The 144,179-nt window shown below is 39.5% G+C and overlaps 2 protein-coding genes across 15 annotated transcripts; both read right to left on the bottom strand.

The window, feature by feature from the left end:
- Positions 1 to 13,689: 13,689 nt before the first annotated feature.
- On the bottom strand, positions 13,690 to 64,473 carry SUSD1 (sushi domain containing 1). 3 transcript variants are annotated; one of them, XM_068927817.1, is made up of 16 exons: positions 64,368 to 64,473; positions 61,671 to 61,799; positions 60,723 to 60,878; positions 59,901 to 60,053; positions 58,401 to 58,577; positions 53,973 to 54,152; positions 52,081 to 52,260; positions 41,173 to 41,267; positions 39,360 to 39,549; positions 38,248 to 38,342; positions 36,936 to 37,122; positions 26,135 to 26,228; positions 24,807 to 25,062; positions 20,264 to 20,303; positions 17,604 to 17,697; positions 13,690 to 14,589 (listed from the first exon to the last, which is right to left on the bottom strand). In XM_068927817.1, the coding sequence occupies exons 1-16, from the start codon at positions 64,429 to 64,431 to the stop codon at positions 14,451 to 14,453; spliced, it is 2,229 nt and encodes a 742-aa protein (XP_068783918.1). In that variant the 5' UTR covers positions 64,432 to 64,473; the 3' UTR covers positions 13,690 to 14,450. The 3 variants fall into 3 exon arrangements, 2 of the variants coding, with proteins under 2 accessions (XP_068783918.1, XP_068783917.1); XM_068927816.1 differs by having other exon boundaries at positions 61,671 to 61,802; positions 64,368 to 64,456; XR_011137835.1 differs by lacking the exon at positions 20,264 to 20,303 and having other exon boundaries at positions 61,671 to 61,802; positions 64,368 to 64,456.
- A 15,561-nt stretch (positions 64,474 to 80,034) lies between these two features.
- PTBP3 (polypyrimidine tract binding protein 3) lies at positions 80,035 to 143,523 on the bottom strand. 12 transcript variants are annotated; one of them, XM_009676789.2, is made up of 16 exons: positions 127,572 to 127,688; positions 124,023 to 124,038; positions 122,761 to 122,862; positions 110,841 to 110,916; positions 106,836 to 107,005; positions 106,019 to 106,165; positions 98,226 to 98,390; positions 95,408 to 95,518; positions 93,455 to 93,629; positions 90,363 to 90,440; positions 89,567 to 89,706; positions 86,878 to 86,911; positions 86,122 to 86,214; positions 85,357 to 85,573; positions 84,199 to 84,276; positions 80,035 to 83,501 (listed from the first exon to the last, which is right to left on the bottom strand). In XM_009676789.2, exons 3-16 carry the CDS (start codon positions 122,782 to 122,784, stop codon positions 83,369 to 83,371), a joined length of 1,641 nt encoding a protein of 546 aa, XP_009675084.2. In that variant the 5' UTR covers positions 122,785 to 122,862; positions 124,023 to 124,038; positions 127,572 to 127,688; the 3' UTR covers positions 80,035 to 83,368. The 12 variants fall into 12 exon arrangements, with proteins under 12 accessions (XP_009675084.2, XP_068783955.1, XP_068783948.1 ...); XM_068927854.1 differs by lacking the exons at positions 122,761 to 122,862; positions 124,023 to 124,038 and adding an exon at positions 143,373 to 143,474 and having other exon boundaries at positions 127,572 to 127,695; XM_068927847.1 differs by lacking the exons at positions 124,023 to 124,038; positions 127,572 to 127,688 and adding an exon at positions 143,214 to 143,269.
- Between the last annotated feature and the right edge of the window lie 656 nt (positions 143,524 to 144,179).

Raw genomic sequence — 144,179 nt, 5'->3', positions numbered from 1 at the left:
AGGGGGAACACAAGGAGGGGGAGGGAGCCCAGGTGCAATATGTGAGGGTTGTAGAGAAAAACGGGTGCTCTTTCATCAGAGGTGCTTTACAACGGGGCTGATATGGGCAATGAGGCTCTGCTGGCCTTTCTGAGTATTTTCCAGCCATTTTTTTCATGCGAAGAAAATCTAAGAACGTGCCCAAGACACACATTTTTTTGGACCTCAGCTGTTACCGGGGCAATGCCTCTCAGAGGAAAAAGACACTTTCTGGCCATGGCACATGGGCAAGGGTCTGTCTTAGAACTGCCTCAAGACTGTCATTGCTAGGGAAAAATTTTCTGTCTTGGCTGCAGAAAGGTCCATGATCATTCTGTGTTTCTGTATGGCAAAATATGTCCTTACCATGTGCCAGCGTATCCTAATCCAGAAGATTTTGCAAAATAACTCGACTCTTGCACTGCTGCTTTTGGCACGGTTTTGCTCCAGGTGCCCAAATTCAAGTGCACCTCCTTATAGCACCCAACAATTTCTCAACGCTCTGTTTAGTCAGAGGTGTTTTGGTTGTGCCTCAGTGCACTAATGCCCACTACTTCCTATTTTAGATGTTAATCCTTTGCAGTCAGTGGGCTAACCAGTCTGCTTGTGCTGTTGCCAGACCTGCAGCAATGTAAGAAAAAAGGTGATGATAATCTTATCAAATTAATATTTAACCCATGAAAAACTGCATAGAGGAATGGTTTAATCCTGCCAGGGTCTCAGAGGAAGGGGAGGCATAATCATCTGTACTGCAGAGACGGGGAATGGAGACAGTGAGGATATAACACTTGTCCTAGGGAAGTGAAAGCCAGAGACTTATTGGAAAAATTGCATAGTGCCTACTCTGCTGGCACAGGACTCAAAAGCCTCTTTCTGTATCTGCTTTAACAACACCGCTCTTCTTTAATGCAACTTTAAAAGTGAGGTTACATACAGTGGTTAGAAGTATCTTAGCAACTAAGCTCCCTGTATTCATTGTGCCACCCTCCTCTAGTAAAAGAGCATTATTAACTGCAGTTCCTCACTGCATAGAGGTGTTGCAAAGAAAAATGTGTAATCAGTTTGATTGTCGGTGTTGTGCAATCAAATATATGGCAAAGGGAGCCATATAGATATCCTGCTTACAAAGCTAGCACAGAGCACAGATTGGAAATTGTATAAATCACGTGGTAGTCACAATATTGCCTTTCTTCATGTAGATGCATCTGTATTAAAGACATCGGAAGGCTTATAACCAATAAATAAATTTTTAAAAAACCTTTAGCTATACAAATGTTATCAAAACTGACATGCCTGTGAGTGAGCATTTCTCTGGTTTGGCTGTCATCCCACTGGAGCTGAAGAGAATCACTCAGTGCGTTTGAATAGGCTTTGGATCACACTCTTCGGGTTGTTTTTTGGTTTTTTGGTTTGAACCTTTTCTACTAGACAGTAAGCAATAAACCAGCTCTCATTCATAAGGCCAGACCTTTCTGGGCTTTCACTTCGCTGGCTTGCATGCGGCAGCTGTACCAATTCCTATTGCTTTTAGTCCCTGTAAAACTTTTATACGTGTCTGGAGATACTGCTATGACTTCCACAACTTCTTCAAGAAAAGCAAAGAGTACAAAGCAGCCCAGAGGTGATCACAGAAGACCTGTGCCATAACAAATTGGAGCTGAATGAGCCAATGTTTCTCAGAAGGTAATATATCAAACTAGAGTAAGGCTTTTACTTTTCAAGGGGCACCTTCAGGAATTCCCTGGCAAGACACAGTTTCCCCATGACAAACCTGAGGGGCAGATCAAAACATGAAATATCTCCACCTTCCCTGAGAGATCTGCATCAAAAGACATTAGAGCAGCTTTTTTTGGCCATGACCTTAAGGCACGCTGGCACGTTTTCCAGCTGTAATTTCACCTCAGTGGCTCCAGAGACACATATCCAGCCTTCTCGACGGGCTTTTGGCAGCAAAACTGTGTTGTTAGGTGGATGAGGATGTGCTCTGCTGGTAAAAACACTGGTATAGGAGTCAGAATGCCAAACTGCTCTATCTGTTGTTACAATTTATTTGAATTTAGGTGTCAAAAGTAGTCTTAATGCAGTCAAAAGCCTGTATAGCGAACATGAAAACCTTTATCAGGGACAAGGAAATATAACATCAATATATATGTATTTAAGTGTCTACTTAATGTATGCAACACACAGAGATTGGTGAACCTATTTTCTCAATGCCTGTGGCCAGGAATATTCATCTGCCAGCACAAACATCCATTAAAAAACTGTTCTTTAAGCCCTCCCCTGCATCTCACTCACAGTTTGATGCTGGTGAAAACCGCACTCTCGCCCAGCTTTTCTCCAGCTCCAGTCCCTGGGAGAGCGTTACTGGCACGTTACTCCAGTCCAGAAGTGCTGCTCCAATTACTGTCATGTTCAGCTTCACTGCTGGTGGGCCAAGGGTCTTCTTATGGCCCTATGCGGCTCTGGCTGAGGCCGCTGCATCTCACCAGAGCCACCTTTATCTTGTCTATAGCTCACAGTAAATGTTAGCAGCTCTCGCCTTTGCCTTTCCTGTTTGTCTGGACAGACCCCAACAACTCTAATTTTGAAGCCAGATGAAGCATCCCTTGCTCTTGCATTGCCTGCGCCCTTCAGTATCTTTGAAGGTATCCCTGCCCACAGTGCCGGTGGGAGCATTGCATGTGAGCACAGGGGACAGAGCGCTCGGGCTGAATTTGCCTTTGGATATGAAGATTAAATCGAAAGTCTAATTGAAGACAAAAGTAGTAAAGGAAGCGCCGAGGTTTGAAGGGATACTTTCTTCTCTCCTAACTGTTCCACAGGGCCGCATTACTAGCCATGTGGTACTAGTCAATAGGCAAGAAGTGGTTTCTTGATTCTGTCTGTTCTCAATGAAAAAAAACGGGAGGATACTTTATTTCAACTTCTAATGTCTTTACATCCTTGTTTATTAAAAAATGCGAGCTATGAAAGGGAGCAACCTGATTTACCAGCGGGTTACAGGGCCATGCACAAACTGGAAGGGAGGTGGTGGTGCTCCCAATGGGAGCAGACAAGCGTCAGTGGCTGCAGCTGCTCATCCTGCGTTATGTAGCATGAACTTGGCTAAACAGCTGCATAGCAGCATCCGTCCTCATTCAGATCAGGCCTGTGTTTACCCCTGCAGCTTGTTAGTGCACAAGCACTTGCCATGTCCTTGGATATAAGAATGGGGCAAACACACTACCTGTAAAAAAAGCAGCAGAAGGCCAGTTTCCTCAAAAGCATCCTGTTGCGTGGTGACTAACATGCTATCACTGCTGCATATAGCACTTATCATGGAAAGCTACCTACCTTGAGCATGATTTGCTGGGGAAATGGGGATGCATTTTCTACAATAAATATGCAAGTGCCTAGGATCTTGGTAGTCGTGGCCCTCCCCTGCAAGGGGAGAGATTCAAGTTCAAGACTCTGCTCTCTACGGGAGAAAGAGAGGATGTGGCACTCAATGAATATCCTGACACCTGTGTGTCAGAAGTGTCTGTTGGTGCCTGCTTTCCCTTTGAGTCTTGTCTGCAAAACAGGAGTCGGGAGCAAATTTTTTTGATTTCTCAAAGAGAAAAAAAATCCAGTGTTTTCAGGAGAAACTATTTATGATCTGATCTCCAAAACAAGGCTGTTTCAGCTGTCCCCATTCCTCCCACTGCACTATTTTTCTCTATGAAAAAGTGTTTTGCTGAGGAAAAATAACTTCTCTGTTCCCCTCTTCCCCTCCCCATCCAGAGTTCCTGTCACGTTGCAAACTGTGTGCACACGCTGCTGACTCTGCAAACGATTTGTCCAGATAGCCCCTGAAGTTGACAACTGAACATGTGTGGCTAGAGAGGACCACAAATGGATGGATACTGCAAAAACAGTACAAAAAGTAGAAGTCGTACATACATGTCTTCCCAGATCCCATCTGCTTTCTTTTCCTTTCTCTCTTGTGCAAGGCAGGCCCTTTGTTACTCATGTTTTTGTGGTAGTCCTTCTCTCCCCTGGCATCTCTCCAAGGTTTTCTTGAGTAATAGTTGTCCTTTCCCCTAGAACAGGCCTGTAGCTCCCACTAGCTCCACTCCGGAGCAAAAATATGATCCTCAGCTATAGCTTAACACTGTTTTGCAGTTGTCAACAGCATGTGTTTCTCATAAAGCAGGACTGGGGCGGGGGGGGGGGGGGGGGGGAGAGAGAGAAAAAACCTCAACCAATCAATCACTACAGTTGGCTGAATTTACTGTTCCTATTTCTCCGCAGGCCCAAAAGGCTTTCAGGACATTTGTCGTGCAGGAGCCACACAGTATTAGGACCATTACTGGATGCTCAAAGACAAAGTAGTAAGTACTCTGCAGTCTGCATCTGTTAGCTTGTAACATGCAGTAATAGACAAAATGAGAGGGGCTGAGAGGGTAAGCGACTCTGCCGAGGTCCCACAGCAAGTACTGCCCTGTTCTGCCTCCGTCACACTTTTTCCCAAGTAAAGTGCTCTGAGTTCTTCAGGCAAAAGATGCTGCACAGTGAAGGCAGGGACAGACTGACAGGCGTGGGAGTAACATGATTACCTCTATTCAGAATCAGGGTTCGTCATCCCAGTGATATGCACTCTAAAACAATTAACCCCAGCTAATCAGCACAGGAAACATTACAAAAGCAGTTTTGTTGTACAAAGGGAAAAAAGAACATCGGGTATTGACGAGGTTTTTCCTAAGTATAAAGGAGAAGCCGCCGTTTCCAGTTAAAGAAAGAAATGACTTTAGAATAAAAATGCCTAACATAGTTCATCCATATCGCTTCTTTCTACTCCTTTTTTAGCAAAATGGGTGATTTACTAATGCTTTTAAAACAAAAATTTTTATCAAACTTTTAGCAATTTTTTGAAAACCTCTGACAAAACAGCTTTTCTCCACATTTTTCAAATAAATACCTCCATACAGGGATACAAAGGGCTGTTAGTATCTCAGTCATTCAGAGCAGCATAAGCAAATGAGCAAACCCGGACCTCAGACATAGCATGCAAGTCCCATTTCAAAGACAAAATGATCTTCCTTTTGCTGAGGATACTTTCCCCAGGCTTTTCCCCCAAGTATAACTACTCACAATCAGCGCCTTGATGCAAACCCTGGTACTTCAGCTCTTAACACTTCAGTATTAAGACCTCAGAAACCTCATCCTTTTCCTACTTCATCAAGTGTTCCAAATTTGCTTTCAAGGGGAGGAAAGAGGGAAGGGTAGAGAATTTTGAAAACAAGTCTAAAGAAATTAGGAGGCAAAGTCTCTCCCTGAGCCACTCATGGCACGCTTAACTGCGCCTGCAGTCTGCAGGGAACCACGGAAAAGGCAGATCCAAAAACTGGCAGCTGTGGAAGGTGGCAAAAGAGGCAATTCCTTTGGGACGGAGTTTCCAAACAGTTTGGGACAGCCTGACTCTTCACTGTACTTTTCAAATAAGAATTTTCCCTCGGATTTTTCTGAGATCAGTCATTCCTCATGAAGAATCAGCCATGTTCTACTGGCGTCAAAATCGAAAGGATGTAAATAATATGATGTTAACAGGCACGTTCTTTTCTCCTCAGATTTTCTTGTTGATTGAAAGAAAGCTCTAAATTTAAAGTGTACTCACGCATCTTTTCTGTCCTGATTTGAAAACTGAGAGGGAGACAGTAAAAGAGCAGGAAAGTTGGAAAGCCTCATCTCTACCTTGGGCTGGAAAACATTTTAAATACAACATATTTCCTAGTGCCTGGTGTTTAACTGATGAAAGGTTTGTTTCTCCGACAAGAAAAGAGTTTTACTTTCTCCCCAACAAAGAGGAAAAACTGCAACCATAGGTCCCCACAGGATGTTGATTCCTTGGGGAAAAAGACAAAGGGAAATAAGCAACAGAATATAAGAGAAATAAATGTTAGATAAAAAGGTAAAAAAGTGAAAGTCTAAGAACGGGATGTTTGCTTAAGGATATCAAGGGCAGGAAGAGGAAGGATTTATATCAGTTCTGAAAGCTACTTGTTTACTTGGAAAAACAAGGACTGATTATAATGATTTGTGCTCAGTGATGGCTGGAAAGAAACCCGCTGCTTCTGCAGATTCAAGACTCGCATCTGTAGCCCATGATTTCCTAAGAGTTGCTGGCGAGACTCTTGCAGCTGTGAGAATAACCTATTCTTTGAGGAATGCTAAGACTGAAGCATAGATTTCCTCCACATCATTACTCATTTCTCAGGAAAAAGCAGCAAATTTTTGCTGGAGCCAGGCAACAACAGCAGAATTAGAATATAAACTACAAGCCACAAAACAAGTAATAAATTGAAGCAAACGCACACAAGGACCTCTAATCAGCAGGCTTTGATACAGAACCTTAGTAGTGGTTACCTGCAGACTCGGTGCTGCTCCTGGAAAAACATAAATGTGCAAGAGTCTGAATGTGACATGAAGACACTGGTTTTGTAGGTCACCTTTAAAATCCAACTGTAAAAATCTGAGACTCAGCTGAATTAATCTAACCACTATCTCGCTTTATATTTAGTAATCTATAACACTGAACAGCATATTATAGTGTAACTGCTTAAGTTATCTGCTGCTTCTACTCATATGAAAAAGAAGGTATTTGGTTTGTAAATCTTTTTCTGTGCACTCTATCATAGAGTACTGCATACCAAGTTCACTGGATGTAGTTTGTGCTGTGATCTGTCTTTCCTAGGGCACAGGAAAACACATCCCTTGGAGAAAGCCCAAGTCTGCCTGGAATCTCCTCCTTCTGCTGCCATTTTAGCTATCAAAGAAGACATACTTAACTAAAGCCTGCACTTGTATTTATTTTTTCTGTAAAATTGAGAGGGCTAGGTTCACAGAATTTCGCTGCTCCTTCCCAGTGAACAATGCTTCTCTGTGATTCTCTGTGACAGCCAGCTTCAGCTCTGCTGATTTTCAGGTGCTCATAACAGGTTTTTAAGAACGAACAGGCTGCAAGTGAGTACTGACAAAACACGGCTCTATAACAGTTCTAACCTATTTGCAGAGGACAGCCGGCAGAAACGCTGAGGAATTTTAGGTATCAAACCGATCTGTGAACATCAGGCCCAACCAAACCTGGTTTTCCTTGGATTTGTGTCTCATGATTGACTAGAATTCTGAGCCTGAGCATCGCTGTTAAATGAGCTCAACCCTTAACGGATATAGGAAAATAATCATGTAATAAGAAAGGCAGTACACTAAGATTTTCATTGCTGTTTGCCTGCAGGAGACACAGAGGGAAGTGACTGTGTAGTGGGTTCCTTAATATTGTATGTTTCCTAATGTATGGATGGTGCATTCGTAACAGAGTTGTGCAGATTCTCTGGTGGCTGATAGCAATAAAGGCTAGATTCAAGCCTTCTCGGCTGCCTATTTTTACCAAAATAACAACATGACGACTTTGTGATTCCTGCTGCTCTTGAATTTCCTTGAAAATGCCTATATGATAAACATGATTATGGGGAAAACAGACAGACTGTATTAGGCTTGTTTCTTTAGAAAACAGTAAAACTGTGAAACAGTGATTACTCAGAGTAACGCAGAGAGAACCATTATTCTAATATAAATGAACTCGGATGAACCGATCCCAATGGTAAAAATCTTTACTCACATACTACCCACAAGGAAAAGCATGCCTTAACTACAGAAAGGGAAATGGAAGTAAAGTTCAGGACAAGCACTCCAAGGTTCTTAGACTTCAGATACAACATTTTCAAACGGGACTTGAGAATCCGGAAATTTTTAAAAAAGGCATCTGCTTTTCCAAGAATGGAGGGGCCAGTGTTTTTCTGAAACAAAGTCTCTTTTAGGTATCTGGGGGTTAACCTGCTGGAAAGCAGCTCTGCAGAGAAGGACCTGGGAGTGCTGGTGGACAACAAATTAAGCACGAGCCACATGCGGCCAAGAAGGCCAATGGTCGCCTGGGCTGCATTAGGCAGGGTGTTGCCAGCAGGTGGAGGGAGGTGATCCTGCCCCTCGCCTCGGCCCTGGGGAGGCCTCCCCTGCAGTACTGTGTCCAGTTGTGGGCCGCCCCCGTACAAGAGAGATATGGCACTCCTGGAGAGAGTCCAGCGGAGGTGCATCATCAAAGGTGATGAAGGGACTGGAGCATGTCTCCTCTGAAGAAAGGCTGCGAGAGCTGGGCCTCTTCAGCCTGGAGAAGAGAAGACTGAGAGGTGATCTCATCAGTGGGTCCAAGTATCTGAAGGGGGGGATGTTGAGAGGATGGGGCCTGACTCTTCTCCGTGGTGCCCAGCGACAGGACGAGAGGCAACGGGCACAAACTGAACCACAGGCAGTTCCATCTGAACCTGAGGAAAAACTTCTTTGCTGGGAGGATGACAGAGCACTGGAAGAGATTGCCCAGAGAGGTGGTGGAGTCTTCTTCCCTGGAGATATTCCACACCCGTCTGGATGTGATGCTCTAGAGGCCCCTGCTTGAGCAGGGGGGTTGGACTAGATGATCTCCAGAGGTCCCTTCCAACCTCAACCGTTCTGGGATTCGATATTATCTCTGCTTGCATACCTTGTGTGAAAGCATTTCAAATAATTTTCACCTGCGCATTATTCCTATGGAGAAGCAAATCCTGATTACAGAGCTTTTACCCACATAGAAAGGGAATTTTAGGATGTAGGTAAACACAGGAAGCACGTACTCAATACCCAAGGCAGACTTAAAGGGAAAATATCTGGGGAGAGAAATTCGAGGTAGCAAATAAAAAGCCTGAAGGCAAAAATGTTTCTCTACTATACTGATTTACTCGCAGCAGCTGGGTCATGTTTATGGATAAATGGAAAGCAGAATGCTGTCTAAGTGGGATTAAATTGAATTACTTCTCCTGTTAAGACAGTGTTGTTGCTTGTTGAACGACTCTGCCAAGTATTCTAGTTTATTGCACCTATGACTCCAAAATCACTGCAATTTAAGTCTTAACCTTGTTACTCTGAATGCAATACCCTTTGCAATGCACAAACCCTGTCTTTTGTTTTGGAGGGTAAACCTGGGCAAAGCCAGAATTGGTCCTTGTAGGAAGTTATATTATTGGATTATGAAATACTTGCTATGCCTCTCAGGGACAGCATAGCTTTTCACTGTAAAATGCACAAAGCCAATGCATAAAGCCAATACACGAAAATGTGCTTAAGCAGTCTTGCCTTTTCAAAAAATAGAAATCAGTCCTGCTGTAATAATTAATGGCAGGGATGCAGGACGAAGAAAGTCCTCAGTTCTCCAAGAAACTCCCAGGAGTCCAAGCAGAAAGTATAACGGATTAGGAGGATCCTAAACTAACTCAAGTAATACTATTTAATCTCAAACACTGTTGGACTGACCAGCACAATAAGCTTTTAAGAAGGAAAATAATATAAAATTAAATTGCATATTCGAACAACAAAGGAAAGCAGAGATTAAGTGCAGAACAAGGTCATAAGGCTGGAAATTCCCACCTATCTACTTCACATCAACTTCCTGTTTAATAATAGTACTGCTAAAGAGATCTCTGAAAACTACTGTGACCATACTATCAAACATTCTTACAGCTACTGTTTTCAGTCTCCTCATGAAAATGGACAGTGTATTTGTCTCCATGGTCTCCTCTGTCTCCAGTGAAAACATAAAAACAGGTTCTAAACTAGTGTAAATACGTATTATTCCACTTACTTTAGAAGGAATAGTGCTGAATGACACCGACTGAGAATCTGGATAATTTCATAGTTTCAGATGAAGCTAAAGACATGAAAAGCTGAGACAGAAAATTGAATTCCTCAGAATATCAGGATGTACGCCTGATTTTGCACCCATTTTACGGCACATCTGTTAGATTAAAACCATGCAGAATAAAGGGAGTAGGGGTGTATTTAAAAGAACTGGATAGGGCCAGATTTCATTTAGCCACACAACACTCAAATCACCATGCTGGTATATGCTGCATAATCGCATGAAAGACCGTTCCATTCATTTGCCTAGTACGCTGCAAAAATGCAAAACTCCTGCTGAAGCACTATTTGCCTGCCTCTTAGCAGATGCTAAGTAGCAGATTGCTACTCATTTGGCAGTTCACATTCACCTGGCTCTGCTTTTTGAGTATGAAATGAATATTCCAGGTGATATGTGAATAGACTGGCCAATTCCTTATCTGGAATTAAAATATATAGAGTGAGTCAACGCTCACAGGAGTGCAAAGTGTGTTGGCACTTCCTAAAATCTTCATCGGCCAACAGGCAAACAGAGCAGGGTCGTATCACACAGTGAGAAGGGAAAGCTGAGAACTAGCTGGTAGCAATCCTGCTTTCTTGTTACAGCTTTATCCTGTGTATTGGGACAGCCAATTTGTGCCCATTAGCATGGAACAGCTTTGACAGAGTTCGCCAGCCCATTCAGTTCTCTCTTCCCCTCTCCCAGGACGGCTGCAGGGGAAACTTTTATATGTCATCATCAAAATCAAAGTGGAACCACAACATTCAGGACCAAAAGCTGCTGAGAAATACTCCAAGGTAGAGAATAAAGTCAGGGAGATTTGGGCCTTTGGAAAATACCCTCTACGTGTTAGTGAAATGAACACCTTTTTGCGTCATTCGTTTCTCTGCTTCTCCCAAGTCTATTTAGTATTTTTTACGCTCTAGGGGGCAGAAACTCAACCTTCCTACCTATGCTGTGAACTTATGACTGTATTTTCACGTACTTTTTAACTAAAATGGGAATGACAGAACACATCTCTCTCTCCCTCTCTCGGTTTTTGGGCTCTGGTGTTCCCGTAAGGACACCAGGGAACATAACACACACGAACTGCAACTGAAATATGCAAACTGTGCTGCCTCAGTGTGGGAATACCCCAATAAATCATTAGTGTTCCTTATTCCACTTAGAGATTACAGGAATAGAAGTAGCATTGCTGGAAAAGAAACACAAGCATTTGAAAAAAAAAAAACCCACAGAACTTCAGAGAAAGTCTCCCATTCTTCTGTGTGTAAAGGTGCCGTTTTAGTTAACCTTAAAATGGAAGTAGCTCCATAACAGCCATGCAACAAGTACTATCATTATTCTCAGGCTTCTCAGACCGCAGCTTTGTCAGAGCCAAAACGAATATGTGTCTCTGCTGTCCACAGAGTCATTTCTCTTGCCAGGAACTCCAGTTGTGGAGGTGATTTACCAATGCCAACACCTGCTCCTTTCTACTACAGCTCAGCACTGAGATCACCAACTAATTTCACAGGCTCTGCAGAGATTGCCATCCAGAGGCACCAACTCTGCCTCTGAAAGCTACAGAACTGTTGGGTTCATTAGATGCGGCCTGGCACGGAGACTTTCATAATTTCCTAGCAATGCTGTCACTAGGAAAAGAAATGCTTCCATCTAGGCTAGAGACCCCGGGTGTACCAGCTCACACTGGACTCTGGCTGAATTCTACCAAATATGAGATGGCTGTCTGCAGAATATCAGAATAGCTGAGAAACAAGAACGGTGACCCTCTGCTTACACACAGCAGATATTAGCTTTCTGATTTCTGAGATTCAGGAAAGGTGTGCTTTCAAAGCTTTCTTGATCTAAACTTACTTTCCTAAGAACTCAAGTGGCCAAAGATAATTTAGGAAACTATACCGAATACCTAAAATACAATTGATTGAGACTACCACTCAAAACAAACAAACAAAAATGGATCGTTTGTTGGTTGCCACTATCACGCCCAGAGTAAAGAAATCCCAAGCAAGATTTAAAGGACCTGCCAGTGACATGTAGCAGAAAAGACATCTTACTACAAGTTTTTCACCTGACATATCATCACTTGCATAAATAGTGATTTTTTTTTTTTACAACCTGCATGTGACCTCTCTAGTAGAAAAGAAAAGATAAAAAAACTTTAACTTAAGCTTACACAGAATTGTTTATGCAAGGATAACAATTTACTGGTTTCTCTACAGAGGAAAAACACTTCTGAGCTAATGCACACATAGCTACATATCTAAACCAAACAATTTCTCAAGTTAGCACTCCCTCAACTGAGCACCATGAACTGCTACAGATCAGCAGTAAAATGAGGGCAGCTTCACCTGGCAAACTCAGCTGGCCTTAGTTGGTCTGGGGATGGAATATATATGCCAGACAGCAGAGCAAAAAATAGCGGGGAGAAAAAAGAATTTTAGAATTAATCAAAGGAACAGCAGTGAAGGATCATTAGAAACATCTCTAGAATCCCCGGAACTTATGGCATATGAGGGCATCGCTATGTTAGCGCTAGCTGATGCTACACTGTAAAAGACAGAGCTCCAGATCATTCCATTCCCTCGCAAATAAGATTGTAAATCTGAGTAACAAAAGTACCCTTACCTACACACACACTGAACTCCAAGCCCCATTCAAAGTGAGAACATTCCCAACTATCTTCTCATAACCAAATATTTTTGTAAAGCGAGCTAGCTAAGTCGCAAAGGTCACATTTCTGTGAAACCCTTTGTAGCATAATGGCATACCTCCTCCCAATGGACACGTAAGGGAACTGGCCTTCATTAGCTGTTTTTGTAAACCAGATTCATTCTTTCCACAAGGAATAAAAAGTATGTCCAGTGTAATTTCATGTGGTTCTTTTGTCCAATAGTAGCTGTTCTGAGCAAACTTTTAAGAACCTGCTTCCATTCTAACCATTTTTCAATTTCACGCTATTTAAATCTTTTTCCTTTTCATAAAAAAGAAAAAAAATTGAGGGAAAAAAAAAAAAGCATTGGAAAGCTCGGCGGCAACTGAGCAACGTTCCTGACACGTAACAGGCTCTGACAGGACAGAAGTCTTAACATCCGCATAATTATCCAAAGAGGACAAGCTAGATAATTTTGACCCCATGCTTCCCACATTAAACTGAAGCAGATGTAGATGGAAGAAAGATAAGTCCCTGACAGATGAAGACAAAAGGCTGCAGCCGGACATAGGTCTGCCAAAGGTGACAAAGAAGGCAGAAAAAGAGAGGGAAACTTCCAGGACTGTAGCTGTCCTGGAAAGCTTATCATGGTGGGGAGTCTTGCCTCATATGACTTATGAAAAGACATAGGAAGCAGAGAAGAGGCACCACCAAAGAAGTGACTTGTCCAAGGTTACATGAAGACCCACTGACTCTCCAGCCATACCTACTGGACTCTATATTCCTGGTCTTGCATAACATAATGTAACTGCTGGTGTTAGTAAAGGTGCAAGTAGCTTTCTTTCAGAGGAAGACATGTCTCTTTAAATCATTTTCTGCACCTTTAACACAAGTGATATAAAAATATGACTACTGCCTGGATCTGAAAAAGGCACCCTCAGCTAGATGCAGTGGTTAAAAGGTCTCTCATGTAAGTTTGATTGTAATCTGTCTCTGCTAATAGTTACCCGCTATAAAGTCTGTTCTGTGTTGCACTTTAAAATATTCCCTTTAAACTCCAGAAAAGGAATTACACAACCCAGAGAAACAGCACATCTAAAATTAAAAAGTCAACAGTAATCAAAAACATTCAGGATTCCAAAAAGGGTTATCATATATCCAAAGTGATGAAATGCAAAACTTGATTCTTTCTTACAGAAGGAAAAAAACGTTCACTGGGAAAATGCCATAGGAAATTTGCTAATTGTATTTTAGTAAGGGAATCTAATGTTACACACCAGCTTGTTAAACAACCAACGATTTTCAACGCTCTACTCAGCTTTAATTATATAGCACAGATTAAGAAAACTGCACTTAAGACAGGTAGTTCCTTATTTAAGAGGGTTTCACAAGTCATGAAAGCTCCTCAGCTTTTTGGAAAACTGCAGTTTTACAGATTGCTATATTATTCATAATTATTGCGAATCGCTATCAGCAACGATTGCAGTATATGTGGAACATATCTATTGGTGACACTATTTAAACGTGACAGTTTCACGGCTAACAACTCTATACTCGTTACTGAAGTAGCATTACCCTTAAGTGACTGAAGAAAGTTATCTACCTTTATAACGGGACATGCAATAAGAATTTTTCACATATAACAACAGGGTGATTGTATTTTCTCTCACAACGGGCAGTTTGTATCTCCTAAGGAATCTAAAGTAGCAGTTGATCGTAAGACATTATCAACGCGATCAAGGGATTATTTACAGAATGAAGTGGAATACAGGCACTCGTATCAGGTGCCCCCGTGACTAGAACAGTAAAGCCTGCAGCCAAAACACAGGATGCATGCTGATGTCTGATAAACACCTGTTTGTCAGGGAATGTTCTCCTTTATATACCATTACATCTGGAAACAAGGGGAGACATAAACATCTCTCTGCTAGCAACAAATGCACTTCCGTTGCCCATACTGCAGTACACGCATGCTGTGCAGATCCATCCATATCTGACATGCGTTGGCTTTGGTAAGGAGACTGGATTTTCTCTGTGCTGACTTGGGAGGATAACACATTAGAGAGGAGAGACATTTTCGTTCTCTAGGAATGATGAGGTGATCCCTGCTCGGGTCATGTCCGCGGTGGCAGACAAATGTACAGCCTCACAGGCTAAAGCAGCAGGCGGGCAGTTCACTGTGCTGTGCAGATAGGAGCTGGGGAAAAGGAAAAAATTCTAGTTAGAAAAGAATACTTCAAAAACATTCAAGAGTCGAGCACAAAACAGACAGAGGACACACATCATTCATGCTGATGGGACAAATGGGTGAGTTTCTAAGATTTTTTGAACACCCGAGGTGCTGGTATAAATGCTGAACATCATAGCCGGTGAGTTACAGGTAGGAAGCATTCCCAGAGCATCAGATTACTGAGAGGTTAACCTGACCTAGGTTAACCTTGGCCACGACAACACGCATGCCCAATGCAAATCTCCAGAATGCAGAAGTTTTGGCACTGTGCTTAAACATCTGGATGGGCAATACATACAGGAGGACGTGACAGTTCAGGCGGAATGAAGCAAGGTGAATGTGTGACAAGCTACCTTAGTGTCAATGCATTTGGTAAATGAAAAGGAAAAATCTATGGACAGAAGCAGCCACGCTCTGCGCTCTGCGAACTCAGTGTCAGACTGACTTTCACTGAGGAACAGTTAAGACTGCTGTCAGTAAGCATGCTAGTAGGAATTCACAACCTGGCCTGCTGAGGTAACACAATCCTTGAGGCAGCTGACACACGGCAAGCTGGTAAGCACACAAATACAGCGTTCCTTTGTGACAGCAACTACAGAACCATAGGGCTTAAGAGACCCCCCCAAAATAATCTGAGACTATTCACCCGACCCTCACGTAGCTGTGTTGTTCCTGACAGATGCTTGTTTAACCTGCTCCTATAGACCACCCAGACAGCAGGCTTTCACAGTAATTTATTCCAGTGCCTCCCTCTCTCCACATTCAGAAATGCTACTGCCTATACTGTTGTTTACCATGGACTAAAACCCAGAACTCCTTCTTCTTTATTTCACCAGTTAACAGAATGATTTTTCTAATATTTTAATCTCAAAGGAACTTCTGAATAGGAGTGGAAATAATCACAGGCACTTGATTCTTTCTTACAGGAGAAAATGGACGGGCTTGGTCTTTCTATAATGTTTTTTTTTTTTGTGTATTTGTGCATTATTATATTCCTTGACAGTCTCTTCTCCTCCTAGCTAAGCAGCCCTAGATTATCCTACCCACAGGTTGGGTTGGACAGATCTCTAGTCTCTCTTGCTGAGTTCCTCTGTCTGTCTGTCTGTCTGTCTGTCTCTCTCACTGGGCCACATCTTTCTTGGCATATGGTGCCCAGACTAGACCGTGGCCTTAAAACAACTGGACAGGGCACAAGGCTGACTTCATGTGTTTTTCAAATTACATTTTTATTCCGAAATGGATTCAAATGATGCTTATTTAAAAATAAAAGAGTATTTTGTACTTATGAACATTATAGCGATTTCTTCTGAGCACTAGGAATGGTCATATCTCAACTGACACCCGGGGTTTCCTTCCCCTGATTCCCACAGGGAGTGAGGCAGCTTTAATTTCTGCCACCGACTCTGTCTGATCCCCTCTAAAGCAGGAGAACGCATTTAGGAGTTTCTCTGTACGTGGGAACACGGGCCTACAAAATACCTGTTGAGCTACAAAGTCCCAGTCCCTAATATTACAGGATATTACAACATGACCCCTGTCAAAATGTACTCGGCTCCCCAGGAACAGTACTGGGGTTTTATGCTCCCACTATTTTTAAAGGAAAACTGAGATGGAAGATCTGGACCTTAACTAACTCCTCTACGCTCATTCACGACCGGTTCATACTCATATGAGATTCTTCCAGTACTATCTTTTATCTTAAATAGTTCTCCTCCTTCCCTGATGCTAATTCCTTGGACAAAATTTCAAAGAATATTCACGTCTTGTTGTCCTGTTTTTGCCACAGAAACTCAGATCAGTGAGGAGCTTTTCAGACCAAGGCAGCCCAGCAATACACCTGCTGCTGCAAAAAACCATCTGCTAGGACTTGCCAGTTAAGACATTAGCATAGTTTTAGCTCCCTCTGTCTTAAATGTCAAAAGCTGATTCTGACAACCTACTCCAAAATATAAAAGCAATCAAGACTGCAAGCACAAGTTGCTGACTCTGTCCTATTGCCAAAGGAAATCTGAGATCCTTTTTCTGATTAATTATTGAAAGAAAAGAAAGGAACTATGGCGGTTTTATTTTGTAATTTACATTGTAAGAATTGAATTAAAATTTAGAAAACCACAAGTAATCCTACTTTCTCTAGCCTTTATTAGGAACAGCTTCTTCTGCATGCCATTCTCCTTGTGCATGTCAAATAATCAGCTTAGCCGATCAATGCTTGATACTCCAAGGCCCCCAAGCTGTGGGCTCCTGATCTCACAAAGGACATAAATCAGGAGAACAGTTTTCTTACAGACAAACAGATTTCAAGCAATGACAAAGGTGTATTTCTTGGTCAAGAAAATTTACACATATAGAGATGTAGACAATTACTGAAAGGCACATATTTGTTTCACCTTTGATAGAAGGAAAGTTGTGAAGTTATTGCCCCTACATGAGGGATCATGAAACATAAGGCAATCGATTACTTTTAAGATTTCTAGCACATTTTTATTGTGGCCTTTTGTTAAAGATAACCTCTTTTGAAAAACTGTATTTTTAGATGTTTTGAATAAAGTTGGGAAGACTAGAAATTGTTCCACAAATAAGAAAAGCAGAACAACATTTCTTTGGCATGACTTCAGTTTTACAGTAGCACACGGTATAAACATCATTAATTTAGTTAACATTAAATCAAAACATCTCTGAACTAAATTCCTGGCACTAATCGCTTCCTGCATCCCTGCTCTATTAAGGTGTGCCCCTTATTTTTCAGATGTTCCCTCAATGATTGCAAAGATACAGAGGGCATCAATTCAAGCAGCGGACACAATTCCAGAGGAGGTGGCCACTGAGGAACTCTTGATGAAGTTTCTAACCATCCAGGAGGCCTTAAACAAGCAGGTTGGTGAGAAAGACTAAAAGCTGAGAGAGAAAGACTGAAAAGCAAAGCACGTAAGCCTTGAGAAGGGAGAACTACATTACTGGAGTTAACAATTAACTATACGTACCGTGCTGCTGAGAAAGAAAGGAACAATATAAGGCAGACAGCAGCAACCGACCCTAATCCAACAGCAGTCATATATTGCAGAGTGGGTGATAAATCTGAAAAGAAAATATCAAACAATTGAAGTGAACAAATGGTAGAGTTTCAGTCTGGGGACTGACTGACTGAATCTGCTCAAAGCTAAATAATTCTAACAAAACTCATAGGCTGAACTTATTGCTCAATCAAGCAGTAATGGAGCTGACTATTCAGTAGCCCGTGGCCAACTGAGGAAGTATGATTAAATGGTGTATTTCTCAAAAGTGATCACACTTCTCCATCTCTCACTTTCCTGTTTTTTTCCTTTTAACTTCTGATACTCAATGTCAACATTTTCCCCACTCACCACTGGCAATTTCAGTACTAGTGACATGCCAATGTAGTCTCTGGTGCCAGCAATTCCTAATGTTTTTTTAAATGGCGCAATGCTTCTCTTCCAATGTTTTGCAATACAGGTATTATTTCTTTTCTCCCTTTTTTTTTTTTTTTTTCCAGTGAAAAACTAGAAATAAACCTGGCCATGACAGCCTTACCTAACCCCCCAAGCCAGAAGCCACCAAGGACAGAACAGGCGGCTTATACCGATTTAAGGTCAACACCAAAATTATTACGAACTACCTGTGAAGACAACCTGAAAAAACAAAGATTTGATCTCTTCCATCTCCCTCCATCTCATTTTCAGTAGCTGGTGAAAGTTACCCCTTTCTTTCTGGATTCCCCACAAATATCTCAGCTTATTCCTACAAGATTCCACACCTTTGTTTCCTCTTAAATCTTGCACATGTGAGTACTTAATGCTTTAGCAGAAGTTTATATTCTTGCAAAAAATGAAAAAAACTTTCTTACTCAGTGAAATTATTGCATACGTCAATGAAGAGAACCCAAATGTCCAGCCATCACAAAAGCGATCTCTACTATGTAAGTGGAAGGCTTTTTTTGGCTCATCTGAAGGCACACGCACAAGGAGCGGGCTGGGCTTTTACCCAAAAGGCTCTCAGCAATTGGTTTGAAGCTCAAAAGACATATAGGAGAATAATAAGAAAGGAGTTAGGAAAACTTTAGAAGTTTGCTTAACTTTGCTAGTGAAGCAAGACTTGTATCGACGTAACGCTTCTGAACCTGACTGGAAGGCTTGCAAAAGACAGAATTTCAGATAGGGACCTCATCAGGAAAATCTGTTTAACCTCCAAGTGTGTCCAGTTTTGGAAAAAGTTAAACTAAGATATACCTGTCCCAACATCACCACCACACCAGTTGCCATATGTAAATTAAAAACGTCTGGAACAGGTGTCAGCCCTCCTAAAAACTACAGAAATGCCTTCCTCACATGTTGTAGAATATGTTTTCTCAAAAACTCTCAAATTCATGCTACTCAGGCAACTATTAACGACAGAAGGAAGCACCCTGGTAACACTATCCTACCACCTTTTATGACAATGATTTATCCAGCAGTATGAAGTGCTGTCTAAAGGGCATCTGAAACAGCTGGCTTTAGATTTAATTTACATACCTGTCCTTCACACAAGGAGAATTGAATACTACTCCTTAAAGATTCAGTGAGCCAAAAATACTCTCAGCCTCTCCAATCGTAGAGGTACCTTTAGGCCAAGAACACCGTTTGGCTAGAAGTCTGTCCAGCATAAAGGCAAGCAGATTTACATGCAAAGGCAAAGGCCTGTCCTATCCTACTCTCCTTTGGCAATGCCCATCTTTTCATCCCCCAGAAAAACCCACCTATACATAAGACAGTATCTGACAATGTTCTGGAAGTTGGTAAAAGAGAAATTCAGAAGACGACAGTTTTCTCTACTTCCAGAGTTATTTTACAGCTCTTGACTCTTTGGACCAGCAACACAGCGCTCAAGCCTATTGAATCTTTGAGCTTAGCAGTTTCTCATACGAACAAGCTGCTGAGATGATATTCCAAATGCAGCAGCAAATAAACCAAGTTGTGTGAGTAAACAACATAGAAATAAACATACAGTTGTCACTGGAAGATCAATAATAATACTAGTTAGAGGTGGATTTTGCTGAGTACTGGAGAAGACACACCACAAGCATCGTATCTTTCAAAGTGTTATCTCATTCCCTAGAATCACATTTCCTATTTCCAATTCGTAAGTCTTTCAACCCAAAAGCAGAATCCAGAGTTTGTAGGGGACTCTAAGGATGACACTTTGTTCAGGAGAGGCTCATGTTGAAATGGATAAAGATGATTCCTTCTAACACAGTAGAAAGGATTTTTTTTTCTATTTTTTTCTGTATTTTTCAAAACAAGCTTCTAAAATTACACTTATCTTCCGCGCTTTAAATCCTGTAGGACCTAAACTTTTATTTTCTCTGTTATTTTGTTATGGAAGAAGATGGTCACAAAACCAGTGCTGTCAAGATTTGGATGTGATGTCCAGAAAGAATAATATTAACAGCAAGGTGGGGAATCCATTTCAGAACTTTGTCCTCTAAACACACAGTGCAAAGCAAAATTTCTGCCTCTAACCTTTACAATCCTCAAAGTGAACCGATTACTAATAGTGAATGAAAGAGCAGCCACAGCAATTATTAAACTCATGTTGGGATGTTGCGAAGCCAAGCTTTGACTTCTCTTTTCTTATTTTTCTTACTTACTTTTAATTTGTGCCCAAACAGCACAGGACTGTGTTCTCACCTGAAAATGAAAATATAAAACATCACTGTTTCTCAGTAGAGAAATTTACCATCATTTGCACCCTCATCAAACCAGTCAGCGGCAAAACACTGAATTTTATTACTACTGAGAACGGTTCCTCCCTCCCCATCCCTGGTACAGCACCTAGCTTTTCTAAGCTTACGAACTATAAAGGTCAGATGAGAGAGGTGGCTTTTATAAAAGCCTAGCTCTACTCTGTTTTTCCGTTCTTTCTGTAACTTATGCATGTAAGTGACATGAAAGGATCTTTGAAGCTATATGGTTAAAAATTCAGAAATCGGGAAATGCCAAGACTGAATGTGCTGCATTAACTCTATTTTTATTTAGCATGTATATGCTAAAACACAGTACTTAATTATATAGTTTTCAAGTACATAAACCGCATACTATTTTTTGCAGTTAGGACTACGCACTTAGTGCCTGTTAATTTTAACGTATTTTTATACAATACCTAACAGGAGTTAATGTCCACAGGAACTAAACAGATCTTTATTAAGACTTTTCTTTTGAACTGTTTAACAAGCTTGTTTTCTTACAGTAAGTCTTTGCATCTATATAACTTTTTTCCCTTTTTTTCACACTCATATACCCATAAAGAAACATATGCATGTGCCAGTTCTATTCTAAGTTCTAATGTCTGTTGTGTAATTACTCAGAAGTTTATTTCTGGAGTGCCTCTGTACGGAACTTCCTGCTAAATGACTTTCACAGACTTTCACAGAATACATACACATGCATTCCTCATGAAAGCTTCTGGCAAAATATATTATGCTGCTCTGGATAATGGTATGTTTTTATGAAATTAAAGACTTAAGTTATGAAGCAGTTGCACAAGGGGACAACACCACATTTGGATATATACGTATTCTTCCTTTTGTGGGCCTGTGTAATCATGCAACCTCAGTGTTTCTTAAAATAGGCTTCATATGGAATTTTCTAGCTATTTAAAAGTACAAAACACTGAAAAAGGAAAGCCTATTAAGGTTGGAAGAAAAAAAAACAAGGAGTGGATTTAAAAACTCAGCCTAATGCCAGAGACTAGCAGTCACTTGTGCAAGTGACATCATCTTGAGGAGGTAGTGACAGCTACCTCCTCGGCACACCCTGGTTTGCAGCAAGTCAGCCCTCCCCTGCCTTCGAAAGAAGTTACAGACCTCCCAGGAATCTCATCAGTAAAGTACACTAACATGTACTTGATACCAAATTGAATTATAACACCCTCCCTTCAATGAATTAGCAGCCGGTAACAAAAGTAACCCCCAACGCCTTCTCAGAAACTTATCGGTCAGATTACTCCTGCAAACATTCAAGTACCCTTTGTGCACAAAAAGGTCCGTGAACCTCAAAGTCCCTGTTTTGGCCTGTATGTTCTGCTTTTCCCTGGGCAGTTAAACTGGAGCTAGAAACCCTTTTCACAGCAGTATACTTAAAAGACTTCTAGCGAAAACAGAAGACATTTTCCCCTGCGCATATACTTTTCTTAGCTGATTTTTATCAGGCTAATTTAACACACTTGCATCCCAACTCAGGCTATTTCCCTTCTAATTTTCCAAAAAGCTCTTAGCCTTTTTACTAAAAATATAGTATGTCACAAAAAAACAACAGAACAGAGTACTAAAATTGTCTTCACTTTTCACAGACCTGCTCTTACTTCTGTTATATGCACACATTGTTTGATCCAGGAAAAACTGATGCTGACACTGAAGGTGTACAAAGCTGTGCTCAAGAAATTAATCCCAAATTAGTTTAAACTCCAAGCAGCTTTTACAACTCTCACCGTTCACTTCGAGCGTTGGCTTTCTACAGAGCATGGAATCTATAACGTTATCACTGGAGGCTGAAACGGGTAACAGTTTGGTTTGATTTATTTAATTAACCGTATGCCTTACAGAGAAGGACACTACCAAGGGTGGACAATTTGTTCCCCTTCAGTAAGGTTTTCATGATAATGACAGTAAATACTCATTTGTTCCCAAATTCTCCCATGGTCTCCAACATTACTATATCCTAACTGCCAAATTCATCAGTTTTAAAAATGGTTATTTCCTTCATCTCTGACTTCTTAACTTCTTTCCTTGTACTTTTCCAACATTTCTAAGCAAGGGATGAATCAAAGTGGAATACATAGAACAGAATAGCTTATTTATCTTAACCATTTCCTTTTAATTTTATCTCAACTTATTTTCTCACCCTTACTTCAAAGAAAATACAATAGAGATATTCAGAAATAGCAGCAAGAAAAAGTCACAACCTAGCCTTGATTTTGCAGTTCTCAGCACAAAGGGACCCCAAGCCAGAGGGGTCTTTGGAGGATGCCAGAACATAGGAAGTATCATAATGGCAACAGTAGTTGTTATTCTATGACATAAATTTCTGTTATGTCTGTATTCAAATAGAAATGTATTCATATGTAAAACATACCGGATAAATGCAAACTTCACATGCGATAATGACTGAAGAGAAATTAAAAAGTAAATTAAAAAAACCCAACAACGAGAGATGTTTAAATGCCTGCTCTGGAATAAAGATTCCTTTACTTAAGTAAAGAGATTTTCAGAAGCTCTGAATACCCAACAATCCTCAATTTAGAATTCTCTATCTCAGTATCAACAATTGCACAAAATATGCCAGGAAGAGAACTGAAGATTAACCAACACCTTCATGCCACAGATCTAAGTCCCATTTCAAAGAAAAAAAACTGGGAACCCAAGTTGTCTGGTCTTTGCAAACTCAATAACTATTTCTATACATTGTAATGTAACTTTGCCTACTTCATCTAGTAACAAGAACAATAAAGGAAAGTGCGTCTTAAAGAGTAGATGCATTCTACATGGAAGGAAATGCATTGTCACTTCTACAAGTAACAGATATTCCATTAAATCAGTGGCCTAGAAAACACATCCCGCAATGCGGGAGATGAAAAGTTCAGACAACTACCTACATAAAAGCGAAGGGGAATATAACTTAGAAACAGTTCAACAAACAGCTGGCAGAGATGCATAAGCAGTCTGTACCGTTCAGTGCTAGACAAGCCTGAAAACAAATAACAATGTAAAATGTTCCCTCAAATTACAAAACATTAACTGGAAAGGGCTAGGGAAAACCAACGTGTAAAACCCTAGGAGACACAAACCAAACTGAAAGAAATACTTAGGAGAGCTTAATGAGGGCAAACTTGTTACATTTTTGGCTCAAATAATAATCCTGCTCCACAGAGTAAATTCTCAGAGGCTTAATTCCAAATTCCAGGATATTTTGGGATAACTTAGCACCATTTATGAACTGAGTGCCTTCAACTGTCCTTTCTCTGCTGCTTCCCTCAGACCATTAATCAGAAATTAGTGACAGAGGACAGGTTTTCATCAGGATCAGGAACCATTAAAAACTTAAATATTAAAGGAGACACCATATAAAAAGGTATGATGCACACACTAATAGATACGAGGACAGAAATTACATGTATCTACTTGTTTTATTTCATTTGGTTTGGATTGAGGCAAAGTTATGTTTCTTATCAGAAGCTGTTTTCACTTACTGAGGTGTAGGCTTCCCAAAGCTACAGAGATTTACAACTGACTCTCAGATGAATTTTTGCCCTGCCTCATTCCTTTATGCTTAGACACAAGACCCCAACACTCTATTTTAATTTCAAAAGACTTTTTTTTTTTGGCATGGTGCACTTTTTGTGTGGTGATTTATTTTTCTTATATTTGACATTCAGGACAAACATGACCTTGACAATGCTGTCACCGGGCACACTTGGGAAAAACTACCTGCTGCTCAGACCTTTATTGGCCATGAAAAAGTTATCAGCTGTAGACCAGTGAGATGGATAATGACTGGAAAACTACTGGCACAATGGCATCGTGGGAGGAAAGACACTGAAGCACTGAATAGCTGAGAGAAATACACATTTTAGATGCTTTGTTTCTGATTAAAATACACATTTAACTTAAAACGCCAAAAATTTTATGCTAGTAATATGTCTTCCAGCAAGCTTTCCCCAAGAGAACTGGAGTTGACATTCATTGTTGTCTGGAAGGTAATACACATGATAAAATACATATTTACTTGGTTATTTGGAGAATTGGAATATTTTGCTCTAGAACATTCCACTGCAAATGAGAGGATTCTTCACTGCTGGGGAGTTAATTTCAGATTTCTCAATACAAATCTCTTAAACTAAGTTCTGGCCTAAAAAAGACACCCTCAATTAGTGAGGGCAGAGGTGACCGTTCATTTTTAATTCTTTTCGTTGTTTGCCTTGTGGCATCCAGAATTACTCCAACATTACAATGACCTACATATCTGTAAGGAATTATAAGAGTTATTTAAAGATGCTTCAGACTGAATCTCATTCTGTAAATTTACAGATACTTTCAACACCATAAGAATTTAACATGCGGCTAAAATATTCCTCTTTTTTCCATAGCTACATTTCTTTCCACAGGTATAAAGGAAAATTTAAAAAATATCCATTACCTTATTCCACTCGCTTATTATTCTCAAAAAAACAGAATACTCTTTTCCCAGCTTTAAAGGAGCATTATAAAACTTTCCGTAGTAATGTCTGTCTCCGAGAGCGATTGACATGTTATCAGCAACATCCTTGGCCAGAAATTCAGCTGCCACATATCCCTCAGTGTCAGTGGTGTTGCTAAAGAAAGTTGCAGCAGCAAAGGAATCGCAAATAAAAGTGCTCTCCAAACCCAGCGGAAGCACAATCACCTGATAAAAACTAGAGTAAAACAAAAAAGTAAACTTTAGCCCTCACTTCAATGTACTAAGCATCAGACATTCAACACATTTCCATTTTCTGTTTTCTGCCTGTAGACTGTTAACTGTTTCTAATCATCAACGTCCAATATGAATTTTTCTTACATTAGAACATTTATCTCAGTGTGTGTTCCACTGCATTGTGAACAAACAGCAATTCATGTAAAACTTAAGGCTAGTTCTTCTTATCACTTGCACATAAATCTTAAATGTTCATCCACGTTCACTTGAGACGAGCATCATATTCAGTTTCTACAGGATGCCTTTTGCTGCTTTCAACTTATGTATAAAGTTGTTTAAAAAACGGAACACATGATTGGCCTCTAAAAACTATTGTTCCTAATTTTGCTGATTTTCTGTTTAAAGGAGGAGATGATCCAATTTCTACAAAATTCATTAAATCTGACCCCAGACCTCTCAAAACAAAGTTTAGCCTAAGGCATCCTAACACAGAAAGAGTAATTCTCAGAGCTGTTATATCAGTCATTTGCTCATACACTACTAGCTTTTAAATATTTTATGCTTTAGTATAACGTGAGTTACAATTACCATTTTCCTCCTTTCACAAATAGTACTTGCTAAGACATAAATCTTGTCTCTCTCTAAAAAAAAAAAAAAGTATTTTGGCAGTAATGCAATAGTATGAACATAGTACTTCAGAATATGCAGAAAAAAACAGACTTTGTTATTCATTTCCTCTAGCTTCTGGGAAAAAAAAATATTGGATGTATGAGTCTGTTGGAAGACAAAAATTGTTGGACACAACAGTAACGATCTGGTGCAACTTCACTGTGGCTAAAGGAAAAATAAGTGAAAACTCAGAACGATTAAGGACAAAATTTTGGTCCAGAAAGTGGGGAAAGAGTCTGGAGCCAAGTACTATCCTGCCAAGGGAGGTGAAACTGGGAACTACAGCTCAGTTTTATCCCATTGCTAATAAAAATAGCCTAACCCAAACAAAAAGCTCCACTTTATTAGTAACATAAATCTACAGAACGTTTTTTTGAACGGGTAAAGCGTGCACAGAGACAAACCTGATCGGGCCATTTCGATCATCTGCTTTCCGGAGTCTGAGCATGGGCGCAGAACCTTTTGCTGTAACAAACTCTACATCTGGGAAGGGAGGATCTAAAAAGTAAACAAGTATCAGAACTTCAGAGAGGCATCAGAAACATTTCAAGCATGAGAGTTCCTAGCTATTTTTTTTTCAAACTTCCTCTATTAACTGAACCTCAAACCCCAAAGACTTAAGTCTGCAGGCAACGTAAAAAACCTTATCAAAAAAAAAAAAAAACACAGGGCAAACATGAACGTGATGGCATGGCAACCCGAGCTCAAATCCTTATATTGCTACGTGCGCTACTTGGGAAAAACAGAAATATCCACGAATGATAAGAGACTCTAAAGAAATGAGACAGGAAAGATTTGTCGGAAGAAGCAATATTATTTCATTAGACTAACCAAAATGGCTGGGTGTAGGGGAAGATGAACCTCTGGGCACAAGACCCACTGCAAGAAATAAGATGGACAAATGAGACTCTATTAGGCCCCAAAACACGTTTAACAAGGCAACTTCCTTAGTTATTGCTCACAGTCAGCTAGCAATATCCGGCCCCTTACCCTGGATTTGGACATGGATACAGAGCTCTAATTTGTATTAGTGGGAATTTGCATCAGCACCAAAACCATGCAAACACTTCTGCCTCCAGTTTCAACAGTAATGACGATGGCTGCATGCTGACAGAGACCAGTGCTGTGGTAATGGAAATTATTACTACCAGCCTGGAAATGAAACCGAAAGAGCTTCAGTATCCCCAGCTGAGGGGGCAGAGAAGGAAGATGCTTACCCAAGAGGTCTGAAAGACCTAGCACAACTATTTGCAGGTACAACTAGGCCACTTGAAACTGGTCTATCAAGCTGCTGGTGGCATATGTGACTAAACAATAACAAGTGCAGGGCTGACATGTTGGAAACAAAGGCTTCAGAACACTGTTAGAAAGAACAATCAAAGCCATGGAGAAAAACAAAGAAAAGCAATGCAGATTGCCAAAGTCAAGTCACACCAGGCAAATACTTGGTGAGATGCATGGATTTTTCAAACAGCAGGAATAGGGTAGCTGGAATACATGTTGCACAGAAAACCAGTAGTTCAGCAGGGGAAAATCGGTGTTGGTAGAAAAACAGTAAAGTGGGTAAAGAAGTGGTAAATAGGGAGTTAGCAACATACAGCATGTTCAAAGCAGACATACTGGGCTGCAGGGAGGTTATTAGAGGAGTTCCTCCAAGACTAAACAAAATCAGTACTAAGACCAGTATTTTGGCTAATGATTACGGCGCAAAATCCAGGTGTGTGCAGATCAGTCTTGCCACTTAGACAACGTTAAACATAGTGTCAAACCAAACACTGGGATGTTACACAGAAAGAACTGAATGACCGTGAGAAGTGGCGGTCTGAAAAACTGGGACAAAATTCAGCATTATAACATATAAGGTGACGCACCTGGGGACTACCAACAAGATTTTTTTGCTATATACCTTTAGATTATTTGAGCATTAGGAGGAACATACTAGTGAACGTCAGTCACCAAAAAGGTAACAGAGAAAAAGGAAAAGACAGTTCTAAAAAGCATACCCCTGGATTTCAGTAACACCAGAACAGTACCTGCACAACTACAGAAGGTCTGGGTGCAATCATTTCAGAACTGCCTACGCTTCCAGTCATCAGTCCAAAAAAGCTGAGTCAAACCAGTGCACAGGATGACTACAAGCAAGATCCAGAGAGAGAATAAAAAAACATGTCTTTGTAGCCTTCCAAAATGAAATCTAGGAGCCTAAATGATCTCTGTTTAAATAGATTTGAGCAGATAACACCAGTGAGGGAAAGCAACAACTTAAGCATAGCATGCCCAATCTAAAGACAACAGGCCACACCTAGACCACCAAAGGAAAATAAATCCTACCTTGCCTGAGGTTAAAAACATCCCCAGGAGAGCCTTCTGAAAGCTTACTTAGCCAAATGAATTCCTCTGGTAGCTCCCTTTACCAGGTCCTCTTCAAAACCAGGCTGTGAGGGAACTACCAGTGGAAAAAACCAGGCACGAATATGTTCAAGACTGAAATGCGAATGAGGTTTGCATCCAGCAAAGTCACAATGTTCTACAGCTGCTTTTCTCTAGCAGCAGATAGGACAAAAATCCGTTAAGATAGAATTTCATGACTTAATGAAGCTTACAGCGTGGCTACCTGCAAGAATAGGAAATGTTCTTTACTTTGGAAGGTCTCTTCAATCTTTTTATAAATACAAACACTTTAACATTTATAGACAGTATTTCTAGCTATTGTTGGAAGTAATACTTCATATTGAGTATTAGCCCGAACAATATGTGAGGGCCAACCTTCAAGTCCTTCGCATCTTTCAAATCTAAGCAAATACTACTCAAGACTTGAAAATCTTCCCCTAACTTCAAGGTTCCTCAGTGCAGATATTGCTAGTGGTGCCCAGACAGGCAAACATATTACATCAGCAAAGATTTAACCGGTACCTTTCTCACATCTTTGTTTCCTTTGGCATCCAGAACCACCAAGAGATGCTATAATTAATTTCCCTTGGGAATCTTCCAATTCCCAAGGAAAGCTTAGGATTTTCTTCTCAAATTTCAGTTAGAATATGCAAAGCATGCAATGCTTTTGCAGTATTCTTCAGACAAGCAGTGCAAGAACGAATAAGGGGCAAAAAGGCTGTTGGCACAGAAAATGACTATTTCAACAGAACATTTTTTATTCTCTGCAGAATTTGATAGGATTAATGCAAAACATGGAAGTAAACACCACTGAAAGCCCTAAAAAATGAGCAGAAGGCAACAAAATCTGCAAAATATAGTGCTTTTAGACCTTGCAGTCTTTTGCCATTTTTAATTACTGGTAAGAAATACAAATATTTTAAAACATGAAGTGCATCAAAACTAAGAAGAGTAATCAAATTACAATAATCCAAACTACTACTAATAATAATAATAAATGAAAGGACTGAATTTCATTTTTGGAACAGAAATCAGAAAGGCCCTCTGAAGCAGTTATTCCATATGCAGTATTTGGCAACTAGGTTCTTTCTTTTTAAAAAAGAAGCATATTTTGAGAACTTTTAACTTTTGCCAAAAATAAATCTGCTATGAGGTTCTCAGAATGTCCAAATTTAAGAATTCACATGGAAAAAATAACTTAATACCATCTAGAACTCGTTGCGGAGGAGGGAGGAATGCTACTGACAGATTAAGAATCCTCTCTTTGTGGACTGTGAGAAGAAAGCGACATCCTCGAGGCCATCTAGGTGCTGTTAGCCCCGAGCCTTTGGTAAATATATTACTCTTAACTCTTCACCGGCAGAACAGACCAAAAACTGTAGCAGCCCCATGAAAATGCAGTCAAATATGGTAAGAAGTACAAGAAATGCCAGGATGGGCGCCCTCTCAACACTCCTCATCGTAGCAGCCCTGAGTTGCTAATGCTTGGACATTTCATCGTGAGGCTCGTTTTCTACAACAAGAATCCACGTGCTGAGTCTCCCTTTGAACACAAAGCCAGGCTCCTGGAAAAACGTGCATGCTGGGAAGTGTCTAGCATTGCAAAAAACACAAGAAAACAGCAAAGGCCTCAATTCTGAAGCAAAAGCCTGCTTGCTGTTCCACTGTAATCTTACTCTTTAGAAAAATCTAGAATGTGGGAAGCAGTTCCTTATTTGTTCTGACAAAAACATTTCATAACGGAACAGCTACGTTTTTTTCACTGATCGTGAAAACGTATTGTTTACTTCTTGTTTTACGGACCTGATTTTTGCAGATACTGTTTACAGCTGCAGGCAAAGGACTGCACGGGGAAACTGCCCCAATATGAGGAACATCGGCACTTTTTTGACATTGCCTGATAGGCATATTTAATGCCTTTCCTGTCATCTGACCTTACGCAAGGCTCTGAAGACTCTGGGACAATACTGCGGTATTTATTTACCTTTGGATACATAATGCAGGCAAGAAAGGCTGTAATGTTTCCTATGCAGGTTTGAGTCAAAAAATTAACGTGCTCCTCTCTGCTCCACTCTATATAAGTATACATGCAAGTAAAAACAATCTGTCAAACTTAATGACTAGTACCTTACTAGATAACCTTTGATTTGTTACAGCATAGCCCTATTTCATGCTTCCCTTTGTCATTTTGTGCTGATGATAAAGCTTTAAAAATAGCGATGGAACTAAGCCACAAAGTCCCAAACTAGGCGGTAAATCTTACCAAGTTCAGGGAAGTCAAATCAAGGATTCCTTTTAAGGCAATCTCTAATCGAAAACAGCTATTTGCTGAAATAATGCTATTAGTGTGATTTCAATGTCTCACAAACAAAGTTTTTTATATGAAAAAGGCCTCTGTGAGGGCTTTATACCCCTAAATTTTTTTACTGAATCTTAAAACAAGGAACACAGAAGCACTCATGTAAATATACGAAAACTAGTCATGTAGAGGTACTAAGTCAGTAGAAGTTTTTTACTCTCTGTATTACTGTCTCAAAAGCAACTAAGTTTATTGCATATACTATAGTACAGATGCTTTACCAAAGAGCAAGGAGAGAGTATTAGCTTGGAGAAAATCATTACTAAAGGAAGGAGAGAAGGAAGGGGAAGAAATCAAGACCTTATCTGCAGAAAACTATCACCTATATATTATTTTAATATAAAGATATTGTGTCTTAAAAATAAAGGAAATACTGGGGGAGACCTGTAGTCCATAACTGAAAAAAGCTTAGCGTCTATCCCTCCCCAATTGAATGTTTGCATTTCATTCATTTACTTAGTGCAAATTATGCTAACTAGTTCCACTTTATAATAATTTGTCTATATTGGAGGAGAGCATAAAGACAGACACATAATTATACATTTGTAAAGGACTATCTGAAACAGTACTAAAGAGCTTCCAGTTCATACCAACAGAAAAGACTAAAAAAAAGGAGAGAATTTTGGTCAGCATGTAAAGCAGTGGCTATACAGAATTAACTGAATCACCTACATCAAGTGTTTTGTAAATAGAATGATAGAGGTGATTGGAATGAAGACAACTTTGCAGATATTTTACGCAAAAAAATCTGCCATGAGGGATGTCAGAAAAATAACTGAAAATTTCAGTTATGTGAACTTAAATATCATGCCTTTGAATAGCCTTTGCATAAAGGCAAAGTGCCTGCATGCATGTTTGTATGGAAAAGTTTACAGGATCAGCAGCTTATTTCCCCCATACATGAAAACAATTTCTATGCTCAGGCTTTAATCACTCCCCTTTCCCCATTACACAAATCAGAAATTCCCTTCTCTGTAATTCAGTGCTCTGAAGTTGCACACTGTTAATGGATTGTCTCTGTTGAAATATATGAAGCGCCGTTGCAGTAGAAGAGCGGTTTGATCACCCCGTAGCCCAGTCTTTCAGGCCCTCACTGGAAAGTATATTTCTCTGTTTCTTTCTCCTTTTCCAGACCTTAAAGAACTCCCTTTATACAAGGATGAGTGTAAATTCTTTTCATCATACATTTTAGCGGAACAACTGTGGATCTTTTACATGTACACATGCACACACACACACAAGACACAAACACAAATTATATTTCACTACTTGATCTGTCATGCAGTGCATGAAAAGAGCAGGGCACAATAAGAGCAAAAAGAGCTTTACAAGAGTACACTTATGCAATGAAAATCACTTCTCTAATTCAAATCACTTTCTAGACTCTCTGCTGGTGAGTCTTATATGACTTATATGATCATAGGAGAGAGAGAGGATACACACACAAGAGTAAGTGGTATGCAGGTATGTTCTGGACTAAAACAAAACGAACAGCACCTGAGAAACACAGGAACTACTTTAACTGTCTGAGATACACTGGCACCAGAGGTCAAACCTTCCCAAACCCACTGGAAGGTGCACATACAAATAGGTAAGAAACGGCAATACGGGTGAATTGTAAGCATAGCACCAAGTGGAAATATACATTGCTTCCAAGCAAAAACGAAGAGGAGGAAGTGTAGCGAGAAATGGGCATTGAATTCAGTACAAGTTACTTTACGTAATGAAAATGTAAGCCTTCCCTAGTCAATAATTAAAAAGTAATTCTAGCGGCCAGAATTGTTTTTTATCTTGCACATATAATGTCTTAGCTCATTGGAATCAGCTCCAAACCACAGAAGACTAGCCCAACTCTGCATATTAAACAAGCAGACATGAATTAACCTCCTAAAGACCAAAATTTTATTTTTCATATCCATCATAAAGATCTATTCCAAAGCAAAGCTACCAAACAGATTAAAACTGAACCTTATTTTAACGTGGCTCAACTGAAGAAATTACTCTCTTTAAGGATATTAAGGTGAAATGCAGTAACTCTCTTCCAATTCACTACTCCAATGAAGCCACGTTTAGACAGAAGCCCTACTCTATAAAGATAAAACAATGGAGTGGAAAGACGGCAGAGGATGACACATGCATATCTATGTACCAAAATACAGCCTGAAAGTCTGATCTCTTCCCTTCATTTCACAATCCTGGCAAAGGTCCTTGAAAATAACTTGTACCAGTCTGCACTCTGACAATATGCCTGCAGCTCAGCAAGATCTACCCAAGCAAGTCTTTCTTGTAGAACTGCATGTGATGTTGTGACTGGAAAAATATTAGCAGAAGAAATATACTGAAAAATGGTAACTGAAGGGTTTGTCTGCTTCCTACAGTGAGAGGCAGAAAATGAAATGAGGATTGCAGAATGCTGGGAGTAGAAAACAAACATGCTGATACACATACCTCCCTCCACACTTCCGTGGTTCTGTGTGGGCTGCTTTCATGATGCTGGATCCAAGAGCTCTCCCCTTCTGTTTTACAGATTACGTCTCAAATCTACACATTTTGTCTATTATTCCACTAAAAACCACCTCTTTCCTTCATCAGTCAATGGTGTTCAAAAGAATATTCCATCACCTTTAAGTAATGATTTTGAAGCTTATTTACCCTTTACAGTGCTGAAGGTTTTTGGGGAGGAAGGGCAAGGAAGTGGGGTATTTGCACGGCTACCTTTGTTAAGGAGGGAACATGCTAATTGCTAATTCTATAACTGGAGATACTGTGATAGCACACGATAAATAGCAACAAACAGGAATAAGGAAGATGACAGATCCAGATTTTTAAATATTAATCAGAATTCTGAATGAGGAACCTGAATCCCGTGAGAAAGGCTTGGTTTTGGAAACTGATGATCATTGATGAAATGATCACTGATGAAACAAAAATCAGGCCCTTTTCACAGTCTTCAAGTCAAGCACCCAAGAATTACCAGTTATGCTTGGAAATTACCCCTGACTTTCATATACCCTCATGTGTAGACGCAAGTCATTTTGAAAGCCAAGACTGTCATAAAGGAATTCTGAATTACACTGATTGCTGAGTATCTCCTATCCTTTCCTTATGCCTTATCTTAAAGTTCATAGACAGAGCTGCATGGAATCCAGAAGTTCTTGTAGAATGTACTTCGTGAACTGCACAAAACTATTGTTCAAGCTATCTTCAAGCTTGCTATTTTGCCCTAAAAACACTTGCTTGTTTGTCACCAGCAAGGGTGCCCATTCAGCACAGCTCGGCATCACTCTGCTGTTGCACCACTTCATTTAAGATCACTCTTTCTCTGTTATTTCTTGTTTTTCAAACACCTGAAAGTGGTTATAAAACTCAGTCTAATTAAATTCGTACATGAAAACAGGTAATGAAATTATCAGCAATAGCTGTCCATGCCTTCATGAATTCCTACAAAAGCAAAGAGCAGGATTCCTCCAAAAGGAAAGAAAAGCAGAACCACATGCAAGCAGAGTAACCCTCATGGAAATAATGAATAAGTACAACCACAAGACGCTCTCCTTCCTTCCCTTGGAAGCAGACACAAACTCTCTTCTTGCTTAAAAGACAATCTTGCTATCATCTCTTTATATCTACAGTGTAATCAGAGCCTAAACATCTTTCATAATTGACTCAATTTCCTGTCTTGAGTAGACAGGTGCTGAGAGCCTGTCTAAAATAAGCTAAGAAGACATAAAAGGCTGCGTGAGAAGCCTGTTACTGGAAATATGAAAGGAGCAGAATTTCAATGATCCGCAAAGCATTTGGTAGACTATATTTACCATCCACAAGATGACGGGCAAAAACAACTACACGCTCAGCACAGAACTATTTTTAAAGGATGTTACTTGCCAGGAGACAAGCAGGCTTCTGCGTCCCAAATTCTTGGGCTTTTTCTTTACAAAAAATTATGGACATAATGAGTCCTCTCATCCAAGATATCTAACCTAGAAGTAACTTTCTTAACACGTATCTACAAATCTTCCTCTTAGAACAAAGATTTTCACTAGCGCGTACATGTTTGATTATATAGCTTACTGTATTCTACAACATTCTTAATAGTTTGCAGAGATGACCATCCTTGTTAGGAAATGAAATCTGTTTGGTAGTATCCATCCAACTGTCTGGGACATGTCTCTTCACGGCATTTGAAACTCCACCACAAACTCTCAAAACGTAAGCGATATGTGCGATATGTTGAAGTAAAGGAGACATGACACTGAACAGACTATGGATTAATTAATTCCCAGCTGAGGAAACAAACAGACTGAGCGTGTATTTGCAAAGAGATGCCACATGCAACCATACAATAAACAAGGCTATTTCCAGTACAATAGCAGTAAAACATCTGTGTCAGTCTCAACTTCCTTGGAGCCTCTAAGCTTTAAGCACATCTTGCATTTATACAATACCTTTTAGCCAGAAAAATACCAAAACCAGAAGATACTTTTCAGACTTAAGCTAGTAGACACACTGAGATCATTCCACCCACCGCAAACACAGCCATCTGGTTTAATAGCATTCTTTACTGCAAAATAGCTGGAAAAGAGAAGAAGGAAATTATATACCTATTCTAAAGTTAAAATAGTTATTAGATAAATTAAGTTGCTCATAAAGATAATGCAACTCACCAAACAGAAGGAATAAAAGTCAAAGGGACATTGCCAGGTGAATTATTTTAAATGTTTCCTTTTCATCTAAGACCAGCTGAAATAGCTAGAATCTGGTTAACACCTGATGAGTTAACCAACATGACCTCCGTTGCCTTTTCATTTTCACTCCATTTCAGCCACAAAAAGACCTATTTTCACTTTTTGACTGTGATTTAAAAAGCACAATAGGGAGTGTTGGTGTCACAAGCTGTACAGGAAGATTCCTAATGACACAGCAATACCTACTTTTCATTGCTCATTGCAAAAAGTAAGTACCTAGTTTTATAATATTACAAATAATTTTGTAATACTGAAATGAGATCTATAAATCTACGGCGACAAGAGCACTGGTATTTTTACTGGAAGTAAAATGGTCTGTATAGAAGGTGTTTCTTTCAAAATCAAAATTACCTAATTTTTATGCCAAAGCCTTTCCTGGGACCACGCATGCATATATTTATTAAGCACTAACTCAGCTGAGAAGGAAACACGCCAGCTGCCATGTCACAATTACCACTTTACACAATACCTGCTGCAAAATGCTCTCTAGAGCGCTTCTGAGTAAGTGATCTGGTGCAATCCTGCACAGCTTAGGAAGTATGACAGAGTACAGGAGGAACACATTTACTCTGAGTACAAAATTACCTCAATCAACCAAGGCAATCCGGGACAGCCTATTAGTTTCACAAGCCTCATGAGCATGGCACTTTTGAGTGACAGCTAGGAAATTTCCGAATATGAATTACCAAATCATTACTGTAACTGGGTAAAAAATAATCCAGATCATTGTGTATCCTAAACAGTACCATTAGAAAAAAAAAGGATATATTTTGCCTTTCATGAGGCTTAAAAACCTTAGATTTACTATCAGAAATATTGTAATACTAATACTTAAGAAGCACCACAGAATTTAATCCCCAGTTCTCCATAAGCAGTCAGAAGAGGATTGGTTCCACCTAGCGACTGAACATAGTTACATAAACTCAGAGAGCCCGTTCGGTTTCTTACCTGTTCCAGTTATTTGTTACTCAAACCCAAAGAACTGATACTAGCACCAAAGCCTGCACTTCATCTTATAACAATAATAAACTAATACAGACAGTGTGACAATACAGGGATGGCACAAAACTGTTATGAACAAAAGTGAGTTCAAAAATGACGGATGACTTTTACACAGCATTTTGGGGCAATAAAAACATCTTGCAAATATTGAAACTGAAACTCCCTAGGGTGACATTTTTGCTGAAACACTTCTTACGTGTTGCACTTTGCCAATTACTGATGAAGGTACTGTCGGAGGTACTTGTAGAACTCTTTGTATGACAGATCCTCACAGATTTTGGTGATATCTGTTGTACTAAATACTCATAGGAAGTATGATTGCACTATGATCTCCACTTCACAGCGGAGAGAACTGATACTGAGAACTAAGTGACATAGTCTCCAGCAGAGGTGGGAATTGAACCCAACTCTCTTACAAACTAACCTTGTATCTCACTATCCTTTCCTATCCTTTCCTTGTTGTGCCAGAACCACACTTTGAAACACAATGAACCTATGGTACCCCTCACCCTTACTCTCCCCCTTCAAGAGCAGGATTGTCAACAGTATGAAATCTCTCAAAACAAACAATGAAAATAAAGAATTTTGAGCATGGAATGAGATTTTTGAAAGCGGACAGTGCAACACTGAGCTCAATAATACTGTTTCACCTGGGTCTCTCGCACCCAATGGGTCCTTTTGTAAATACATAAAATAAACAGCAGGACCTACCTGTAATTTGCGTTGTCATGGAAATCAGCAGTGAAAAATTCAAAGATACCATGGAAATATTAACAGAGTAATTTGTGCCTGGGTGCAAATCAAAACAAACTTCTGGAGCCTGCTTATATGTGGTAAGGTTGAAGGTCATTTCATGAAAGAACTCCTTCTGATACCAACGCCGGCCTTGCACATGAAACTGTAACCAAAAAAAATCACAGCATGGAAACTGCAATGTTTTAATACATCACTTGCATTTATTTATGTCATGCTCTAAGTGAGAAGATATAGCAGAAACATACATCATTACATGAAGAACATCAAAAGTGCTGACAACTATTCTAATTCAAATACTTCCAAAATTTGACATGAAGTGAAGTCTCTCTTGTTGATTAGCCCTGACACTGTCCTAACTCTTCATTTCTCCTCCTCCTAGCCTATCCTCTTTTCGGTTAGAAACGTAATTCCCAGAAGTCTTGCTTGCCTGCTAAAAAAACTTTCAGTGCAGTGCGTCCTCATTGTGCAAAGTACACAAAAGTGAACTCACATGCGCACATCTGTGGCTCGACTCTTGAGGATCAAGTCAAAATCAAGTCATTTTGAGCTATGACAACGGTGTTCTGAATGCCAGATATCTCCCAGGATCTGCCTACAGGTAGCTACGGTTCTAGGCAGAAATACAGACACGTATTTTTTTGTTTCGGTTGGATTCTATGTGCGATTATTTCATTCTTCAAGTCCTAAGTTGTCACGAAGTTATTTATTTAACATTCAGACCTCTCCTGATCATTTGTCTGTTAATAAAAACTAAAATGCTTGCTATATTTAAACACACCACAGGCTGTTATTCCTTTAAATGCATCTTATGTCTTTAGATAATCCCCGAGCACCTCTCAGCACAGGGAGATTAGAGACAACAGCAGGTGGTCAGAGCTCTGGCAGAGATAGCTCATGCACAAATGCTCTGCTGGGATGAGAGAAGACTGCAGCTATGCCACAAGGCAGAGCAGACTGACTTTGTGGAATTGTAACAGGTCTCTTTGGGACCTGGGAATGACAAAGTTAAAAGTACAGACAACAAAGGCAAAACAGAATTAGAGTAGAACGGGAAAAATAACCAAGAAACAGACTAGAAAAAAGCATAGTGGTTTATTTCTTTTTCAAACATTGCTATGCAAGCTAATCTCTCTCATTAAAAAGGGAGTAATTAGCTTGAGGAACCCTGATGGCAAAACGTGTCTGAAAAATTACAGGTTTGTTCACATACATGATTGGAACAGAGAGGTAAAAAAGTCAGAGATTCAAAATATGTATTATCACTTACTGAATATATGTCTTTCAGAGCACCTCCCCTGACCTTTCTCTGCCATTTCAAGCAGGTGTCATTAAAAATTAATACATTGTTGAAAGCTTCCTTTACTGCAGAGACAATAAAAAAGGGAAAAACTCATTACAAAAACATCACCTTTTTCAATATAATGGCGTGTGAGTATCTCAAAATAAAAAAAAAGTTTTATTTTCATTCTCTTCTGAGCAGAAGGCAGAACTTCATTTCATTTTGAGTGCACAAACACAATAAATAAAGCATAAACAGCTTCCCCCCCAAAATGGCTTTTGGAAAAATCCAAGCACCCTATTTGGGGAATCAAGAAAGGATGTATTTGTCCCAGACCTAGGAAGGATGTATTGACAGGAAGATCTAAAAGTTTAGCCCTCCTGATGGAAATAGAGTTATTGCAGAACCATTTGTAATAACAAATGCATTTGAGGAAAAATACACTTGTGAAAAAATATTTCTTGGGATTCCAAAGGCAATTATTCCTCCAGGCCTGTCTCATTAGAATTAGTTTGTCAGAAGGCAAGCTTAAAGCTTCCACAACCAAAACGTTACAAAATCCTGCTCTTACAACATACCTTCTCTACAATTACTGAAAAGCTGCTAGAACATTGCTCATCGTTGCTAAACACAGGGACATCATCTACAATGCTCACATCACTTGAATCAGTGTCAAACAGCTCAGACACGGCTAACACTGCCATAGGCAGAGAATCAATTATCAAGGCAAGGCATGGAAACCAGTAAGCACTATGCCGCAGACTGAAACTCCTGCATCTAACCCGGAACGTCACTGCACCAAGCCTGCCTTAGTCAAAAGACAACCCCTGAAAGAGCAGCTTGCCAAGTCCTTCTGAAGGGCAATTATCACCACAGCTCTAACTTTGCTCATAGATTTGTTGAATACATTGAGCAGGAAGAAAAACATCTTACTTACAGAAAAGAAGGAATGATGATGGCAGCTCCATTTGAGAAGTGAGCATAACAGGTGGGACAGTTTCAGAAACAGCTTGTTATCTCGTCTGCTAGACTCTAAACAACGAACTTTGCGCCAGAGTAACTTGTTTTACAAGTCACAGACAATACAAAACACAACTTACCTTTTGTTTGAACTGCTACTGCAACTGAGACAGTGATGTTCGTGGAAGAGGTCGTAGTAATATTCACCAGGTAGTTAGTGGCAGAGTTGAGCTCTAAACAGACCTCCGGATTATCCTCACTTGTGGTGATGTTAAGTGTCACAACCTCTGAGAACGTCTTCTCATCCCATCTTTGGCCCAGTATGTGAAACTATGGAAGGATTAACAAAAAAGATTTTGCAATCAGCTGTGGCTCTCCACAGTCCAGAATTCAATTAAGCCTTGAGAACTACGGTTAATTCTAGGATTACATTTGCTTTAGAATACCAGCTGGACTCAAAAAATAAGCTTGTGTCTTAACTGTTTTGCTATATCAAGATGGCTTAATAAACTAGATTCTTAACTTCTTCTGTCTGTTAAAATGCTTATTATTTCTTTGTATATTGGTACGACAAACTGGAGGAACCTATGACGAGGACTCTAAAAACACCTCCAACACAAATAGTAAGCTGTAAGTAAACATTCTCTCATTTACAGCATATGGATGTAAACTACATCAGCTTGCTACTTTCTGTTCATTTTTCCACTTTTCTCCCCATGCTCTATAGAAGCAGCAACAAAACTGAATGCCGCCCAGCAGCAAAAGCCAAGCTTCCATCTGATCTTGCTCAGTACAGTGAAACAGAAGGCTGTGTTCATATGAGATGAAGGGACAAATAAAGCTTATCTAACTGAACTCAAAGCAGGCCACACTGCATTATGGACCTTATCACACGTACCAAAGCCTATATCATCCTCAGTTTTAACTATTCTGAAGCGTCTGGCTGCGAGCTGAATTCGGACACAAGCAAACGCACAGAGCGCATTGCACCAGAGATCTGCAGTTTGCCAGATTCCACTGGCTACAATGGAAAGCACTGGTTTTGAACTGCTACAGTAATTTGGAAGTTGTTTTTTCCCTCTAAGTGGGGCTTAATAAAAACACTCAAATTAACAATGCATTTATTTATAACACAGCAGAAAGACAGGTTGTTTTCCTAAATTAACACCCAACTCTGGAATGTGTTTCCCATATGAGCTTCCTCCCTCTGGAAATTCTAAATAAACCCCTTCTTTCTTCCCTATTTGGGCATGCTCAAAAAAGTCATACTTTCTCGGGGTGTCGTCAAAGCATGGGAATTCTTGCCTATTATTTTCAAGTTAGATAACCTTGACTAAGCAATTTGTTTCTGAATTTTTGTTTATTTTCGTTTCCGAGAATTAATACTTCAACTTTTATTCTTATGCTTATAGATGGCAAAAAATAAATAGTTAGAAAGGCTGCTTTCAATTTCCAGGTACAGTTATAAAATGTTTAAATATAAGACGGTTGAATATCTTGAGCAAGATGCAGTATTTCAACTTACCTTTAATTTCTAAAAGAAGCTATGTCCAGTATCTGCAAGTGATTTGCTGTTTACTTGAAATAATTACATCAGAGATGAGGACAGAGCACAAGTGGTATACGCTTTTCTATGTCAAAGTGACCTCAAGCTCTTTGATGTAATTTAACTAAAACACAAGCTTGTGCTAAAATGCTGCTTCTAGTTTCAAGTAGACATTTAAACGCTTCACTGGAATTGGACCCCAACAGCTGTTGAACCATTCAACTGATGTTAGGACACGTATGTGTTTCTTTTCTCCCTTACCCAGCCAAACAGAGGGTTTTAAGTAGTTCACTGGAAAGCAAAAGCCAAGAACTTATGCTGCCAACAAACCCCCAAAATAGATCTCCTGACTCACTAGAATCAACCAGGACAAAGCTCCTCCCAGTGTCAAATACTGCCTCACTTACCGTGTATGTTTCCTGCGCACCAGATCTTCCAGTTTTCCTCTGCCACTTCAAACAGGTTTCATTGAATACGGACAAATTACTGAGTAATTCTTCTTCTGTGAGCAAAAACATTAACATAGAAGAACAATCATTACTATTTCTCAGGTAAATGCTAAAAAGTTTGGAGTAATGCTTTATTTCTTCTTTTCCTCTAAACGTTTCCTTTGCAAAAGATAAAACAAGTCATGCAAAAGACAGGTAGGAAGTTTTCACCTGACCGTGTAGGTTCTTAAAATTAAAATACAAGACCAAGTGAAGCAAAAACTTCTGAGCTCATGACTACCAAGTCCTTAAACACAGAGCTGACATTACATAAACTATCACAAATAATGAAAACAAAATACTTTGCCAGGTTTGGATTTTAATGTAGAACAATTTTAATTCTAATGGCTTTACAGATCTTGAAGAGGATGTTAAAACTGCATGACAGTCTCCTGACAGCAAAGGAACAAGCTCATTCACTCCATCACACGTACGTCACTCCATCACAGATACGTTTCTATATATCAAAGCATACATACATATCAGCACTTCTTGCACAAGGATCTATAGCATAGACTCTGTTAAAGACTAAATTCTTCCATATCGGATGACAATCCAGGTGGCAGAACCCCTGAGAAAAGAGATTCTGCTCTGCTTTTGACATTCCTCCTAGTCTTGGTATATTAAACCTGTGCCTTCTGTAGATATTTCTCAATCCTGGTGAAAGTCTCTCATTAAAGCGTGTTTACAACAGTTTCACATCACCAAAAACAAAAAGCAAGAAAAAATGCCCCAGTTCCGCTATTTCTGCCACCTCTTCTAGACTCTCTGCTCACTTAGTACCGGCACCTGGATCTCATGACATCCAGTGGTCTACAAAGTCTTCAAGTTGATCTGTGAGTCTTAAGAAGACAGAATCACATTATACTGTAGATAAAAAAGGCAAACTCGATCATACAAAAGACCGGTCTGTAAAAAAAAAAAAAAAAGAGGCCACCAAAACACAAACGAAAACAAAAAGACATCTCTGAATCCAAACTCTGCATCAAAGCATTTTAAGAAAGCCTCTGTGTTAGATGAGAAGAGAGCTTTTTGGAAGCGGAATGAATCTTTTGGTTCATTATTCTTCTGGGCTTGCTTTTTAAAAAACTTTTTACTTTTGTCGTTATTCCATAAATATGTTAATCTACAGTTATAAAAATATAAATATATAAATATTTATATTGCATAAGTATAATTAAATAGCACAGCCACAGTGAAAATACTTTTTGGAATAGATACTACACTAAAAGAATGAAACCCACAAAACTAAGCATATGGTGACTGCAGCTGCAGCAACCAGTAACAAAGCCTTTAACATACCTGTGTTAATTTATAAATTATTTAAAAGCAAATTCATGCTGCAGAGAAAAGACAGTCAGGAAAACCAGCTCATCCATTCTTTTCTCAGGCAAGTCTCTCACTGCTGTCATTGACACAGAACAGTTGCTTTTACGTGATAAGATAATGAAAGAACCTGCTATGACTGAGAACATATCTCCTTCTGGTCACAGTTTAGCCTGACTGTGAATCCATTTGCTTCTCTTCCTGCCTTCACTAGTCTTCCAAGTATGCAGCTCCTCTCTCTGCTACAGTAATTTATTATTACATTCCCCATGTGACCAGAGCCTTACAAAGCAAAGCTCGTAGACATACTGAGCTGAACACCACTTTCTACTGAAAACATGAAGGGGATTTATATGAAGGGGATTTATACGAGAGCCTTGGTAAATACGTGAGTGATATGCACTGAGTAGTTGGTGTAACGTCTCGGTGTAAAGGCAGGTGTAGCTCAGGGCTCTCCTCCTGTGTAAGTAAACTTCACTATCATTTCACGGGGGCTCCTTTCTTGCACACAGACATGAAACTGTCACTGAAAAAATAAATACATAGATAAATCTCAAAAAATCCTAGATTCAGCTTCAGGTAGACTGAGGTCTAACTGTTCATGTATTTTACAGCACTATATTTTCCTATTTCCTTTTTTTTGGAATTTTTAAAACCGTCAGAAGCCTCTTCTCAAATGCCATCTTTCTCTCCAGATGTTTAGCAAATACACTTCTCACTCACTAGATCGCTTTCTCTATCTCCCAACTCCGAAATGCCTCCTCTGTTCCAAACAGGTACGGTTAAATATGAAACACTGCTGAAACCTTCCTTTTTCACAAAACTAAAGAATGAAAAGAGAGAATAATTTACATCCCCTCTAAAACAATTTTCCTTACAATTCGCTGTGTAATTCATTATATAACAACGCTTGATTCTTGTTTCCATTATTCGTTGTTTCCTTCACAGTAATGCCTAGAAACTCCCCAGTAGTAAGACTTCTGTACCAACATAAAGCACACGAAATATGTTCAGTTATTGTATTCTTTAAATCAGCCACACTTTTAGTAAAAGAATGGATGGCAAAAATGACTTATTAGAGCATAGCTAGAGGGAGAATATTTGCATATTCATGAGATCTGAATTAAAATGCATAGCAAGAAGGAAGAAAATATCTCATCTCCAGGACTGCACAGCAAGAAAATTAGGCACTTGATTCAGTAACACCCTCCCCCCCCCCCAAAATTAAGAAAAATAAAGAGCTAAATAATAACATAGCGACTATGCTCAGGCAAGGAAATTAGACAGCACCCACCCTGGACAGAAGGAACCAAACTAAAGGCATATTTTCCCGTAATTATATCAATCATTTCTGTCACACTAACACATATTCAATATTAACATTCAAAGGGAAAGCCCACCATGCGTTTACCAAATATCCACAGAACAGCTGGCAGAATTTTTCACAAAAGTTTCCACTCTAAATGGGTAGGAGTGAAAGAGAGAGGAACAAAATTGGTAACATGCACAGCACAAAACACCATGTGAACACCGCAAAAAGATCCTAGGCTTTCTCAAGGGATTGTTTTTCCTCCCTTACTCTTACTGATCACACACACTCTTTGGATTATCAAATGTACAGTAAGTGCTAGGTTTCACTTTAAGCCCAGTAAAATAAACACATTATCCAGCAAGACGACAAAGGTATCTCTGAAATATCAATTTTCTCATGTAGAATGAAGTGGTTTTCTGGACACATTTGTTCTCCTACCAAATTTAACGGTGTCAACGCCTTCCACAGTTTGGAACTCCCAAAGAAAAATGCCATATAAATGCCTGCACTCAGTGTGATCAGCGTGTCCTAGTAAACTGTGGCAAGCAGGTCTTCAACATTTCTGATTTTCATCAACAGCTTTCATTCAGACTCCCAAACAAGATGGGAATGCCCCAATTTTCCTATACTTTAGCACCGGAAATTGCAGCTTGTGATGAATGGAGAAGGCCACTGGATGCCAATGTTGCTCCGCCAAGCTCTGAAGAAGGCTCCAGGTCACCCTCCCAATCTCCTTCCCATCCCAAGGGAAAGGGTTCCAAAAACGAGATGGTAACTGGTGGGGACCAGAGCAGCAGGGGGAAAAGAATCCAGAGCAGTCAAATACAGAAAGGCAAATTAGGGAGAGGACAGAAAAAAATGGCAATTTACTGCCATCGATCTGAGCTAGAGAAAAAGATAGCGCTTATCTGTTTACTATTTTTGAACTTTCATGAAAAAACAGTATTTACAAAAAGAAAAAAACAGCTCCAGTCTGTTAATTCATTTTCTGCAAGTAGCTAAAAGATCATCCACACATGCAAATTCGCTCACAGAGTTCTTCTCACCCTTGCGTAAGTGCAACTTAGGAGAAAGAAAAAAACAAACACTATCTTCCTTTTTCTGTATATTTTGCCTTTTCAGTCCTATGAAAACTGTAAAAGAGGTGCTGCAAATAACACGTGCTACTAACGTGCACTACCTATACATTCAGACAGAGAACTGAAGTGACAGGAAACAGCATTTCAAAGAGAACTTCTACTCAGACTGTTTCACGACATTTATTTCATAGAATACAGGCAACCTCCTTTTGCACAGTACCTTTTGAGGATATATATGTAACCTATGTTAAAGATATAGCTTCAGTAGTTCTATCTTTCAGGGTAGCATCGAAAGCTTGTAAGAGTATTTTTATATTTGAGTAACATACCTGCCCCTCATTTAACTAGCATTGCAAATTTCAGCAGGTCTTTGCTTCCTGCCCCAAATTTTACACAGAGGAAGCCCACAAAAGAACAGCAGAGAGAGAGGCAGAGACAGCCACAGGAAGGAGCAGACAGATAGCTAATGATTTACTACTTCCTTTGGTCTAAAAATATTGCCAGGATACAACTAGGAGCAGAGTAATTCCTCTATTGAAGTAGACAAACAAAAACATAAGAGATGCAGTTGTGAGCATATTTACAAAGGAAAGACATGTCAATCACGTGCAAAAGCAATAGTATCAGAATAGACTGTACTAGATGAGGTAGGACTGGAAATCCTCATGATCTGCTCCCTATTTGAAAGACGTTTCTGCGATTAGTGACTGACATTTGTCATCAGGAATCATCATCGTTGGATTGCAATACCTCCTCATAATACAAACTCCACCTGTGTTTTTCCAGGCAATTAAAGAAGTTATCAGATTACTAGACGTCTGGATTTAACATATCAAATTAGCCATTTACAAGAACTCAGGCCAATCAGATCCTTTTCATCAACGACCATAATTACCCTAACTGTTTGATGGGTTCTTACTCCTTCCAAACCATGGGTTTTGGATCAATGCCCACAGAGTGGAGTGACACCTTCTCTAATACGCTCAGAAGTATTGACATAAATTATTTACACGCCGCTGGGGATAAAAATTAGGTGGAGAGTGAGAGGTCTGAGAAAGAAGAAAGACAGTTAACCCATTCTTTGTTGCTTGGAAATGGCCAACCCATTACCACCACAGAAACATCACCTTTCTGTATCATCCCTCTACTGTGCAAGTGAAAATGTAAGAATTGGCTAGCTAGAAGGGCAAACCATCAGTGAGAATGGGGACAAAACACAGAAGAAGGTAGGGTGAAAGCAAATGGAAAACAACTCACAATTAAGGAGAGGGTAACTAGACCCTCTCAGTTCCATGAAAAATATCTCTGCCTTAGGTCTGAAGTCAAATTACATCTGCAAAGCCGATCATGTCCTGTTTGTCCTAGACTGACTTTTGATTTTTTCCACAGTTTTTCACATTTTAAATGTGTTCATTTCCTCTTAGGCACTTTTAAATCGCACAGTGCAGACACACTGTTGTGTCTTCTCTGGCCTGACTAATCAAGCTACTCTTCTTCACTCTGTATCTTCAGAAATCTCTGAAGCAATGTTAAATCAGCATGTATTTAGTAAGCATCCCCCACTCACTTCATCCCTCGTGCTCTTCTATGTTGGTCTGTTACACATATTTTCTAGGACACGATTCAACAACAACTAACGCCTTCCTCTCTCTATGCCTTTAAGGTACTCCTCACTATCATAATATCCAAATTCCACATAATCATCTCAACAAAATCTCCAGAGGGTAACACAGGCTACTAAACCCTACTTGTGGACAGCAGCCGTGACACAGAAAAACAAACCATTCTAACACATAAAATTAACTCTTAGGGGAACAGTTCATATTACTTTTAATAAGAGCTGCTATAAACTAAGAGCATGCACATATGAGTTTATGACACAGAAGCTGCCGTGATTTTTCGCTTTTTGCTGCTGGACATTTTTGTTTTCAAGCTCAGGACCAGATGTAATGTGTACCAATGGTGGGAATGAGTTCTTCCTGTTTGAGTTCCAGGTTCTCACTGTGATGGACGGATCACCCTTTCCTTTATATGCCATGCATAAGGGGCCTGCAGCCTGCTACAGCTCTTACTGCACCTGACACAGTAAGTCTTTGGAAGACTCTCATAACTATTCAGTAAAATAGCTGTGCTGTCAGACTCTGCATTAAAGGGACACAGAAGTCAAATTTCCCTTTTGCCTATCACCAGCTACTCCCTACTGCCTGAATTTTGGAATGCTTCATCAGTAATTTGGATTGGCTTTTTCATACAGGTCAGATGGTATTTCTCCTCAAGCCTTTTTACATATCCATGTACTTTTTCCACTCCTGTGCAGCGTTTGCATCTATTGCAGGGACAATATTTCAATTTTTACCTTCAAAAGTTCTTTAATAAATTTATTTTTAACAACATAGGGAACAATGGTAATGGAAAATGTATTCAAACACTGAGATGCTATTCTTTAATGTCAACTTACATTTTCTTTTCTTTGGATAAGAATAATGAAATGGCATAGAATTCAAACTGTTTGCCTTTCTTCAGACTCCATATTGTAGCTACCCACACCGATAGATGCCAAATACAATCACTGAATACTGACAACCTCTGCAGAAAACAGACATACAGAAAGAGATTTGGAGGACCAGAATAGTAAAAAGCAGACAACCCAGCATATGTAGTGGTTGTTGGGACCAGAGCCTATTTTTACAGGAAGGAAGGATCAGATACTGTGAAAAACCTCCAACTGCAAGAATATCCCTAGGGTTTAGGACTGGGAAATTAGAAGAAGCTTGATGAACTGCAGGAGGAAGTGCAGGAGGAAGGACTATGGAAACAGGATGAAGAGAGAGCTGCAGTAAGTAATGGGACTACTTCGAAGCTCTAAAATATCCCTAACAATTGTTTATTTAATCTAGAAAATTGCATCAGGCACTCCCCTCTTTGTGCACGAACTGACTCCTTCACAACTTTGAGGGAGGTGGGGGAAAGAATACAAGTTTTACAGTTAACACACGATATCAAGGGGCAGGCAGCCTCGTAAGCACCTTTTCCACCACAGTGCATTTAAACTTTTCTTCCATGCTCAAGAAACAAAGTTCTCAAGGGTTAAATTCTCTCTTTCTCTCCGTTTGTGTGCATGTGCGTGGACATCGTAGTCAGTTCCACATCCACCAAAGCAAAGGTAGAATAGCACAGTAAAGTCTTCCTGAAAATCACAGCCTAAAAAAGGACAAGGTGGGCATATGCCAGCACAGGAATATCTGAGTAAATAAATAAAATTCTGCAGCAAACCTCCTTTCATGGTGTCTTTTTTACTATGTGCGCACACACACACATTAGAAGGGAAATAAAACTTTACTTCGGCTTCTATGGTAGTCCTTCCTGACCTTTTACTTTCAAACACTTCTTGCCAAGCTCAATGAAAGACAAAACAAAATCATTTTACATTTTCCTGTCAAGTACCCTCCAGTTCCTCTCCCTGCCCTACTCAAAAAGATATATTTTATGAACTTCAAAATGCTTTATGACATATACTCTACACTGCGCCATTTTCAAGTGCAGATTCAAGAGCAAGCATCTTCATTGCCAAGGCACAATTCGCCTTTTGTCTGGTCTTCTGGCTGCTGTGATGAGTTCAAAAAACCCCAAATCTGTGGAATCCCCTCAACAAGAACAAAACAGAGCGGGAAGGTTTCACTATAGACACTTCCATCTCATAAAAAAAAAGAACTTAAGCCTTACACTACCTTATATCATATTTTGAGCCTACACGCAGAACAGCCTCTCTAGGTAAGATAAATACTGCTGAGAAAAAAGCATAGGTTAGACTTGCTTCTCTTAAACTCACAGCAAGGGGAATACAAAGCTCCTTGTTTCAGACTAGCTCATATTCCACATTTGCATGCTAGAATGCTTTATAGGCAAACACCTTCGCTGAAGCAAACATTATTCCCACCAGAGCATCTCAACCTCTATCTGAAAAAAAACTTCTATGATTCGCCCTGGAATCCTATCACAGCTCAAAATAATACATGGTTGGGAAAAAAAAAAAAAAAGCTATTTCTAGAACAAAAATAAATGAAATCATACATTCTTATTCCACAGTGCAAAAAAAAAAAAAAAAAAAAAGTACAGGACAAGCTGTGCAGGATGCCCAGACTTACACATTCAGCACATCAAAACAGACTAGGCAACGGGTGTTTACTTGCTGACATGTTCTCTGCGTTGTAGTAACTTCAGTGACTTGTTTACATAAACAAATCAAACACTGGGAAAGAAAGACTGCAATCCAGTTAACCACTGCAAGAATTCACTGCTGATGGCTTAATCCTATCAGTATCCCTCAATAAAACTAGCTTTGTTAAGTAACTTTTTATATTTAAAAATAGTTACAATAAAAGGTATTAACAGATATGCACATGTACACATATAGATTTTATAGATATGTATTACACAAACACACACACACACACACACTCACACGCACAAAGTTTTCAGTCAACATACAATGCAAACAAAGGGAATTTCATAGCAGTCACTGCCTGACAAATGAAGAAAAGTGATTATTTGTCAAAGCGAACGTGCTCAGGGCTATTTCTTTACTTCTTCCTTACTTTGAATTAGGATTTTTACTCCATGCTGTTCACTCCCCCTTAAAGCAGCAGGAAAAAAGAAAAATGGTGCTCTGTACCTTTTCATAATTGTTATTCTGGAGTGGTACCTTAATTTCTCTCATTTTAATGGGAATTACTGATTAATTGCACACACTCTTAAGATCACATTCATATCAAAGGCACTACTACTGAAACATTTGAAAGTCATTTGTGACCTCCGATGATTATTAAAAATGTAGTAGCTGAGGATTTTCATACTAATTCCCTATTTGTGATTTTTTCAAATGAGCCTCAACTAGTTGGCTATTTCTGTAAAGTTTTTCCATCCTATTCATCCATATGCCAGGGCATTCCAGAGGAAGGGCTCTTTTTGCCTTCTGATCCAGCAGCTAAAGCTAGAGTCTACATTCCTGCCTCTGGCAAAGCTCTTTCTGAAATCCATGGTAATACAGCGAATGGAGTCTGCAGGTTCAGGTCCTTTAAAGCTTCATGGTGCTCGAGACTGAAGCCTTGACATTGCAAAGACTTACGTGCCTGATTAACTTCCGCACTCTACAATAATGTTGGCTTCAAAACCAACTCAAAAAGTACAGAAGCTATGCAGATTGCTTAAATGAAACATGAATCATGATTTCCAACAACTGCAGTTCCACTCTTAGTAGGGCACTATGAAAGTTAAAGAACTGTTTTTCTGTATGCTTATTTTATTTCATATGTTTTATATATATCCACACTGAACACGCAAGACCAAAGAGGTGGGCATCAAGTCCCAACTCTTTGTGTACAGATTTGGTCTGTGAAGTGATAGAAGTCAAAGGCACTTTTCCAGTCCTTCTGGAAAACATGTTGGTGTTACAAGCTAGAGGAACATTATCACCTGCAAAAGACAGCATCACTACTTAAAAACAAGAGAGATGAACAGTTAAAGAAATATCTCATGACACCCCTTTCTGAGGGCACACAAGAATACTTAGGAGCACAACAGCTACAATCCAAAACATCTGCCAATTTTTTGCTATTATTAAAATGTCATTACATCCTGTCTCCAAACCTACAGTACAACTGTATCTTCATTATAGACCTCCTTTCTCAGGGGTGAATTTTCAATGAAGAAAATCCTCCCGGACTGAAATTCAGAGAACTGGGTCTATGCTGGAATGGCAACCACGAACAAATTTTACTTTGGGTATTAGGGGAGAAGACAAAAGAAACGTTTGCTTTCCTCTGCCCTTTTTGTCACAGCAGTGGACTATACAGAATCAGGCTCACAATAAAGTATTGTTAAGTACCATCTGCTCGCTTGCTGATGCTCCATTGTCTTTTAAAGTGGCAGGTTTCCAGGGCAGCAGTGAAACTCCTGTTGCCTTAATCCCTTTCTGTTTGAAATAAAAATTAGAGTAGCTGGACAGCTGGACTAGCTAGCTGTGCTATGCACTAGCTGTGCCATCCACTATAAATCACTGGATGGTTAACATTCTTTTCCTTGACTTTTTCATCCAAAAGTACCACCACGTTGTCTAAAACAGTAAATTTAAAAGGGCTTTCTTGCCTTCTATTTACCCTACCTTCAGAATAGAAACTTGACACTGGATTAAACAGCACATCCCACATCAAAATGCTAAAGATTTTATCATACTGTTATCTTCGCATATTGGATGTACTACTTCCCAGACCCTTTTACAAAGAATAACAGAAGGTGTTCCACCCCTTTGGGCTGTGGAATTGCTTTTGGCTACGGCAACGCATTATTACCTACTTGAGAAATATAAAATATTGAGAAAAACTGTCTTCCAGTACACCTCTGTGTTGGGAAGTACGTGGGTTTTCCCACAATCTATTGCCAAAAACTATCAAAACTAATGTTCATATACAAAAAAAGTCTGTTTAGGACTAATAAATCAGTTACTCTACTGTAGTTAATCACAATCATCCCTGTGAAGTTTATTAAATTTGAAATCCATCACAGAGACAAAATAATAGTCTAATGAAGGCAATCATAAAGTTCTTTTCAAAAGTTCTGTATCTCAGAGGAAAAATCAATCCTTTCACTTCTAAAATTTGCAACTCATGTGCAATTTTATGAACTAAAATAGGAGCTCTTTCCTTACAGAGTGAACCCACAAGGAGCACAGTTCATAGGTCAAGTCTCACCCTCTCCTCTGCCTCAGCAAGACCACTGTCTCTCGAATCAGCCTACACAACTAAAACTTCATTATGAATTCTACTGGCACTTGAGCCAAAAAATAAATCAGTTCTTTGGCCCTCAAAATGTGACGTTTCTTCAATCTCAGATTAAAAAAAAGAATAAACTCACATTTTTCATTTGTGACAGTGCATGCAATTTGTGGCACAAGGAATAAATCTGTCCAGAACAGAAGTAAATGATTTATTTTCTTTCAACTTCTTTACAGCAAAGCCAAATCAGAAAGACTACTGTGAAGCTCCACAGATTTCATTTGAAGAGAATGGATTTTTTTAAAGCTGAGGAAAAAAAAAATCCTACAGTAATATTTACCTTTGCATGTGTATGTAATATTTTCCCACTCACGATCTATTGTGCATTCTGAAAAATTCCTGTCTCCATGGAAATAATATCCTTCTTTACACTGATAGTACACTCTGCTCCACAGAGTGGTAGAGTTGTCCCAGACCATTTCTGTGTGTGGAATCAACAAAGGTTTGCCACAATCTATTTCTGGAGGAGAGAAAACAGGATAATAATACCTAAAAATAGAAACAAGCAAGGCATGTCACAGGATTTAAAGAGGAGATGAGAATTGTCCCAGCAAACAGCACTCCACCTTTTTGCACTTCCTAATGATTTCTAGAAGTCAGGTCAGCCATTCAGAACCTGGAATTTCACGCCTGCAGAGTTTCGAACAGAGCAGGGAATGCATTCCTCAAGATGCATCATAAAATAAGAGAGTCCTGCTTAGAACTGGAGAACAAAGATCTCCAAGCAAATTTTAATAGATGGCTTTACCTTCCCCGACACTTTCGTCTCCCACATGATTTTTTTTTTTTAATTTTTTTTACTTAGCAACAATAGAGGTCAGAGCATCTCCCCAGAAGACGTAATTTAGCACAATCTTACGGCTGACCTACGAAAGTTCAGTCATCCTCAAGGCACTGAGGCCAGCCACCATCTCCCTCACAGGAACTGAAACAGGCTCTGTAGAAACTTTCAATCAACTTTCTGGAGAGCAAGCGATTCCCTTACATCTAGGGAATCTTCAGATGGTGAGATGCAGGCAGTTTCTCCTCCCTGCAACCCATGAAGGAGCCCACCCAAAAAAAGCGTGAATGAGAGTGAAGATAATGGGATAGAAAATTACTCTGTTCTGGATAACAGGGGAGGGATTTTGCACTCCAGTTCATACACTACTTTCATGCACAGAAACATCTAAAAAATGATGCATGCTCCAAGGAGTGACATGGAAGAACAGCATCAAGAGCGTTGTGTTCGACTGCGGGTAGGTTTAATTCACGCCTTGAAAAAAGGAGGAGCTTGCTTCAGACAAGGGGAAAGAGCACTTCTGAGGGGAATCTGACTGGTTATTCAGGTCTCTCTAGAAATAACCAGAAAACTGGGGTAACGTACTTTGAAACTGATCCATTTACTTCGTTGTTTTCAAGGCTTCACAATAAAATTAGGGAACTAAAAGAATTAAGAGAGAAGATCTAATCCATTGAAGGATATTTTGGGTTAAAATTCTCTCTCAAATCCACAGTGAATCTCACACTCCAGTCAAGGCTTCTGCATTGCTTCGCTTATAGGACTTAAACAACGTAAAAATTCACATCTTACCTTCACCAAAGCTTACATGCAGAAAACAAGTGTTTTTTTAAATTGTTCAATGAATGATCGTAAATGATTCTGAGACTCCATTCAGAAAAAAAAGTGAAATATAGAATTAAAAAATAAAACACGTAGAATCATAACCTTATAATTTACATTATTACCTTTAAAGCAAAAGGTAATCATATACTTTGCAATGTGGAACATCCACTATAATGACAACCTTTCTTTTCAGACATCTTTTCAGGTTCCATTTCTAAGTAGTGGCTTAAGCCACAGAGTAGGTGTTGGGCTAGAAGAAAGCAGTGATTTAGGCTGGATTTCCATCTCACGGAAATCCTAATGCCAAACATGCCAAAAATGCTGAAGATGTAGCCTTTTATCTTTAGAATCTGTTAACATTTAAGAATCTGTTGCAACTGCATTAGCAACACAGATAAAAAACTATTTAATATATGGCTTTTGCTTTGTGACTTCCTATGCCAGAAGATGGTATAAACTGAGTGCCCAAACAGGATGTCGCCAGCTTATGACTGCATAACCATTATTTATAATGATGTCCGAAACAGTACCTATGCCAAATAAATCTGAAGGCAGACTGGATTTACCTTTGCACACCAAATCAGTACCATCCCACTCTCCTTTGGCATTGCAAACTGCAGTTTGATTGCCACTTGCAATAAAGTAACCATGAACACAATTGTAAGTAACTTCACTTCCATATGTGGTTCCACTTAAGGATGGTGGATGTGCATTTACGATAGAAGGTGGAACTCCACAATCCACACCTACACAGGGGAAAAAAGAAGAAAATAAATTGTTATTTAAGTAAAAAAAGTGAGGAAGGCTGCACTCCAATGAAACTATTTCTTTTACCATTATCGACTAACCATCTCCTGCGGTAACTGAATTCGCCTCCATATCCTCTATGACACTCCCACTGCGAGACTGACAACAGCGCTCTGGCTAGTTCAGAACTATGGTCAGATCCTTCCAAATACAGTAAGTTCTGCCTGCCTTTTCTTCACTATGGTATACTAAATTTATGTCTTTGTCCTCAGTCTAGCTGTTAAAATACCTGAAATGTCCTAGTTTTTAATTAAGATTCTCCTTCTTTTAAAAACATGATTAAAGTTGGCCAGTTGGTTCTAAAGCATTGGGGGAGAGGAAGGGTCAGACCAAGGCAGACAGATAAGCAAAAACTAACTTTAGGAAAGCAAAAAAAAAAAAAAAAAAAAAGAAAAAAAAAGAAAAAACACCCACCTCACAAGGACCAGATAAATGCAAAACCATAAAAAATGTTGCAACATGCAACAAAAAACCCTTCCTCTTAAAACAAGACTCTACCCGCTGTTCAAAACACGCTGTAATATCTAAGTTGTTTTATATACAAAAAGCCTCCAGGCTAAATCAGAATTTGCAAAATAAGTGTAGTAGCATAAACAAGTAGTTTGTTTTTGACAGGATGTACATTTTTTTCGAGTGAGCATCTACCTACCTGCTTTCATAACAGCATGATAAAAAATCCACATTCAACAGTTTAACTACAACTCTGCACACACATGACATCTTTCCAGAGAACGAACTACCTGAGATTTCAGCTCAAGACAATTCTGCTCATTAACAGTCAAAGAAAACTGTATTCTTTGAAAGTATATTACATCCACACTCATATACTTAAATTAGAAAAAAACGGACCTGTTCCATTTACAATATCTTGATGTCAGGCCAAATATCCTACCAAATTTGATCTAATTTGATCTGTCAGTTTCATCATGAATAAAATAAATGTATAAATTATCACAGGAAGTGACACAAATTCTGATTTGGAACATTCTTGATTTTCCTGAACAAGAAAGAATTACACTTGGCCAGGAGAAATTCTTAGATTAGCTAGAATAAAAAGAATCACCAAGGAAATTGTGAGACTTTAAAAGAATTTTTGTAAGGCTTCCTTACGGAAGAGAAGGCTACTCGGACTTGCTGGTTTTACAAAAAGAGAAGAAGTCTTCACTGAAATCCAGGAAAAGAAACTTGCAATATAAAGAGGAAATAGTTTGCCATTTCAACCTCATGAGCTGTTTTTTAGGGTTTGAGTCTTTTTATTCCAGTTAATCACTGGAGATCTGCTCAAAACTCCAATCTGACCTACTGTTGGACTGTGGAAATTAAAAAATCATGTGTCAAAACGTCATTAAAAATATTACTAAAAAAATGTACTGACAATTCACAAGGGCTGTTGTCCACATGCTTTCATTAGTGGACGTTTTGAGGCTTTGAGCGCTTTCTTTTTGTTTTCAAATTCATTTTTGCTTTATTTTATTTATTTTGGGGAGAAAAGTGTTTTTGTAATCGCCTTATCTTCCATGCCATTGCATTTTAAATTTATATATAACTACCGCCAGTAATTTCATAGTAAATTGTCTGGTCCTTTCCTTCTTAAGAATTTTCAGGGAATGTTGAATACTTCACTTTTTCCAGTAACACTGCTTTAGCATCCTTATTCTTATTTTTATATACACACACAAACATCTATCCACTGTCAAAAAAAAAAAAACAGGAAAGAATTAGAAATAGAAGATTGTATGTATTTTGAGGGAAAGAGTCTCTGCATTAACACATTATTTTCAGGACTGCAATCCTCTTCTTCCATACAGTGTTGTTAAACACATAGTGGTTTATGTCACCTAGCACTTTTTGTCATTTAACTAACACACAGACTTTCTAACTACTCACAGGAACAGAAAATACTGCAGTAATAGTTCAGCAGAATGGGTGAGCACAACACCAAAGCAAGTGGAAGTTTTAATGAAGCTCATGAGAAGCATTCAGAGATCTTCTGAAAGTGCTTGATCATGTGCAGGTGCTCTTAAAGTCAGGAAAGCTACCTAGCTTTTGTAACTGCAGACAACTCTAGGAAAAAACTTCATATGCTCCAGAAAACTGAGTCTTTCCCTGTAAGGTCATGTATTTCATTATATCCTAAGAAATACTTCCGAAATCTTAACGTTTTCTAAGCCTCAGCTCACAGACCCAAGAACACATTGCTCTTTCTGCAGAAATGAAAGGACAAGCATCTAAACTGACATTAGAGTAACAAGAGGTGGCATAACTTTATTATATATTTCCTAGAAAATAAGCCTTTTCCCTCTAAGAGTTTTGCAAAGATAATCTTGACAGAAAATAGTAATTCATTGTTCATGTAGTGAAGGGCATGTTATTCTGAAGCAGCTTCAAATCAGAAGTATCAACAAAATGTTTATATATCAAATAATCTGTCTTTTTCTTTTTTTCTTTTCTTTGTTTTTTTTTTTTTTTTCTCTAAGAGCCAGAACCTTTAGAATGAGCTTTTGGATGGAGGAACCAGACTACTTTCTTTCACAAAAACACTTCAGAGAATCACAGTACAGCTCGGTTAGAAGGCACCTTTAAAGATCACCTAGTCAAACCCCCCTGCTCAAGCAATGTCACCTTTTGCCCAGGACCTTTTGCAGACGGCTTTTGACTATCTCCAACAATGGAAACTCCACAACCCCTCTGGGCAACCTGCTGCAGCGCTCAGTCACCCTCACAGGAAAAAAGTTTTTCCTTAGTTTCAGATAGAATTTCCCCTGTTTCAATTTGTGCCCTTTGTCTCTCGTCCTGCCACACTGAAAAGAGTCTAGACCCAACCTCTTTACACCGTCCCTTCAGATATTTATACGCGTTGATCAGATCCCTCCTTAGTCTTCTCTTCTCCAGGCGGAACAGGCCCAGCTCTCTCCGCCTTTCCTCAGAGGAGAGATGCTCTAATCCCTTCATCATCGCACTGGCTCCTTCGCTGCATTTACCCCAGGAGCGCCACATCTCTGTCATCCTGGGGAGCCCAGCACGTGGCACAGTACTCCAGGGGAGGCCTCAGCAGGGCTGAGCAGAGGGGCAGGATCACTTTCCTCCGCCTGCTGGCAATGCTCTGCCTAAGGCAGCCCAGGCTACCCTTGGCCCTCCTGGCCACAAGGGCACATTCCTGCCTCATGGTCCGCTTGGCGTCCACCAGGACTCTCAGGTTCTCCGTGGAGCCGCTTTCCAGCGGCTCGGCCCCCAGCCCGTCCTGGTGCCTGGGGGTTATTCCTCCCCAGGTGCAGGGTTCTGCACTTCCTGTGGTTGAACTTTGCGAGGCTCCTCTCTGGCCCTCTCTCCAGCCTGTCCAGGGCCCTCTGAACGGCAGCACAGCCCTCTGCTGCATCAGACACTCCTCCAGCTCTGTATGATCAGCAAGCTTGCTGAGGAGGCGCTCTGTCCCTGCATCCAGGTCACTGAGGAATACGTTGAACAGCACTGCACCCAGTACTGACCCCTGGGGGACACCGCTAGCGACACGCCTCCAACTAGACTCTGCGCCGCTCATCACAACCCTCTGAGCTCTGCTCTTCAGCCACTTTTCAGTCCACCTCACTGGCTGCTCATCTCACCCACACTTCCTCGGCTTCTCTGGGACGATGTGACGGGGGACAGCGTCCAAAGCCTTCCCGAGGTCAAGGGAGACAACGGCCACTGCTCTCCACTCGTCTCTCCAGCCAGCCACCCCAGCATAAAAGATTCCAGGTTGGTTAAGCGGCGTTTCCCCTTTGGGGATCCATGCCGACTACTCCTGATCCCCTGCTTGTCCTTCATGTACCTGGAAATGGTGTCCAGGATGAGCTGCTCCATCACCTTTCCAGGCATGGAGGTAAGGCTGACGGGCCTGCAGTTCCCTGGCTCCTTCTTCCTGCTCTTTTTTGAAGACTGGAGTGACGTTTGCTTTCTTCCAGTCCTCCGGCACCTCTCCTGATCTCCATGACCTTTCAAAGATAACTGAGAGTGGCCTTGCAATGACATTGGCCAGCTCCTTCCACACTCGTGGGTGTATCCTATCAAGACCCAAGGACTTCTGTGTGTCCAGTTTATCTCAGTGATCCCTAACCTGATCCTCCTCCTCCATACATTTTTTTCTCCATGTGTAAACCTCCTTGATGAAGAATTTGAGAAAGAATTAAAAATATAGAAACTCCTTTCACCTTTACAGTTTAAAGTAGCAGGTTCCCAAGTTTCATTTGAAGTACAAAAGGAAAACTTCCCCTCTTCGCTGTAAAATCCTTCTTTACATTCATAATGAACCACACTTCCTGGTACCAAGCTGTAGTTCCCTACAATGTAGCCGTGCTTCATCTCAGGAGGGGAGCCACATCTGATTTCTGCGAAGAGAAAAGAATTGGGTTCAAAGCAAAGATTTCATAGCACAAAAAACAGAACACATGATCATTCTGAGAAGAGCTGGAGTGGACAGTCGCATCACAAAATCTGTCTGTCTGGGTGAATTTGAGGGAGGCCGAACACTTGCTTTTGCCACAGTCTGGCAACCACAGCGAACCAACAAATGAGCCTACATCTTTATCAACATTCAGCTGGAACCTTTCACAACACCGAAGATGTGGTACTGGAATGTGATGGTGCCTTTGATAGCCTGGTTTCGTTACAGCAATGTCTGAATTTTCCCTCCACAGCAGAGGAAAATTTCAGGCCCCGATGCACAGCTGTATCTCCCTGTGCGCAGGCAAGGGGAAGCACTGCTGCGAAACTGAAATCAAACCGTCTGCCCCTCAATTCCTTCAGCTCATTGAACCAGCTTGCACAGAAATGCTATGCTCCTCTCCATACAGCGAGGTGATAGGGCTCATTTGTCAGTCTCCACAAGTGGCACAGTCAGTACAGACACACTTCGTACCATACATAGTGTATGGTGTAGGGGGACAGTCAGTAAGATAAGAAGGGTACTGGCAACCCTGGCAAACCGGAGCAGAGCACCCTAGCTGGCAAAACCGATCAAAGCGGAGACCGTGAGCTTTACTAACAGCTCTTGCAGTGATCTGGCACTGAGAGATGCGTTTAACCAAAGCAGTTCCTTGCACCTAGGGTGCCTGGGTCCACTGGGCACCATGACAGCTACAGGCTACACTGCTAGGACTCTGCATCTGTGAAACCTTATACTGGAGAAATAGGAGAGAGGAAAAGAGGAATCGCTTCAAATTCAGATTTACGTCTTTTTATGGCAAAATAAACGGAGCATTTTATTTGTGCAGGTGGCACAGTAAAAAATGGCTAAACTATTATTCTTATCCCCTAGGCCTGTTTATTCACTTGACCTCTCTCACCAGCTATTTATCCCTTCTTCCCTTCCCTTCAAGCACTGTGATTATTTATGTAAGTGGATTATGGCATATTTCCTCTCTGCTCAGAAACTAACTATATCATCTCCACAGCATATTACACTTCTCTGATGCTGCACACTCAAACCACTGTTGCGATCCTGTAGCAATCACATCCTGTGTTGACTCTACCATCCAGACAAAATTGCAACATACTGAATGCGAGAAGAAAAGAATAATCATACAGCAAGTAAAGTCCACACAGAGGAGTTTTGCCCTGCCGACTTAGAACTACAGGTCAGAGCAAGTACCACTATATTATGACAGATCTGATTTTATTAGCCAACACGAACAGCATCCAAAGGCCCTCACCTTTGCATGAAACCATATTTCCATCTGGATGGAACGAACGCTCTCCGTTTTCTAATTTATAACCATCGACGCAGAAACACTTGTAGCTGCCTTCAGTATTCACACATCTTGCATTGTGACCACACAGCCCAGATTCCTCACATTCATCTATATCTAGAAATTCAGAGCAAAATGTAAGCATTTCTTAACAGATTTCTTTTTCTTCTTCTTATTAGTTAATGCAAGACCTAAGCTTAAAATGCACAAAGGATTCCCTGAATGGTTCTGCGTAGCTCCTGAGGGCTCTTCTGGGAAATCAAGGAGCTTACCATTGGCCAGTGTTCAACCATCTGGAAGGATGAGATTCCTAGAAATTTGTAGCTGTCTTTTAAAATTCATTTCTGTTTCACCTGACAAATAGTTTCCAATCTATTTCCTGCTACAACCATTCCAGAAAAAATCTTACCTCTGCAAATATCATGATCAATTACAAACATTTAATTACTGTGACAAGAAACCAACTAATATCCACACTAAACACAAACAGGACACTCAAGTGGAAAGAAGAAGTATAAACTTATTTTCTTAGATCTAGCTTTTTTTATTGCAAGGATTATTGCTTGAATGGGACTTTGTAGCAATAATTCATAAGGGCAAAGGATCAGAAATTGAACTAATTCATAGCTCTTAGAACCTAGATGTCAAACAAGTGTTTGTAGCATACAGCAGGACCTGCTGTGATACAGTTTGGGAAAGAAAATTCTAAAGTATCCAGAAAAATACTGGTGCAGTAGAAAAGGCAGTTCTGGATTCCTGGTTGTCGAGATTTCTTGTGACATCTACCTGTACAGTTTGTTCCATCATTGGGAATAAATGTCTTGTTGTTGTTAGAGGCACGATAACCATCAAGACAAACACAGTAAAAACTTCCATGTGTGTTATGACACAGGGTATGATTCCCACAGATCTTGGTGGCTCCAATCTGGCATTCATCTTTGTCTGTCAACATATTTAAAACACATCAGAGAGAGATGAAAAAAGTAAAATCCCTCCCCTCCTTATTCATTTTTGAGTGACAAGATTTCCCTTTACTGCTTGTTTTTCTAAGTTATTTGGGCCTTAAACACCGCTTGAAAGCTGGAGTGTTTAGACCAATAGAGATTGTTGTCCCTGGAGGAGACGGTGAATGATGTTTCATGACACAGCTTGAGCCGATCCACAAGCTGTTGAAATCGGAAGGGCCTGCTCCCCTCCCCTGCTCCTCCTTCCAGCGTACACTGGCTGTAGCACTTGCTGGAGCTTGTGCTCGTCTTACTCAGCTCGCTCAGCTGACAGGGACTTAACCTAGCAAACTACCTAACTTGCCTAACTTTACTGTGTAGCTCTCAGTTCAACAATGCATAGGTTAAAAAGAATAATAGTGAACCCTACCATATATAAGAACAAATTGTTCAAGTTAGAAAAAAAAAATTAAACAAGCCATTCCGATACGCTGTCTTATATTCTCTAAGACAGAAAGAATTTACAAGCTTTCATTATGCAACAGAAATTGAACAAAATACTTAAAGAACTAAGTACAAAACAATACTTACATTAAGTACAAGTAAAGTACAGCCCGTGGCTAGCCATTAAAAGAAATGAAAACCAATCCATACACATCCCAGGTTTTGGAAATACTGTCAGAAAATGATCAAAGTTCGTACTCTGTTTTGAATAACTCAGTGATATCAGCCAAGAGAAGACATTTTAGGAATGCACAGTTTCTTGCCATTGTACAAAGAGGTAGCCTACCTTGACAATGGGTTCTTCCATTCCCCACAAATCCATAGTTACAAATACAGACACTTCTTTCTTCTGTTTGATGACAAGTAGCATGAATGTGGCAAGTAGCACAGACATCTGGAACTGATCTCTTCACAACTGCTTTAACACAAGGACACGATTACACGATTTTCTTTTCCTTGACCAATCTACTTGTATCTTGTGCGCTCAAGATGTAATCAGTTAGCATAAATGCTATTCATAAAAACGATATTGAGAATGATGCCAGGATGAAAATGGCTTGCAATAAAGCCATTTATAAAATGAATTTATCTTAGAAGTTGTAGAGCAGCATATGACACACAACCTAATTGATTATAATTTGGTAGGGTGACAAATACATATGAAACCAGAATTAAACATGAATTCATTCCCTTATTTGTATTCGTACGTTTTGCGTATTTTGTGACTTTATCTCTGTTTTTCATAAGATCTTCTCATTATCTTTATACAAGCAACAACTTTCCAAATGATAAACCTCAGAATGGACAGTTTGAATATAGACAAACCACATGCACGCTTAGCACCCCTTTACTATTTTTTTAAAATAACTATTTAGTCCTGCACAAGCTGATTATGTCTCAAGGTGCTAGACATAACAAGAATGGAATTTTTTATTTTTCCTAGACACATAAGATTGATAAGGACGGTATGGTTCTTATTAAACACAAATCTTGTTGTGTACATAACAGCTCTTACAGAGTTTTCTTCATGTGCCTGTACACTGTTTCGAAACATGTAAACATGACTTGAAGAAAAGGGCGGCTGAAGACTCTAGGTAGCTTTTTTACAGACACAAATTTATTCAATTGCAAGAAAAAAAAAGCCTTTCCAGATGCACAGTGTTTTTTTTTTTTTTTTACTCCCAGTGCATTTATGAGTTTATTTAAGACGCATAGGCAGTGTCATAGATTCCTACGGCTTCTCTGTGCATTTACAAACGTTTTTTCTGTGTGCTCCACAATGAGAAGAAGAGAAAATAAAAACCTACTGGCAGGAAGTGGTAGCCAACATGGACCAGAAAATTAAATTAAAAACAGCCATAGCAAGAACTAGCTCATGATACTTCAATCCTCTGATAAGAAATGGGAGCGCCTGTCCCAGATTGCTGCTACAGGAGATAAAAACGTGTATTTCCCCCTATTACCACAGATGAAGTTTTGTGACTTATTTTCACTTAGTAACAACACCCTAATTTTCGCAGCCGCACAAAGAATCGTCCCAACGATTTCAGCCCTATCTACCAGATCTCTTGAACGCCTCAGGAAGTGACAGGCAGTTCCCACGCAGGAACAGGCCAGCACCACCATGGCCCTCGAACCCACGCCAGCCAAGCGCACTGGGCAACCCAAAGGAGACGTGGGGGCCACCTCAGGGGGGTATGCGGGCAACCCAAAGGGGACACGGGGGCAGCTCAAAGGGGACACGGGGCACAACCTCAAGAAGACACGGGGGCAACCTCAGGGAGGCATGGGGGCAACCCAAAGAGGGGGCATGGGGGCAACCCAAAGAGGAACACGGGGGCAACCCAAAGAGGGGGCAACCCAAAGGGGGCATGGGGACAACACCAGGGGCCACATGGGCAACCCAAAGGGGTCAGGGTCAAGGGGGCGACCCAAAGGGGGCATGAGGACAACTTCAGGGGAACATGGGGGCAACGGACACGGGGGCAACCACAGAGGGGCATGGGGGCAACCCAAAGAGGGGGCACGGGGGCAACCACAGAGGGGCATGGGGGCAACCCAAAGAGGGGGCACGGGGGCAACCCAAAGAAGAGACAGTGGCAACCTCAGGGAGGCAGGGGGGCAACCCAAAGAGGGGGGCACAGGGGCAACCCAAAGAGGACATGGGGGCAACCCAAGGAAGAGACGGCAGCAACCTCAGGGAGGCAGGGGGGCAACCCAAAGAGGGGGGCACGGGGGCAACCCAAAGGCGGGGCACGGGGGCAACCCAAAGAGGGGGGCACGGGGGCAACCCAAAGAGGACATGGGGGCAACCCAAAGAAGAGACGGCGGCAACCTCAGGGAGGCAGGGGGGCAACCCAAAGAGGGGGGCACGGGGGCAACCCAAAGGCGGGGCACGGGGGCAACCCAAAGAGGGGGGCACAGGGGCAACCCAAAGAGGACATGGGGGCAACCCAAAGAAGAGACGGCGGCAACCTCAGGGAGGCAGGGGGGCAACCCAAAGAGGGGGGCACAGGGGCAACCTCAGGGGGGCAGAGGGGCAGCCCAAAGAGGGGGGCACGGGGGCAGCCCAAAGAGGACATGGGGGCAACCCAAAGAAGAGACGGCGGCAACCTCAGGGGAAGGGGAACACGGGGGCAACCCAAAGGGGGGCACGGGGGCAGCCCAAAGAGGACACAGGGGTAACCTCCGGGGGGCAACCCAAAGGGGGCCCGGGGACAACACCGGCGGCCACACGGGCGACCCAACGGGGTCAAGGGGGCGACGCAAAGGGGGCATGGGGGCAAGCCGGGGAGGGGGGCACAGACGGAACAACCCTCCCGCCGCCGCCGCCGCCGCCGGCCCGGCCCGCCCCCCCGGGCAGGGCGCCCCCTCCGCTGCCGCCCGCCGGGGCGCCGCCGCCGCGCAGGGAAAGGGAGGTGGGGGTGGAGCAGGGGGGTGCGGACTGCCGCCGCCGCCGCCGCCGCCCGGGGCCCGCACTTACCCCGCGGCTGCCCGGCGCACAGCAGCGCCAGCAGCAGCGGCCCCAGGCCGCCCCCCGCGCTCATGCCGCCGCCGCGCCCCGCCGTGCTGCCCGGCCCCGCCGCCGCCGCCTCATCCTGCCCGCGGGCTGCGCGCCGGGCGGCCGGGGCAGGGCGGAGGGCCGCGCCGCGGGCCAGGGCGTCGCGCTGCCCCCAGCGCCTGCCTGCCAGGCCGCCGCCGCGGCGGGCGGCAAGGAGGGAGGGAGGGAGGGAGGAGGGAGCCGCCTACCCCGCCCGCAACCGCCTTATCGCCGCCGCCGGCCCGCCCCGGGCCTTGGCCGCCGGCCTCGGCGCCTTCCCCCCGCCTGGCTCGCTCTCCGTCCCCTCAGCAGCCCCTCCAGGGCCCTTTTCTGCCCCCCTACCAAGAAGCCTTCGCCACAAAACCCACTTTCGTTGTTTTCTTTTTCTTTTTTTTTCCCCTTTTCCTCTCCCCTCTCTTCCCTGGCACAACCGCTTCCTTCCCCTGGACGCCGCCTCTGCCCCAGCCCGGGCGAGTGGCAGGGCCGATAAGGGCCGGCGGCGGCCTGGCTTGAGCCGGAGCCGGAGGGAAGCGGGCGCGAGGGTATTTGTGACTGCGGGTAAAGGGGGAAGACAACGTTTGGGAAGTTACACCTCTTTGTAGGTGTCCCTGGGGACAGGCCCCTCTCGGCCCGTGGGCGGCCGTCGCGCGCGTCTCGGGGCGCTGTTGGTGGGACAACCCTGGCGGGAGACGCCTCGAGGAGCGCGTCCGCTCCGCTCCGCAGCGAGCGGCATGTACCGCGGGGTCGAGATCCCTCTGCGCCTGAGGCAAACACCTGCTTTGAGGGGTATTTGCTAACTGGTTCTGCTAAAAGGGGCTGCGAGCTTTGCCCGAGTAGCTATAACCACCAACCACGTGTACTTGAAATTAAGCAGCTTCTTTTCTCTTGTCTTAGGCCTTTCCTGGAGTATACCACGATGCTAAAATGTTGTTTTTAAGCAATACCAACAAGGTATTGATTAGAGAGTTTTCTGCTGTAGAAGAGCCTGTTAATTCTCCTAAAGCTCATCCATTTGTCTGTGAACCTGAATTTCAAAAAGCAGCATAAACCTGAGTTGGTCTACAAATGCTGATGCTCAAATATTGCTCCTAAAATAGAAAAGTGTCAAGGAGCAGACTAACATAAAGAGAGACTTAGGTGTCTCACTATGCTCTAATGAGCTTCCTGAAGGAGCTGTTCACGTTCCACGTTGGCTTTACTCTAATGCCGTTTAATACTAATGTTGTCAAGCCCTCTGTCATGGTTGAGTTTAAGTGACGTAAACTCATCTATCACGGCAGTGTCTTTGCAAGCAGTTAGTGTAACAACAAAGATCGAATGCAAACAAAATCCCATTTCACAGAGCTATTAGGGTCACAGCAGCTGATCTGTTCCAGTGTTTTTTAATTACTGGGCTGTCTACTGAAGCATGTATGCACTTGTAGCCAGCTTCTGCTATACTTACTCATCTCAACCACAACAAGAAGTGACTTGATTCTCACGCAATGCCCAGTGTCTACTCCTAGAACAGCATACTAAAGACTTGGGTACTACATAGTTCTGTCTTAAGTTTAGCAGGGGCAAGTATACTCAGTGGTGCGAAAGAGTTTATCACTAAAAACAAACAAACAAAAAATCCAAATGAGCTGTTCTGTATAACTGATGAAAAACCATTTCCAAATGATATTTTTCTCTCCCTTAGCAGCCCGCTAGGATGCACACCCACTAATCAGAGCATTTTCTACTTTTCCTCTCATAAAAAGTAGCAGGAGCTACTGTGGAAGTGAAATTATAAGCACCTGATGCGCTAAGCAGAAAAAATAATTTTGGCAGGAAGCCTGAGGAAATATGAGTGCATCATTATGTTATAAAGAGAACAAGTAGAAAGATGTAATATAAACATACTCTGAAGAAAGAAGGGGATGTATTAGTTGAAGAAAATACAGGGCCTGGACTGGAACACAAGTCCTTGCATACTGATCAGTTGCTGTTTAAGGCATACTTCAGTACTGAATAATCCAAGTATATACAAAGGCTGCTGTAAATTACGTATATGTTGAATACATATCTAAATTCAAAGCACAGTCATAGGAAATAAGGCTCAAAAGGACACTGAGAGGTCACATAATCCATTTTTCTGCTCTAGGACAGGATCGGGTCTGCATAAATGACTCCTGACAGGTCCTCGTCTAACTCATTTCTTTAAAACGTCACTGATGAGAATCCATAGCCTCCCCAAATAATTTATTCCAATACTTAGCTCTCTTTGTCATCTGAAAATGGTAACCTAAGGTCCATTTTAGTTTCTAGCTCAGATGTCAAGTCCTTGTCCAGTTCGCCACAGCAGCATCCATGAACTGGGCCCAAGTTTCAAACAGCAGAAGGGGGCAGAGGCCGCTCGTGCTGCGTAGTCACAAGCTGCGGTCCTGAGCCGCTTTATTTAGGAAGAGAAAGACCCAGCAGGGTGGGACAGGTCGGAGTCCCAACATCCTTGCAGCTTAGGCAAACGCAACTTATTTCATATAAACCTACTAAATGAAAATATGGGAAAATATCCACATAGATTTTCTGTTCTGGACAGAAAAAGGATTTTATGTTTTCATTGTCAAACTTAAAGGATGCAGTCTGCAATTACAATGTTTTCCCTTGTCCTTAACAGCATTAGATTTCACTAGCAAGAAGGCATCTGTACCACTACTCGCTTCCATTTCTCTTTGTGACGAGAAAACAGTTGTGATGGTCAAAGTAATTGAATTCATCCAGAGACACTTGGAAGTTTCCTGTGCAGCTTTTCCTTGCAGCTGTCTAAATGGAGCTAACTGAAAAATCAAAAAGGCAAGCAGAATTAAACATCTTAGTGGTCTGTGTTTTTCCATCTCCTTTGCAGACAGTGAACGTCACTATGTTATTTAAATCACATTCTTTTTGTAAGGATGTTTGGCATAGATTACCCTACTACTTCTGAGATAGTAAGACAAAATATTAGAGATTAACGCCTCTTTCAGCAAACAGATTTTTAAAACATGGAAAACATCCTCAGTCAGACTGAATAAATGTAATTCATCCTTGTGAACAGATCACCGGGCTATTCATAACACAGTTGCATTCTCTAAGAGCCTGCTATCAAGCACTTCTTTCCAGCTGGCAAAGACAAGAGTAACTGTAAACTGATGGAAGGCTCTTTCTCTCTGTCTCTCTAGCTCTCTCTGACACACATGCTAAATTCTTCCTCTCTTGTCTATTTAAAATGAATCAGATTAATAATTGGTTTCTTGTTTTCATTTAGTTTTCAGAATAAGCAATAGCAGTTGTTGAAGTGTAAATAACAACTGAAAACTTGGCTGACCCTCTTCAGCTTCTAATCAAAGTGCTTCACTAAATATTGTGCAGAGGAAAGGCATTCTCTTGTTATTAATTTTGCTGCAAAGGAAATATTACCACTGAAGTTGTTTGCAGCATGTCTGTCTCTGTGCTCCCAGGTGCAATTTTATGCCATTATCTATGTCTCTGTCTCAATTCCTAAGAAATGAAGTTGAGATTGAAAAAAAGTAAAGACAGGGGATCTCTGCAAAAGATTTAGAGTGAGATATACCTGAATATATTCGGTTAAACCTTATTTCCTATTGAATGCTTCTGTAACATTTCTCCAGAGGACAGGTCTTGGATAAAAAAGACACCAGGGCATGCCATATACATCTCACAGGACAAGCATGCTGGGCGATAAGCCTGCTGACAGTTGCTGTTAATCAGAAAAGCAGTTCCACAGAGCAAAAGGGCTGCTATCTGCGGGTTTTACAAGAGCAGTAGGAGCCCACACTGAGCTTTTCCACAAACTCACTGCGACCTTAGATAAGATAACCCCGTTCTGCCTCTCTTGGCTCCCCCTTCCCAGTCGGTTGTGAAACTGGGATAATACTCCTGCCTACGTGTTTTGAGGCTTACTGTAAAAGTGGGTCTAAGATGATGCAGCGTAAACTATTCTGAGGAAAGCTTTGATGTCACTAAAAATTGCCCCAATTTTTAAGCTGTAAGCAAGGAGAGAAGGCGTTAGCCTCAACCAATTTATGGAGCAGCTTCAAAATTTGTTGGGTCTTGGAATGTCATGTGAGAAGACTGCTGACTAGCCACTGCCTCACACGCTCCGTGCTATATATGCAGGCTGGATCTTTATTTGAGGGCTATGCTGACTGAGGCTAACAGTTGAGAGGCAGATGGTCAGGAGGCAAACGTACAGGACAGAGCAGCCTTTGAAACAGCGCCCCCTTCACACACTATAAAAAGAAATACAGTATTGTGATTTCTTCAGGTAGAAGTACAGACATCTTTTTCCTTCTGGTCCTAGAATACTTGATAAAAATCAGAAAACAGAACTGGGCAAAGAAACTTTCAGCTACAGCGTGTAGTTTACTGTTACTACTGTCCCGATACTCATTCGGTTACTTGGACAAATACAAGTTATCCAGAACAGGCTTAGTGCTTCCTGCCTTGCCAGCCATCTGGAGCTCTTCTGCAGGGGTGCTGTCTCTGCCATGGCAGCTGTACAAAACTTGCTAACAAGTTATAGCTAAGGCAGCAGTTAGTGATAATTTATTTGATAGGTACAGGAAGAAAACCAAATCCCATTCATTTTAAGTACTGACTTCTCTCTTACCATTAGCTTTGCTATGTTTTGGGGCAAGGCCTTTCTAGAAGTGTAATCATTAGACAGGAAAGAGGACATGTCAAACTGTATTATTTATAAAGAGCAAAAGTCCCGTAAGCAGGTGTTATGTAAAGGGCAATCCAAACTTTGACTAAAGACTGTAAACCAAACAGCTCTTTTTAAGCTACCCAGGCACCTGAGGATTTTCCTACTGCTGCTCCTTTCCTTATAGATCAATGGTACTTTGTCACATGGTAGTTTCATATTTGCATCAGCAGTTCATGGTGGAAAAGAAAGGGGAAAAAATCAAACCAAACCTTGGTTAGTAAATACCTTGACCTTCCCTCTCCTGCTTGTTTTATAAACAAGTCAGCTTTCACCTGCTGTTTATCCAGCTTAAGGAAACATTTGTCATCACAATTGGAAAGTACCCCAAGTTACTGCATTTTTAGACTCAGGCAAAACAAAGCCAATAGGGTGAGTTGGAGCCTCAGATTCATAGTGTTAATGTTATTCATTTTTAGCATGCACAGAATGCTTTTGTTTGGTCACAAAAAAAGCACAAGCTCTGCTCTTCGATCTTTCAAAATTCAATAAAGTGTTACTATTATTTCTAGATTTACTGGCAAGCACAAAAGAAGGAGACTCTGGGTGATGACATTCATACATTGTCATAAATTGCAATAAAGATACAAGACTGACATTTCTAGGGAAAGAAAAGGTCACGTAGTCTTCTTTTGATATTAACTGCAAAGCTGAGAGCCCTATCTATCTTCAAATAGTTTACAGTATTCCCGTATCTTCAAGTCTACTGGTAATGTGGCCATCCCAAAATTGAGTGGCAATAAGAGACCATTTGCTACAGTAATTAGAGGCTGAATTCTCTCTAGTACTGACCAGTTTTTATTGCAACACAAAAATACCGTAGCTGAATGACAAAATCATTGACCTTTAGAGAGATTTTGTGTACTACCTGCTTCTTCCTCCCAAGAACAGGGTATATGTTATTCAGCATGACCTACATAAAAAAAATTTAGGGATCAGTGTCAGTGACATGCTTAAGCAGGATGGAAACTTCTCCATAAAAGCAAAATAAAGTATTTTGGGGAAGTTTGTTAACATTTTAAAGGGTCCTAAAAAGGACATACACAAGGAAGGACCACTTCATCATTGCATTTTCTACAGACCCAAAACTAGGGACATTACTATATATATCCAATGAAGAGTCTGTGTGTGAAAATGCATTTTTGTATGTACAGGCTTTGGGACATAAGCTTGTCAAATCATAAAGCCACAAATGTTTTATGCAACTATTTGTTGACTTTGAGAGAGATTTCTTAAAAGTATTGTTTAGCATGCAAAAATGAAGATATTGCCAAAATGAAACTGTTCTTTCATCATCTCTGCTTTAATCTGAAAATTTAGGCAGAGAAGACTCATTGTAGATGGCACAACAGCTAAGAAACAGGGAAAACGTATTTGAACCTCATACCTTAATGAAAGTGTATCTATATCTGAAAGAGGGGGGTCTTTTTTTCCATGCAGAATTCTATCTACCAAGGCAAAGTTCTGCTCAGTTTTTGGGGGGAAAAGCTAAAGGGGAATAAGAGAATCATCATAGATGTCAGTTTCTCAAGTTTCTGAAAACGCTAGTAAAGCAAACGAGATGGCAGAACACAAAAGGCAGTTTCTTTGTATCACTTAATGCGTGGTCCTGCTTGCGATGAAGCAATACAAGCAGTCAAAATAATTGCATAGAAGAAAAACAATATGTAGAAGCTATTGCACTTCACCATGATCATGAGTGTGTGGTGGAAAATAGTTAAAGAAATAAAGCATTGCTAGCAAAAAGCTTAGAGATGTGTGCATATTAGAAGCATGAAAGGATACACAGGCAATGTTAACTTGATTCTGTGCCTAAGAAAAAACAACTACATCTTGGGAATTAGGAAAGTAGAAATAACCTACTCTACGGCCTGTTTTATTTTCCTTTGTATAAAAATCTGTCCCTGTATGACAACATGAGTGCTTCATCGTACGTTACCAAGAAAAGGAAATATAGCACATATTAGGTGTGTTTTTCCAATGGTCTCTGAACTATAGATTCATCCAGCACAGACTTTCTCAACTAGCAACTCTTCCAAACCTTGAAAAGTCAGGCTTTCTTCTGAGCATTTTTTTTGCCCAAAATGCTCCATTCTCACTTATACTAAGTATAAGTCTTTCTGCACTGATGATTCTAAAGACAATTGCACATAAACACTTGTACCTACCATAAATATTAAATATATGATATCACAATCTTTTGACATGTTTTAAACTTGTAGTTTACCATTCTGAAAAATGCATGGTCAAGAAGCATTTTAGAATATCCCCGCAAAAGCAACCTGGACAAGGCTGTGAACACAGATATGATGCATCAAACTGCTATTATCCTTACACTACTTTGCTGACCACATTAGGTATATAGTAAATAAACTTTAGAGTTGAAGAAGAATCATAGCTATTGGTCTTTGTCATATACAGTACTTCTCCCAAAACCTCAAGACTCCAGTAATAGCATACAAAGAGGAAAACCAAGACTAATTAAACATGTTCAAACACAGAAAAATGCCATAGCAGAATCTATTTTATCACTGTACCTTTTTTATTTTCCTACTGATGAATAGCAATAATGACTGTGAAAATATTTTTCGGGGGCCTTAAAAAAAACCTCATGCAAAGTAGAGACTAAGTTTACTAAACTCATCCGTTCTATCTAAAAAAATGCAGTTTTCCCATAAAATAAAGTTGGGATAATCTAAGTGCCTCAAAGTAACAAGCAACTTGTATAACAGCAAAAGCTAAGGTTACACAGTCAAACATCTCACAGAAAACAAACAATTTACACAAAGAACAGTCATGGTCCTGAGCTGAGCGCTGAATACAAAGCTACCAGTAAATTCTTTAGGAATCATCCTGTATGTACAAACATACGAAGAATCTCCCTCAGGATGAAATCAGGCCAGGCCATCTTGTGATAGGCAGGCTGTAACCAACACTGTCAATCCAAAGCAGAAAAAGACATTTTTGCCATAAAAAGTCTTAGCATTAAGAAGCATGGTGCTGCATACTGACTTCGATCTCCATGTGAAAATGACTGTCGTTGGATTAACAGTAGGAGATTTTATGCTGGAGGAACTTAAACTTAAGAACTAAACGAAATAATGCATTACTGCTTACTGCTGGAAGGGAAGATACCCATTTGTCAACAGGTCCTAAAGATGACTAAAACTAGGATAGGTCTCCTGCCTAAATCTTTAACCAGTCCAGTATCTGAAAGACCAATGAGGTCTCTGAGAAAAGCATTAGACTGTTGAAATGCGTAAGGGAACAACGTGAACAGTGAGACTATGCTTTTGATAAGATAGAGCCTCATCAACAGAGAATTTTTGAGCTATACAGTCACATTGAAAATGAACACACACACATGGAGGAAAATGATATATCACAGCTTTATAAATAAGGAGCCTTAGATACCCAATTTACAAGATGTTTCCAAATCTGTTAACCAAGATAAGCCAAACTATGCCTACACAAAATGTTATTTTACTGGATGCACTGTGTTTTGGTTACTGAAAACTCAAACTGCTTTCAAGCAGGTTGGCCATGGGAGAGAGCTGGAGTTAAGAGGGAAGGAAAGAATTGGTTAAAAATGCTGAAAAAATCAGCTAGTGATACACTTCTTTTATTTTGTAAGATCTAAAACTGCCCGTTTCCATTCTTTTCATCCATGTTTAACTGAAAGTTTTCAACACTTAAAAACCCAGCAACAACACTCAGCCCGCAACATCCCAGTACATAACACCAACATTGCAGGGATTAAAACAGTTCACAGAGCTACAGACACACCGCTTCTCAGATCTTCAGCAGAAGCACAGGATTCCCAGTACTGAATAGAAGAATTAACCTAATTTCTTCAAGTTTTGAGATAGCCTTAAAAGTCAGTTTCTGTAGCAAGAATATATTTTAAAAGATTTCCATTTTTAATTTCTTTACTAAGCCAATAGTGTTTGTAAAACACTGTCTAGGTGCGTGCAGGGTAGGAACAGAAACTGTATACAACCACAGAGCCACATGCCTACAGCAATATGTGATATCCTTGAGTCAGTTCTCCTTTTTAGAAAGTTTCCAAGCATGGAATAAAGTTGCTTTTCAGACTGAGATGTGCCCTGGAAAAAAAAAAAAAAGAAGAAGAAAAAAAACTCAATAAAAATTGTTATTGACTCCTTATCCTGTAAGTAGCACGCGCACACCTGGGAACCAGTTAAATAAACTACAGCTGAAAAAACAGTTTCTGGTCTGTCTGGTTTGACAGACCAGTGAAATCTTTGAGAAAAAGGGTTAGCAACCACAGAAGACATGCCTTTACTTTTCAGTCAAATCAATTTTCTCATCAGGTTTTTTTTCTCACCAAACTGGGGAGCATTGACACTTATTTGCAATGAAAGCTACCATTCTCCCAGATAAACCGTTCTCAAGTTCTGTGCTGTGGGAAGTCCAAGTCTAGTAGTCTGTGTTATATATAACCAGTGAAGACTTTGGATTGAAGGAAATCACAACTTGATCTGTCTTCATGACTGAGTCCAAGAACTCTGAATTTATAAAAGCCATATTAGATCAAATGACACTTGTCAAACACAAAGTTTTCAGAAAAAGTTTAGATTAACTCTTGAATATTAAAAAGGAAGTTTGTTTAAACGTGTAAACTCTTTGAAACACAGACTTGTACCTGGTGGGATGAGGGACCTGTAATTTTAGGTGTGAAATCACTACCCTAAAAAACAAAACCAAAACAGCAAAACAAACAACAACAAAAAGCCTTTCCTAATTGTTAGTGGACACTTTAACGTAGCTCATTTTTTGTAGCATGCAAGCTGAGGTAATGGCCAACAGTAAAGGCATTGGCCTGGAAACAGTCTCTGCAAGGATCCACTTCCCTATACTATCAGAGATCTCATCTGCCCTCTGTCCCAGCCTCCTGTGTTTCCTCCCACCCATGTATTCTAACATGTGATTTTAATATCTTTTAGACATCCTTGTACTCACCTGTCACGCTTCAAAGAACACAATGCCAAATGTCTGAGCCCACTTAGGAAACCGCCAGGAGGGTTTATTTTCTTTCTTCCTTTTCTTTTTTTTTAAATTAAACATAGAGTATCTTATTTCAGCTCTGCAAAAAGGCGAGCGCTGGAGCTGTAAAATAATCCTTTGGGACCAATCCCAGGTATATGAGATCTTATCATCTGTTGGCAAATTCACTAGTTACTGCCCTTTCTGTTTCAGTTCGGAAGAAATAGAACTAATTCTGATATGACAAAATGCATACCCGTGCTGTTTAAAAGTGATTTTTCATTTTCAAAAGCACATACTTCTTTTCGGTAGGGAAAAACAATAACTTGTGATTATGTTAGGGGGGTATGATAGCAGCAGACATGAATTAGAGACAGGATTATATTTTTGGTTAGGGGAGAAGGGAAGAACAGGTAAGAATTGGGCCCCGATGGGATGCACCCACGAGTGCTGAGGGAGCTGGCGGGTGTTATCGCTAGGCCACTCTCCATCATCTTGGAAAGGTCCTGGAGCACAGGACAGGCGCCTGAGGACTGGAAGAAAGCCAATGTCACGCCAGTCTTCAAAAAGGGCAAGAAGGAGGAGCCAGGAAACTACAGGCCTGCCAGCCTCACCTCCATCCCTGGAAAGGTGATGGAACAGCTCATCCTGGTGGTCATCACTAAGCATCTGGAGGACAAGAAGGTGATCAGGAGTAGTCAGCATGGATTCACCCAAGGGAAATCATGCTTGACCAATCTGACAGCCTTCTATGACGGAATGACTGGCTGGGTAGATGAGGGCACAGCAGTGGATGTTGTCTCCCTGGACTTCAGCAAGGCTTTTGACACTGTCTCCCATCACGTCCTCCTAGGTAAGCTCAGGAAGTGTGGGCTAGATGAGTGGACAGGGAGGTGGACTGAGAACTGGCTGGATGGCAGAGCTCCGAGGGTTGTGGTGAATGGTGCAGTCAAGTTGGAGGCCTGTGGCTAGTGGTGTCCCCCAGGGGTCAGTCCTGGGCCCAGTCTTGTTCAATGTATTCATCAATGACCTGGAGGAAGGGACAGAATGCACCCTCAGCAAGTTTGCTGATGATACTAAATTGGGGGGAGAGGCTAACACACCAGAAGACTGTGCTGCCGTTCAGAGGGACCTGGGCAGGCTGGAGAGGTGGGCGGAGAGGAACCTCCTGAAGTTCAACAAAGGCAAGTGCAAGGTCCTGCACCTAGGCAGGAATAATCCCATGCACCAGGACAGGCTGGGGGTTGACCTGCTGGAAAGCAGCTCTGCAGAGAAGGACCTCGGAGTCCTGGTGGGCAACAAGTTAGGCATGAGGCAGCAATGTGCCCTTGTGGCCAAGAAGGCCAATGGTCGCCTGGGCTGCATTAGGCAGAGTGTTGCCAGCAGGCCGAGGGAGGTGATCCTGCCCCTCTACTCAGCCCTGCAGAGGCCTCCCCTGGAGTACAGTGTCCAGTTCTGGGCTCCCCAGTACAAGAGAGACATGGCACTCCTGGAGAGAGTCCAGCAGAGGGCTACCAAGATGATTAGAGGGCTGGAGCACCTCTCCTAGGAAGAAAGACTGCAAGAGCTGGGCCTGTTCAGCCTGGAGAAGAGAAGATTGAGAGGGGATCTCATCAATGTGTACAAGTATCTGCAGGGGGAGTGTCAAGAGGATGGGGCCAGCCTCTTCTCCGTGGTGCCCAGCAACAGGACAAGAGGCAATGGGCAGAAACTGAACCACAGGAATTTCCATCTGAACCTGAGAAAAAACTTCTTCACTGTGAGGGTGACAGAGCATTGGAACAGGTTGCCCAGAGAGGTAGTGGAGTCTCCTTCCCTGGAGATATTCCAAACCCGTCTGGATGTGATCCTGGGCAATATGCTCTAGAGGTCCCTGCTTGAGCAGGGAGGTTGGACTAGATGATCTCCAGAGGTCCCTTCCAACCTCAACCTTTCTGTGATTCTGTAATTCCCCTCTCCTACCACATTTCCTCAGGCAGACCTGGCCAGAAAAAAAGATGCAGGATTTTGGCCATCAAAAGCTAGTATTTTCTCCAGAAGGCTCAAATATTTGGGAAATACAAACTCAGAAGTCAGACTAGGGGAGTCTAAATCTAGCCTTCAGAGAATAAGCATCTTGCTCAAGGCTGCAATCCATTCTAACTTGAGTTAGATTTTTCTCCTTAGAAAAAGCATCAATATTCAATCACGGATCAGTAATAGCATTGTTTACACTAGATTTGTTCTATGCTCTAGTCCTAGACATGAGATATGGGCAATCATTGAGAACGTACAGGAGACCAGATTTTTCGAGATCTGCTAAGCTTAGTGACTGAAGTTACTACTAAAAGGCAGTGAAATTCTTGTCAGATTGGCTGAGTTTTAGCACAGAGAGGGACACTGAAGTCCCCTCATCACCCACATACTTGAACGATTTGTTTAGACTCCTGCATATTCACTATCAGCTCTAAATTCTGATGCAAGAACAAGGGAGGCTAAATTAGCACGGTGTAACACAAAAGGACAAGCAGAAGAGTATGAAAGAACAGCAGTTAAGAAGAAGGTTGAGAAAGATGCAGGTTAAAAGCAGGTCATCTTATTCAGCTCCTGATTAAGTTTTGGAGATCTCTGTGCAAGTGATACCAACTTGAATCCTAAGGCTATAAAAGGCTACAGACAGGTGAAAGAGAAGACAAAAGAATTCTCTTTAACAAGCCTCCAAGGCTTGCGGTAACTCATCCCTACCTCAAAGAATGAAGCAGTCTAATTGCTGTATTGGTTCAGGGTTGTAGCACAGATTTTCATTCTACTGAAAATAAAAATTTCTACCCTGTTCTGGGGAAAGTTCAGGTGTTGCTGAATGTCAACTGTTGTTGATGTGCATTAGTTCTGTTAAGATTTACTTGACATAAAAAGCTGTTGCTTAGATGGCCATGTATGCTAAGGGGAAAAAGAAAAAAATGAAAATAAGACATCATTAGCTGTACAATTATAAGAAAAGAAAAACCCAAAGCAACAGACAAGAACACACGAAAATTTAAGAGAGTACAGATGTAATGACATTTATTAAAAGGCATGCTACAACAACTAGAGCTGTTAGGGAGAGTTAGGTATAGACACCAAGTAATCAGCAAATGCACTAACTTGGAAGAAACAGAATATATTGCAGTACTCACAAATTCAAATTAACCATGCACTACACAGTTAGAAAATAGGTTTCTTTAATATTCCATCATCTTTGCATTTATAATATAAGTCATCTCAACAGACACGGAATCCTTTTTTTCCAGTGCCACAAGCTGCTTTACAAATGAAAGCTTGTACTGTTGCTTATCAAAATATACAAGACAACTGATGTTTTTATATAAAAAACATTTTACACTAACTTGATCTGCAAAACCCTTTTTTGCAGGTTAAAAAAACGAGGTTAAAAATATTTACAGCACTTTCTTGTGTTAGATGAACGGACTGAACAGTAGATGAAAACAGACGTTTACGAATAGATTATGTAAAAAGAGGAAATGTCAGCACTTCCTAGCCATGCTATGTGTTTTGAATACAGTACTAAAAGTAGTCCATTAACCCCTTGCCTTTTCCCACACCATTTGGTTCATATTAAGATCCCATTTTCCATTAAGTGGTCATCTACCAAGAGTAGACTCAAATAGAGGCAACTTTACATTTGGTCTTCCCTTCAAAAAGGAGCTTGAGAGAAAACAAATTTTCACAGAATTGTCTCAGGTAAACCATCACGGATAGTCTTTGGTCAGAACAATGAGGTGAAATTCTGATGCAAAAATCTGCTTGGTTAGCAACCTCAGACTTGTGCTGCTGTGGCTCTGAGGTGAACTTTCGCAGAAAGTGGATAACATATCCAAACAGAATTACAACGTGCTTAAAATGGAACTAGCACATAGTGGGTAGATTCCCACTCATCATAAATATGCAGTTTCCAAGAACAGAAAAACTGTTTTTAGTGATGACATTAGTCTGTTAAGGTAAGAACTTTCTTCATCTGTCAAGGACCTTCAACTACAAAAGTATTTCACTTCTTGGGGACTATTCCAGTTGCAACCTGTTATCACTGTCCTAAGTTTGCAGTATGTGAATTATTCTTGAATTCCTGCATATTGCAATACAAAAAATATTTCCATCATAAAGGCATAAGGGATAATTAAAACTGTTCTAAAACAGTTGCAATTCACTGTATGTCAGTGAGTGGGAGACCATTCACTTTTAACAATATCAATACAAAATTTCCAGGAAAAAAAGTATTTGTTATACTTAAGACATCAACAGATATGAAAAAACCCTACATGTAAGACTACTGAAGGCACATCAGCTTTGGTCCCATTTTGTCCTCCCACCTCATGCCCTCAACCACCTGGTAAAGCCCTCAAATTAAATAGTTCAGAGGTTTTCAACTCTTTCTTGAAATAATTCACAATTCCTGTTAGGATTTGCTTTGAAAATAGCTGGCAAACAGCCAGTATATAATAAACAAATTTTCACAGGACAATTAAGAGTCAACAGTTAAAGAAAAAATGTGTGCACTCTGAATCCTTTCAGCACAACAGTAAAAACTCAGTCTGGTAGTTTTACTCTAGTTAACAACATAACTAGGACAAAAGGTAAAGGCAAAAAAAAAAAAGTTTTTTTTTTTAAGCAGTTGCCCTCTCATTTAAAAAATAGCAGTACATGCTAGTAGCATTACAGTGGTGAGTAACAGGTCCACATTGCTCAGGGAAAAAATAAAATTAAAAAATCGCTTTCTTAATTCCCAGCTCAAATTAAAAACATCAAGGGAGTGCAAGATATCTGATTTCACAAGCTCCATGCCGGTACAATTTAATCAACATACAAACACAGGCTTGTCCTCTAAGATCAGAAAATGCCACATGGGCAAATATCCTCACAAGGCTATCTCTGGAATATATTAGGCACAAAAAGGCCCCATTCTATCTGTGCACATAAAAAGTGCAATTAGTGGGACCAGCAGACAAGGCAGTCAAGTCAAATTACAAATTAATGTTTCAGAAAAAAACTGAGAGAAGCAAAAGCTTTATCATTATGCAACAAATCACAGGTCACTTGAAAAGGCACTAAGTTGTTCGTGGGTTGTTAAGAAAGCCTTACTGCACTTTGAATCAAGGAAAAAATGGGGCTGAAGGTAACCCAGAGCTAGTGTGGACTTCCCAAATACACAGGCAGAGAACTCTGAATTCAAGACCACGTAGAGGGAAGAGAGAGAAGAGGAGGATTTTGCTATTTGTTAGAACACCACAGCTAATTAAAACTTTTTTTCCCCCCTACATTTAGACCAAAATAGGAAACAGAATTATACCCTCAGGCATTTCTGGTACCTGTTGTGAGGATTTAACCACTGAGAGCGTTAGTGCTTTATAGTACAAGTTCTGGGTCACAATACCTGCACATTACCAACTATTGCATAAGTGATTAAAACAGAAATTAAGAATCTACATTAAAAGAAATTATGAATCTGTCTTTGATCACTTAATGGGACAGCATGGAGAAGATGGAAACAGACTTTCCTGGGGAGTTGCACAGTGATAAGAGAAGCCTGGTTATATATATTAGGGAAAAAATCCACAGTGAGGGCACTTGAACATTGCAACAGTCGCTCAGAGAGGTTGTGATATCTTCATTCCTGGAAATACTCAAAACTTAACTGAGCGATTCTCTCAGTAACCGCTCTAAGGTGGCCCTTCTTGGAGTGGGAGGTTGGACTAGAGACATCCAGAGGTTCCTTCCTGACCTACCTCGTTCTAACAGTCTGTAGACTAATCACTGTCTTTCCGAAGCCCCGCTCTTTCCACAGATATCAAGGAGTCTACTCAAATTTGGTTTTGAGAATCAAGAACTAAGATGCAACTGTGCTTTTGCAGCCAGGCACTAATGAGTTAAGCGCAAAATAAGAATTACTCCTTTTCATCCCAATCTCTTACTAATAGGGCATTACAACAAACAAGAAGTTATCATTTTTAGTTATTCAAGGCAGAAGACTGAATGAGATAAACTAGCCTTAGCTAGAATAATCTTTCTGTTAAGCAAAACATTAAGATGTTCTGCTGTTTTTGAAGCTTGTCTGCACCTCTTGAAAAAGCAGGTATCTCCCTAAGAGACGGTGTCTCTAAGATGTACACAAATCTAAAAATAAGTTGATAAGGATAATTCAGTTACAGAATTACAATAACAAAAGAAGATTACAAGACGATACAGGATAAACCTAACAAAACTAAAAGCACACAGAAGATCACAAATATCTACCACCTAGATTTTTCTGAAACTAAAAAAAATCATAAATCTCCACCAACTTAAACTGTAGGCCTCTACAACTCAAACCGCAAACAATTAAGAGCCTTCATTATCAATATTCTAAAATTGAAAAATTACTCCCTTCTCCAACAGAATGCCAGATACCTTCATCCCTTTAGATTTGTTCAAGCATTTCCATCTTCTGCTATCAGAATCAATAAATTAAAATGCATGTAATGCACAAGTTGGCATGCCAATATGACATCTTACACTGACAGTATACATGCACTGCTCCTGATGTTATATATGCCAGTATTAATTCTCAATCTTAACGTTGCTTTTACCTGCCTTACAGTTACGTTCAGAACAAATATAATTCCTTTCATCTGTAGCAGCAGTCCTCTAAAAAAATGACAGACCCTATTTTATGGATAATGCTTTTCCCTCCTTGAGCAGGGGGGTTGGACTAGACGATCTCTAAAAGGTTCCTTTCCAACCTCCACTGTTCTGCGATTCTGCGAATGTTCTACCATTATCAAACCACTCTGCATGCACTAACAAGGGATATTTCCAGTCAGCAAGATACTTAACGCGTTATGAACTGGTATCAGTGTGACTACTAACAAGGTTAAACACAGACACGAATTAAATATCTTGCTGAAAAAGGGCCTATCTGCAAATGAAAGTGCTCATGTACTGCTGCACTTTGCTGAAATCACACAAAAATGTTACTTTTATATATATTGTTTTGGCACCACAGAATTGCTTAGTTCCAAAAAATTGGTTTGAAATTTCAAACTGAATCAGCCATTTTGGAGACCGAAAGATTATCACAAAAGCCAAATACAACATCTTCTATTGTACTTAAGCCATTTTAAACTTTCCAGTAAATATTACAATTCTGTATAATTATTTGTGGTGCACAGCACCGGCTATATCCACTTATGTATTTAGTCTGATATTCTATCTATTGTTAAATAGCATGCTTCTATTGCAGTACAGAGGTCTGCCAACTTCATTACTACGATTGCCTGCTGCACTTATAATTTAATTATAAGTCATTAACAGAAGGCAAGCCCATATCTCTCTGATACTGCAAAGATCAGAGAGAAAATTTGAAGATGTTTACATGAGGATAGTCAGCTCTTGCTAGAAAGATGATCATTCTTTTAGAAAGACTGAACTCTTCAGAATTCTATTTCCTAACTGACAGCTGGCATTACAAGTATGAAATATAAATTAACAAAAAACTAAAATGAATGACAAAACATTACAGCAGAAAAGCTCTATTTCTGCAGTTGTGAAAACAGAAGCGGAAGTAAACCACCACTGTGAGAGGAATACCGCTTTAAAAGGTGATTAATTGTAAGTAAATTCTAAAAAATTGAACTCCAAAAATCACTTAAAATGAAATTTAACTTGTAAAATGCAATTAAAAATCACTACTGTTCACATATATTTTCAACAAAAAACCCTAACTGCATCTCAGCTCATTTTCCAAACAGAAATGGACAGTCAGTACTGAAATTCTTGATTTACACAGAAGGAGGAATGCTTAGCCTGTATTAATTTAGGCTCTATACTGAAAGAAAAATGCAGGAACCTGAGACAGAATATTCTGAATAGAGTCAATGTCTTTCAAAAAATTAAATAAAGTCTAGAAACTGGAATGAATGTGCTGTTTTGTCTTTCTATATAGGGTTTTTCTGATGGATTTTTCTGGGAATGAATTTTTTTTTTCAGCCACATATTAGTTTAGGACAACTGCAACTGAGTGAGTTTGAAGAAGCCTACAGGATTGTGCAGAGTTAAACCTCACTCCCACTCTACCATATCTCTATATCAAAGCACCAGAGATTGGAATTCAGAGTATTACTTACTGAAAAAACATTTCTGAAGTAGCACGAAAAACATTTTAAAAAAAGATCAATAAGAAAACTTTCACCAAGCATACAATAAATTTTTCAAGATATTTCAGATAAAACTCTAAGCTACTGTATCATAAGCACATAGTAAGGCACGTAATAAGAAATTAAGTAAACACACAGTAATTTAGGTATTAGAGATTATAGTGGTACAAAAAACCTCTGAGGTTTAATTTTTTTCCCCAAAGAAGATCTTACTAAAAGTAACTTCTTCAAAATTTGTAAAACCATGATAGACCTGAATATTTTCCTTAAGATTGTAAACATTTTGTTTTTAAAAGAAATGTATAAAACTCTTTGAAATTAGGACTATTTTCTTCTCTCAATTTCTCAAGTCCTCTCATAGTAAAAATACCATATGGAACTTCAACTCCAAAATTTTAAGTCAAACTAAGTCTCTGATACCACATCTTGAAGAAACTTGTCCAATATCTTTTACTCCACAGAGAGAAGGCACTGCCTTTCCTCTAATAATTTAATCCTTGTGAACACCACACACTTTTTTAAAAGTCTTCTTTAAAGATTTGCCGAAGTATAAACACTCCTGCAGTAAGATAAATACTATTCAGTGGACACTCACAGTCAGTGCTCGCTTTTCTTCAAGAAACCCAGGCACTATTTCACATTCAAATTAGTGTTTTATCTATATAGAATAGGTTTACTATTTCATTAGAAATATTATTTGTTTGGTATATTATAAAAAAAAACTAAAAGCGTTGTTTAAGGTTAACTTGGAACAAAGCCAAAAGGATATTCTCAAAATATAATTTTAAGGAGGGAATTTGCTGATAAATGTTGTTGCTAAAGAAATTTCATAGGAGAATCTTTTTTATGCAGAAATATTAAACTTGGACCACATACTGGCAGCTGAAACTGGAAAAGATCATCCCTTGATTCTTTACTGCATGTTTGAATACACAAACTCAGAATGAACTTTTGCTTTCAGAGTCAGAGTTGGTCACAGCTGCTACAGTCTCTGTCTGTTTTACTGAAACTGTAAGGCAGTCTTAAAAGGAAAGTTCACAGAAGAGTCAGATTGTAGATTTTGAGAAGGAAACTCTGAGGTGATGTTTTTCTCCAAGGTCATGATTGTGAAGCGCAATGAGAGCCTGGACTGCTTCCTCCACAGAACCCAGCTGGATGAGAGCCATTTTGCGATCTTTCCTTAAGTACAAAAAAACATTATTAATCCTAATGAATTTTTCACTGTGCTAAGTCAACACAAAGTGATGCAAGTATTTTTTCAGCCACTTCACCCCCTTTTCACATTGAACACTTGCACAGCAAAAGAATCAGAATTACCAAGCGCCTGCTAAAACACACAGACAAAAGTATACAAATTTTGTAGAACAACGGCCCACAGCCACGGCTTTCTTCCACTGTATTGCATCTAAAAACAGGGTTGAAAGAAAGCTCAAAGACCTCTAGAAAACACTTGTACTGAACATACGTAAGAGATTATTCTAGCAGGCATAATCATGCTAAAATAAGGCCTGCAAGCAGCCCTAATAAATGCTAGAACAGAGCCATTGTCATCTTTTACATGATGTTTTATATGTACAGAACTTGTACTTTCTCTTCTTTTTAAGAAGCTGTTATTTCATTTACTTTCCTTAAACTTACTTTCCTTTGAACAAACGAGGAATCTGCCAATAGACAAGATTAAATTTTAAATGTGATATTATCTTCGCATAATTAAATGAAAAATATAATATCAATTTGAATTTATTGTAAAGATTAGATTTATCATCAAAATCATTCAGCTTTTGCCTATAGCTACAGCTTTGTACACACATGGAATTTCCACTCCCAAAAAACTAAAGGTTGAAAGATTGCTCAGCACTTTTACTTGAGAACTTACTGGAAGAACTTGAAGGCTTTCACAGTCGATCCAGTACCTGCAAAAAGGTTCTTCAGATCATCAACAGTAACAGAAGCCCTAATTAAAAAACAAAAAACCAACACAAAACCGTGTCAATTTGTAGAAGAGCACAGAGTTCCGTAATAGTACTGAATTTCCAGTTCTGGCTTCTACATTAATTATGAGCAAAAGACACTATCTCTACCAGCTTGAGGCCAGTCAGCCTCCCAAACTTTACCCCAAAACCATCTTGGCTTTCACACTAAGATTTGGCACTGCAACGTCCTACAAAAATATTTCAGATACAGACTGTTGCTTCACATTCTCCCCTACTCCTCCCTCTTAAATTCAGATTGCAGAAAAATCACTGAAGAACTTAACTATTAATCTCAGAAATAGCTTTGATCTTGTAATTAATACTAGCATGCTTTGTACATTTTCAGTTTTGAAAGTTTCCTATTTTATTCAAAAAGCCATTTTCTGAGTTTCCTATATTGATTTTTCTTATTTGGACAAAATTCCATAGTTCTCCTCCTATCTCCAAGCTCCTCCCTGCACAGTTGCAGAACAAAAGAAGCCTATGCAAACTTACAATGTTTAGCTGTCACTTCACACGCTGCTGACAATATGCTATAAAGAAAAGTTTCAGTTTTAAACACAGTTCTTGATTTTTTTTAAAAAACAAACTCCCCTCTAAATAAGAAATCTAAATTTTGTAAAAACTGTCATTTAAGAAGCACTGTTTAAAAATTGCATCTACGTTACACAATAATACCAGTGATGAATCCATCATATATATGATATATATGATATAATGTTACTCTAGTACATTGTCTACAAAAGCCTGTCTTCAATCTTCTGCAAAAACTTACAGTACAGGACTTAGGAAGCGAAAAATGAATGCACCTTCTCAAGAAAATACAAACTGCATTACAACTCATAAAACCCAGTAATTTTCGATCTTTTATTCTCTTTGCCAATCATAGAAACGTAACAGTAAAAGGATTTGCTTGCTAAATTACATAGCTAAAAGACCCCTATCAGTCAAGAAACTGTAGAAGGCAAAGGAAATTTAAAGCCCATGTAAGACTTTGTATCATAAAAACATTACCTAAAAACAATTATTTTTCCAGGAATTGCTGCTATGTAGGTACTTACGGGATGTTAGAGAGATGCAGGGTGGCGGATGGAGGAAAGATGTTTTGGAAGTTCTTAGAGCCAGGCTTCTTAAAGCGATGTAAAGGGCTATTGCTATAGTCTTTCGTTAGACCTTGGTCCTCTTGTCCCTCACGAGGAAGCTGAACTGTCTGATGTTTTGAAAGGGTAGCACGGAGCACCTTTCCGTACAGCCTCTGTCCATTCAAGTGGCTCATAGCTAATCAGTAGAAATACCATTTGAACAGGAAAACATAAGAGGGAAGGGGAAGAAAAAACGGATTCTTTGAATATTGCTGTTGTCCTCTATTTAGCATCAGATTTTACATTCTCTATTTAAATAGCAACTTCCACCAGTGCCAGGTGCGCTACATTTGCCTCCATAATATTACATTTAAAACAAGTTTGTGCATGCTGTATAACCTGTTGTCTAAACGCAACAAAAAAGCACGTCAGCCCTTCACAAAAGAACACTTTATTATTCTCAAAAAGGCAGATGTATGATAAACAGGAAAATTGTAAATAATTCTCATAGCACTTATTAGATGAAGGCTTGTGGGTTTCTTTTTTAAACCACTAAAGAAAAAACAATTCTTTTACATGAAAGTCAACATTACAATACTAACTTATAAAGCAAAAGTTTGTATGTAGTAAAACCTCGGTGATGAATCTAATTCATTTATGCTAGCCACTGACAGATGACAAATTCTCAATCCATACTATTTTCGTGCTAGATAGAACCGTAAAGAAGCTTTTAAACATTCCTACCTAGCTGAGCCTGGGTCGCATCTGCCATTTGAACCAAAGCATTTTCTTTTTTGTTAAACAAGATCTTCACACGGTGTACATCACCATACACACCTGTACAAATATAGAAAGAATATTTGTCCAGAACATTTCCTATGAATAGCACAAGAGCAAATTTGTTTACTTTGATGAAGAACAGTGTTACAAAAAATAATCAGCTCATTAAAAACAGCTTGCTTAGAATCTAAGGATGAAGAAGAGCTTTCAAGCTTGTGTATTATTTTCGGATGTTTTGAACGTGGAGCCCTCCCCCGCAACAGCATCTCAGTCATAAAACTGCGTGTTTATTTTCAACTGCTAAATAGTGCAAAAGTGTTAAGATCCCCTTAAGCAGAGGTATATTAGAACATTACCATGCCACAAAACATTTTCTCCTCCAAGTAAAGTATGTGCCAATTCTATAATCCGTTTCCTCTAACGCAGTCTTTGTTTTCTGTCTTACTTTACTTTCCCATTCTTTGTCGTGTAAAAATAAGTAAGACCATGCACACTGAAATTCTGCTGCTACCTTTTCGGTACCTGTGCCCTATGACTACCGATTCAAATTATTGTCATTTTAAAACCAGCACATTCTCTTTTCTGTTTTCTGCACAAAGAACAGAACAAGGGAATGGTAAGTAATCAGTGTGCGTCAGCTATATGCATAACTGAGATTATATATATATATATATATATATATATATATAAAACATATACTTTATATACATGAAATCTTACCAAATAGGATGAAGAGTCCATGTGGTGTGATGGCCTGTTTAAATGACAAAACAAGTATAATATTTTTAAAACAATGCAAATAAATTAGGAATCAATTCCCTAAGTCCTTTGTAAGGAAAAATGAATGCAAGAGATACAAGAAACCTGTTATGTGTTAGCGTGCAGTATTTCTTGAAGTCATTCCATGAATGACTGAAGCATACTGCCTTCCTGTTAGTATGCGTTTAGTAATCACATACAGAACATTTAGAAAACGTAACACTTCAGCTCGCATTTTCATCACGGAAGACTCAGTCTATTTTGCTGAAGAAGCAGTTATTAAGTGGCTTAATTTAGTTGAACCTACTTTTTGCATGTTAACATTTCATTACAAAAGCCATTTGCTAAACCAAAACAACAAAAGAACATTCAAGAACATATTGGAAGATGTTTTCTAAACAGTAAACAACATCTAAAAAATAGAAACAGTTGCTTCAGAACGTATTTGCTTTGCCTTCAATTTTGTCTCCATCTCCGCATATCACCATGCTATGTTAAAGTCATGCACATACTATATAATTGTTTACATATGAAGCACTCAGAGTGGTATTTAAATTGTGTCCAGTTAAAATTGTGAATAGAAGTTAACTATTGAATGAAATGTTTTCTGTTAAGTGATTTTTAACTAAATGCTAGTCCACTAAGCTCCCCAAGCACCTGAGAGGATAATCTACACCCTAACAAAGCCAGATTTTATCCAACTGAGGCAAAGGTTCTGCCAGTAACGTTTATACTATCAAAACCTGGGAACCAAAAGCCCTACTCCCTCCCTATAGTCCAATCCTTTCTTAACTTGCAACACTTCCTTCAGTGGGCATTAAAATATAAATACATTATTTAAAACCAGAATGGACTGCAGCTTAAATATGACCTCATACCTTATCATCAACATTTAGGGATGAGGAACAATTACTATCAACGTATAATTTAAATGCTTGCTCTTGTTTTCTGTCTCAATAATATTTTAATTAAACACTGAATTTATTTAAAGATATTTCTTAACTAGACCAGACTGCAGGCTTCCTACCAAAAAATGGGTTTGTGAAAACAAGAACAATTGATTTAAGAGTCATGGAGAGTCATGAGATATGGACACTGAAACCCTAACAGAAGGGAGAAACATAAACTGAAATTAGATGAACCAGATTTTCTGTACACAGACAAAGAAACAACAGGGTTCAAACAATCGCCACTGAATAACAAGGGAGACTCCGTTACACAGCTGCTAAAAATATATTTAGCATAGACCGGCTGTCTCGCATTTTTATTTTTACCTTTTAAGAGCTGAGCATTATTCAGTGAAAACATGTTGTACCATGCACTGCAGCACAAAGTTCTACATGACAGCTTCTTAAATATGACTTCTATAAAGCAAAGCATCACTGTCCTAAAAATAGCTTTGACTTTTGCTTCACATATGCTTATTCTTAAAAAGATCATTCTTTTCAGACTCAGATGATCATCTTGAATAATTAGCTGCAGAAAGCACTTCCACAGCAATAGTCAGAAATTAAATAATTCTCATCTTTCCTACTTGCTTGTACAATACTTTCATTCCATACCAAGCATCAAAAGAAAATACTGTAGATTAGGACTGTAAGAGAAGGCCGCTATTCTTTGCTTTGTCAATATAACTTATCACTTAGAGACATTGAAATAATGGGTCAAGAGATTTTAAAATCTCAGTAATGTGAAGGTGACTTTCATTTTGACAGTAAGTCTTAATATCATCTGTTTCATAGGTAAATAAACCTAATTAGTATGTAGAGCAAGAAGAAATTTGTCGTTACTGTAGCAGGCTTGTCAAGTAGAACTGTGTACTAAGACATGGTCTTGGTAAAGTTTTTTCACTTTTTTTAAACAGGATGCAAATGACCTTTAATTAAGCACAGATCAATGTGCAGTATTTGAGAAACAGCAGTATGTTTATGAAACTATCTATGCTATTACTGCTGTAAAAATAAACATCAAAATTGTCCTTTTCTACCAAGATATGAAGAAAAATCAGTGTGGTTCTACTAAAGTGAACATGTGTATTCATTAACTTAAAATGACAAATTTACAGAGCTGTCAGTACCAAAGACACCTGTATTCTTATTCCCCTCCAAACCAGGCAAAGTGACAAAGCTAGAAAGATCCTATCAATGCTTTGAAAGGTACTTGATTTATCGTGCTTTTAATCTCCTTTGCCGTTCCCTCCCATTTTCCTGACTCTTTCTGTTTTGTATCAAACGAAGAATTCTTTCGCTTCTCTAACGATGAAAGCGATTCAGAAAGGAGTCTCATTAGTAGAGATGCCAGTGAGCTTACCAGTAATATATGCTGTCTAGCTTTTCAAAAAAGTTCTCATATCTCAGCATAGACTCCTCTGATTACTCTTTTCACTTACACTGCTAATACAAAATAATTAAATATTTCCAAAGTTAATTTGTGGTGTTTGAAAGTTTTCCACTGCTGACTGGAGTTTTTAAACCTCCTCAGTATTGCAAATTATCTCAAACATGAAAAGAGCAGTCCTATATCTGATACTCTCAATTTAAAAATTTCATCTCTTACTCCTCCAGCTAATTTCACATTTCAGTAAGGATTCTGGTAGTTGATACTGTTTTAGTACATAAATACTTGCATTGATTCCACCACCCAAACTTACCTCAGAGTTGAGGTTGCTGACCAGTAAAACACAATTTCCCGGAACACCAGTAACACCTGGAATAGTCATCCGTCCAGACACTGCAGCGGTGGGCATTCCAAGAGGACCAAGTGCTCCAGGAACAGCTGGAACTGAAAGACCTGGAAGGGTATTAATAGAATCATATGACATCTCAAATTAAGTAGGAAAATGCATTTTAGAAGACTGAGAAGCAGACGTAGGTCTGCAAAAAAAAAAAAAAAAAAATCAATATTTAATAAAACCAATGCTGTCAAGTACTTCAGTCACTCCTAATAACCAATTGAGAAACCAGGAAGCACAGCAGACAAAGGAATATTCAGCCACAGCAGGGGACCAAAAGCGGATGCAAACTGCAGCCCAAGAAAGATGAAAGATTATTCAGTACAAAAGCGTATCTTGTGTTAGAGAGGAGATTACTGAGTCGGGAAGATTATTATTTTTCATTTTGTACCTAGAAAAGGGGAGACTTACTGCTCTACCTTTGAGGGTCAAAGAAGTCTTATGATTTTTAGCAAAAAAGGTGCCTGGAGTTTCTTCTCTTGCAGGTAATTTTTTTCATGGCATTTAATTTCTTATTAGATGAAAAATCAATCACACCAACTTATGTTTTTTATTATAAAAAAGAATGTTATTGAATAACATGATACACAAAGATAATCAGAATGCCTCAAGTGAGCTCTGTGTTCTGACTGCTACATTTGAAAACAAGTATATTCTGACAGACCACTAGTCCCAAATGCAACCACCACATTTTTTTTAGAAAACAGGAACTTACCAGCAGCTTGAGAAAAGCCAATGGCTGGAGCAAATCCAGGAGGCCCTGAGTATGGTGAGGGGATGATACCTGGTGTTCCTAGAGACAGGAGACATACTTAATTAAAGCACATTTTAACATCTTTAGAAAATAGAAAAGACTTCAGGAATGAGACTCAGCAGTCAACATTGTTATTTTCACTTAGGTTGGATAATAATATAATTTAGGTTTTATAATATATTAAAAAACTGATTGAAATCCAAAATTCTGTATTCAAGGAGATAATTTTCAGACTTTTTTTGGTGCAAGGATTCAGATCACCATCAGTGTCCCCTTCTAAATGAAGTCAGGGTAAATTGCAATGTACACTAGTTTGATCAGCAAAGAATAGCATAAATTAATATCCATTCAAGTTGAGACATCTGTGAGCCAGTGTTCAGTAAAGAATTGCTTTTAACTGTCAGAAAATACACTTATGAAGGAGGTTATGCAAAGATGATATACTTATTTTAGAAATATTTAGGTTTTTTTTTTTTTTTTAAATGCTCCTCCTAGTAATCATTAAACAAATTTTGAATAGCAACACACAGAGCAGTAGCCCCAAAGATTGTTCAGTTGCTTTAATATGTGCAGTTAGTTGCTACCCTGGGCAGCACAGAAGCTTGTGCTCTAAGAGGCAATTAGATCCAAGCTTGAGTTGTAGATTCTTTTGTAAGTTAGCACATTAGATTTTTCTTAAATTATACATATATAATCTGTAAATACATTCCTAGTGCCCATAATATGTTGAATATTCAGTCCTCCACCACTACAGCTACGTTCCCTAACAGATGGATATTGACAGGAATGATACAATATCATAAGAATTATCACTTATGAGTTACAAAAACAACAAATGAAACAGACCCCACAGATTCAGTATTCATGAACACTGCATCATATTACACCTCCTATCTGTATTAAAGACATTTTGTCACTACAATGTCATGCATTTATCACACCAAAGTCAGTTGTTGTGTTCTTGTAATGCATGCAGGGGTTCATTATACTGACAAATTCCAGCAATGTAGGTATCAATCATGTATTCACTGTCCAAGCACAATAATGCAAACATTACTGAAGAATGAGATAAAGGGCTTTTATTTTGCCAAACGAGATCTGCATGTTACACACCGATACCAAAAACAGCCATGCCAAAATAGTCAAATGGAGCTAAAGCAGAAATATCTGGAATTTTGTGCACGTTTATGGACAAAATAATTTGCTTCATATCTTAGCTGCTAACTTTTCAAACATACTAATTAATATACCTACTGCCTGTACTCACCAGGTGAGGAAAATCCTTAAAGGCAAAATATATTTCAAAATCTGCTTATTAATTGTTAAAATATCTTTCCTACCACAAAATGAAATTTCAAGAACAGTTCAGTTTCACTAGTAAGATAACTTCAACTCTACAGTAAAAACTGGATATAGCATTCCAATAGAAATACCTGCTTTATCTTCTTTTTCCCCATCAAAAATTGCTCCCACTAGAAATAACATAGAAAGCCTCAGTTCTGACAAGACTCCAACATCTTTGCCTCATATCATGTAACTGAGAACTGCTTGAGCATGCCTATGGCAGCATATCCACCTTGTTACCACTGATGGAAAAATCAGAAGCATGCTTTTCTCAGTCTACAGCTGCTTCCCTAAGTCAAATCTAGCATGCATTTTTTGAAAAGAAAAATACCTGTGCAGCTGCTTCACTATGACCACACTATAAACTTCCTTCATATTGACACAGATGTCAGACTCCTATTTACACCAACACCTCTGCTGCTCTTACTATTATAGTAGGTGCACAGATTGAAAAACAGATTGTCAGCAGAGATAGACTTGGAGGAGCGAGGCGGAAGGAAACGCAGACGTGTTCCTGTGTCATCCCCTTTAAGCAGACGTTCAACGTTCTCTCTTTCCTATACGCAGGTGTACTTAATAATCTACTATAATTTTATTTTACCTTTTCATTGACTTTTTAATTGTAAAAACATAATTCATCAAAATATGAGATCTATAAAAGCCACAGAGCACACTGTTTTCATGATGCTGTATGGCAACTTCCTCAAAAAAATATTAAAATGGCTGTGCATTACATAGAAAGGCTAGCTTTGGATGTTTATCACAGAAATAATCAAGAAAAGAGTGAGTGCAACTCACTTTCTTATTCTAATTAAAACTACCATAGCCAGCTATTGGAAAAAAACAAACCAAAAACCAGCATCTGACATAGCGATCTCAGAAAGATGAAGGAAAAAAGGGAATTCTCCCCTCACCTTGCTATTATTCTGACCAAAAGGACTGTCCTTAGATACTTATTCAACAGCTGACACAATTCTTAGTTGCATACTCCCGCTAGTAGTTGTCATTAGAGAAAAACAGCTAAAATTGCTCAAATTGCATTGTGAGCACTTCTCCCACATAATCAGATTAACGTTTGCTGATTCACATTATTACTAACGTTTATTAAGCGAACATGCATGAGCAATTATGACAAAAAGGCTTCTCCAGTGCAGCTCCAAGCAGACACTGTCCCCTCTGTGCCATGGCAGTGACGTCTAAGATTCTAAAAAAAGCTTCTAAAATGTCATCTTTTAAAAGATAATTATAAAACATATAAATATTGTGCATATTACTGTATGTATTGTTTTTCAAAGCCGCCAGTTGTCTTAAAGTATGAACAAATGAGAGCAAATAGGCTTTAAAACATTTATTTTCAAACAGCTTCGGGAACTGTGTCAATTCTGGATGACTGTGCCACCGACCTTCATGCTATGCAGCATTTATTATCCTACCCCTTGGCAACCGTATCATTTCACACCATTTTACTGAAACAGGTTTTTGACGGTCCTTCGAGTTTGCCCAACAGCACTCCTCACATTATGGTTTCACATATACATTCACCCAGAATAGGATTTTCTACTTCCCAAGCAAATTTTACTGGAATCTAACAATCAGAAATGCACCTAAAATGGACTCTTCTTTCAATAGAACCATTAGGGAGCCAGACTGCAATGTAAAAAACATGATGTAATTGTGCGCATTTATCATTAATATGGAAGACTTCTTACCAAAGGCAGCAGCCATAGGGGGCTCCAGGGAGGGCTGGCCATCACCAGAGGGAAGGTCAAGGCGAGTGAAATCTCTACTTTTGTCGTTGTTGTACTTTACATTAAGGCTAGTTAACTTGGAGAAATCAATACGCAGAGTGCAGCATGCGTTGTAGACATTCTGGCCATCCAGCGTCTGAATAGTTAAGGTGTCAGAGACAAAATGCATAGTTACAGCCCCCACCTCAAATTTATATTTCACCTCACAATTTTATCCAAACAGAAATCCATTTTCTCTGTTTAAGGTGTTGCTTCCAAATGTCAGGCGGATGATTACACTGCTACTATCCCTTCTTAAATATCCTGTGCAGAGTACTAGTGTAGTCCAACCAATATTATGTTGCTTTGTGCCAACAGACAAGATGATTGTCTTCCTAGATATGCTTCTAACATTACTTGTCTCCCACTCAGCACATGGTATCAGGTGCTGGCAGAAATATTAATTTTGAGATTTTTAGGATAGGTCAGAAGCAATGAATTATGCACATTTGAAATTCTTTCTCATGGATTTTGATTTTCATATCTTTTAAACTGAAGTTATGCTCAAAGAGATCACTGAAGTAGTATTTTCTTCAGAGATCCATCATAAAAAATAGTAGTGGAGAAAGGGAAAAAACCCCACTCAGAAGCTACTGTTTTGCCGTAAGTTATAGAATTATAATTTCAGTTTACTATATATCCATAGGAGTAATCATACCTATTTCCCTGAACTTTTTAATCGGATTTAATTCATTAATAATACTGGTCCTTAAGAAAAGATGCTATTGCTGACAAACATGTTATAGTCCAATTACCTTTATTATTTCCTGATATATACTTAATCCCTAAAATACATATTGCGTTTACCTACTAGGAAACTAATGGAAATTAACACATGGCATGAAGTGCAAGTACCAATATTTAAATATTGTATGCCTTTAATTTTGAAACTGAGAATAAAGCCAATCTGAAAAACAAAAGTAGTGTGAAAATTCCATTACCCTTAATCTTTCAGTAACTTTTTGAAAAGACTGAATACTAATTACCACTTCATACTTCAACAGAATCTTTTTTTCTGTGTACTTTTTCTGAGAACTTTAAAATTGATTTTATTTATTCACTAATTTGAGGTTACCAACATAGAGGAAAGAGAAATGCAAAGCACCAGCTTAATTTCTAGTAAATTAAACACTTTATTTTCTATACTTGTTTGTTAATTCACAGTCTAGGTCTTACCATATGATGAATTTTAACACTACTGATCCTTCTATAAGTCTTAGAGGTCTTAGCTCAATAGCCAAGTGTCAAGCGACTCCCCACTCAGGAGATTAACACTAAATTTCCTAAAAATGAAAATATTTAACTATAAGGCCACTAATTCTAAAAGTTAATTTTTGGAAGAGACATATCTAAAGAAAGAGACCTTTTCTTCAAAATTGAGATCATGCATTTTAAAAATCAGCATACCGCTGGTTTGAAATTTAAGGTGAAGAGACGGATTACATTAAGCTCTCACTGAAATTCAAGACAGTAAAATATCTTGCATTCAACAAATTAATCTCAAGGCATTTAACTGCACTGCTTTTAGGCCTGACAGGCACTGAAAAATATTCTACTCGGTTTGACAGGCAAAAGCAGTTCCTGGAAAACCACAGCTACTATCACTCAGCCCTAGTCTCTGATTTGGTGGAATCATACAGGTCTTGATGTATGTGCTCATATGTTTATGCTTGCTGTTGATAAGGCAGCATTATCCTCTTACCTAACTAGGGATACTGAAGTTATTCTATGCAACATGAGAATTTAAGCATGAGAATGACAAGCAGTCATAACATTAATAATTGATTATTTGTTAATTTTATGTATAAAGACCAGTTTATCTGGGAAACAAGCCAAATGAAAGAAAAATACATCAGCTGAATATCCTACATTTACCATTTTGGCATAATGTGCATTCATCGGATCAGCATACTGAAGCAAGGCTTGAAATTGATTGTTCTTTGTGAAGGTGATAATCTTCAAGACAGTTCCAAATTTAGAGAAAATCTGAGAAGGAATAAACACATACTTCTGAAAACCATTAAGTACTCATCCACACTAAAGACGAACAATTCAACACTTCATATAATTTTCTGAAGAACGTTTTCTGCAGCGAGAGCAGAACAAAAATTGAATGCTGTTAGAATTTTTCTTCAGGTCCAAAAAAAAAAAAAGTTCAGCCCAAAGCCTTTGTCCAGTGTCTACAGATAAACTATAAACTGGGGACAATGAAAGTGAAGGCTTGAGAAATGGAACGTTAAAAACTAACTGAAACAGGGACAGCAAACTGCCTTTGGAAATATCAATATTTACATTCTGTACTTTGAACAAATTCTTTAAATTTAGTGGCTGAAGATGCGTTCGAAATAGCTCATGTCTCTACAGATTAGCTACGCAGACCAAGTGTTGAACTAGAAGTCAAGGAAGCAAGACGAATCCAGCCTGGGACCCACTCCTCTCTAATTTATAACTGAATGGTATTTAGTTTATTGCATATGCAACCTCTGTAGAAGATTTCAAAAAGCTGAAATTATATATGCATGTTCAAAAGTCAGAGTGTGTTCTACACACAGAAACACAAAGAAGTACCCACAAAGAACAAGGGGGAAAAAAGTAAAACATGGCGTGAAAGCAGAAAAAGCTAAATCTGACGTAACAATGACAGAGGACACGGGAGTTTGGGAACTAAGGACAGCAAATTTAAGCAAGATAGACAGTGCAGGGAAAACAACAATTGCAAAGGTAACTCGACATCAGGTTTAAGAACAAACTATTAGAAGTAAAGCAAAGCAATATAGCAGTCAGGAAAGGAGAACTCCCATTCTGCCCCAGACAAGTTTTAACCCTGGAACTGAAAGAAATGCCAGAGGTAAACAAAAGCATCTCTTATCAACCTACTAGGCCTAGAATCATGGATACAAGACATTGTCCTAACCCTTTGCACTCAATTCTCTCTATCACAATTAAGGTTTTTATGCCACAGTCATCATTTTGTGATAGAAGATAGAATAGAAACTTTTTTCACAGTAGTTTAAAATTAGCTGTTGAGTGCCTGTTCACAAACTACTTCCCCCGGCAAAATACAGAGGGAAAAGCACATGCTCAGAGTCTATGTTTCTACATAAACAAACACACCTTTTTAAGGCAATGAAATTCAATGCATACCTGTTTGAACTTAAAACCTGCTCTATATATCAATTTCGTTTATATAAAGATAATACCGAAAAATCTCTTTCTTATTTTAAAGTAAATTTGGTAAAAAATGAAGTGTTTCCTGGCAAACAGTTATTCTTTGCAATATATAACTAAGTTTTTTAGATGACAGCTTACCCGCCAGTATTCTATATAATGCTATATTAATTAGAGAAAATTTGCATTTCCATTAACCTTGTCACACTGTTACAAAACAACGTGACCTTGTAGCTACGTATCATGCACAAAGTGCTGTTCTAATGAGACGAGCGCGTCCCTTGTTAAGAACTCCGAATAAGATTCCTTTTCAAATATCACTTAATTTTCCCGGCTTACTGAAAAAGTAGTTGAGTGGGGGTCATTAAGCAACTTAAACATTGAAAATACAGTTCTGCTGCACTGAAGTGTTAATTTTATTAAAGTAACTTAGCATGAATTTTCTCTTCTGCTGCCTGCTTAGTAGGAATAACCAAGGTCAGCTCCAGGAATTGCTTTTACACTGTTAAACTTGTACAGCTCCCATGATCATAAAAGTTAGTGCACTCAGAATAACCTAAGAATAAATAACCCTGAAATGTTAACATATTTGTACAAACATATTAATGAGTGAACAATACTCATAGATGCAAGCAAAAGTTTAGACCATGCTAATTGCTACCCCAAAGCGAGAACAGGTAAGCGTGTTAGCTAATTGGCTTCATAGGGGAACACAGGGAAAAACGAAATATTAAAAAGAAGAGGAAGAATAAAGTGTATTAAGCATCTCAAACAATAATTGATTGTTAAAGTAGAGCTCCAATGAGAAGAGCAACAAAAATCTCCTTCCAGAACTGTAGGCCCTCATAAGAGATTCCCAATTATTTTAAATCACATTAATTGAGGAATCTCATACATTTGGGGGTGTTTTCTGTTGCCCAAATTGCCTAGCAGGAGTTACAGTGAAGTCTTTCATAGCTATAACCCACAATTATTCCAGGCTCTCAGGAGTAAAGTAGCTGACATTCTAATAGTTGATGAAAAATTGAATACATTTGTCCAAGTGGCTACACTTGTCTATTACATCACTTACCTAAACTGATAAAAGTTAGTATTAAATCCTCAAACAACGTATACTACAAAAGTTACTCAGCATGAAGAGTGCTAAAACATTTGCTCAAATTCATAAGAATTACTATTTCATTTTCTCCTAATTTTGGCATATATTAAAAGTAACATCCCATGTTAATTGCTGCTAGGTCACAATTCTGTTTATCATCTTAACCAAGGAAGTAAAAGGAGTGAAAGACAACATGAAAAGCTGACTACAGAAGCCCAATTTGCTTTGATTTTTTTTTTTTTTCAGGCAAGATTGATTCGAGCCTAGATCCATAAATTACAACAAATTATTTTTGAAGTGATAGTTTTCATTCAAACTGAGAAACCAACATAAGGATCCACGGCCTTTAAAAAACAAAAAGTTAATGGATTTATACCAGTAGTATAGAAACAGATTTTAACTATTTGCTTGATCAGTCCTCATTACCTGATATAGCACTTCCAAAGTGACAGGATAGAAAAGATTTTCAACAATAATTCGAAGAACAGAACCTTGACCTGGAAGGAGCCCAACTTCAGTAGCAAGAGCACCTGTAATAGCCAGGCTTCCAGACTGCACAGCATTCACAGCTTGCAACGCAGCTTGGGCTCTCTGAAATGATCACACAGGGGAGACCACAATTAACTTACACAAGTATGAATTACTCATATGTAAACAACTTCTTTCATATAAAACATACACAACTTTTAAAAACCATTTCCTCTTTATCTGATTACCTACTGAAATCCCAGGTGAGTAGGCAAATTATTCCCCTTCCTTTGCTTCCTCCAGCCCCTGAAGAAGTCATATCAGACTTGCATAGAATATTGGTATGACATTCTTAAAACTACCTGACTATGTGAGGAAGGGCAAAAGCTTTTTCAGTTAAATGCTTACTGTTTTTCTACCATAATGCCATATAAATGAAATTTGGCATTCTTTCTGTATGTTTTTGTCATTCCAGAGGTATATTGTAATAAATCATTATCATGACCATATGCTGGTGCACAACCAACCAGTCAGAACACCAAGAACCATTTGCTCAGCTTCATTAGGATTTCATTCTCTTCACAACCTAAGTTTGCTGAGCATAAGCTTGAAAGCGGTTTTTTCCTCAGTCAAGCTTTTGCCCACAAAAAAAATCTCTTTAGATCTTACTCCTCAGTCTGCTCATCTGGGATGCGGGAAGTCTGTACAGTCATTTTTGATTGGCTTTTCTCCAAAAGGTCTTCAGTCTACCCTCGAGAGCACTATGGAGAGTCTTTCCTTTCCAGATATACTTGCAGCTTGAAGCCATGTCTCCGTGATACCCTTGCCTTGGAAGATGGACTAAACACGGCACAGGTACAATTGTTGTCTGCTTTGTGAACATGTAACCCAGCAAAAAATTGTCTCTCAGGCCCGAGCCTAGACACTACAAGGTCTACAATGACGTGCTCAACTGCTCTACTAGAATCTCTAAGAATATCTAAAAATTTAAAGAGTCATAAGCGGAAAAGAAAAGAAAGGTTATATATATATATACATTTAAAAGAAAAGAAAGGTTATATATATATAATATATATATATATATATTTAAAAGTAAATGATGTTTTTATAGGATGACAAAGCAGAGAATGAGTTATGCACTAAGTTAAAAATGCCTCTTTGCAAATAAGAGGGTAGTTTTCCCAAGACTCTTATATACACCATATCCTTAAAAATGTCTTATTTTTACACATGATAAACCAATCCGGCAATCTTGGATGAGAAAAGAGACAAGGCAGGCTGACAAACTCACAGTCAGTGACGTTCAGATCAGTGCAAATTAAAAACGAGTACCGATTTTTGTCCTGATCAGAATTTGCAACATTCCTACAGAAAACAAAATTGATCTGCAAGTAGCACATTCTATGATTTACACAGCTAAAGGACAGGTCAATTGTGATTCATCCAGGAATCCAAAAATCCAAGTGAATTTCAACTACAATATGATGCTTTGTATACTTTGATCTTATTCTGAGAAGAGGGTATTTCCTTGTTTAGAGATTAGGATTAAATTCAGTGATCTGCAGTGATCAATTTATAGTCTAAAGAAATCAGTTTTAAGTGCTTTAACAAAATATAAGGAAGAAAACAACTCTGGTGCTTGGCAAAAAGTTATACAACACCAATTGCATGTACCACTGAAAACATTCATTCATTTTAGGATTCTTCCTTATAATAAACAGTCAACATTAGAGATAACATTATTAAGAATAAACTTGAATACAACTTGAAGACCTTGATTTCCTGTTTCTAACTTTGGTGAGCCCTTGGAAGTGCTTAAATACTGAACACAGATCTTACAAAAGCAGGTTATAAGACCTCTTGCAATTACATCCATATCTAATTAAGCAACAAGATCTGCTGTCTGCGCACAAAGTGGATTGGATCATAATGGGTGGGCTTTCCCTTCCTTGTGTTCTTCAGATAGCATCTACAGCCCCAGGACTAGCAATTAACTTTAAGAAAACACAAACTTGCAAAATTCAAATAATATAGTCTGTGGTAAGTGTGATACTTTGTTACTGATACTGGGATTTTTCCTGTTGCTGTTACTCTGTAAAAAGAATTTACCATAGAAAACATCCTCTCCATGCTCTGAAGCTATTGAGAGCTATCTAATTAGGAATAACCAAAGTTCTTCCAAAATATTGTAATCAACTATTTCCAAGTAGCATAGAATATAAGAAAGTCCACAGAAACCTAAGTATAGAAACATAAGTATAGAAACATAAATATGCCAAGCTAATGTAAGTCAGAAGCTAAGAAAAGATTAAAATAGTGAAAACATTGTGCAAACATTGCACTAAAGCAAAATAAGTCTCCAGAAGAAGGACTTCATAGCATACAAAAAACGTAATCTGGCAAACTGTTTTGACTTTTTAAATAATTTATCTAGGCTATTTGTCTCTAGAGTCTAACAGTACTAGAGTTACATAAAATAAAATTCCAGTAAAAATACTGGAATATTTTTCACATACATCAGTACTAGTCACAGTTATGGATATTTTACACACAGTCCCAAAGCCAACTACATTATAAATTATTGCTTTACGAGTGAAGTTTTCAGTGAACTACAGCTTCTTACTGATCATTACAGCAAGTCCTTTTTCAACTGCAGATGTTGGAAGAGCAACAGAAAAGCAAAAGAAAGACTGCTTGAAATAAAAGATGCATCTATGACAAGAAAATAGCAGTATTTTGATACATAGATAACAGTATCACTTGTTGAATGCCTTCCAAAACTTCCCATCCCTTACACAGCTGATAGCATGGCACAAGTATTTGCCTTCTGATGTAAATTTCAGTATTGAGCCAGTTTCATATATGGAAACAACTGGATAATGAAATGACCAGAACAGACACATGCTACAGAACTTTTAAGCTTTTGATCTGCAGAGGGTATATCTGAACAAAAAAAATGACCAAACGCTACACTGGGGAAATTGAGGTTGGCAGGGCACAAAGGAAGTTGTGAGAAGGGTTTTATTTGCTCAGTTCAGAACTGGGATTTGAATTTTGCTATAAATACCACTTGGCAGAAAGCAAACTTTATTCTAAGTAGCTTGCTTTTTTTTTTTTTTTTAATATAAACTTTATTATTCCACAGTTTAAAAAAAGTCAAGAATCCTTTGCTGTAAATCAACATTACAAAACCAAATACTGAACTGAAACTACTTTAAATATTATCACACGCTTTATTTTCAGAATACGCTATTGTTAATAGACAGCATAAGTAGCAGTCTTCAGAATGACCAAGGAGATGTATCAAACACTACAATCAGTTCACATTTACCATTGTTCAGAAGTACACAGAAAACCTTCTACTTTAGAGACAACGCGCATAAGTTTTTCTGCTTTGAAGGCATAAAAATGTGTTCTTGAAATCACAGTACTATGGTTAGTTTATAGATAATGGAACGGATGACACTTCTAGTTTAACTGAGCTTCTGGGAACAGTTCCTTAAGATGTAATGAGCCAACCTAAGAGATCATTGCTAGTAAGAGGAGACTCTGCTGATTTTTCCCCTCATCACAAGCCTATTCAACACATTAACCCAGAAAAATACTACCCTTTTTTGTTGTCAAGTTATGAACGGAATCCCTCACAGAAGAACGCAGCAAGCACCAGCCACAGTATAAAGGAGAGAGCAGAACCACCCAGCTGGAGGCGAGGAAGGATGTTCCAGACCCTCTCCTTTTGGTAGCAATAAGCTGTTGAGGTAAGCTCAGTTACTGACAGAATTACTGCTTCAGGAATACCTCAAGCTTTTCTAGTTTTAATATTGCTATACTTAACTATAAATGTTCACTGAGGAAGGCATTGTTAGCATCAAGTTTCTGTCAGAAACTTCATCGGGAAACCCGATTACAGAGTAGTTAGTCTTTAGAGTAGCTCCTTCTGCAAATACTCCTCAGTTATGTCTTCCCAAGCTGTTTAATATTGAGAGCAACAATGATCAGACCAGTGCTATAACATACAAATAAAACGTTAAACCTTTGCATTTTTTTAAATTAGAGCTCCCTTTCTAATTGCAAACTTCGGCATTTAGAAACATGCTTTCATAGACTTAGGCTTTGAGGGAAATTATGAATGATCTCTTGTACATAGGCTATGAGTGACAGCACAACATCTCCCTTAATGAAACACGGACACGTTCTTTCCAGAGGCTTCAAATGCTAAAATGCCAAAATGCCATTATATGAATGACAGAGGTTTCAGATAAATGAAGCTAGTCCTTTATCTTGTGCTGAAATCCATTCAGAAGGGAAACAAGAGTGTTCTTGGTCATTGCAGATTGCATCCGTAATTATGAACTTGGCCATCTCTAGGTTTGGACTAGAAATCCATTCCCAATTACATCATCATAAGCATGAGTCTGCTGAGGTATCCAGAAACCTCTTCACTAAGCGAAACCCACCTGTTCCCTTCCTTGAAGGAAAGGACTTTTTTTTCCTCCTATACGAAGGCTTGGCCACCCCATGAAAAAAAGATCTTTCACACTGTTATCCTTCTAGATTCCTGCGCCACAATACTGCCAGATAAAAGTTTATACAAGACAGATGCTTAACAAAGCAGTACTTCATAACAACCATCTCATTTTTAAAAACAGAAGGCTATCTAGAACAGTAGTGTGGAATTAGTTTGACTTCTTTACATTAGAAATTATTCTCTAGAACAGTCTACCCAAGCAAAGGGAAAAATATCTGAAAACCCACAATACAAATGCTGTATTTTTCCATACAGTCTGTGCTTATTTAATATTTATGCAAGAAAATAACACCAGGAAGGATGACTTTTTGGCCAGGTAACTAGTTACCTCTACGTTTGCAAGGCGTGACACGCCATTTAAGAAAGAGATAAAGTCAAATAGTTGTTTACTGAGAAACTGAATGCAAGAAAAAAGGTGCAAGAAGTATTTTACAGATCACCATGTGCAAGAAAGATGTCATTATCTCCAGCCTCTGGGCACTACAATCTTGGATCTACTGAAAGAGAGAAAACCAGTTTTGTAGTAGATTTTTTCATTTGTTAACTGACAGGAAAACAGTGCCTTGAGGAATTCATTAATTCTACCTATTAACTCCCGGGAAAAGCATGGGATTCTTAGCATCTATAAAGACATAGAACCAGAAACACCTGTTGCTTCACGTTTTGATTTACATTTTGTGGCTGGGCAGCAAAGAGGATGGGTCCCCTTTTCTGCCCTGGCATTTACATTCATATAGAACCTTCTAGAATAGGGGAATGTTTTTTTCCACAGGAATAAAAGGCTGTGCTTAACTGAGAAGCTTCTAGAGCAGAATGGGGTAAACAAGGGAGTCTTTAGCACTGAACACAAACTGGGAGATTCCTAGGAGAAGCAGGGATCTTTTTTGCAGCAGGTAGTAAACGCTACTACAGCCATGTTTCATAGGTGACAGAAAAGAGAAAAGAGTCCCAAACAGGACTTGAAGAAAGAAACCAACCACACAGAAACACAAAGGATAAGTATGCCTTTTCAAAAAGGTTCATCCATCTCTGTTAGTAGAACTGATCCTATCCTTTCCCTATTTACGGGGTTGTTCCTTTCTTGTTGGATCTCAGGATCCATACTCACTTTATAGAAGTATAACAGCTGCACCTCAAGTCTGTGACCAGCTCAAAACGGAAATGATGAGGTTGGAAAGGATCTCTGGAGACTGTCTAGTCCAATCCTCCTGCTCAAAGCAGGGTTAGTTACAGCAGGTTGTTCAGGGCCTTGTCCAGTCAGATTCTGAGTATCTCCAAGGATTGCTACTCCACGACCTCTTTGGCCAACCTGTTCCAGTGTTTGACCAAACTCACCAAAAACATGACAAAAAATTTTTAAGTGGAATTTTCTGAATTTGATTTGGTGTCCCCTGCCTATCATCCTGTCACTGGGCACCACGAGGAGAGTCAGGCTCTATCTTCCCTATTTGCTCCCATCAGGTATTTGCATACATTGCCAAGATGTCCCCCCCATCCTTCTCTTTGTCGCGCTGAACTATCGCAGCTCTGTCAGTCTCGCCTCAAGTATTTCAGATGCTCCAATCCCTTAATCTTCTTTGTGGTCCTTCCCTGGACTTGCTCTAGTATGTCCAAGTCCTTCTTGTACTGAGGACCCCAGCACTGGACACAACACTCCACATGTACCTCACCTCATGTAATCCCCGTGAAGGGCACGAGAAGGGGAGCATGGAGATCTGTCTCCTTTAAATTTCTTGTTGCCACTCCCATTTGCTAAAATATTTTATGGAAAGGGACGGACAAGCAAACAAGACAAACTGATTACACAGTAAAGATGCCAGAAGTTGAGGGGGAGGCTCACCACCCTCAACCTGCTGGCAACACTCTTCCTGATGCAGCTCTAGATGCTGTTGGCTGCCTTTGCCACAAGGGCACACTGCTGGTTCACAGTCAACTTATTGTACACCAGCACCTCCAGGTCCTTTTCTGCAAAGTTTTCTAGCTAGTCAGCACCCAGTCTGTACTACTGCGTGGGATTATTCTTCCCTAGGCACAGGAATTTGCACTTCCCTTGGCTGAACTTCATGAGGTTCCTCTTTGGCCTTTTGTGCTGCCATTCCAAGGGACCTTGACAGGCTGGCCAAATGTCTGGGGTATCAGTCACTCCTCCTAGCCCTGCATCATCTGCACACCTGCCGAGGATCCACTCTGCTCCCTCACCTAGGTCATTACTAAAGATGTTAAACTGGATTAGAACCAATACTAATCCCTGGAGGATACCACTAGTGACTAGTAGGACTTTGCACCACTGATCCCAAGGCTCTGAGCCTGGCAGTTCCACCAGTTTCTATCCATCTCGCTGTTCTCTTATCTAGCCTTTACTTTTTCAGTTTGTCTAGGAGGATGTTACGGGAGACAGTGTCAAAAACCCTACTAACACCATCCAGTGGCTGTCCCCTCATCCACTGAGCCAATCATCTCATTGCAGAGAAGGCTGTCAGACTCGTCAGGAGTGACTTTTCAAAGATAATCAAGAGTGACCTTGCAATGTGCAATGGCACGGGCCAGCTCATGTCCACTTTGTTTTAACGTTCCCTAACCGACCAAACGTTAGTCTTCATGGCTCCAAACTTTCCCTCTGGTCTCAGAGGCTTGGAAGTTTGCAGGGCAGCTCTTTCCAACAAAGTCTGAGACAAAGAAGGCATCTAGAACCTCAGCTTTTTCCATGTCTATCCTTTGTCAACAGGGCCCCTGCCCCACTAAGCAGCAGGCCTACATTTTTGCTTGTCTTCCTCTTGCTGCTTGCTGATACACCCGTAGAAACCTTTCTTGTTGCCCTTCCTATCCCTCACTAGAGGCTTTGGCTTTCCTAACCCATCCCTGCATGCTCAGACAGTGACTCTGTATTTCTCCTCAGTCACCCATCCCTGCTTCCACCTCTTCTATGCTTTCTTTTTATGTTTGAGTTCTGTCAGGAGCTCCTTGTTCATCCATGCAGGCCTCCTACCACCTCTGCTGGATTTTCTGCTCATCAAGATGGACCATTCTTGAGCTTGCGCTCCTCCATAGTAATTTTTGTCTCTGCCTAGAATTCACAGAAAGCTTACAGACTAGATTGCAACAGAGGGAAAAAACATCCATTAGAAGTTGATTATTGATGTAGCATTAGCAGAAAGTAGTTTATTTATTGAGTAATGCAACTCATCTACAATTCTGTCCTGTTAAACGGCAATATTATACTTACAGCCTGATTAGGTAGGTTGTCAGTCTTAAGTTCTCTGTGATTGGAATACTGAATATAAACAGGCTGACTGCGGAGGTGAGGTGTAACAGGAGTATAGTAGTTCACCATAGTAACAGCAGCTTCTTCAGAAGCCATTTCCAAAAAAGCCTGCAAGCAATACATAGCAGTTTTCAGTGTTCTTTCGTTTACATGAGAGAATAAAGCATTAAAGCACTATTTATTGCCAACTCCACTATCACTAAAAAAAAAAAAAAATGTGAAAGTATAGTAGTGTTTGGCTCAGTATTAAAATACATGTGTGCATACACGTGTGTGTGTAGTTGTGGGGCTACTGCTTTGTGGGGTGTTTTTTAAAGTTTTTTACATTATAAGTACAATAAATCATTAAAGAGATGGAGCAAGTATAACGCTTAGGAAACTAAGCTACTGAAAATATTACACAAAGATTTGAACAAAAACTAATCAATCTTCTTTCACTTAAAAATATAGGCATCTTAACTAACCAGGCAAGATATTTCAACACAGCTGTCAATGTCAATAATGGCAATGCAGTTCTTGATCACCTATGTATTTTAACAGAAGATGGATATAACGTTAATTAATCTTATTAACTTGTTACTCAAAAGTATATTAAAAACTTATGATAAATATCAATACATCCTTTCATATTTGAAAAGATGAACATCTTGAGCCATCAGGGAAATATTTAGACATTGTTGAAACTCTTTTAAGTCTAATGCAATACCAGAACGGTCGTATAACACAAATCGCATTTCTTCAGCCCTGCTCTTACACTGAAACATTGAAAATAACATACCTGACTTTTTCCTTTTAGCATCAAGAGGTTGGTTACTTTTCCAAAAGGCAGACCTAATGAAATGACTTCTGCTTCAGTGACATCACTTGGAATTTTACGAAGATGAAGGACACGAGAAGGGGAGCACGGAGATCTGTCTCCTTTAAATTTCTTGTGGCCACTCCCATTTGCTAAAATATTTCATGGAAAGGGACGGACAAGCAAACAAGACAAACTGATTACACAGTAAAGATGCCAGAACCTAAAAGAGAGAAACTGCTCTCTCAACACAGACTGCTATCTACAGCTTTGTCCTCTGCCTACGTATAAACCGTCCTTTCTTAGTATTCAGTTTAAAGACCCCTACATCTTTTCCAGATTTCTACCTTTTTTTTTTTTTTTTTGGGGGGGGGGGGGCGGAGGAGGAAAGTCTTACAGCCAGAGAGGCCAATAACTTCTTCTCAAATCCCCCATAACATATTTACGTTACCTACACAGAAAAGGGCTGAGCCAGTAGTAACTGGGGAGGAGGTACATTCATTCTTTTTTATACCTTCTTCCTATATCATCAGCTCCTTAACCAGATTTAGTTGCTACCTTGAGTGATTTTTATTAACGAAAATCTAATACTCTGCATGCTTGTATGTTAAAATGTCCTTCAACGGTATACGTAGCAGTGAGTCATGGCATCCATACAGATTCCAAAAATCAGTAATATAGCTTTTTTGAACATACGTTTATTTGGATCCTGTAACAGGTAAGTGACCAACAGCTACATGTTACGGAGCTGACTCGGAGCCCTTGAGGGCACTTTTAGACAGAACACCACATCTGAAACAGGCATATGTTCTCGAAGCTATCACAGTGGAGTAATAACTGCTACAGTAATAAGAAGTAAATTCATTAGCCTAACTACAGATCCCAGTAATAGATTTTCCTAGAGCAAGCTACAGAGACTTATGAGACCTGAAGAAAAAAAATGTCCCAAATTGAGTGGGAAGGCAGCATATTCAATGGAAAGGAAACTATACTGAAAACTAACTGCATGTTACTCAAGTTACGAGAAGAAACAGCAGTCTCTCAGTCTATGTGCTTCAAAAAGCTTTATTCCAGCAAGATCGATAGCCTTCAAACCACATGCTCTAAGTTTCACCTTAGCAGGAGAATCCCAAAACATTAGGAACAACCTAATGTTCCTAATTAGGAACAACCATTAGCATGCACTTACTAAGTAATTTCAGATTTTCCTTACGTTTTGAATACAGCCTAAGGCTGAGAATTCACAGTTCTGGGCAAACAGCTTGTAAAGACTTCCACCATTTAAAACAAAAAAAATATCTACAATCTTAAAGCCAGATGATACAAGCTCCAACAGCGGCACGCTTATAAGCTAAGGTATCAGATTCCTCCCCACTCTCCCTAACAGAAAGGGGTCTGTCATGCCTGGCTTTTTCCACCTAGAAATTTCAAATGGCAATATGCGTTCTGCGTGCATTTTGAAAAACGTGAACAAATAGCATACTTGCTGGGGATGAGATTTTAAGAAGAAAGAGAAACTTACTGAACGCATATCATTAGCAAGTCACAAGAGGATATATTACCATGGAGGTCTTTAGGACTTGTCCTATCTTGTAAAATCTACTTCTCAGGCTCAAAAGGGATATGATTAAGTCCTTTACTTTAAATGAAGCAGCAAACGAAACTGAACATGCATTTTGCCCTTACTTTAGGATGAGGGTTTCCCACAGAAGCAATATCTTCTAGGTTCTGACTCACTATCATAAGCGAGAAGACAGAACTAAGCAGCAGCCAGAACGTTTTCTCCTAAGATCTTTTCTAAGAAGAGTTATAAGAGTTTGCAGCTGAGGTATTCAGCCAAAATGGAAAGCGCTCACCTCTGTAAGACTGCACATCCTCTGTTTCACTTGTTAAGATTGACTCATTAGCAAGCATATATGTCAGCTCTAGCTGATTTAGCTTTTGAACTCTGATCAAAACCTGACCTAAAATCTTACACGCTGCTAAAAAGCTTCCCCAGAGAAGTTATTAAATTAGCAGTAGACGCTAGCATTTATTCCAAGTACAAAAAATTCTCAGCTTCTGTTAAATCATTCTTTCTCAAGCGATTATCTGATATGAATCTTGAGGCAGAGAGCTAATCATGTATATCTTCTAGCATCTCAACTTCACAATGGCTTCAGCTATCCCTTAAAGCATGCCCACGGTCATCACCTTTTCGGAATTTTATGCTAAAACGAGTGAAAGCAGAAGATATAAAGCTAAGAGAAGCCTTATAAACATGGAGAAGTTTGGGAGCTGGCATTACAAGAGAGATTACTTATGAACATGATTCATGACTGCACAAACATTCTCCAATTCAATAATCTCAGATCAAGAAACCCAAAGTATTTTAAATATGTGACCTACCGAACAAAAAAACCTGCTACGGTTATTTTAGGTGAACAGCTGCATCTCCATAGAGATAATATAATCCTAAAATGAAGTATAGTTATCCGCGAGGAACTCTAAATTTCCACATTTATTAGGAGCCAGACACCTCTATCCTATTTTAAAGTTTAATATTATTTAGACTCTCTGGAAGTCATTACGAATTGTCAGTAGTTGTACTGATAACTAACAAAAGCTACATAAGCTCAGTACAGATTTATACATCTTGCCAGCTGGCGTCTTCCCACAAAACTACTATCTACCATGGTTTGAAATATACTTAAGTGACTAAATTACTAAATTATAAGCTAATGCTGTTTCAAGCCACTTAGAGGCCTCTGGACTTCATACTGACTCAACTAGCAGAAGCATATGATGCATAGCAGAAGCAGATGAACAATCTGAGATGTGCAAGTCAAAGTAGTACAAAAGGAAAATCTAAGTTACTTCCTCAGTCTCTTTCTCCTCCTTATTCTCCACTGGAAACACAGAACATAAGTCTCGAAGGTATATGAAGGTCATCTGCTCCATCCATTTCTCCACGATAAAATCAATTATCTAGAAACCACTGCTGACAGACAATTGCTTTTGTCGTGAAAAAGTTTATGCAGCCATGGGCCATGAACACTTCAAGACCACATAAGCTGAGAGCATGTCTAAAAGAAGCAGTTCCAGCTTTCTCTCACTCCCAATTTTTCATATGACCTATTCACCAGGTAACCACAAGAGTTTCTGGCCAACGCATAGGAGCGGGGCACAGCATAAAACTTTTTTGACTGGTAGTACCACTTTAAAATGTTTGAAAAAACACGGGAGTGTTTTCATGCTAAGTCTCTATATTGTATAAACAGTCCCAGTTTCCTTACTCTGCCTCTGCCTACTAAGTTTGCCACCTCTCAAAAAAACACTGTGCTGAAGAATAATATGTGCAGCTATGCGGTAAACCAGATCAACAAACCCATCTGATCAAAAATTTTTCTTTTTTTCCCACTACTTCCCTTCCCAAAACACCATCACTCATGTGACTCCTTGGAGATACGGTTTAGGGACAAACTGACAGAAAAGCATCTACAAAATGCATCACAGGATTCTGGAAATACGGTAGAAATCGGGAACAAGAATACCCCTTTCAGCAGGGAATCACTTTAGCTCTTTATCAGGAAACCAAACAATGTGTCTTATGCTCCACCAAACTGAGGATTGGCTTCTGGCTCTGTAATCCTGATAACCTCGTGATAGTTGAAAACAAATTCATTTCAAACACAATTGCGGGAACACTAACCAGGAGCACAAGAATCTCTACAAAAAGCTACTTGCTTTATCATGATTATTGAATAGACATTTCTTGGCCCATTTGAACAAGCCAGCTTTATAGTTCCTTAATATTGTCAGTGAGTAAGACTTCTGGATAGACTCCAGTGGCTCTACCGTTGGAGTCTAATCAGACTTCAAGACCTGGTGAGGCTGCTCTTGGAGACATTAGAGAACACAAAAAGAAAAAAAACATTACCAGTGAGAACACATACATTGTTGAAAAACTGTGATAAAAAAAAAATCTTTTTTTTTTTTTTTGTATACCTGTAGCTGGAGTAGAATTGCTCATGGTAAAAGGCCTGCTAGCGGCAACAGAAGCAAGCAGCTCGTCAGGTCCAAGCTAAAAAATAAAAGACAAGATTACTAGGAAACGGTGTTATGGAGAAAGTGGCTGAATATAAAAGCTAAACAACTCTTGTCATTTAGTCTTCCCAAGAATATTCCCTTTATATCTCCATTCTCTACTCAACACGTAGGCAGGTTGTTACAAACTTATGTTTCAACAACAACAAAAAAGTAAATACTAACCATACAATTGTTCATTCTGTTTCAAGAGGCTATTAATGAGGTTCACCTGTGTTACATTGACTATTTCTCATATTCCTTATGCTACTACAAACAGTTTGTTTCAAAAGATCAAGCGTAACAAATGGCTAGGAAGAGAAATGAGCTCGTAACAAGCTCCGGTCTGCAATTCAGCAGTGTTTCCACATATGAATAAACGCATAATCACACTGATCAGGCCACTATTTCCATCTGGCCACGGTGGAGCTTGAGCAAAACTTTAACTCAGTCCATTTTCATCATATACCTGTTACACATTTTTTTGAACTTAACCCTTGTAACTAGGAATTTGATGGTAGGTAACACTGTACTTAAAATGATATTGAAAAAATCAAAGCACATGCTTAAAGAACGCCGACAGTTTGAGGCTCCAACCACTAGTAGAGAAGATTTTGAGCACTAAAAGTTCTTCATTCAAAAATCAGTGCCTAGCTGCCAGTTAAGTTTACTTAGCTAAGGTTGTACACTGCTCTAATATGCCAGCCAAGCATCAGCTTCTCCATATAATAGTTCTCCAAACTGCCAACAGGAAACAACATACCACCTAGCCTCTGAAGGGCAGCTGAGGTTCCTGAAGCTTTTACCACATTCTTCCACAAAACTATTTACATTAATAAGCTGCATTAAGGGAACGGTTCTACAGAACACAGTAAGCTGATCCAAACAGATCATCATCACTTTGGTGGAAGGGAAGGCTCCCATTCTCCTTACCCCAGTATTCCCCCTGCGTACAGCCACGAGCTGTTCATCTTGCACCACCTCTGGTGCCCATCAGACTCTCTGTGAGATAGTTCAACTCTTGAACCTGCCAGAAAACTACAATGGTTTAGGTTAGCCTGTTCATCAGCTGAAAGGCAGTGTTGAAAGGTGGCACGATCCAGAGCAAAAGAGTGGGCAGGATCACCCGCACAGGAAACAGCTGTAAGATAGCATTCTTTTGGCAGCAGCAAGTTATTATGATGGTTTATATTGGCTGTGGAGGTATCACTTACAGAATGTTTTACAACTACTTTGGAAGCAGTCTGTGCTGCTACTAAAAGGGGTAGCTTTGCCCTTTTAACTCTTGCAATTAACCACATGTTAATACATAATTACACACATTGACCAGATCGCCTCTCAGTCTTCTCTTCTCCAGGCTGAAGAGGCCCAGCTCTCGCAGCCTTTCTTCAGAGGAGACATGCTCCAGTCCCCTCATCATCTCTGTAGCCCTCCGCTGGACTCTCTCCAGGAGTGCCATGTCTCCCTTGTACGGGGGAGCCCACAACTGGACACAGGACTCCAGGGGAGGCCTCTGCAGGGCTGAGTAGAGGGGCAGGATCACTTTCCTCCACCTGCTGGCAACACCCTGCCTAATGCAGCCCACGCGACCATTGGCCTTCTTGGCCACAAAGGCACATCGCTGCCTCATGCTTAACTTGTTGTCCAGCAGGACTCATCTTAACATTGTATCTAAATAACACATCTAGTATGGCAAACATTCCAAGAAATTATCTTTACATTAAAAGAAAAAAGGTATTGCACAGACAGCATTTATATCACAAAAAATGGGACAGTCTTTGGAACTACATTCAAAATGTAAATACAAAGAGTCTGTTTTAAACCTGTTTTGCATTTTAAGGAAATTCCATTTCTAATCATACACAGTTGCTACCACTTAAATACATTTGCAATAAAACACAGACTAATGCAAAGTCCAGCTTATTTGGCTGAGCAATGGAATTTGCCGTTAATCTTACAGTTCATGATAATTTATTCAGATTTTCACATTTTAAACTTACTTTATTAAATTTATGGGAATGAAATCTTTACTAGATTCCTGATGAGTATTTAGATGAATATTTACTTATTAGGATTACTTCGTGTATTCCAATATGCAGACATTGAACTTCTAAGTGTACTCAACAAAAAAAATCTCTGCATTTTTTCAAGAAGGCTGTATCAAAAGCTTGTGTTTTAGCATGTCTGACTCTGGCAGCAGGTGTCTTTACTGAGCAACTTTTACTTATTTTGTTGCTTCATTATAAACTTTGGCATCAAATTCACCTATTACTATTTTCATAGTTGAAGTTAATATCAAACAGCTAACAGGTATTCTTATAAGTTTGTATTTAATTTTAATGCACTGATATCTAAAAAAAATAGACCTTTTCAGAATAAAATTATTTTCTAATCCATATCATTTTAAAAGTTTTTTTTTTTTTTTAATTCTTTCCCCTCAAGATTCAAATGAACTTCTTAGGGCAGAAACCAGAATCTACCATTTTGGCAAGCTATGCATTTATAGCTTATGAAGAAGGTAGGGAAGTGTGTAACAGCAAGATTTTTACAAATCATCATAAGTTGTTTGGATATAAGTTTATATACGGGAAAATCTGTAATTTTCCTGGAATTTATAATTTCATGGAATTTCCTAGAATTTAGAATGTAATGGAATTTATAATTTACAATGAACTAACAAAATTAATAGTTTTCAACTTGAATATTACTGCTTGCCAGAAAAAGGGAACATCAGTAACTTAAAACATTAGATATTTTGTAGGTCTGCTACATGAGACTGCAACTGGTAAATTTGAAACCAATTCCCTGAGGAAACTATCTGTAACTATCTCCATATGTTCAGTTTGATATAAGGATTTAAAAATAAAGCCTATATTTCATCATGTTTATGTTGAAGAAAATTAATAACCTTATTTTAAATGTTACTATTAGTTTCTAATAGCCACAGGATTTTGATTGTTATTATTTCTTGGCTGCTCTACTGAAATGCTATTCCTTCTCAACCCTTGATATCAATACTGAATTACACATCTACAGCATATCAGTTTTTGCCATTCCTAAAAAAGCAATCACAATTTGATTACTACAGTCCTGCCAAACTAACAATAACTCAAGCTACACTAATTTACTAATTCTCAGAATGAAAGTTACTGGAAAACTGACATAGTAACATTCTCTAGTATGTTCTTCAGTAACAAATCCACACAAGCACTTCCTCTGATACAAACAAAATAAATCCACACAAGCACTTCCTCTGATACAAACAAAATAAAGAGACTAACTCAATTACTTTGAATGAAGACAAGGGAGCAAAAAAAAACATCCCTGGAAGGCTCCAGATTTTTTGCAGAAAATGACCAAGCTATTTCTGAAGTACAAGAACATCATAAAGACGCTTTTCCATATCTCACCAGCTATCCAGCAACGCAACTGCTAAAAGTCTTCTCGGTCACTGACTAAAAGCAAAAACAAAGCTGACGCAAAAATGCTCTAAAAGAACACAAAAATAAATGAGCACAGCAACAGTTCTCCCTTAAACTGAAATACAATGTGCATATGCCAGGGACACTCTGGATAAGTTAAGAGATAGTGCTTACTTCCAGGCATACTCTGATGAACATCAGCACCACCAAACCTCTACTCTTCATGAATACAGAACCGACAAAGAGATGACAGAATTCAAGTTTCTGAAGCAAGTCAGCCTCTCTCCTTTCTGCACCAGGAAGAGCTGAGAGAACTAGCTTTCAAATACTTGGGACATGAGGAAGCATCTAATGTCATGGCAAAGAACTACTACAGAGCACTCCAGTAAAAAGTCTGGCAAGGCCTTGAGCATTCAAAAAGTCCACACAAGAAGTTAGTATAGTCTAGCTGGTACACTACAAGTTCTTACTAAATTTTACTATATAAGCTATAAAATCTTATAATGCCTCTACTTTCTGTATATATGTTTTGCTTTCTGTATATATGTTTTGATTGGCTACTTTTTAGTCCAGTTAGAGCAACCAAATCTTGCCAACAAAGCTCACCTTGATATCCTTCCCCACCTGTTATTTAGACACATTTGACAAGCACTTCTTTCAGCAGTAACATCACGTTACACAGCCACTGGTTTTGCGAGCAGAGCAAAAACCTTCTCTCTCTGTGATGAAAAGTCTATTTAACCTAAGTGAGTAGCTTGCCTCACAGTAACAGGCAAAACTGAACATGTGGACAGGGCAAGTAAGTGCAGCTGCCTAACCCTTCATGATAAGCATTTCTTCTGGCACAAGACTACACTCACCAAAGATGGCACTGCAGCTCTACCCGAATGCCAGAAGGATTGTACCAATTATGCGGTGAAACTTCTTTCTTCCAGATTACAGTAAAATATGCTTTTTTGAAACTACTTGAGCTGCTCTATGATTTATGTTTATTGTGCTCATGATTCTGCAGTTCAAGTGTAAAAAAAGGCTGCACTCATAGTGAACTAGTATGGCAAACATCTGAGAGTCAGAAACTAGGCTTCATTACGTCTTTATAAGTTAAATACAGTCGGAAACAGGAGAGTAAGTCAGGTACTTTAAAATACTCTTTAAAAAGATGTCCATTCCTCAGAATTATGGTATTTACCCGCGAGGAGGGAGCAGGGCAACAAGTAGGATCTGAACCCTGGACTTCAGGAGAGCTAACTTTGGCCTCTTCAGGGATCTGCTTGAAGGAATCTCATGGGGTATGGGCCCTAGAAGGAAGAGAGTCGAGGAGAGCTGGTTAATACTCAAGCATCACTTCCTCCAAACTCAAGAGCAGTGCATCCCTCTGGGTAAGCGGGCAAAGCGGGCAGGAGACCTGCATGGATGAGCAAGGAACTCCCGGCAAAACTCCAACAGAAGAAGGAAGTCTACACAATGTGGAAAAGGAGACAGGCCTCTTGGCAGGAATACAGGGACGTTGTCAGAGTATGCAGGGATGCAACAAGGAAGGTTAAGGCCCAATTGGATTTAAATCTGGCAAGGGATGTCAAGGACAAGAAGGGCTTCTTCAAATGCATCACGAGCAAAAGGAAGACTAGGGAAAACGTGGGCCTGCTGCTGAATGGGGCGGGTGACCTGGAAACAAAGGCTATAGAGAAGGCAGAGTTACTGAATGCCTTCTTTGCTTCAGTCTTTACTGCGAAGGCCAGTCCTGAGGAATTCTGGACCCTGGGGACAAGAGAGAAAGCCTGGAGAAAGGAAGACTCTCCCTTGGTTGAGGAGGATCAGGTTAGAGATCATTTGTCCAAACCTGACATCCATAAATCCATGGGCCCCAATGGGATGCACCCACGAGTGCTGAGGGAGCTGGCGGATGTTATTGCTAGGCCACTCTCCATCATCTTGGAAAGGTCCTGGAGCACAGGACAGGCGCCTGAGGACTGGAAGAAAGCCAATGTCACGCCAGTCTTCAAAAAGGGCCAGGAGGAGCCAGGAAACTACAGGCCTGTCAGCCTCACCTCCATCCCTGCAAAGGGATGGAACAGCTCATCCTGGAGGTCTTCAGTAAGCTTATGAAGGACAAGAAGATGCTCAGGAGTAGTCAGCACAGATTCACCGAAGGGAAATCATGCTTAGCCTTCTATTTCTATGATGGGATGACTGGCTGGGTAGATGAGGGCAGAGCAGTGGATGTTGTCTCCCTGGACTTCAGCAAGGCTTTTGACACTGTCTCCCATCACATCCTCCTAGGGAAACTCAGGAAGCGTGGGCTGGATGAGTGGACAGTGAGGTGGATTGAGAACTGGCTGGATGGCCGAGCGCAGAGGGTTGTGGTCAGTGCCACGGAGTCTAGTTGGAGGCTTGTAGCTAGCGGTGTCCCCCAGGGGTCAGTACTGGGTCCAGCCTTGTTCAATGTATTCATCAGTGACCTGGAGGAAGGGACAGAGTGCACCCTCAGCAAGTTTGCTGATGATACTAAACTGGGGGGAGAGGCTAACACACCAGAAGACTGTGCTGCCGTTCAGAGGGACCTGGACAGGCTGGAGAGGTGGGCGGAGAGGAACCTCCTGAAGTTCAACAAAGGCAAGTGCAGGGTCCCGCACCTAGGGAGGAAGAACCCCATGCACCAGGACAGGCTGGGTGGGGGTTGACCTGCTGGAAAGCAGCTCTGCAGAGAAGGACCTGGGAGTGCTGGTGGACAACAAGTTAGGCATGAGGCAGCAATGTGCCTTTGTGGCCAAGAAGGCCAATGGTCGCCTGGGCTGCATCAGGAAGAGTGCTGCCAGCAGGTGGAGGGAGGTGATCTTGCCCCTCTACTCAGCCCTGCAGAGGCCTCCCCTGCAGTACTGTGTCCAGTTGTGGGCCGCCCCCGTACAAGAGAGGTATGGCGCTCCTGGAGAGAGTCCAGCGGAGGGCTACAGAGATGATGAGGGGACTGGAGCATGTCTCCTCTGAAGAAAGGCTGCGAGAGCTGGGCCTCTTCAGCCTGGAGAAGGGAAGACAGAGGTGATCTCATCAATGCGTCCAAGTATCTGAAGGGGGAATGTTGAGAGGATGGGGCCAGCCTCTTCTCCGTGGTGCCCAGCGACAGGACGAGAGGCAACGGGCACAAACTGAACCACAGGCAGTTCCATCTGAACCTGAGGAAAAACTTCTTTGCTGTGAGGGTGACTGAGCACTGGAACAGGTTGCCCAGAGGGGTAGTGGAGTCTCCTTGGCTGGAGATATTCAAAACCCATCCGGATGTGATCCTGTGCAATATGCTCTAGAGGACCATGCCTGAGCAGGGGGGTTGGACTAGACGATCTCCAGAGATCCCTTTCAACCTCAACCATTCTGTGAATCTATAAATAGATATCATATTGCTTATTTTCCCATAGACCATGTTTGCAAAGGCAGAGATGCAAAACTTATCTCCAAAACGAGGAAGTAATATGAAGGGCAGTGCCACTGACACCAAAATAAAGACATTTCAAAGAAACTAGAGGTCAAATAACAGAAATTTCAGAGTCGTATTAAAATGTCAACCTTACACAGGAAGAGCTGTAACTTCAGTACGTTGAAAAAAATAGTAAGTAACGATCAGAAACAAGGAAGCCTCCCTCCCTCTGCTCCAAAGACTCTCTCCAAACACATTGGCTCAACAAGTTGATCATTAGTCACCCTAGAAACATGCCTGTTATTTTAGCACAAACAGCTGCTGTTCTGTAGGCTTGAATGCTCAGTGTCTCCGTTAGCAATACAGTCAGTTCCATTCAGCTCTACTGTCTCTGCTATTAATTAGTGAAGCGCCTTGCTAAACCTGTAACAAGATACTATAGAATTTTTTTTTTTTTAGAAGTCATGCAACAGTAATTAAAAGAATAGCAAAAAAGGAAGAAAATGACTTTAGCTTTAGGCCTGTGATTTCATTAACGAAAAGCTATAGGACTTTTTTTTTTTTTTTTAGAAAACTAAACTTCGTATCAAGTAATTGGTACAGCACGGAAGACCACTATATACTTTCACATGAACCAAAGTATCTTTTCCACTCATAACAATTTCTGAACTACAAAGCTTTCAGACCAGAAAGACAACTTAAACAAATGCTTCCTACTGGCAAATGCCACATTGTAACTGGAAACACAATATAAACTCACAAAACCCCAAAACATACCACCAGAACTATTCAACATCAGTTTCAACAATTGCATACAGAATAGTTTTGGAAACTGTTGCCCAGTCATTCTTTCTTAACTTTTTCTATTAATAAAATGGACTAGTGAAATCATGCAAACATATCCCCATTGTTCTATACAACAGCTGGAAAAAAATGATTAATAATGAAACTGACTATCCACACACATGCATTTTTCCTGTTGTCTTCTTCCAAACAGGTTTTCCTCGATTTTCTGTTTTTCAAGATAGATGCAGAAGTTTTAAATGAGGAAATCTAAAGCCAAGATACTTTTTAAAATCATAAATACAAACAGTGTTGGTTCAAATTACATCCAGGAGCTATGTGAATTGCAAAGAGCTCCTCTCCAGCTCATATATGTTTGTTGCTCATGTCAGGAGCAGGAGAATGGAAAGGGAGAGGAGCTTTACCAAGCTACAGTGTTCATCCTTTGCTGGGAAGAAGGGAGAGGACGGAGGGGAAGGATGCAGTGAAAAACTCATTAGACAAGGCCTGGGCAGTGCCCTGCCTCTGTTCCTCACCACATTAATCAGTACAGACATGTAATATATCCTAGACCATTTACTTTCTCTGTAACATCACCAACCCACATTATATATAATCTTACTGTAAGATGTGAAAAAGAATGAGAACCACAACTCAAGAACTTGAGTAAACTTCTTCAGTGCTCAAAATAACTGTTTTGAAGAGATCACAACCAGAGCATATTAAAACGGAGTGTCAAATTTTGGATTTACAAACACAGCTTCAGGTAGCAACAGAGGGCTGCTGAGATCAGGAAGCATCAAGCAGCTCATTCCAGAACCGAGGGGGTGCAGAAGGCTTGGTTAGGCAGTCCAGTTTTGAATAGATGAACATCAGGTGGTGGTGTGGTTGCTCTGTATGCAATAAAATCCTCAATGAAAGAGAAGCTATTCTGATCAAAGCTTGTTCTACCCTCTGTACCTAGAAAATACATGCATTATTTCAGGTAGCAATGACCTAGTTAATTACTTTCAGCCTTTCAAAACTGACAAAAGGTACAACAGTCAAACCATGAACAACCAATATTTTCACTAACAGCTAACGTGCTTAAGTACGACCAGTTCAGCCAACTGTATGACAGCATCCCTGGCTATATCACAGACAACCTGCAGTATGTGGCAGGAACCAGCTTCCTCAACATGAATATCAGTTGGTTCACAGAGACAGCATACTATTAGTTGAAATAATCACAGCAGTGTGCTGGATAGTATCCAGTTCTTTAAATCTTAGCCAAATTCAGCCAGTGCACTGCCACAGCTATATGTGAAACTCAGAAGTCCAAGTAAAACAAAATGTTCTATATAGACTTACGTGTGAAGGAAGAATCAGGTTCAGAATTTTAGGGGAACCCAAGAATTTCCAATAAAGTTTGCTTAATGTAGTATTTACGCCCAGATATATTCAGAAAGTACAAATGGGAAGTTCTGTTATGTATTTTTCCAGAAAATTGAATTTCTAAACTCTCCTATGTTTCTCGCACAGGATATTTTATCCTGTTCTGTAGCATGAAGTGAGAAAATTTCCTCAACTTAATCTATAACTGTACTCACTTTTCGGGGAATAAACTAGAGCACAACATTTTCAAACATCAAACTGAATGGAAAATGATCCAACGATATCTGAAAAGATGACACTGCCATCATCTGTTACCCAGCTCCAATTATTTTGACCTCACTTAATAGATGGTTTTTTCCCTTTCTATCTAATATTACCCAAAATATAAAAAACTAAACATAATTTATTTTTCAAATAGTATCAGAATCATATTTTTACTTGTTTTTATTAAAGCATCCAACCTAAGGCAGTATAACTTAAGTTGCACTACCGCACTTTGATGTAGATGAAACTGCCATTGTAAGACATCACCGCCCTTCCACAAGTCTTTGTAATTTTCCTCCTCTAACCAGGAAACTGAGGGTAGTACAATTAACAGTTCAGACTAAACAGCACAGTCAAATTATTCACACACTATTAAGACATTTCAGGGATGTTGCTGTTATCAAGTTAGCAAATCATCTTCAAAAAACAGTGCTCAGTCTCCCTGTAGTTCAGCCTGTCAGTTAAATACTTGAAAAAGTTGCATCTAGATAACAGCACAACATCTCAGCTTTTAGAAGCATTACACTCATTTTACTAATATAATGTTTAAAAAACGTGGAAAACTATATTAGGCAGGTATAAGATTTTTAAACATGTAGTCCGAATCTTATTTTTTAAGTCTAAGGCATACTTATCCTTCCAGTGTGATTTAACTTGTCATGGCTTTGAAGTTTACTGGAAAAAATTAAACTGTAAAAATATTATAGCCACAAAGCATTTATATCCTGAAACTCTTAAGAGATGCATCTGAAAGTCAAACCGCTTCAAAAAATCCTAATACTGCATAAGTATCAAAGTCAGACTTATCAATAGCATTATTTTAAATTAGGTAAGTTTTATGCACTTAAGTATTCGCTCTTCTATTTTTAGCTATAAAAATTTTTTTTAAAAAGATCAAACTGCAAGACTCTTACAATCAGTTACTCCTTTTATTCATCCTGAACACAGGCGGAAAGCTCTTTTTGAAAATTATTTAGGAACAAATGCTCATCAGACTGGATCAACTGCTCATCAGATGAAGCAAGCAATCTGCAACAAAACTTCAACTGGCTGCCTGCTTTTACTGTCATCTAACTTGTGCTTCATGCTCCATGAGACAGTAAAATCATTTCAGCTTGAAATACAATATGCTGATTCCACAATCAAGAGTATAAAGATTCCCCTCCACTCCCCAAGTACACCAAACATACTTATGTCTTTTCAGGGCTGACAATTCTAAAACTTTCTTATATTTGACATTTTGTTTCAGTGTGCCAGCTTACCTAAGATCTCTGGTTTGAGTCTGAATCTGCCAACATTGCATTCTAGAACGTGCTTGCAAGGTCTGCACAAGTTAATTCCTCAAATAATTGTTACTCATTTCATCCTATACACATACATAAAGCACCACTGAGTCAAAATTAGGCTCATTTTTTAAAGGTAAGAATTCTGCAATGTCTTTTCACACGTATGTGCAAAATAAAAGCAATATACTGAGAAACTTTGGTACTGTTACATTTATGTTCTAAATTGTATTCATACACCTGACAGGGTAACTACTAATAACAGCACTATGACTAGAAAGAACCCTAACTTGTCAAACTAACAGTAACTCCCGATGCATCAAGATCAACAAATAGAAGTCAGGAAGCAAAAACCCATCCTACAAACTTTGTATGGAAAGCCCTAATTGTATTTTTCACAAAGGAATCTCACACGGAATGTGTTACTTAAAATCATTAACAGATTCTGGACCGATCAAAGAAACAGATCATCCAATCTGAACTGAGGAGGGTGCATCATCTAAGCATGGGGAAAAGAAAGGAATTTTAAGCGAGTCATCCAATTTTACTTTATTTTCAAGGTCATATCTGATTAATACAAGAATCAACAATTATACTTCACATACTTTAATCAATCCTCTCACCTAAAACATGTTGCTAGAGAAACCAGATGCTGCAGTGATAAACTGCCAACTAGATAAAATCATTCGAAATTACAGAGATATCTTGAAAGTACAAGAAGGCATATAAGTACGTTGACTATTCTTACACATTTTCCGGTCTTTCACAACGACAAATATCCACAATAGCAACTTCTGCTTCCATAGCTACCTGGCAAAGTAGGTCATGATCCTCCCATTTTAAATATTTGCCTTGCCACTATTTGATAGATGCTCTGAAAACACAAAACACACCTATTATATACAGTTTTGAATTGCACTATATGCATCAGTTGTAGTTCTAAAGCAAAACCAATTCCTCCTTTTCAGAACGCAAAAATCATTTGAGGCATACAACCTTTTCAGACTTGGATGAAAAATCAATTAAGAAATCTCAAACACAAAACTACTTGTACAATTTAATATACAGGGAGTAAAAAAAAAAAGTAGCACCCCACAATTAAAATGAAATAATTTAAAGCTTTTTTCAACATTTTGCATATTGTCAGTTTCATTATAGCTAGAAAATTCGAAACCACAAACCAAAGCACTTGTTATTTAAGGACAAAGTACTTGTTATTTAATATAACTCAGGTTATATTTAACTGAACAGTTTGCTGGTGTTAAGAGTACTCATCAAGTACAGTTAAAAAAAAAAAAAAAGAGTACCTTGTGAAAGGACATCCACTTCATTTCTTAAATATGATCTGAGCATTCCTTCTGCACTTTCCATCTTGGAATACGTTTTATTAATTCTATTCTATCCCTCCTCTCCAAAATAAAAAAGAAATTAAACATATGTCAGACTAAAGCATCATGAGTTTTCATTAAACAATAAGCTAAAAAAGAATACGAGGGTCGCTCTTCCTGCTTGACTCCTCCTCACAAGCCTTTTTATAGACAAAAATTGCATCTTTAAATTGATGGCAACTCAATCCACATTTCAATTAAGAAGAAAATTAATTTTTCATAACATAACCAAAATACTGTTATGCTTTTTCTTTTTTTTCTTTTCTTTTTTTCTTTTTTTCTTTTTTTTTTAAAGACAACTTGCGTTTGCCCTCCTCAACACTAAGACATACAATTTGGCTACTTGTTAAAATATTTTCCCTAGAAAGTGAATTACTACTTTCAATTTTTAGGGAGGGAGAATAGAAGAAGGCATGCTAGCTTGGCTCTTTTAACTGCAGAACCTAGTCTTCAAAAGATGTAAATACTACTTACATGTACCAAGAAAATCCATATATAACAATGTTACTATCCCATGTATTTTTATTAAAGACTCATAAGATACATACTAATTTGGTCATATCAAGTAACCAAAATACATACTTTAACAGAAACCTACAACTCAGATAACAAATTTATCCATATCCATTTTTTCTGACTCTCTGACGCTGAATTTCCTGATGCAAGTCTTCAACAGCAACATCAACTTAGACTGTTCTTCTGATGGATTTCCACATCGCTTTCCCATTGTGAACCAAATGGGTATGCTAATCTGATCAAAAAATAATCCATGATCTTGTGGGCAGCAGAATCACAGAACTGTCTGCAAAGTTGATGCCATGGCTTGACAATACATCGCGGCTGAATTAATGGCTTATTGCCACAGAAAACGTGAATCAATGGCTTACTGTATCATTTGCTTTCCCTCTATGCCACTCCATCTCGCTAAAAGGTAAGCCAATTCAACTTGCCAAGTTGGCAAAAAGTCACCAAAACCCTTAAAAAAAAAAAAAGTGGAGGGTTTTTTGTTTTTGTTTGGTTTTTTTTTTTTTTTTTGAAGAGGAGGAGACTAGCCTGATTTAAGTAACAGCCAGCTTACTCTGTGTTCAGACAAGCTGGATCCAGAGGTCAGGGTAAAACAGAAGAGATTAGAATCAGATTCAGCATCAGTAAAATGTTGCATTTTCTTTGTGAAAACATACCTTCATTAGTAGCAAGCTGCATAGGCCAGAAGCAGCAGCAAGGCAAAGGGGAGACAATATTGTCAGTATTGCTAAGGTTTTAATAACAGAAACAAAACAAATAAACCCTCCCACACCGTATATAATATATTCCATGATTGGGACAGCTTTTTATTAAAAATCAGTAACTAATAACTTCTATTTTTCACTGAGGAAAAGACATTTAAAGTCAATCAATATCCTTCCTTCAAAAAGAGAGAGTTTAACAACTGCAGTGCTTTCATCACTTATTTGCCTACTTCAAACTGTTCTTTAAAGACACGGACCTTTTTTTCCCTTGCCAAAACAATGCATTTTTATTCACAAAAAAACTAGCACTGGCCACCTATAAAATTCAACTGGAGACAAGACACTGCAGTTTTATAGCTCTGCAACCAAAAGAGCTAATGCCAATCTTCAGCCTTGCATGGTCTACCTTGCCATAATACCATAAAAACTTCTGCATCCTATTTCCACTTTGACTTTTACAGGAGAATAATCAGAGGTAAACACTGTTCACAGATTCAGACTTTCAAGTTAGAATCATGAAGCCCAACTCAGGTTTGGTAGAGTTTAGAAATTCCCATACAATATCTAATGATTATGGCTACACTTCCTTTGTATCCAGCCTGACTCTTGAAGTAGTGTATCTATGTTGCATTCTAAATTCTTAAAACTTTTTTTACATGCACTGGTTCACATGCCAGCTGTAACTTCCTCACTAACACTATTTAACATTTCCAGCTTTAGCACAATCTATTTGTGCCAGGCTCAAATTCAGCTTGCCTATACTCTTTCCATACTTCATCTAGTTTTTTGCATTACATTAAATTAGCTAAAGCTAATAAGTAATCCCATGACTGGACTATCCCTATCTAAAGGGGCAATCACTAAAAAGATCAGCAAGTTAAGATAAAAGTCTTACTGAAAAAAAGTTCTGCTAATGCAAACTCAGGTTGATTCATGTATATGCAACAGGTTTAGAGGTAGCTCTGTTTAACTAAGAGTTATTTAAAAATTAACATATCTGTGCACTTCATTTGTGTTGCAGTAACTATCCAAATAGAGAACGTGAGAATGACCATATTAGGGCATATCAGTTCCTCTGGCCCAGAATCTTTTCTCTGACAATTTCTAACAGGTGATGCCCAAGAAAGAATTCAAGAAGAAAACAAACATACAGCAGTATTTTCTCAAAATACTCTCCCAGAACACCAGAATACAGGCAAAAAGAGTTACCCGAAATTGAAGAGGACGCATGGAACATTTCCAACAGAAGAATAAATATTACAGATAAAAATAATATCTTAAACATATAAGCAAATATGCAAATGCAGTGTATCCTTCATAGTAATGACTTATACCACACAATAAAAATCAATACCTAAAGAAAGGAAGAAGTATAAATTACCAGCACATTTAAAACGATTCATCTACGGAACAGGAAACCTTCACCTAAATAATTTTAAAATGTCTCACTTAAATCATAATTAAAACAGTCAATTCTGACTATCAGTTAGAATTCCATGTGGAGGAAGATCTACACCAATAATTAAATAATACATACATACAGCAGAACTCACCGATTACTAGACTGCCTCCCTATCTTATGGCAGAGCCAGTCTACAGAATAAACAAATTAAGCTCCAGGTAACACATCTATATATTTCCGAGACTGACAATCCTCAGACTACTGCTTTTTACACTTATGTGCAATATGTTGTATTACGTGTGCCTCCCATTCTGAAACAGATTGCAGGACCAGGAGATTCAGAGACACACAAGGTCATAAAATGTTTATGAACAGAGTTTGATCAAGTTAACACAATATATACAAAATGTTTCAGATATTATTTCCATGAAATACAGTCTGAAGCCTGCAATAATTTTGAGACACCACTCCAGCAAAGGCCATGTTTTTCATGGCATGATACGTGGAGAAAAAAAATCACATTTCCCCCCTCCCCAGAATACTTACTCTTCATTTTCAAAATACATACCAAGAAGAAACATTAAAAGGCACGTTATATCACATGGGCTCACAGCAAACTAATAACAACTTCAGATTCATAAGATAACAACTTGAAAACCCTATGGTGTTGTGGTTTGGGTTAGGACAGACTAAATGTATGCATTAATTACTACACAGTAATTGGATGCATATGGAATACAGCTATTTACTGCCCTTATGAAAGAGTGATGATTACTGCAAAGAACATCACAAAGTTACAGAAAGGCAGCTGTCTTACACTTCCCCTTTCCTCGCAGACAGGAGCAGGGTGCTGAGCGTGCTGGCTCTGGCCATGCAAGCTTGGTCCCTAGCATTCCTGGAGGTCCTCCACGGCCAAGTGACCCTGAGGGCAGAGTTGTGCTGTTCCCCTTTGGGCAGGGGTGGACGCAGTTTGTGCAGGGGAGAGCATCTTCCAGACTGTTTGATCTTTACTGGTTGGCGGACCGCTCTGAGATGTTGCTTGCTTTTGGCGTAGTGAGTTGCTGGGCAAACATTTGTGAGCAAGTTTAGTTCTGCGACTGTTACCCTTTATTTTTCGTAATACCTATATATTTGTGCTTTAGCTAAAAAACAGTCTTCCCTAATTGCTACATAGCAACCTACTATTAAACTGAGGGCATCCAACATCAGCCTAACTACTCAAGTGATGTCAGCTCAGGAGGCCAATACTCATTCCACCCCTTGCTCTACATCTCCATTACACTCACATATCTAATGATATGTAGTGGGAGGTTAATTGCATCATAAATAACACCCTCTGCAACAGTCTTCAGATCATTACATACAGAACTATAAAAAAGTGGTTACAATTACAAGCGTTCCCAACAGCACAACAATGAGATGAGCCAGGAGGTGGAACAAGGCGTTTGAGCTCCAACCGGAGAATAAAGCATACCACTGCAAGCAGTGTTAAATACATTCCTGTGCTAACATAACACTTTGATCTCTACCTCTTGGCTAGTATCTAGGCTCTCTAATAGTTTTGCAATTTGTCTCTAATTCTGCTTAGTTTTGGAGGGGGCTATTTAGCTGTATGTATATATATGTATATATATATATGGGCTAATCTCACAGTTGTGAACAACACGTCCAAAGAAAATATTCACTGGACAGTACTCATCTGCCAGTGTGATTACTGGGGTACGATAGGTGCATTTACAATTACAGGCACAGCAGCGTGGCTTTTACCTTCTCACACAGGCGGGAATGAGCATGTTCCGTCCGCCCACTCTGCTGGTAGGTCTACAGATTTTACACAAAGACTCCTGTTCCAATTAGTGGCTACAAACTGTTTTTCTCTAAAAGATCAGATATCTTGAGTTCCACTACTTGCACAAGAGTGAGCCACAGGGGGAGGATCCTGTTTGTATATCCATTTCTATTCTGGTTTACTAATATCATCTTACTATTGCACCTATCACTTTTTAAACTTTCACGTACACTTGTTTAACCCCTCAGCTTTTAACTACCTAAGTACATGTAGTAATCAGTTGGATTCCCTTCTGCTTCAAACATTTTACCTTCTTGACACTCCATCTTAGACTTCTTTTGTTGTACTTGCTTACAAGAACATTACTGAAACCAACAATCTGATAGCTAGGTTTGGTTGTTCCTTTTAAAGCTATTGCTCTTCAAAGGATCATCCTGCAAAACAAAATAAAAAGACCTGTCAAAGCCACCAGGCTGTTACAGTTTTTTTTTTTTTTTTTTAAACTGTGATTGCTGAAACTGGTTCATTTAAGATTACTTAAGCTTACACCTCTCTGCTACTTCAGTTTAAACTCTTTATTTACTTTTATTTTGTTATGATCAGAGATTTCGCTACATCTTGGGACATTTTCCAGCCTTTTCTGGTTTCTTAAAATCATAATTAAACGTGTTGCTTCTACTTTTCTTGAGAACTGGGAATAATATGGGCTATCTAGGCCACTTCACGTTCATCCGTCCATTGTTTTATTTCATTTTGGAAATTAAAGGATCAAGTCTGCCAATGGCTTTCAGGCGTACCACATCTCCACCAATTTTGTTTTTTGATACCTACTATCATGTTGTTAGTAGTGGCATGGACTACTGGATGGACTACATGGACTACTTCAGCCAGTCCAGAGTTATATCTGCTACGGGTAGACAGATATGCCCCTATCTCACTACAACTGCACAAAAGTCCAAAGCAGCCTATTTGCCATGCATTGCCAAATTGGCAGTTTAAACATCCTTTGTGTTTTGATAACTTGGCTGTTTAGCTTTTTTCATTAATGCACAAGTTTCGCAGTCCTTTGTTAATAGTATAATGGCATCCCCAGAAAGTCCATGCCTCCTCAGTCTCTTGTCCGGTGACAGATATCATCTCTTCCTAGATGCCTGATGCTTTACGCACTACAAATAGTTCTCCTTTACATTCCCAGTCTAGGTCTTGGTTGATTGTGGTGATCTGAGATACTTCGTCCACTTGACAGTTATTGATTTGTTTGTCAGTATCCCTTTCCTTGGGGTCATGGGCATGGACACGTTGCACCTGCATGTCAGGTTTTTCCAAATCCCAAGCAGCATTTTTTTCCCCCCCACAAGTTAGCCATCCTCATGTCTGTCAAAGGCAGTTTTCATTGTGTGAACCAGTCCCAGAGGGTGTTGGTCACTATCCAAGAATCAGTACATAGGTATAACCTGGGCCATTTCCTCTGCAATGCTACATCGATGGCCAGTCTTTTGCCTTTGGACTCGACTGTCCTTCACATTCATGCACCTTTATCCCGTGCTGGATGGGACTCCAAACTGCAGCCTTCCATCTATTCTAACTGCCACTAACTTCACAAGACCCATCACTAAACAGGGTATACTGCCAGTCTTCTTCAGGTAGCTTGTCATATTCTAGGGTTAACTGTGTGACAATATTTTGGGTGAGGTTCCTCCCCAGGTCATAGGCAGAACATGTGGGTAGGGGCCCAAGGTAGGCTTCTCAGGGGCAATTAAGGCCTATCAGTAGACTCAGGGTCCTGACAATGTCTTTCCTTGCTGCTTGGGTTCACGTAACCAGGTGGACAACTCCTTGGTGACTGCACTATCTACGGCCCTATCTCACTGGGCAGAGACCCCAGCCACCATGCCTTGCAGTTATTTAGCTCTAAGCCACTGGCACCCTTATCCCAGCATTGTAATCATCAGGTTAGTAGCTTTTCCTCTCTCCTCATTTATAGTCAGACTTTAGGTCACTATTTAAGGGTCATGTGGTTTCAGTGTCCCATATCATTAGTATTTTGTGCAACTGTTCTCAGTCCCTCTCTCAGCCTGACAGGAACTGCTGCAAAATACAATCTCTCCACGTAGATGGTGGGAGAAGAAAAGTTAAGATATACTGCCTAGAGCACAGTCACACAACCTTGACTACTGTTTCCTCCCACTGCTCCTCAAAGAGCACACAATCCCTCAACCCCCTTCCCCCCCCCCCCCACTGCAAAGAGGCACAGTCCTATATCAAGGATGTGCCAGACAGCGTTGGGAGTATTTGCTAGACTATACAATGGGAGTTGCTGAGCGATTACACAAAACATAGCAGGGAAGGTAAAAAAGTTGCTGTTCCACTTGTTACTGTTTCTGGTTTGAACAAATTTCCCAATGTTAGTGCTACTTCATACACACTATTAACACTCTACATAAAGCAGGAATTAGTGTTATCTTCTATACACTACTGACACGCTTTATTGAATAGGAGGTAGTGCTGTCATATATGAGTTATATGCTATATATGCTATTAACATAATAGCCCTAGCAAGAGTACTAAACGCACATCCTGCCAGACCCCTACCTCCAAGACCTGGCATGATTAGGCAAACTAACTTCGCAGCTGTAGGCAGTCTTGGCCTTGCAAACATTCATCAGCCAGCACTACAGCAGTGTAATCCTCTTTTCACAGTCCAAAACCTCCTTCAGAACGCACTTCTGACACTTTTTTTTTTTTTTTAATTAATGGTTTAGTTAACGTCAGGACAGACAAATTCACGCATTAATTGCTGTACAATACTTGGATCTGTGTGAAAGAGTTTGGCTATTTACTGCCCTTGTGAAAGAGTGATTTTTACTGCAAAGAACACCACAAAATTACAGAAAGGCAGCTAGCTGTCTTACACTTCCCCTTTCCTTGCAGACAGGAGCCTGGGTGCCAGCAGCTGGGAGGAGCAGCGTGCTGAGCATGCGGCTCTGGCCATGCAAGCTCCATCTGAGGCATTCCTAGAGGTCCTCCACGGCGAGGCGACCGTGAGGGCAGAGTTGTGCCTCTCCCCTCTGGGCAATGGTGGATGCAGTCTGTGCAGGGCATAGCATCTTCCAGACTGTTTGATCTGTACTGGTTGGTGGTACAGCTGGTACAGCTCTGAGCTACGCTGATTGAAGTAGTGAGTCGCTGGGCAAATATTCTTTTATAAGTTTTAGTTCTGCTATTTTTACCAACTACATTTTTTTTTATAATATCTTTTCATAACTACATTTAGATTAGTTGCATTTCAAAACTGCTTCGGATTTATCACATTTTACAGTTCTTACAAGAAAATTCTTGCAGTATTCCTTCAGGACAAGTATGGTGAAGTACAAACTAACACCACACACCACACCAAAATTCGTGACTTGACCTTGACTTGAGACTGTTTGAGAGGAAACCAACTAACAGTGCTTTTTGCAGAATTTCAACATATGGCTAAGCTTCAAATGAGGAAGCAATAACCCCAACATTCGTAAAACTTTCTTCCTCCCTTTTACATACAAGCACTATCCATTTTAAATGATCATAAACTATCAACAGTTACACACTCTCTCTCATAGAATGCCTAGAAGTTAAGTTTTTGTCAAGCATTCTGAACCCAAGAACATTCTTTTAAAGCATCCAACATTAAAACAAATAAAAACAGCTGCTTACTAAATGAGCTAAAACAAGAGTTTGCCAAATTGGAGGTCAGAGAGACATCCTCAGGAAAGGGACTTAGCACCTACAAGGCAATTAGCGTCTCCTAATGATGGAATCCAGTGAGGTAGCCCTGGGGGACTCCCTGCAGGACTGAACACTATGGGATGGAAAGACACTTAGAGAAGCCAAATTCTGCCTCTTCCACCCGTTGTCGTAGTGTTTGTACACATTAGGAAGTGGCTGTTTGGTATCCCAAGCTTACCGATGACAAATTAATCTTCTTCCCCTCCCCTGAAAGGAAGTTATGCTGCAGTTGTCCTTATAAATTTAACAGTGAGGCTCTGTGTCTTTCACATCCAGTTCTCTACCTTAGCCTCTGCTTATAAAGACCTCAAACACCACTCAGAGCTCCATTACAAATAACATAAGGCCTTAACTCCATGTATGCTCTTTACTCGTTAAAAAGACTTCAGAAATACTCCTAGAGAGTGTAAGACAAATATATAGGGTTATAAACCATTTGATTTATGTAAAAAGCTATTATACAAGCAACGTTTTAAAGCATTAAAGACATCATTCCTTTTTCATAATGCAGAAAACACATGATTGATAAAAAGCTAGAAAAGGTATTTCTAGAACCATTTAAGTTTTTAGTTGAAATCCTTGCTCCTCATAAAGAGTAAAATATTCTCAGAGAAATCCATAGCTATGCTAGTAATTTATATCATGTTAAAATATACAGTAAAATATCTGTAAGTTAAAATATTAAAATTCAAACTTTCTACATTTGAGCTCAAACCAACACGATGAGTCAGCTTACCAGCATGCGGAATTATATCATTTCCAAAGCACCTGGACAAAGATCCCCGAAGTTTTAAATAAAGACTTCATTTCTAAAGGTGTTCTAAACCTTGATGCAAGTATCACAGAGTGCGTATCTCCACTTTCTATGATGATGCGGACACTGAATTCACTATCACTTAATGTTTGCAAAATTACGTACGTAGGAGAACGAGAACAATAGGTTATTCCACACTATCGTTCTTCATTCCTTTTCTCTCTTATAAGGTAAAACATAATTTGCCTTTTACTCAGTATCTTGTGATGAAGACATGACAAAATCCAACACCACAATTTGATAGCTACAGGTTTATCACTGCCTTCCCTTTCCAATCCTCTGATAACTCCTCATTGGGGAAGCTCAGTATCAGCTTTCACTTTATCTTTTACTGCCTTTAAGAGAGTTTGACACACATATGCTTTTGGTATCCCACAGATTTTGAAACTACAGTTCATACAAGTGCACCATTTTAATGGCATCAAATATTTTACATTTGTGAGACTGTAAGAACAGCTTAGCTCATGCCAATTTACTTACTTCCTAGTATAGAGACTAGAAATCAGCAACCTTCTACCACTGCTACTGATCTGAAAGACAAGGAAATAAATACTACTCATTCTTTCGTGGACTCTTTATAGAACAGCAACACTCAATCTCAGTAAATAATTTAAGATCCTACATCACCGTTAGCAGATGTATTTTGGGAGTAAGACTGCGTACCAGAAGCGGATGGGGAAGTGAACAATCCAAAAAGTCAGTAAAACTGAGAAGCAGTCCTCAAATTAAGAAAATGTTAAAGCAGCAAAGTGATCTGCGGATCAGTTTTTAATACAAGGCTGTTCTCTCCTCCCCGACAATTGTGTCCAGGTAATAAAAAAAAAAAATACAGTCCGTGCATTTCAGCACTTCCATTTTGAGAGTAATTTATTAGCAACTATGATTTTAGAAAATCTGGTGATTTGCAGCAGACTCCAAGAGAGAGCCAGACAGATTACCAAAACCCTACTCCACACTTTAATCGCTACTGACAGATTTATGCAACGCTCTGCGCACCACTTTGGCTTTCAACGAGACCAAACAGATCCACCTGAAAATAATTAATCTGAAGGTCAGATGATTTACATCTTGCGCATTCCTCTTGTGTTTCCTCTGTCACAGTGTACTATTATATCCTATTCAAAGTAATAAAACAGCACTCATTTAAGAAAGTTTCTCAAATTTGCTGATAGTCATTCCTGTTTAGAGATAAAAAAGTCCCTTGTTAATCTGAGGGGGAAGAAAAAGAAGAGATTCTGGTTTGTATGCCAGAATAACTGCTCACTAAGCACCAAAGATATCTGCCTCCTATAAACATATCAGTGTCAATGAATAAGTACATTAAAGTATAAGGCCCAAACATTGCTTCACCAAGTTTGCACAAGTGTAAGTAGGCAAGAGAAATGAAAAATTAATTACACCATTTCTGCATCAAAAGTCTACATTTGAGACTATGGTGCAGAACTGCACTACAATCCAGTATATCACAAACGATACAGTTGAAGGTGGTAAGCCTGTGTCAGGTGTATATATGAGTCTAATAGTTTGGCGTTAGCTTAAACAGAACAACAATTTCCATTACCACTAAAGGGAAAAAATCTTCAGTAATGCTAAGTCTGCTTATGGATGCACAGATATCCTTATACTTCTCACTGTGATGTTTAAGACTGACTACTTTAGAATTGAAAATAACCATTATCTGTTCTATTAAATCTACAACTTGATGCAGTAAGTCCACAAAGGCCTTCATGACCAGACTCCACAGGTCAGAATGCTGTCATGCTTGCATTTATGCAATACACAGGGCAGGAACCTAAGGAAATGTACAACTGCAAGATGAAAATACTATGTCTTGTCAATATGTAATGTTAAGATTAACTAAATTATTAACTTACAAGAAAAATTATAGACCTCAGCATCACACTTTTGAAAGGTTAGCTACCACACAAGAAGCTTTTCCTCTCTTCTAGATTCTTCCCCTTGAAGTATGACGTCCTGACCTCTCAATTAAAAAGAGTCACAGGGAGAGGGTGCAGTGAAGCATGGAGAACGAGAAAGTAAAATAAGCCACCATCCAAAAAAATAACCTTGAACACATGATTATCAAGAGCTATAAAATCAGTTTGACAATTTTAAGTTTTCACTGAACCCGAAAAAATGCATACTTAAAGAATGAAGTCTTTTTACCTCATGAAGGCTTTAAACTCATCTTAAAGAACAAAAATACGCATACAAGCCTGAATGCTCCACAGACCAAGAACACTCATGACATGGAGGCAGAGCTTCCTTTTCAGACTTTGTATTGAAAGACAAAAACGATACAGTTCTCTTCACAGCATCATCTCAGATTTATAGGATATCCAATACTGTCGTTGTCTAACAGTTCAAATAAAACTTTTACTAGCGATAAAGATGAATTACTATGCCTCCTAATTATTTTAACACTTAAATATGTGAAGATCAAAATTAAAGGTTTCCTTACAAGTTGACAGAGCTTTTTATTTCTAGAAAAGGTGACTTCAACATGCTCCTTTCAAACATATTCCTTCTTCCAAACAAGCAATAGGACACTCAAAAGCCTTGCTCAAATTGTCTTCCAAATTCTTAGTGAGCAATTGCATGTGAGTGCATATCCATAAACAAACACTACACAGAATGCAATCCTGTGAAAAATAAGTCAGAACAGCATTTGCCTTTAACTTAAGACCTTTTGCTTGAAGTCACAAAGGGTACAATGTGATATTATGTACAGTTTTGCATTATTTTACACTTTGCTATGGATGGGGCAAAAGATGTCTTCATGACAACATTTAAAGGGTTAAGAAAAGAACACTTTAAAAATATAAACTATTTATGAAGCAATTACTTTAGTTGCAAACATATCAGATTAGTTCAATAGAACTGTCATGCGAACAAGATATATATATGGTACCCTAGACCAAGACTTCTAGACACAAGGTGCTACTACTAACAAGTAACCTTAAAAACATCATTTAGTTTTTTTCAAATACAAGTAACACGATCTTCAAAATACAGCCCACACAGGGTTCTGAATGTAAAAACTTCAGACGTCAAATGGGCTTTTAGAATTAGAATCTTTAACAAAAATATTCTGAATAATGAAAAAAACTCTACATTAATCATACAAGTTTTTATACATTTAACACATTTATACATGTACTTTTATACATTGATATTTTATTTCCCTGCTCTAGAGTCTCAAATACAAACTTCTTACGAGCAGTATACTTAAAGTAACCTTGACTATAAACCACTAGTAAGCTATGTGTTTACAGTTTGGTCATAAAAATATTTACAAGGATTTTAAAAAAACTGTTATTATTGGACAATCCAGTTGATATGTTATTAAACTTTAAATTTGAGAAAGAAACGTGGCTAAGACAAACAGTACAACAAAAACATGATACATACGACCATCAGAATGGTACCATCCAAAAAAGAAGTGCTGTAAGGGAAGAAAAAAAGAAGAACAAAAAACCCCAAGGATATATGAAAGGACAAAAAAAGATTCCTACCACTAAAACAACTGCTATAAGATCTGTAACACTATTAAAAAAAGGAGAGAGAGAGAAGAAGTGGGGGGGGAGAGAGAGAGAACAAGAAATTAGAGAGCAAGTTATTGCAAAGGCAGTTGTAAATAAGTTGAAGAAAGAAAAACATATAAAAGTAAAAGAGTAATGTGTTGTGGATTTCTCCCCCCCTCCCCACCTCCCCCCAAAGGAAACCGACAGTTTAGCAAGTTGCAGTATGGAGAGAAAAGAAAACCAGAATTACAGTAGTAACCAGCAAAATTTCTTCTAAAAACCCTTTTTACCCTTCATTTTTAACCCTAGTTCCTTCTGAAAACAGAAAAACTGATAAGCAAGATTCCACTATATAGTACTTAACAACTGTATTTTGTAGGATGAAGGATTCTCTTTTTGTTACTTCAATTTCTATTGTTCTGCAAAACTAAATTCTATACAATTATTTAGTTTAAAAAAAAAAAAAAAGGTTAAGTCTCACTTCACACACATCCAGAAAACACCATGGGTTTGTATGAAGCTCCCAACAGAATTTCCCCTCAACTGGTAGTTCAATTAAAAAGCATTAAACTACTTTTTCTAACAATCTTACTCAGACACTGATAAATTGCCAAAATAAAAATCTTGCTCTCGACTTAAATCGGATACACTAAAGATACATGTTTGGGATTATTGTCTTTTCAGTTTTAAATTTTTAGATTCACATTCTTAAGCTTCTCTCCACAATGATGAAAGCCAGAAGAAAACTTAATTCTAGGAGACATAATTCTAGGAGAAAGAGCTGTATGACTTGTATGCTTGAAGTCAAGCGGTCAGAAACTAACAAGAGTCAGCAAGATGATGTGCATGACATAAACCAAATACTACTTAAATAAGATCTTGTCCTGATAGCTGAAAAATCTGCATCAAGACCAACAATTCAGTATGATACTTCTAACTATCAGCTGAATTCACCATTACCGCTCAATACTTCCTAGGATACTAGTGTTGCACGCCAGAAAAATATCACCACATGTACGTTACCCATATTTTTTTGTCCTTTTTGTCTTGTTTGTTTCCTCTTAACTGCCTTAGCTGTGTTTCTTACCAGCTTCTTACTGCATGAGACTCTCTCATGCAATGGTCTTTATTCTTCAGCCCAATCTTGCTTCATCAGTTGGAATGATTAGTAATAAAATAGTCACTGTTAGAATCATCCTTTAGAATAAAATTTCACAGCTACTAACACACTACTTATATAAACGAGTGCAAAATCATCATCTCAGACCATCCAGAGACTCAGCAAACAATACAGCATTAATAAACTTCCATTTTTGTTTATATTTTTCCTTGTATGCGGAAAGTCTACATTTTTTGTTTAAATGAATGCTGCATCTTTTCAGAGTATCGGAACAAGCTCTTCTCCTCCCTTATTCCCTTCCCCAAATGTCACTGTCCATTCAAAACATAACTTTTAGTTTTACTTCATAATGATACATCCTCTATCAGTCCTCATATTTTCAAAGTCTGAATAGAATGTGAGAGTTTGTCAGCTAAACAATAATTTTCGGTGAAATGATTCAACACTAACATCAAAGTCATCTTACTGTTGAGTGTAATTTTAAGTTTTAACCTTACTCTTTTGCTGACAAACTATGGAAATGTGATCACTGGAAGAAAAGCTATGAATGCAAACCTAACCCCTGGATTTTATCAATATGTAAATCGATGCATCTTGTTAATGTTCTCTACATTTTGCAAAATACTGGTAACTATACTGGTTACCACCTTTGGGCTGTCTACACTTTTCAGTTAAGACTGCTTTGGTTAAATATCAAATAATAACATTCATTACTCTAGAAGACTGTTTTAATCTAGTCTTTGAACTACAAGTCTTGAGAACTCTGAATTGTCCTGAAACCTTGCTTGTTTCTTGTTATGTGTTATACGAGCCCTTCCCCGCATTTTTCGCAGTACATACTGAAACAGCAACTAGTACTATGAAAAAGAGCTCCTTCAAGAGAACATTGTCTGTAACACTAAGTTGCACTTGTCACAGGTTTACACTAAACATGTCTATCTGTTATTAAAAAAAAAAAAAGAGAGCTGAACCCTATGGATGCAAAATAGGTTCACAAAGCCAAAAAGTTCCCAAAGAACCTTAATCTTGTTTCTCGATGATTCTACAAAGACATTATTTATGTTATTACTGTCCAGTCCCTGACACATTCTCTACAAACAGCAACCACTAGGCAGCGAAGATAACAGGAGAGAGCAGAGGCAATAGAGCAACACAACCCAGTCTGAATGAATACGTATTTTTCTATTTTTTAAGTCAGGGCCAGCATATATGCACAAGCTCTATTCCAATAAATTGAAAAGTACGCATTACCAAATAAAGTGGTGTTATACAGGAAAAAAGAGAAATTATATATAAAGACATTTTTCTTCGATGACAGATCTACATGACACCTTCAGACTAATGACATTCAAGACAATTTAGTTTCTGAAACGACAGGTATCTGCTTTTCATCTTAAAAGCAAGAACCACATAGAATTATAGAAATGAATGCATTTTGCTTATCAGGAAGCGATATCTATCCTCACTGATCTTTCTGTTACAGCATGAACTAAAGCATCGTTTTAAGAATGTTTTTATTTTAGCTGCAGAGACCCAGCCTTACACTTACCCATTCCCTATAAATACTTGGTTATTCAGAGGAGAAAGACTAAACAAATACTCTGTAAAAAGAAAAAACCCAAACACTACAAGAGATTATGCACATCTGTACTTTGTACTCATTTTCTGAAACTGACCATTATTACAAGGTGAACAAGCACTTATATGCCTCCGAAGTTTTATCGCACAGAAACAAGACTGCTAGCACAGAAAGAAATCAAATGAAAAAATAAAAGATCATCTACTTTTGAGTTCAAGAAGTTTCTGTGCAGGAGCTGAGTTATGTACTGTGCATTCAATATCAAGCAATAACTTTAAAAAATATCATTACAGATTCCCAACTGACAGTGTTTTGGGAATGGATAGGTAACCAAAACATGGGGACGGGAGACAACGTGAAGTTACAGTAATTTTTTGGTAACAGCAGAAATGAATGAATAGTTTGTCTGTTTACAGGCAGAAAGAAAAGAGAAACTTAAAGTGTCAGAGACACTTAAAAAAAAAAAAAAAGAAAAAAGTGGATTGACATAAAAAAAATAAAAAGGGTGAGAAAAAGAATGCACTATTGTGGGTGGTAAAATGAGAAAGTGAGCAACCAAAAAAATACACAGAAGTGGCACTGTAAAGAAAAATCTAATAAGCTAAGTGAAGCTAGGAAGGAAAGAACGCCTAACAAAAGCAAAAGGGATTATATATAATTTAATGAATTAAACTAAGTCACCTGGCAATGTTACAAGCTAGCAAAACATGCAGATGCTCTATTCCTTTAATTTGCAAAGGACTTTGGGTCACAGTGGCAACACATATTTCATGCTGACTGGTAAATAATATTAGACATGCTTTCAGCCTAGAAAATGTTACTGGTTAAAAGGCTGAAGAGAAGACATATGGGAGTCTGATCTAATAACAGGTTGAAATTTAGTTCACGTGCCCAAGAGTAACCCCAAAAGTATGTTCTCTCCCTATGGTCTTTTCCAAGATATCAAGGTCTAGGATTTATCTAGCAGGCAAGAATCAAAGCTAGAGTGATACTCCTAGCCAAATAACTACAAAGTGCAACAGAACAGATCTGCACTGGCCTGCTCTTCAAGTGCCACTGCACATGTAGCTACCATGCCATCTAAAGATAAGAAAGAGGTTACCAATTACCAGTTTCTCCATATGGTCCAGTCCCAAATCAGAAGACTTCATAAGATTTGATTTCTGCCCATACCTGATTGAGGTATTTTTGGATCATCTTCATTTTAATGCAGTCCATCTCTCAAGACTTAGCACTGCCTTGGTTAAACGCTAAAATCTTGGTAGGGATTATTGATCCCACTATATTTTTGCAGAATTGTGTGAACAATGTGTAAGTAAGCAAGCAATCATTATCTTCATTCATTTGCTTCTAGTGTTTACTGCTCAGCAAGGATGACCTATCTTCTCCTTGAGTTTAAATTCTACTATAATGCATCATGTCCTTTCATGAATAAGAATGGTAGCAAGTTAAATTATATGTAGTAGAGTGTGATTCAGAAAATGAATTGCATGAAAGGTTACAGATCAATGGCTAGGCTATTGGCTCATAAGAGCATTCATTCCATTGGCTTTCACAGGAAATTAAGGGTGCGGTTTCCTCATCAGTTTAAGCTTCTCTAAGGCTGCTGTGAGAAGCGTGAGTCCTGTCATTCCCCACCCATGCTCTCTCACTGCTCCTCTTGCATTGATTAACTACTGCAGGGCAGCATGGTGCTTGACCTAGTGTAGCACACCACAACTTCTACAGACATGAAGGAAGTGCAGAAACGTGCCGCTGAGGACGGCAACAGCTCTGCGTTTGAACAACTCTAGCTAATGGGGAAACAGCCAGATTAGGAGAGAGCGATATCAACAGGAACAGTCAAAATAGCTTTTCCTTTTCACCTACACAGCTCTGAACACAAGTGTCAAATATGCCCCTCACTCCAATGCAAAACTTATCCTCACAGTCCACCTGCTGAAATGATGGGGGACCCTCTCTGAAAACTGTCAGGGCACAAAATGAAGTTAAAAGTACAAATCACAGAATTGCAGAAGGGTTCAAAGGATTCACAGTGGTGAAAACTGAAAGCATAAGAACTGAAAGTAAGAGTGCAGTTCTGTGCAACAGTTAAATGAGTATAATAGAAAAGAATTAAGAAATGTACCCTGAAACAGCTGTAGCTACATATCGAAAGCATGTCTAACTCTCCCACCCTTCCATTTTGACGCAAGATCACATTTAATCAGAATATCCTTTGGAAAAAAAAAAAAAGTAGATTTAAACATTAGTGTTTATCACTTACCACCTCTAGAAGTGCTTCAGCTAGCACAGCATTTGTGCAGCAGGAAAATTTGATAAACACTTCCTCACAAGACTCTACACATGTAAATGACATCTTCCCCCACAGGGTCCCTTAGCAGACTGGCTTTTTTGACTAGAGACCAAATATTATAAACCATTTGACAACCTGTAACACAGCTACAGAAGTGATTTGTATTTTGCTATTTTTGTATCTCGGACAAAGTCAGATGATTCCCATTTCTGATGGCAGTGGATGTTAGTAGTTAGTAAGCACCAAGTTTGTCCAAGGAACAGCAAGCTCACAGGGAGGGATGCTTTTATTCATACTAGGCCCACAATGGATATTTCTCATACCTAAATAAATCACAGTGGATTAGAAACAGATATTGATGAAAAAACTGTCTGTAGGAAAATGTGATATATAATACAAATCTGAAAGAGAATTGGGAGCCAGAGACCTAAGGAAAATAACGTGCAAGTGATTAGTGTATTTTTAAGAGCTTAAACATCATCTTACAAAATTCAGAAGCTTCTCACAGCTGAAGATTTAATCTGGCAATGGAATGGCTGAATTTAACTTTGAAACAGAAGTTCAACTACTGTTTTTACTGTTGCTCTTGAATTTTTTCCTCTTATTGACCCACAATAAATCATCAATCTCAATTAAAGAAAAAATATATATATTTGGCCTGTGTTTGGTAGTCAATAAAAAAACTGTAGTTCATACCATTAGCAACTTATTTCAACCTGACCAGTTTTACTTGAACTGCATTCTCCTCCAAATGCAATCCTCTTAAAGAAAGGGGAAAGTCAGTTTCTCTGCCATAAGAACAGTGAAATTTGTTACAAGCTTTCTAGAGAATCTTTGTGATTCAAAGAAAAATGTCTTCCGTTTGCCTAGTTTTTTGCATCTTTGTCCGCACTAACTTTAAGTTTTGGATATACATCAGCTTCTGTGTCCCACAGAATAAACTAATCCCTGTATATAACTTCCATATTAGTTCCACCGAGTGTCATTTTATTTCTTTTACTCTTCTTATCTTGAAGACTATTTAACTGATAACATTTTCGAAAGCTGGATCATGAAAAGTTATAACTTTTTACTGTAAATGTTTCATATTACAGCAGTTTTAACCTAATCATGCTCCTAAGGGCTTGCAGTTTCAACTGTCTAACAATCTGGAGATCCTACAGTCCAGTCCAATTCTCAGAAAGTACTGAGCTTCTACTAACCAAGAGAAACAAACTCCAAAACACACTCCAAAACAGGCCTTCCTAAAGTGTTAGAGGAGACACTTAGCAACTCAAAGCATACTCAGAATTGCAGTTACCCTCAAAAACCTGTATCATCATTACAGAGACGAATAAAAAGCTTTACTAAAGAAAACTTCTTTAAAAAGTATTCAATTTACTCACCCTTAATTTGCCTACAGTTTCTGCCTTACTCTCTGCTAACCAAGTTCATCGTGAGGGTTCTAGTAGTAACGTTACTCACATTTGTGCAACTAAAAGATCACACACATTTTGCATTTGCTGTTTGTATTCAAAACAGAAAGCATGTTATCAACCTCAAGCTATCCTCACCATTCAGGACACTACAATCAATGCATTCCTCTTTGTCCCCTCCTCCCTCAATGGAAATATTAAGAATTATATAAACGAATGCACGGATTGCACAAGAAACTCATTATACAATTTGAAGGAGGTTAGGAAGACTATAGGACCCATATATTAAGCTTAGCTGGAAGTTCTACAGTCTAAGAGAAAAAAAAATCTATTCTCAAATGGATTAATCAACAAAAAATTTTTAAAGTTCATCTTAAGCGCATTTTATAATTAAAAAAGAGTTTCAGTCCAGTGTCAACATCCTCGTGCTTCTTTTGAAATTTTCTTAAAAGTACTTTCAAAGTAAATAAGAAAGAATTCTTGCTATATCAAAATTATTCATTTCATTTTTAAATGAAGTTGCTCAAAACAATACTTCTTAACACTGCGTTATTTTTGGTTAATCAGCATTTCCAGGAGAGTGTTTTGGCCAGTCAGCCTCCTCACTATCAACACTTATACTGCAACAATGATTAAAGGTCTCCAAGAAGTTTGGGCTGCTTTGCTTTGAGTCATGGGGGGGGGGGGGGGGAAGTGTTCTTAATTTCTGTTTCGGAATTCCTCATTTCAGGAACGGTTCAGCTTGTAAAGATCACTGAGACAGAGGCTGGGCTTTAAGCTGATGACAGATACGTCTAGCATGAAGTCAGAAGCAGTGTCTTTAGGAACCACTTCCACTTACATATATGCCTACAGTTACGACAAGCAAAAATAGCAGAAACACTCCTCCACTTTTACTTCCCTCGCCCGACGGCATTACGCGCAGCTATTTTCCCAGCAAAGTCAACTTCCTCCAGTTACAAAAAAAAAAAAAAAAATCGATAGACAAGAGAAAAAAATACTAGCCATCCTCCCCTATTTTTTTTTCCCTCCGGTAAAAGCAGCGGTGGCGGCAGAGGAAGGCGCACCGCCCCCCGCCGCAGGGGCGGCACCGCACCTCAGACCTGAGCCAGGCCGCCGCCCCCCCCCCCACCCCCCAACCTGGGCTGCCACGTCCAACGGCCACCTCGGGACCTCGCTCCCTCCCTCACCGAAGGAAGGAAGCGGCACGCTTAACAGGCCGTTTTAACGCCCCGAAACGGCCCCCCGGCCGCAGGTAACGCCGCAGGAGGCGCCCGCAGCGCCGCGCAGAAAACCACCAACCTCCCTCCCCCACCACCTCCACCTCTCCGCGCCCCCCACCCCACCCCAAAACGCCGACCCCGCGGCCGCCGGAGCGTTACCGCAGCACCGAGCCTCGGACGCGGCCGCCCGCCGCCGCCTCCGCACACAAGTACCTGCCGGGGCAGCCCCGCGGCGCTGTCCCCACCCCGGCCCGGCTCGGCCCGGCCCAGCCCGGCCCCGCCGAGGCCCGGCCCCTCGGGCGCCTGCCCTCCGCCCCGGGCACCTCCCTCACCCGGCACCGCGGGGGCGCCCCGCGCCAGGCACGCACTCACCCGCCCATGGCGCGGCCGGCGGCGGCGGCGGCGGCGGCGGCGGTAGGGGCGACCCCCCCCCCCCCCATCACCCGCCACCGCCGCCGCCGCCGTCGCGCAGGCGCCCGGAGGGTCCGGTCCGGTCCGGCCCGGTCCGGCCCCGCCCTCCCCCTACCGCGCGTGCGCGCTGTCGCGGCCGTTGGCGCTGAGGCGTCGCGACCCGGTTGCCCCGGGAGACCGCGGGGGAGGGGAGGGCGTGAGGGGACATACGCTGCGTTCATGCAGTCCGGCGCCTGGTGTAACGCAAGCCACGAGGACTTCCCTGGATTTATTCCTTTTTTGGGGGGTGGGGGAGGGGAAGGGGCATGGCGTTAAAAGAGAGATAATAGCCTTAGCGAAAAGGATCACAGTCACAAGACGGCGGCTGGGGTTATGCAAGGTCCTGTGGCTCCCTGAGGCGTCGGCGGGATGGAGAGGCCTGCCACAGCGTCTCGGATGAAGCTCTTCCTGCGTTGCGTTTCTGTAGAAATATATGAAATGTGAAGGTCGCTCCTATCGCTCTCGGGTAGCGACAAGCTATTAGGAACACAGGGGTGGAGGCAGCGCCAGTGGGTTGCGAAGCCGGTGCGGAGGGCCTGCGTGTGCGTGTGGGGCGCCGATGGGCAGCGCGTACGCAGGAGGCCTGGCGGGGGCTGCGGACAGAGACCCCCTTCCTTCTCCACGAGACCCCTGCCTGGAACATGGAGGAAGAGTGAATGTTGTGAAGGGATGTCTTCGTTTTAAGTATGGCAGGTTGTGGCAGCTGCTTCCCCGGCTGATGCCCAGAGT

Source organism: Struthio camelus, chromosome Z, assembly GCF_040807025.1.
Source record: "Struthio camelus isolate bStrCam1 chromosome Z, bStrCam1.hap1, whole genome shotgun sequence".
NCBI lineage: Eukaryota > Metazoa > Chordata > Aves > Struthioniformes > Struthionidae > Struthio > Struthio camelus.
Note: the sequence above shows the minus strand (reverse complement) of the source record. Positions and strands in the feature narration are given on the sequence as shown.

What these genes read in the sequence shown, in the direction of transcription:
- PTBP3 (XM_068927847.1), bottom strand. Translation starts at nt 122,784, where the DNA reads ATGAAGTGGATGTCCTTTCACAAG. An exon ending in ATGCACATTATGCCAAAATG is followed by an intron (nt 93,630 to 95,407) that starts GTAAATGTAGGA and finishes TTAACTATTCAG; the next exon opens with ACGCTGGATGGCCAGAATGT. An exon ending in CTGCATCTCTCTAACATCCC is followed by an intron (nt 84,277 to 85,356) that starts GTAAGTACCTAC and finishes TTTTTTAATTAG; the next exon opens with GGCTTCTGTTACTGTTGATG.
- SUSD1 (XM_068927816.1), bottom strand. Translation starts at nt 64,431, where the DNA reads ATGAGCGCGGGGGGCGGCCTGGGGCCGCTGCTGCTGGCGCTGCTGTGC. An exon ending in TGATGGAACAAACTGTACAG is followed by an intron (nt 60,054 to 60,722) that starts GTAGATGTCACA and finishes CTGAATTTCTAG; the next exon opens with ATATAGATGAATGTGAGGAA. An exon ending in TATTACATACACATGCAAAG is followed by an intron (nt 41,268 to 52,080) that starts GTAAATATTACT and finishes TTTTGCTCACAG; the next exon opens with AAGAAGAATTACTCAGTAAT.